The 144,179-nt window shown below is 46.9% G+C and overlaps 1 pseudogene; it reads right to left on the bottom strand.

The window, feature by feature from the left end:
* Window positions 1-32,993: 32,993 nt before the first annotated feature.
* On the bottom strand, window positions 32,994-130,453 carry LOC146835094 (apolipoprotein L3-like; annotated as a pseudogene).
* Between the last annotated feature and the right edge of the window lie 13,726 nt (window positions 130,454-144,179).

Genomic DNA, 144,179 nt, shown 5'->3' with positions numbered 1-144,179 from the left:
AGCACGGCATCGCGAGTCCCCCTTGACCCGTAGGAAGGTATAACTTGGATAGTGCCACTCTGTGGTGCGCAGTACCCCACACAAAGTCCCGAAGTGAACGCTCCAGGGTGGCAAAGAAGGATGCCGGGATGTAGACAGGCAGGTTAGCAAAATAGTAGAGGAGTCTGGGCAGAGCCACCATTTTGAAAAAGGCAATGCGCTCTGTGATCGCGAGAGGGAGGGCACCCCAAAAACGCATCTGGGCTCTGACCGCCGTTACCGCCCTGCCCAAATTGCCCTCCACCAGGTCAGCTGGTTGCCTATACACTTGGATGCCCAGATAACGGAAGGTGTCCGGCTGCCACTTGACAGGCACACCCCCCAGGTGATACTGGGGATCCAGAGCATCAGCGCGGAACGGATAAAGGCACGATTTGGCCGCGTTCACCCGCAAACCGGAGAGCGCAGCAAATTCCGTTAGGACTCGCTCCAGGTCCCCGGAGATGTGCGCCACATCTTTAATGAAGACCAGGAGGTCATCCGCATATAAGGAGACCTGGTGCGTTGCGTCGCCCATGGGGATGCCGTCTGTCAAAACCTTCCGTAGGGTGGCCGCTAAAGGCTCTATGGCAAGCGCAAAAAGCAGAGGCGAGAGAGGGCACCCTTACCTGGTACCATGGCCAACTGGAATGGCATCAGAAATGTATGGGCCGGTTCTCACCCGAACCACAGGGTGCTTATAAAGAAGCGCCGCCATTTGGAGGAACCCGAGGCCTAATCCATAGTGCGACAACGCTGCCACCAGATACCCCCATTCAAGGCAGTCGAAGGCCTTTTCGAGGTCCAATACTAAACAATGCTGTGCGCCATGTGTGGCAACGCGGAAGAACCGACGGAGGTTAAGTGAGGTGCTGCGCTTCGGCACAAACCCATTTTGGTCCTTGTGCACCAGCACAGGTACAGTGGGGGCCAGCCGCTCCGCCAGGACTTTGGCCAGAATTTTATAATCGGTGTTGAGGATGGCGAGGGGCGGTAGGACCCCTGGTTGGTAGGGTCACGTCCTGGCTTGGGTAAAGAAATCAGGTAGGCCTCCTTAATGGAGGCAGGCAGGGTAGCCTCCTCAAGGGCTGTGAGATATAACGCGTGCAGTCTAGGCACCAGGGACACTCGATATGCCTTATAATACTCAGCCGGGAGACCATCCGGTCCAGGCGCCTTGCCAGAAGCCAGTGAGGCCACCGCTTCCCCTATCTCCTCCATAGTGAGGGGACCTTCTAATGTTTCCTGGTGGGCACCCGGAATCGTGGGCAGGCAGGCGGCCTCTAGAAACTGATCCAGATCCTGTGCCGGTCTGCGCCCCGTTGAAGTGTATAGGGCCGTGTAATGCGCTGTCAGTATCTGATGGATCTCCTGTTGCGTATGCACCAACGTCCCATCCGATCCACGAATAGAGGCTATTGGTGCGTAGCCCGACTCCTGTCTAATCAACCAGGCCAGCAACCGCCCCGCTCTATCAGACGTAGCATGGACCCGAGCCGAATGTGCGGCATAGTTGTGGCACCGCAGTCTCTCCAGCAGCTCAGCGTGTCGCGCCCGGAGCAGCGCCAGCCGGGCCGAGTCCCAACCCCCTCCCTTACCATGGCGTTCACACGACAATAGCCGCGATTCCAAAGCAGTAAGCAGCAACGTAAGTTGCTTACGAATATTCCCTGTCGCCCCTAGGCAATGTCCCCGCATGGTGGATTTGTGTGCGTCCCATTCCGTCAGCACGCTCCCGGCCGTACCATCGTTTAGATCAAAGAACTGCTCGACCGCTGTGCCGAGCGAGGCACGAAACTCCGCGTCCTCAAGAGCGGCCGGCTGCAGTCGCCACGTGGGAATGGGGGGGCCTCCCCAAGTCCCAACAGAGGCGCAGCCGGAGAGGGTTGTGGTCCGAGTGGGTCCGGCCCAGGTATTCCGACTGAGCTATCAGCGGGGCCAGCGAAGAAGAGCCCACCACCCTGTCAAGGCGGACGTGAAGGTCATGTACCGCCGAATAATATGAATAAAGTCGATCAGTGGGGTGTAAGGTATGCCATAAATCATGCAAGGCCCATCGTGACAACCAGTCAGTAAGGCTCCTCGCGTTCGAGACTGCCTGCGTGCTACGGAGCGGCGGGTAGGACCTGTCAAGGCGCGTGTCTACTAATGCGTTAAAGTCCCCACCCAGTAACCAGGGAAGACCCACATATGGGGTTAAGGCCACCGAAAGTTGATCTAGGAACGACGGCTGGTCGACGTTCGGGGCATAGATGGATCCCAGAAGCATAGAGCGCCCGTTGAGCCTCCCCCGAACCAGTGTGTATCGCCCAGCAGGATCGATCACTACTTCGGAGCATGTAAAGGGTGTACCCGCCCGTACCCAAATCAACGTACCCCGGGCATGTGCAGAATATGTGGTCCCAAAAAGTTGCCCCCTCCACCGAGCGCGCAATTTATCCAATTATGGCCGTGTCATATGTGTCTCCTGGAGAAGGGCTACTGCCACCCCATGCTGTTGTAAGTAGGCAAAAACGGAGTATCGGCGGGCCGGCGTGTGCATGCCTCTAATGTTCCATGTGACTATCGCAGTGTCAGCCATCAGTGTTGAGTGAGGACAACGCGGGGCCCACGGCCAGGAGCGGGCCAGCCAGGGGGAGAAAGGGGACCAAAATCACAATTGCCCAGACCGCCTGCTGCAAGAACATGGTGAACAAAAGAGCTACAGAACACTGCTGAGTGCAGGTAAGCAAAGTTAAGAGTAAAATTAACAAAAGGAATTCCATAACTGCAAGGGCAAACCCCAGAACGGGCATTCGTCCAAACGTGTAAACTCAATCGCCTGTGAACTACCAGGCCAGATATGTGCTAGTGGGTGCCAAAGGGCAATACTGTTGGTCCCGGTTTTCAAGAGCCCAGTGTTACCCCCGTCTAGGCCTCGTGTGCCTGCAGAGTTGCCAGCCGTGTCAATCACTCCCCAGAGGAGCGTGTGTGGGCATCGCCGCCACCCCGAACCCCCGCGACTGAAGCATATGTGGGCCTCCCGCCCCACCCCGTGTATAAGGGATCCCACACTGTCCCTCCAGCCCCCGGGTCAACAGTGGCACCCCAACCAGCCCGTTCGTGTTAGCATAAAGAGCCACATTGCCGCAAACAAGGAGGCAACAAGGTCAGTGACCCCCCCCTTAAGAGCAGTCCGCAGCACGCAATCCACCACCTCATGGCACCTGCACTGAGCACTGTGCAATCAGACAAGAGTTCACCCCATAAGGTCGCCCGTCTGAGGCATCACCACTGGTAACACTTGGTCCTCCGAAAGCATGATGGACGGAGAGGATGACCGGTCAGTCTCAGTGTCACTATGTGTGCGGACCACCACTTCCCCTTGACTGCTCACAGATCCCAGGGTGGCCACCGCCTCAAGAGCCTCCAGACGTTCCATTCGCATCCTCTCCGGGCTTGGGGCTGCGGGAGGACTCGGCCCCGCTCCACCGCGTCGGTCCCTCTGCCTCCGTCGTCTCAGTCGTTTCTCCCGTCGCCCCACGAGGCCCGGGTCCGAGGGCCTGGGGCTACTATGCTGACCTGTTTCCTCCAGCCAGTCCCAGACATCAGACGGGGCGTCGAAAAATCGTTTCCCGTCCTTCGTGACCACCCTGAGGCGCGAGGGGAACAACAGCGAATATGGGATCTGCAATTCACGGAGCCGGCGCTTCACCTCCAGATAGTTACTCCTCCGCCTCTGAACTGTCGCAGTATAGTCCGGAAACAGCATCACTGCGCCACCCCCTACCATCAGGGCACCTATTTTCCAGAGGATCACGTGCCTGTCACGGTAGTTGAGGAGTCGAAACAGGAAGGGACGCGGCCGTGCCCCAGGGACAGGTCTCCGCATCGGCACTCTATGCGCCCGCTCCACCACAAACTGCGGGGAGAGCACCCCCGGGGGGAGTATGTCCCGCAACCATCCTTCAACGAACTGCTCCGGTTGTCGTCCCTCCTCGCCTTCCAATAGACCCACTATGCGTATGTTCTGGCGCCGAGAGCGGCCCTCTGCATCCTCTGCACGGTCTTCCAGAGTATTAACGCGGTCCAGCAGGTCCTGTAAAGTTGCAGAGTGGCTGCGCACTATCGGCTGGACATCCTGTAGTGCCTGACATTGATTGGCAACAGTGTCCACCAGTTTATGATGGTCAGCGTGGAGTAAAGTGAAATCAACCGTGACTTTGTCTATCCGGGATTCTAATGAGGCTCTGGTTTGTTCTAGGGTGTTGCCCAGTCGGTTCACTGCCGCCAGCATGGCATCCATCTTGGCTTCCAAAGTTGACGCCGGCGGCGCCGCAGGCCCAGCAGAGCGTTCCGGCGCCGAATCAGGGCCCTCCGCCCTCAGCCGGCTCTCATTTTGCTTGTTCCGAAGCTGCCCGATGGCCAGTTGTTGTGCTGACGGCATTCAGATGGTCCAATGGCGTGTCGTGATCAGTTGGGACCCCGGGCACCACTAGACGCTGGCAGCAAGGAGCCTAGTCCCGTCACCACAAGTGGGGGGCTCCCCCCGCAGTCGGGCAAACGCCGAGGAGTGGGGCGCAAGGCAGCCCCACCGGCGCGGGGAGTTCGTCGCGGCCCGTGGTTCAACTGGCAGCCGGTTCTGAGATCACGCCCAAACCCCAATCCTCAGACAGCCAAGTCCCTGATGGCCGGGCCACAACAACGCGCCCAGCAGCGGGCAAGCGACCAGCTACCTCAGCTCCTCATGTTGGGACGGTCCATCCGGCTATTCCCACGGCGCCGCACTCAGGGCCACATCACGCTCCCCGGGGTCACCCCCACCGTCGCAGCAGTCCCCCTCACTCCCGAGGGCAGCAGTCAGGTGCTCACCGGGTCCTTGCTCACAAAAGCACAGCCATAATGGGGCCTCTCGCCAGCTCACTCACCGGGCCACCGGACGCCGCAGGGTCTCACGTCTGTCACCATCGTCCCCGCCTGCAATGGCCGCCGCCATCATCCACCGCAGTAAGCGCCCCCAGCCGCAGCGCTCCCAGACAGGCAGGGCCACTGTGCAGCCGGTCACCAGCCCCTCCGGGTCCCGCCGTCGTGTGGGAGCGTGGGAGCTCCTCCGCGAGCCGTCAGCCAGCCAGCCACTGATCACCAACGCGTTGCGCGGCCCAGCCCCCTCGTGACAGGCCACGGTGTAGGGTGATTGTAACGGCCGGGCGCCGCCTCCAGCGTGTCCCGCACCTCCTGCCGGGCAAGTCATCAGGGCGGCGGCGTGCAGCCGGGGGCCGACTCCGCCCTCAAATTGCGCCCCACAGGGCCGCCGGGGCCTCACAGGTAGAAGCAGGCAGCATCGGCAGTCCCGGGGCACATCCCGGTCAGGAGAAACAACGGAGAACGGCTCCGTAACGCGGGAGCCTCACATGAACGCAGCCATCTTGGCCGCACGCCCTCTAGCGCCCCCATGATCCAGAGGCTTCATGATGATAATTCTGCTAGAATTAGATGGGGAGGCCAGGGCATGACGACAGAGGACTTTCCGGTGCAAAGGGGGGTTAGACAAGGTTGTGCAATGGCCCCAACCTTATTTTCATTATACATCAATGATATAGCTGAACGCCTCCTAAAAGCGAACACCGATGCCCCTACTCTCGGCGACGCAAAAATCACAATTTTAATGTTCGCGGATGATACGCTTTTAATTGCCAAGACACCTTGCGGTCTCCAGCGTTCATTGGATATTTTTGAGAATTACTGTGTGGAACGTGGCCTCGAAGGTAATATAAAAAAAACTAAGCCTATGACATTTAGGCCACACAGATTGTTTAAAAATAAATTTGTATTGTTTAACAAACCCTTAGAGCAAGTACAGGCTTTTAACTATTTAGGGGTCAATATTCAAAACAATTTTAGGTGGAAACAGCAGAAAGAATTGTCTACTTTAAAACATAGGCAGCTTGTAGGAGCAATATCTGGTGAGTTTAAAAAATCGTTAACGAAACCGATTAGACCCGTGCTCCAGGTCTACAGTGCTAAAGCAGTAAGTGCAGCTCTCTATGGTGCTGAACTGTGGGGATACGAGAATTTGTCTTCCTTAACCATCTCGGAAAACAAGTTTCTGCGTAGTATTACTTCTCTCCCACAGAGCACGCCTATAGTTCCCTTAAGACATGACCTGGGTATGAAACCCATTGCCGATGTAGCTAGACTACGACCCATTCTCTATTGGCGTAGATTGTGGACAACCCCGGCTTTAGCCCAGTATGCTGAGGGCTTCCTCGACGTAATGTCTTTGGTTGGTTCCTGTAATATTGGCTGGTTTAAAGAACTTAGAAGATCTCTTGTGGCTTTGGGAATGAGTGATTTATGGGAGAACCCCTCGGATGTCTCTTTTCCATCTAAAGCACTGTTGAAGGAGAAATATTGGGAGCTAGTTAACGTTAAGGTACTCTCTGGCAGTAAATCCTTCTCTCTTTCTGATGACTTTCTGATGACTTTTTGAGTGTAAAACCCGCTCCAAGGTTAGAACCTCTCTGGGATCTTGTCACGAAAGTGCTAGACAGGAAACTATATTTCCAGATGCGGGTGGGATCGCTGCCTTTAAAATCATTTACCGCTCGGTGGGACACTAATACTAATAATTTATGCTTTTTGTGTAAATCCCACGAAGAAACAATTGCCCACAAGTTTTTTGACCCCGAGGCGTGTTTGGTTGAGACCCATCTGCAAATTATTGGGTACTAAACTGAGTGGTGAAGCAGGGAGAATTCTTCGTACTAGTACCGACCCGGCCATTGTTGTGGCTGTTGCTAAATTTCTGGGGTGGGCATGGATCATAAGAAACCAGAGTATCTGCCAGTAAAGTGCTAGCTGCCCTAGATGCTTCACCCCACGACCTACTGTGAAATTGTATAGATTGTATGTATTTTAATCTTGTATATATTTTATAAGGTATTCGATTTTAAAGTGTTTTGTTTTTTTGTTTTATTTTTGACCCTTTATGTACTGTGTACCTGTACTTGTTTTGTATTGCTTTTATGACTTTTGTCGAATAAAGCTGTTTTGGAATTGGAAAACCCACATGTGGGTTCCTCCCCATCCAGGCAGCCAACACACCCAAGCCGAGGTCCACCCCTCAGGATTTACCCTAGGGCAACTCTGGTGGCAATGAAAATCTCGCTCAGGTTTGGCTAATGAGTGTGAAAGGCCAATCTGAGCATGAGACATGTTTGACAGGCTATTCCGGTGGGTGGCACAATGAGTGCGGCGTCCTACTACTAGCCAGTGCAGTACCCGCGCTGGGCATGTGGTGTACCTTTTTACAGGGCACTCGCAGGTATGACACCTAAAGCAATAAGGTACACACCCTATCCTGGCATGTTTAGGAAAGGCACAAGCACTTTCCCGCTGCTGTACAGTGGGAAAGTGCCCAGAGTCCTGAGGTCATGAAAAGAAGGTTCAAAATAAGAGACAAGGAAACCTTAAAAGTCAGACGGGACCAAGGGTAGACAGGATTGTAGGAGAGTAGGATCTGCTTCACATGGGTACCCCCACTTTTTGCTGGTGTTTCACTGTTTTTCGACCTTAGTCTGGCTGTGGCCCTGCTAATCAGGACCACAGCCTAGCTGCTTCCTCTCTAAAATGGTTTCCATGTACATTAGGTACATATCCAATTGGATTCTGGAGTGCCTTATAAGCCCCTAGTATATGGTATACTATGTACCTAGGGCATAGGTACCTCAGAGGCCTACCAGGGGCTGCAGCATGTATTATGCCACCCCTGGCAAGCACTCCAAAATGACACCGCAGGTCTGCTACTGCAGCCTGGGTAAGGGTGTGCTTACACCCCTTACTGTGGTATAGACTACCTTATACAGACACATATAAACCTATAAGCCACTCCTATGGCAGGCCTTGACAATCCTGAAGGCAGAGTGCTTGGTTTTATGTGAGAGGGTGCCCAAGCATGAGTTAAGCCCCTCTGCAGCTTTCGGAAATACTTCCTTATGGCTGTTCTGTGAGACAAATTTAAGGATCTGGTGGACTGACACCAGTATACGGGATGCACAGCATAATATAATGTATTACCGTTTCACCACATTAATCAAAAAGACCAAAAGCATCAATAACAATTTAGATTAGCAATATTTATCTGGAATTGGTTATTGTAACATCAAAAAGTTGTTGTAATCATTAATTAAAATTAAACTTGAACGTACATATACAATAGTCAAATCTATGAAATTTTCATGTTTGTGTACTTCAAAAAACATAAACAAACAATACAGCTGACAACAAATATTATGGAAAACATATGAATCATGCCCAATGCATTTCGGGATTGCAATAAATCCCTTCTTCAGGGGCCACTGTAAGGAAAACAGAATTTTTTTTTTTAAAACTATTCACTTATTAAGCTGGAATATAGAAGAATGATAACAGTGCTAGAGATGCATCGTCAGTAACCAAGGTGTGGATATAGTTCCTGTTCGCATTCAACCCGGAGCAATTATCAACACAAGATGAAGAAATACATGGAAAGGAAAAAATTGCAGGGAATCCACAAATAAAACCGCCATTTGCGACTATAAAGTACCTGAAAATTATGATCAGCCTCATTAACGCGCCGTATCTCAAATGACTCGAAGTTTACTCCAACGACAAGAAATGTTCAAATGGCTGGATGCAACTCAAGCACTTGACCTTTTCATAACACCCTGAACTCCTATAGGTGAAAGTAGGATAATGCGCGGTTAATATAACCGTGCTCCTTCACTCTTAAATACTAAAAATAACTGAAAGAACTAGGTCCGGCTTACCAGATGTTGTGCTGATTAACCGTTCACGCGTGAACCAAGCCATCAGTCACTAGAATTCCGGAAGAGTGAAAGTAGCGTGAGATATGGTCACCCATAAATGGTGCAGTGGTCACGTCCCGCGAGATATAACATAAACTAACTAAACATAAATGAGAAACTCGACGTTAACGGATGTGGACGCCATCTAGTAATGGGAATTTTTTTTTATTGTATTGTAATGACCAAAGCGACGCGTGTAAAGTGAGAAACACGCAAAACTAAATGAAGCCCTGCAGGGTATACCAGGTTTAACAAAGCAAAATAAGTGTATGAGTGAAAATGAAAAATGATAGAAGATGATAAAAACTGGACATCAGTCACAAACGCTCAGGGAATGACAAATCAACAAAATGTGTCCGGTTGTGCAAGAAGGTGAAAAAAAGCTGACAGAAGGAAAAAACAGTGAAAATGAAAAAGGGAGAAATCAATAAATGAAAAAAATGAAAAAAAGTGATGAACTGGAATTACTAATACTGACTGATGAAAAGTAAACAATACTACCACCTTGATAGAAATAGAAATGAGAATGAAAAATAATATGAAGTGAAAGTGAATGGTGTCAAATTGATAATTGCGTGGTAGGAAGCCTACTCACAGTCTAAATATTTAGAGAAAACATTGCATTTCTAATTTGTCATTAAGCCCACCTGGCAGTAAAGTTTGCAGATACTTAGTCCACCACACCTCTCTTTGGGCTATAACCTGGCAATGTCCATTTCAGGTTTCAATATGATTTTTTTGAGAATGGTAAATCTCAACTGGGCATTGGTATGTTGGTGTTCTAACCAATGTGCCACAAGATGTGACTTCAAACTTTTAGTGCGTATAGAGCTTTTATGTTCGGAAATTCTAACTTTAATTTTACGGGATGTTTTCCCAACATAAAGAAGACCACATGGACATTTAATAGTGTAGATGACATTACAACTATTGCAATCGCCATTATATCTCAGTGAGATTGGTTTCCCTGAGTGGGGATGATTAATAATGTTACCTGTTAGTACATTGTGGCAATTTACACAATTATAGCATTTTGCGCATCCCAGTGAATTGTTCTTTGTTTGCTGCGTTTGTTTGTGTCAACATATCCTTAATGTTTTTGCTGCGCGTGTATGCAAATAAGGGTTCGTGAACAAACAAACCGTTAAAGTCAGGTTCATGTTTTAATAATTCCCATCTAGATTTGATGATTTTACTAATTTTGACTGAATTAGTTGAGAATTTGGAAACAAAAACATAGCAATTTTGACTGGTTTTTGGTTGTGTGGATAGTAACTCAGTGCGGTCCTTTACACGCGTTTTCATAATGGCTTGATCTAACACGTTATCAGGATATCCTCGTTACTTGAATTTTTCACATTGCTCAGACAAAGCTCTTTCTAGCTGCTTATTATCTGATATGATTCTTTTAATCCTGAGCAGCTGTGAATAGGGAAGGTTGCGTAACAATGATGGAGAATGAAAAATGGAAAACAACAATAGATTATTCCTATCTGCGGGTTTAGAATACACTGAAGTTACAAAGGTGTTGTTTTTTTTTAGTTATTGATACGTCCAGAAATGATAGGTTCTCTTCGCTGATGTTGTATGTGAACTTTATCCGTGCATTTTTAAGATTCAACTCATTGATTTGTCTTTCAAGTAATACCTTGGAACTCTTCCAGATGAGAAAGATGTCATCTATGAATCTGACATAGAATGCCAGATTGGAACTCCACAGATTGTCAGAAAAGATGTAATCAAACTCGAACTTAGACATAAATGTATTAGCATAAGATGGAGCCCCAGAAAAACCCATCTAAGTTCCACTCGTTTGTAAATAAAAGTCATCTTTCCATTGAAGATAACTGTGTTGCAAACAAAATGTGAGAAGTTCTAAGATAAAAACTTTATTGACACCGATCTCTGGTAATTACAGTAAGGCCCATTCACATGCCTCTATACCCTCTTTCAACGGTATAGATGTGTACAGTGATGTCACATCGATGGTATAAAGTATCCATGATGCTGAGCATTGTTCATTGACATTGTTGAGGAGATTTAAAAAATGAGTGGTGTCCTTAACGGAACTTCTCCAAGTTTGTACAAATTTCTGTAGGAAATGATCTACAAATTGACCTGCTGGCATAAAAATGGAATCACAGCCTGAAACTATTGGACGGAATGGATAATCTTGTAGATTTCTGTGGACCTTCAGCAACATGTATAATTTGGGTCATCTAGGATGGGACACAGACAAGAAGCTGCGAATTTTGGAGGTGATCCATGACATGTCTTCCGCATGTTCCAAAATTTGCTGTAGAGTCTCTTTAATCAGAGAGTTTGGATCTTGATCTAGCTTAATGTATGTTGTGGTGTCTTGTAGATGTAAAGACACTTTATGTTCATGGAAAGCTCTATCCATGATAACCAGAGCTCCTCTCTTGTCTGCCAGTTGAAATGTAAGTCTGTCGTCCCTCGCTTATTGTTTGATGATGGCAACTTCATGTTTTTTCAAATTGGTTTGGGCTGATGTGTGCAAATTCAATTTGGCCAAATCATTGCGTATCATTGTTTCAAAAGAATCTAATATTTTGTGTGAGACTGGTGGCATAAGCACACTTTTAGGTTTAAATACACGCATTTCAGACTGAGAATCATTGTTAATGGAATCAACGGATTCTTGAGTGGGAATCACATTGGAAAAATAGTGTTTCAACCTCAAGTTTCTCATGAACTTGAACACCGCAATTTCTAGCTCAAAGGAATTAGTATGATACACTGGTACAAAAGAAGTACCTTTATTTAGCACTTGTTGTTGAGCTGGTGACAATTCCACTGAGGAAATGTTTATTACGAGACCTTGCCCTTGGTCCTCAGACTGCGTGCTTCCAGTTCTTTTTCTTTTGCTCCTCCTGAACAAAGAACAATTCACTGGGATGCGCAAATGCTATAATTGTGTAAATTGCTACAATGTAATAACAGGTAACATTATTAGTCATTCCCACTCAGGGAAACCAATCTCACTGAGATATAATGGCGATTGCAATAGTAGTAATGTCATCTACACTATTTAATGTCCATGTGGTCTTCTTTATGTTGAGAAAACGTCCAGTAAAATTAAATTTAGAATTTCCGAACATAAAAGCTCTATACGCACTAAAAGTTTGAAGTCACGTCTTGTGGCACATTGGTTAGAACACCAACATACCAATGCCCAGTTGAGAGTCACCATTTTCGGAAAAAAAAATCGTAGTGAAACCTGAAATGGACATTGCCAGGTTATTAGCCCAAAGAGAAGTGTGGTGGACTAAGTATCTGCAAACTTTACTGCCAGGTGGGCTTAATGACAAATTAGAAATGCAATGTTTTCTCTAAATATTTAGACTGTGAGTAGGCTTCCTCCCTCGCAATTATCATTTTGACACCATTCACTTTCACTTCATATTATTTTTCATTCTCATTTCTATTTCTATCAAGGTGGTAGTATTGTTTACTTTTCATCAGTATTGGTAATTCCAGTTCATCACTTTTTTCATTTTTTTAATTTATTGATTTCTCCCTTTTTCATTTTCACTGTTTTTTCCTTCTGTCAGCTTTTTTTCACCTCCTTGCACAACCGGACACATTTTGTTGATTCGTCATTCCCTGAGTGTTTGTGACTGATGTCTAGTTTGTATCATCTTCTATCATTTTTCATTTTCACTCATACATTTATTTTGCTTTGTTAAACCTGGTATACCCTGCAGGGCTTCATTTAGTTTTGCGTGTTTCTCACCTTACACGCTTCGCTTAGGTCATTACAATACGATAAAAAAAATTCCCATTACAAGATGGCGTCCATATCCGTTAACGTCGAGTCTCTCATTTGTGTTTAGTTAGTTTACGTTATATCTCGCGGGACGTGACCATGGCACCATTTATGGGTGACATCATCATATCGAGGCTTCTTTTAACCCCAAGACCAGCGGCGACAGCCTTTACTGCGGTTGCAGATACTTTTAATCCGTCATCATCTTTGATTAATTTATTCTCCTTTTATACCATATTTTTCTACTTCTGTTAAATTTAGACATACATCATTCCATGCGAGGAAATGCAATTTCCAACTTTTCTCATATCCCAGTGGGCCATCCGAACCTCTTCAAAGAATACGTAATAAAGCAACGTTCGTTGAAAGCAGTTTATTGTAACCGAATGCATTTCGGGCCCCTCAGGGCCCTTCGTCAGGGGTGACTGTAAATGAATGATAGAACATATATTTAAAATCTCAAAAGCACACAGCTACGTATATGCCTTAACAATCCTTATTGTCAATCCAATTAAATTAACACAATTCTTTTCCCCATGTTACTACAAATGTTTAATAACTTTCAATTTATGTCCCCTATTCTTTCTATGGCCTCTTATTTTCTACTCAATTCCCTCAATTGATAGTTCCCGTCAAAAACCTTCATCCTTGGAACGTTCCTCCCTCCTGCTTACACTTCAATCACTGCATGAACACTTCCCCCTAATGATTCCATAGCTATATCTCCATTACCATCATTCACGTTTCACTATTCTTTCCTCCCCATCTTCCTTCATGCCAAAACATACCCAGAAATCTTTCCCCTTCCATTGTTCTCAACCGTTCCCTTTACGCTCGCTTTCCCTTTCACGTACCTGCTAAAACATGAACCGTCCTCGACTCCCATTTGCTAAACGGATTACCATCTCTGATTTCCTCCCTCTGTTTTAAACGTTCCGCACTGCGTCTAAAACCCTCCTCCTTCTATCATGTAATTATTTACACCTGAATCGGCCAAACCTCCCTGGGACACTACACCTCCCACAATGCATGCAATTTGTTGGGTTGTGCATTTAAACAAATGTGATACATGTGCGATCAATTGATATAACTCCTTTTGACAATGCTTTAAAAATGCCAGTATGTCCTATATCTTAATTTGTCATTTCAGTTTTCATCTGACTCTTATTCAAAAATAAAGTTGCTAGACGAACGAGAATTTTCCGCCTTGCATGGAAAAATAATGTCATTTAGATGAAAGTCCATTATTGAAAGTCTATTTTCTTCGCGTGGGTGCCAACCCGTTAGGGCAAAAACATAAACATCATCAAACTTGAGAGGGTTGCACTCCGATTCTTCTGAATGTTTATCACCTTGTTTAACCACACTATTCTTCTTGTGGCGTGCTCACTGGTGACGTGCCAAGCTCAAAGAGCACCTGTAGAACTAAACATCATCATATCGAGGCTTCTTTTAACCCCAAGACCAGCGGCGACAGCCTTTACTGCGGTTGCAGATACTTTTAATCCGTCATCATCTTTGATTAATTTATTCTCCTTTTATACCATATTTTTCTACTTCTGTTAAATTTAGACATACATCATTCCATGCGAGGAAATGCAATTTCCAACTTTTCTCATATCCCAGTGGGCCATCCGAACCTCTTCAAAGAATACGTAATAAAGCAACGTTCGTTGAAAGCAGTTTATTGTAACCCAATGCATTTCGGGCCCTTCAGGGCCCTTCGTCAGGGGTGACTGTAAATGAATGATAGAACATATATTTAAAATCTCAAAAGCACACAGCTACGTATATGCCTTAACAATCCTTATTGTCAATCCAATTAAATTAACACAATTCTTTTCCCCATGTTACTACAAATGTTTAATAACTTTCAATTTATGTCCCCCATTCTTTCTATGGCCTCTTATTTTCTACTCAATTCCCTCAATTGATAGTTCCCGTCAAAAACATTCATCCTTGGAACATTCCTCCCTCCTGCTTACACTTCAATCACTGCATGAACACTTCCCCCTAATGATTCCATAGCTATATCTCCATTACCATCATTCACGTTTCACTATTCTTTCCTCCCCATCTTCCTTCATGCCAAAACATACCCAGAAATCTTTCCCCTTCCATTGTTCTCAACCGTTCCCTTTACGCTCGCTTTCCCTTTCACGTACCTGCTAAAACATGAACCGTCCTCGACTCCCATTTGCTAAACGGATTACCATCTCTGATTTCCTCCCTCTGTTTTAAACGTTCCGCACTGCGTCTAAAACCCTCCTCCTTCTATCATGTAATTATTTACACCTGAATCGGCCAAACCTCCCTGGGACACTACACCTCCCACAATGCATGCAATTCGTTGGGTTGTGCATTTAAACAAATGTGATACATGTGCGATCAATTGATATAACTCCTTTTGACAATGCTTTAAAAATGCCAGTATGTCCTATATCTTAATTTGTCATTTCATGATAGAAGGAGGAGGGTTTTAGACGCAGTGCGGAACGTTTAAAACAGAGGGAGGAAATCAGAGATGGTAATCCGTTTAGCAAATGGGAGTCGAGGACGGTTCATGTTTTAGCAGGTACGTGAAAGGGAAAGCGAGCGTAAAGGGAACGGTTGAGAACAATGGAAGGGGAAAGATTTATGGGTATGTTTTGGCATGAAGGAAGATGGGGAGGAAAGAATAGTGAAACGTGAATGATGGTAATGGAGATATAGCTATGGAATCATTAGGGGGAAGTGTTCATGCAGTGATTGAAGTGTAAGCAGGAGGGAGGAACGTTCCAAGGATGAAGGTTTTTGACGGAAACTATCAATTGAGGGAATTGAGTAGAAAATAAGAGGCCATAGAAAGAATGGGGGACATAAATTGAAAGTTATTAAACATTTGTAGTAACATGGGGAAAAGAATTGTGTTAATTTAATTGGATTGACAATAAGGATTGTTAAGGCATATACGTAGCTGTGTGCTTTTGAGATTTTAAATATATGTTCTATCATTCATTTACAGTCACCCCTGACGAAGGGCCCTGAGGGGCCCGAAATGCATTGGGTTACAATAAACTGCTTTCAACGAACGTTGCTTTATTACGTATTCTTTGAAGAGGTTCGGATGGCCCACTGGGATATGAGAAAAGTTGGAAATTGCATTTCCTCGCATGGAATGATGTATGTCTAAATTTAACAGAAGTAGAAAAATATGGTATAGAAGGAGAATAAATTAATCAAAGATGATGACGGATTAAAAGTATCTGCAACCGCAGTAAAGGCTGTCGCCGCTGGTCTTGGGGTTAAAAGAAGCCTCGATATGATGATGTTTAGTTCTACAGGTGCTCTTTGAGCTTGGCACGTCACCAGTGAGCACGCCACAAGAAGAATAGTGTGGTTAAACAAGGTGATAAACATTCAGAAGAATCGGAGTGCAACCCTCTCAAGTTTGATGATGTTTATGTTTTTGCCCTAACGGGTTGGCACCCACGCGAAGAAAATAGACTTTCAATAATGGACTTTCTTCTAAATGACATTATTTTTCCATGCAAGGCGGAAAATTCTCGTTCGTCTAGCAACTTTATTTTTGAATAAGAGTCAGATGAAAACTGAAATGACAAATTAAGATATAGGACATACTGGCATTTTTAAAGCATTGTCAAAAGGAGTTATATCAATTGATCGCACATGTATCACATTTGTTTAAATGCACAACCCAACGAATTGCATGCATTGTGGGAGGTGTAGTGTCCCAGGGAGGTTTGGCCGATTCAGGTGTAAATAATTACATGATAGAAGGAGGAGGGTTTTAGACGCAGTGCGGAACGTTTAAAACAGAGGGAGGAAATCAGAGATGGTAATCCGTTTAGCAAATGGGAGTTGAGGACGGTTCATGTTTTAGCAGGTACGTGAAAGGGAAAGCGAGCGTAAAGGGAACGGTTGAGAACAATGGAAGGGGAAAGATTTCTGGGTATGTTTTGGCATGAAGGAAGATGGGGAGGAAAGAATAGTGAAACGTGAATGATGGTAATGGAGATATAGCTATGGAATCATTAAGGGGAAGTGTTCATGCAGTGATTGAAGTGTAAGCAGGAGGGAGGAACGTTCCAAGGATGAAGGTTTTTGACGGGAACTATCAATTGAGGGAATTGAGTAGAAAATAAGAGGCCATAGAAAGAATGGGGGACATAAATTGAAAGTTATTAAACATTTGTAGTAACATGGGGAAAAGAATTGTGTTAATTTAATTGGATTGACAATAAGGATTGTTAAGGCATATACGTAGCTGTGTGCTTTTGAGATTTTAAATATATGTTCTATCATTCATTTACAGTCACCCCTGACGAAGGGCCCTGAGGGGCCCGAAATGCATTGGGTTACAATAAACTGCTTTCAACGAACGTTGCTTTATTACGTATTCTTTGAAGAGGTTCGGATGGCCCACTGGGATATGAGAAAAGTTGGAAATTGCATTTCCTCGCATGGAATGATGTATGTCTAAATTTAACAGAAGTAGAAAAATATGGTATAAAAGGAGAATAAATTAATCAAAGATGATGACGGATTAAAAGTATCTGCAACCGCAGTAAAGGCTGTCGCCGCTGGTCTTGGGGTTAAAAGAAGCCTCGATATGATGATGTTTAGTTCTGCAGGTGCTCTTTGGGCTTGGCGCGTCACCAGTGAGCACGCCACAAGAAGAATAGTGTGGTTAAACAAGGTGATAAACATTCAGAAGAATCGGAGTGCAACCCTCTCAAGTTTGACCATTTATGGGTGACCATGTCTCACGCTACTTTCACTCTTCCGGAATTCTACTGACTGACGGCTTGGTTCACGTGTGAACGGTTAATCAGCACAACACTATCTGGTAAGCCGGACCTAGTTCTTTCAGTTATTTGTAGCATTTAAGAGTGAAGGAGCACGGTTATATTAACCGCGCATTATCATACTTTAATCTACAGGAGTCCGGGGTGTTACGAAAAGGGCAAGTGCTTGAGTTGCATCCAGCCATTTGAACATTTCTTGTCGTTGGAGTAAACTTCGAGTCGTTTGAGATATGCCGCGTTAATGAGGCTGATCATAATTTTCAGGTACTTTATAGTCGCAAATGGCGGTTTTATTTGTGGATTCCCTGCAATTTAGACATCACTGACTCTCTTGTTTTCTCAATCAGCAGCTCCATAATAGCCGTTTCACACATTGATGTCCATGAGTTCTCTACTGTGGTCGCTTACTAGCTGTAAGTTTATTTCGCACAGGTTGCTTTCCTCCTTTAAGGTCTCCTTTCTGGGAGTATTTTTACTTAGTTTACGAACTTCCTTTCCTACTTTAGAGTCCCAAACAGTAGACACGTTCATCTTCTATCTAGAGAGTCTACAGCTAGCAGCAATTTTGAAGCTTCTCCTAACAAGTAGGCACTGAAGAGCAGCAGATCTTCATAAAAGTTTGCTCCACATTAGGATTGGTCACTTGTCACGCGTTCACTTTGCTTCACTTATTTAGCATGTTCACTTTTAGTTTTTTATGATTCACACTTTTAATCCGTGCACAAGTTTTCCTTTCCATGTATTTCTTCATCTTGTGTTGATAATTGCTCCGGGTTGAATGCGAACAGGAACTATATCCACACCTTGGTTACTGACGATGCATCTCTAGCACTGTTATCATTCTTCTATATTCCAGCTTAATATGTGAATAGTTTCAAAAATGTTTTTTCTGTTTTCCGTACAGTGGCCACTGAAGAAGGGATTTGTTGCAATCCCGAAACACATTGGGAATGATTCATATATTTTCCATAATATTTGTTGTCAGCTGTATTGTTTGTTTATGTTTTTTGATGTACACAAACATGAAAATGTCATAGATTTAACTATTGTATATGTACGTTCAACTTTAATTTTAATTGATGATTACAACAACTTTTTGATGTTACAATAACCAATTCCAGATAAATATTGCTAATCTAAATTGTTTTTGATGCTTTTGGTCTTTTTGATTAATGTGTTGAAACGGTAATACATTATGGTGCCGATTCCGATGCTGTAAAACCCGGTTACGAACCGTCGTACAGAGCGTTTTCTCCGTCCGACTCGTACCCGGGAAAACCACCTTACAAACCCGCAAGTACGATTCGTACAGAAATACCATTTCCGTACGATTCGTGCAAAACACCCACCGGCTAAAATATACCCACAATTCCGATCCGGGACACCGCGTACGTGACGTCCGGACGGAGTCAGGCAGCGTTTTACGAACCAGCAAGTACGATTCGTGCCTACGTCACTCCACACGTAGCATTTTTTACGGGAGCCAAAAACTGCCGGGAAATTGAGGACGACGCGAGGAAGGAGCACCTGTACGCGACGGACAGTCATGGACCCCATCCTACGTGTCATCCCGGCCCTCATAGCCTACGACCTGGTGCACAGGAACCGACGCAGACGCCGCAGAAGGTCAGAACAACACCCAGGGGCAAAGGTGGGGGGCAGGGGCAGGAAACATAACCCCCACCCAAGGCAAAATGTATACATGCCCTGTACATACCGTACCTCCAGGGACTGGTCACTCCGGGGGGGGGGCGTGTCCACCAAGGCCTGCGTCCCGCCACAACGGAAGTGGACGTGGACGCGTCCCGTCACCACAACAATTGTGGTACGCACCGTACCCACGCCTTAAGAGCGTGGGTACGGGTAGTACCATGCCTACCCCTACGTCACCCCAACATTGGGGGTACGACCCGTACCCAGGCCTTCAGAGCGTGGGTACGGGTCGTACCACGTCTACCCATACGTCACCCCTACAATGGTGGTACGGCCCGTACCCACACTCTTCAGGCCTGGGTACAGGCCGTACCACCATTGTTGGGGTGACATAGGGGTACGCGTGGTGCGACCTGTACCCACGCTCTTCAGGCCTGGGTACGGGCCGTACCCCTACGTCACCCCAACAATGGTGGTACGGCCCGTACCCAGGCCTGAAGAGCGTGGGTACGGGTCTCACCACGCGTACCCCTACGTCACCCCAACAATGGTGGTACGGCCCGTACCCAGGCCTGACGAGCGTGGGTACGGGTCGCACCACGCGTACCCCTATGTCACCCCAACAATGGTGGTACGGCCTGTACCCAGGCCTGAAGAGCGTGGGTACGGGCCGTACCACCATTGTTGGGGTGCCGTAGGGGTACGGCCCGTACCCAGGCCTACAGATCGTGGGTACGGGCCGTACCACCATTGTTGGGGTGACGTAGGGGTAGGCGTGGTATGAACCGTACCCATGTTCTGTAGGCCTGGGTACAGGCCGTACCCCTACGGCACCCCAACAATGGTGGTACGGCCCGTACCCACACTCTTCAGGCCTGGGTATGGGCCGTACCGCCATTGTTGGGGTGACGTAGGGGTATGGGCCGTACCCCTACGTCACCCCAACAATGGTGGTACGGACCGTACCCAGGCCTGAAGAGCGTGGGTACGGGTCGCACCACGAGTACCCCTATGTCACCACAACAATGGTGGTACGGCCCGTACCCAGGCCTGAAGAGCGTGGGTACGGGTCGCACCACGCGTACCCCTACATCAACCCAACAATGGTGGTACAGCCCGTACCCAGGCCTGAAGAGCATGTGGGCGGGTGGGTGGGTGTCGTGCTACGATCCACATCAGTGGACAGAGACATAGGGGTGGGTGCCTATCACTCCCAGCAGTGCCCAGACATATAAGGGGTGGGTGCCTATCACTCCCAGCAGTGCCCAGACATATGAGGGGTGGGTGCAGAGGACCCCCAGCAGTGCCCAGACATATGAGGGGTGGGTGCAGAGGACCCCCAGCAGTGCCCAGACATATGAGGGGTGGGTGCAGAGGACTCCCAGCAGTGCCCAGACATATGAGGGGTGGGTGCCTATCACTCCCAGCAGTGCCTAGACATATGAGGGGTGTGTGCCTATCACTCCCAGCAGTGCCCAGACATATGAGGGGTGGGTGCAGAGGACCCCCAGCAGTGCCCAGACATATGAGGGGTGGGTGCAGAGGACTCCCAGCAGTGCCCAGACATATGAGGGGTGTATGCCTATCACTCCCAGCAGTGCCCAGACATATGAGGGGTGGGTGCAGAGGACCCCCAGCAGTGCCCAGACATATGAGGGGTGTGTGCCTATCACTCCCAGCAGTGCCCAGACATATGAGGGGTGGGTGCCTATCACTCCCAGCAGTGCCCAGACCTATGAGGGGTGGGTGCCTATCACTCCCAGCAGTGCCCAGACATATGAGGGGTGGGTGCCTATCACTCCCAGCAGTGCCCAGACATATGCGGGGTGGGTGCAGAGGACTCCCAGCAGTGCCCAGACATATGAGGGGTGTGTGCCTATCACTCTCAGCAGTGCCCAGACATATGAGGGGTGGGTGCAGAGGACTCCCAGCAGTGCCCAGACATATGAGGGGTGTGTGCCTATCACTCCCAGCAGTGCCCAGACATATGAGGGGTGGGTGCAGAGGACCCCCAGCAGTGCCCAGACATATGAGGGGTGGGTGCAGAGGACCCCCAGCAGTGCCCAGACATATGAGGGGTGGGTGCAGAGGCCTCCCAGCAGTGGACAGAGACATGGGGGTGTGTACATCATCCTCCCATTAGCAAAACTCCATGGGTGCATGAAGGCATCCACAATGTGCGACTATGTTGATAGTGCCATGACAACACATCACTGACAGCAGTGTCCCACTCCCATGAGGATGGATGTCCTTCCCCCACTGCATGACACACCACATGTGGGTGTGATGACAAATTACACATGCATACCCACCCCTGGCGGTGACAGCACAATACACACACTGAGATCATGCAACAAGACTGTATCCTGATGTGAAACCCCACTCAACTAAGAGAGCCTAAGGGAACACACACTGTCACCCACATTACAGGACTGATAGGAATGTACAGGTGCTGGGGCAGCCAACAAGTTGTTGCCTCCCATGGAAGGAAAAGGGTGGAGTACCCACAGATACAATGCCCACAATTGTCAGTCAGGTGCCCAAATACCATGCAGAACAAGTAACACGTGTGCTAGGCTGGGAGTACACACATGCATAGTGCAGAAAAGGGACCATGTCCACATGAAGCCATGGCAACATACTCCATACACAAGTACAGTGACTACCAAGGATGGCACAGATGATGCAGGCGTAGACATTGCTGAGCAGGCATGGGCAAAGTTGAAGGGATCCCTCACACAGCAAGGAACTGTAGACACAGGTCAGCACAACAATTGGGAAACACCCTGCAGGGAAGAAGTCAGGTGCCACAGAGGAAGGAACACTCCTTGGGACAATGTCACCATACAGTAAGAGCTTACATGACCAAAGATTATTTGCAGAGACCTTTTGATGGCACGCAGATACCAGGGTCCTCCCCATGAGCAGCACACTACAACATTTCCCTGACACCTAACACATTATCACCACCCCAACTCAGGGAGCAGCAGCACCAACAGCAATACCAGAAAAGCATTCATGTGCAAATAAAAAACAAAATGCTTTATTCAGCATAAAAAAAGATTGGATTTGAAATGTACACTATATACAAGGCCCATAGGCCAGTCCATATGCGAATTCCGGGGTGGGGGGGACACATTGGGACGCGTCTCCCCTAGCTTGCCAGCACAGTTCACAGTTCCTTTCCATCTACAGGGGGGGGGCATCATGTGGGGTGGAAGGACCAGGCACCGCAGGGACAGGAGGGGCAAGGGTAGGTGTTGTGGGTGCAGGGACGGACGACTCCACCACAGGGGGTGGGGCAGCGCCAAATGTGGTGGTTAGGATGGCGCTGCACACGGTTGCAAGTTCTGCCAGCGTCTCCCCTGCACCCGAAGGAACCACAGGCCCCAAGGTGGGGGGGGGGGTCGGAGGGATGGGTTGCAGCGCTACTGGGGGAGGGTGTGGACAGGGGGGGTACTCAACTCCCCTGCCTGGGGACTTCCTCGACCGCTTGCGGGGTGGTGTCACACTGGGGCTGAGGGACAGACTGGCCATGAAGGACTCTTTGTCCGACTGTTGTCCCCAACATCTGAGGATTGTCCCCTTACAGCTGGCTCAACTGCTTGTGTCCCACCCACAGAAGCCCCGCACAGGCCCACAGTGTCCACGCACACAAGATGTTGTGCATCATGGATTGCTTGCTCTAATTTGCCATGGTAATCACCAGCATCTGTACCTCACACTGCAACACCCTCAGCATTATCCACATGATCCCCAGATAGATCCACTCCAAGGTAAGACGGACTATCCCCCAGGTCCACGACAACATCCGTGTCAAATACTGCCCTGCCCTCTACGAAGCAGCCACATCCATAATCCAGGGACACTTGTCCACATCCAGGCTGCATCTGCACACCTCAGCGTCAACATCCCGTGCACCAGCCACATCACCGTCCAGCAGAGATAGCTGCAATGGATCACTGTGTGCTGCAGAATGACCTTCAGACTCCTCACCCACACTCAGGAGGCAGGCCACAACCCTGACCCAAAACCAACTTTGCACCACTGTCATCCGAGACCCTGTAGTGCCATCTCCGTGCATCCAACCTTGACCTGGCCACCATTCTTCTGATCCACCGTACTCCTGCATGCAGGGCATAGTTCTCCCACCTGGGAACACATACCTGGGACTCCCTCCTCGGGAACCTCCACATGAGGCATGACCTCTACGCCTTAATGTTACTCTTCCAAATAGGTGTGTCCTCACAGTTTCCCTAGCACCCCCTCAGCAGCTTGAGGCCATCACAGATGAGTATTGTGCTCCATGTCTGCATTGAATGATACATTGTGACCCATGTGTGTCCTGTACCAGACTCCGATCCCAGGGTATGGATGTGTGGAGTTAGTTCAACACTCAGGCATAGTTTGACATTTACACACACATATGTTGGTGAATAATGCCAAATGACAGCAACATCTCATGACAAAATTAAGTATTTATTTTTGGTGGGGTAAGTCTTTTGGTGGAGGAAGTAAGGTGCCCTACCGGGTGCATTGAATCCAAAGTTCACAGGGGGAGATGGCATCCTTGGGAGCTAAGGGGAGTGGTTTTGGAGGAAGTGGGTCGTGAGGACTGCAGACTCCCACTGTGGCTGCGTGGCTGTCGTTTGCCCCCCGACCCAGTGGGTGTGCCTACTTCCCCCTGTGTGTGCGTGACTGGAGGTGTGCGCTTGGCCTTCCCTGTTGGTGTGCTGCCTGTGTCTGGTGGGGTGCGTGCATGGGGATGTCTGGGAGTGCTTGGGACAGGCATGGGAGTGGGAAGTGTGGATGGTGCAGGGGTAGGGGGGGGGACGGAGTGCTGCAGGAGACCCACTGCTGCCGTCAGTGACGAGTCCATGGACCACAGCAACATCCGTTGGTCAGACATCGCTGATGACATGCCCTCCATGTACGACACCATCTGTGTCAGCAGTGTGGTGTGGCCATGGAGGACATTAAGCAGCGATGTCTGACCAACCTGCAACTGCTGCAAGATGTCCACAGACTCAGCATTGACGGCAGCAGGGGAGACAGGGGCAGGGGGTGCGGTGCCTGGCACGAAGGAGACATGTGGTCGCCTAGCACGGACAGAAGGGACCCGAGCAAGTGGGAGGGCGGTGATGGGAATGGAGGGGGCGGCGAGAGATGTACGGCTGCTTTCAGCTGTGGGAGCAGCCTCCGCCCCCTCTGGGAGCTCAGCCTCGGACCCGTCAGCGTCATAGTCGGTGTTGGGACTGGACAGGTCCTCCGCCTGACTCCCCTGGTGGCACCGGTGCTGGATCCCTCCTCCACGTCCGTGCCGGTGTCTCCCTCGGTGTCCCCCGACGATGCTGTGGGCAAGGCAAAGAGACAGGAAATAATCAGACACCTGTATACATACGTAAACACTACCATGGGGATAGGACCAGTGTGTACAGGTACGTGTGTACGGTCCTTGCATACACGCATACTCCTACCCAAACCCCATATTGTGATACGACCATACACACGCCCTCAGAGCGTGTGTACGGTGCGTTTCACAGCTTACACTGGTGATAGGAGGCGCACAGGAAAGGAATGGAGGTGTATCGCACAAGGATAAACATCAAGTCATTGTCAGTGCAGTGCATCATGTGTAGGGCCTAGGTGTGTCAGGCAGTGAGCTGGCACATGTCTCCTCATGTTTTAACCCAATAGTTGTGTGATGACCTGTGTACACATGTCATGTGTGATGGGGCACCATGTGGCGCACTTCCCCTTCACACCTTTTACATGTGTGCATGTATTTCAAACTTGTCAAGCACTGCATCACTGGCATGGCACAGTCCCCAACACCCGCAACTGTCCCCTGATGCCAGGTACACGGATGATGACACCTGACATCTCACTACCAGCGTGCCACGATGTGACTATGTCATGTGTGTGTCATGTGTTCCCATGGTCTTGCTGTTGGTGTTCCATCAACGGCATCTGCTGTAGCTGCATCCAACATGTGTCTGTGTGTAGATGCCCATGTCACACTATTACGCACACCAGGACACATGTGGAATAACACGTGACGTGTGTCTGTATGCATCTAACAGGGACTTGCGAGCTTAGGACATATCTGCGTAGTCTCAATGTCTGTGTGATCATATTTGACATGTACCCCTTCATGGCAAGGTGTGTGGTCTGTCCTTTTTCCATGACATGTGACCTGTGCGTCTAGCTTGCCGGCAGCTGTCTGTATGAGATGACATCCTTCAAATGCACATATGTGGATGTATGTCACTCCTGTAATGTGTCTGGCTGTTCACTCACACTGGCCCACAGCTACTTTCATGGCATGTCATGTAGAACTTGACAATCCATGTTTGTAGCTGGCTCTTGGTAGGAGTATCACCTGGCTGGCATATGTGTGCAGGATGTATTGCACAGACCAGACTCTGTATGTGGCATATGTGTATTAGCTGATGAACATGTGCTCATTTCATTGACATTGGTGTAGTAATGTACTCAATCTTCGTCATTCCTTCCAATTTTCTGCAGGGCACCGCCTCTCCCACGACCAATGCCAGACTTGGCTGCCATGAGGGAACGTGACAGCATACGCCGCTACCGATTCCCCCAACGGTTAATTGTGGACTTGACAAACAGGCTGGCACCACACCTCCAACCGCGACACAGTTATCCGACTGCGCTGACCCCCAAGATGAAGGTGATGTCAGCCCTAGATTTCTTTGCCACTGGTACGTTTCAATAGACCACAGCTGATGTGGGTGGCATGTCTCAGACCATGTTCAGCCGTGTCCTGCATAATGTTTTAGAAGCCATGTTGGAGCACCTGGATGAATTCATCCATTTTCCAACTCGTGAGCAGTTGACAGGTATCACGGGTGAGTTCTATGCCCTGGGAGGGATGCCCCATGTAATTGGGACCATTGATGGGACACATGTGGCTTTGGTACCACCACAGGCACAGGAGGTAGCCTTCCGTAACCGTAAACATTACCACTCCATTAATGCCCTTGTGGTGTGTCTTGCTAACATGGTGATTTCCCATGTCTACATCATGAGACGTAGCAGGGTGCCAGAAATGATGCTGCAGCTGCACAATGAACGAGCATGTCTTGTTGGTGAGTAGACTGTTTGTCCAGTATTCTGCGGTATCTTAGTATGTGACGGCATCTCCTGACCCACTTCTTTACATGATGTTTCCATGTAGGGGACTCTGGCTATCCCAACATGCCATGGCTGGTGACGCCTCTCCGCAACCTGAGAACAGCTGCAGATCACCGTTACAACAACGCCCATGGGCAGACCAGGCGAGTGATTGAGAGGACGTTTGGCCTCCTGAAGAGCCGATTCCGGTGCCTCCACAAGACCGGCGGGTCCTTCCCATATGCACCGGTGAAGGTCTGCAAAATCTTCCTCGTGTGCTGCATGCTGCACAACATGGCAGTGGAGAAAGCTGTGCCACTCATCCTGGATCCCGATGAGCAGGAACATCCACCCGTGGAGGATGACGGACTTGGTCGTGAGGCAAGTGAGGAGGAGGAGGAGGACATCCGGAGTCAGCTCATACGCAACTTCTTCTCATAATGGTGAGTCCCTGGGTCTGAGTGTGCACGCTTTGAGCCTTGTGTGGCATGTGTTGCAATGTGTGTGTCCAGCTGACTGTATGCTAAGTGACTTTGAGGTGTGTGCTGATGTGTCACTCGAGTGCTGATGTCATTCCACACATTTTAGCTGACACACTCAATTGACAACTGGCATGGTGTCAACCTTATTCATGTAGAGTACATGACCATGCATGCGGATGACTATGTTTTTCCTGACTTCTTGTCTCATCCCCCGGTAGTTGCGCATGCTGTCTGCTTGTGGCATCGTTGTGCTCCTGCTATTCTTCATGAGTAATGCAACGTGTGCTGAATCAGCGTTACATGCACGGACATGGTGAAAATTCTCCTTTGGGTAAGGATTGCAGCAAGGCTTTTTGGGTGTGGTAGTTGTTTGTAATGTGTGGGCACTGCTCCTGTGCAGGTTATGTTACTATGCATACATGTCGACTCACCATGGGGCACATGACATGTGGCATGACTCACATGAATTGATAGTCATACTTCGTGACAGTCATCTGTTATGGGATTGTGGTTTGTGATGAAGGCATCAATGTGTGTACAACTTCCCTCTGAAACATACGGGAGGCTACAGGTGGACATATTGCGGGACATCCCCATATGATGCTCAATGGGGAATTGCAGCCTCTCTGTGTGCAGCAGGGGATGTTTGGCTCAACCCCTTCACTTGTGTGCCAGTACAATGGATTTACAGCATCTTTGTTAAAAAGAGGGTGTCCGGTGTAGGTCCCACATGTTAATCCAATAGACCTGTGAGTCTGTTAATGTTGATGCTTTTGCATAGGTGTGAGCCTGAGTAATAAAGGTGTTCCTCAGCCTCCAAGGTGCCTCATCTCTGTCAATGCAGGTCTCTTGCCACTGTGCATGCAGCATCTCTAGCATGGTTGTCAAGGATTGTGCATATGAGTCTATGTGTAGATTAGCAACCTGCATGCTGTTCTTCATGTATTTGATTCTCTATTGTGCATGATGTCCATGGCTGTGTATGGGTTTTGGCATGTTAGTCCCCCCCATGGGCTGTCAACACCTTCTGGGGTGTGTTTCCTGTGCGCAGCTCGGCCTTCAGTTTCATGATCCGGTGTCAGACATCTTTGGTGATTGTACATCCTTTGTCTCTGGGTGTGCCATTGCAAACCGATAACTCCTTCCTTGACATACACCTGTTGCAGTAGTCCTTTCTGACATCCTAGTCTTTGTGTGGATATTGTGGCATAATTCCCAGGACATGCCGCCTGCTGTTGCAGCCACTGCAGCAAGGGCACACGTAGTTTCCGGATTTGGCAACACACACACATCAAAGGTGCTCCTCCCTTCCTCCCTCAACACATTCATTTGGCTGTCTTCGGCTTGTCTGTGCCACAGTTGCGGCCACGCGGTACCAAAGGCTGGACCGTCTGTACATGCAACGTGCACATTGCACGACCCTCAGGTCCTTGCATGACCCACATCACACTACAGTGTGATGTTGCTGCCACCCTCCAAGCAAGGTCCATCCACACATCTCCCACCTGCTCTCAGGCATGCACTGAGCGCACACACAACACCTTTGCATGATGAGTGTGCAACTCCGACTGCCTACACAGCGCTGCCACGCCTTCCAGGACCTGTCACACCCACCAGGTCATGTCCCTCCTACTCCCCACCGGATCTGTACCCCTGCAAGGCCATGGGAGTGGGACTCAAGGCTTCTGCATGTAGTATGCTTTATTCGTGAGGCACATGGCACAGGTATCATCTTTCAGCGTGTTAATCTACAATGTGTCCAGGACCCCCCTATCCACCATCACATGCGCACACGACCTCATCATCAACTCGTATGTCATTGACAGCCAGGCGCTCCTCACCCTCACCAAGGACGCAGACATTTCCAGTTCCGATATTCAAGATTGCATGGGATCCATAGATAAATGGCAGTACAGCAGCCACCTGAGGCTGGACTTGTACAGGACTGAGGTCAACATCTGAGGATTGTCCCCTTACAGCTGGCTCAACTGCTTGTGTCCCACCCACAGAAGCCCCGCACAGGCCCACAGTGTCCACGCACACAAGATGTTGTGCATCATGGATTGCTTGCTCTAATTTGCCATGGTAATCACCAGCATCTGTACCTCACACTGCAACACCCTCAGCATTATCCACATGATCCCCAGATAGATCCACTCCAAGGTAAGACGGACTATCCCCCAGGTCCACGACAACATCCGTGTCAAATACTGCCCTGCCCTCTACGAAGCAGCCACATCCATAATCCAGGGACACTTGTCCATCCAGGCTGCATCTGCACACCTCAGCGTCAACATCCCGTGCACCAGCCACATCACCGTCCAGCAGAGATAGCTGCAATGGATCACTGTGTGCTGCAGAATGACCTTCAGACTCCTCACCCACACTCAGGAGGCAGGCCACAACCCTGACCCAAAACCAACTTTGCACCACTGTCATCCGAGACCCTGTAGTGCCATCTCCGTGCATCCAACCTTGACCTGGCCACCATTCTTCTGATCCACCGTACTCCTGCATGCAGGGCATAGTTCTCCCACCTGGGAACACATACCTGGGACTCCCTCCTCGGGAACCTCCACATGAGGCATGACCTCTACGCCTTAATGTTACTCTTCCAAATAGGTGTGTCCTCACAGTTTCCCTAGCACCCCCTCAGCAGCTTGAGGCCATCACAGATGAGTATTGTGCTCCATGTCTGCATTGAATGATACATTGTGACCCATGTGTGTCCTGTACCAGACTCCGATCCCAGGGTATGGATGTGTGGAGTTAGTTCAACACTCAGGCATAGTTTGACATTTACACACACATATGTTGGTGAATAATGCCAAATGACAGCAACATCTCATGACAAAATTAAGTATTTATTTTTGGTGGGGTAAGTCTTTTGGTGGAGGAAGTAAGGTGCTCTACCGGGTGCATTGAATCCAAAGTTCACAGGGGGAGATGGCATCCTTGTCAGCTGGAGTCATCAGAGTCCAGACCACAGTGTTAGTCATCATTGGTCAGACTGTGACCAGCAAGTCCATGTGGCAGAGAATGTCATTGGGTGAGGTGGCGCTGTTGCGCCAGAGGGCCAGGTGCCAGGCCAGGTGACCTGGGAGATGTGGATGGTCCGCTGACTCTCACGGTCTTTTCCGTGGACGACCTACTTTCCTCCTGGGACCCTCAGATGCAGGTCTTGACGATGTCTGTGATGCTCCGTCGGACGAATCCTCCTCCTCCTCCTCCCTCCCTGTGGCTGGTGCTGGTCTTCGCTTGGTGTCACAGGGAGGGTTGCCCATGTTGTCGGCAATCCGACGGAGTGAACGGTTCATGTCCGTTTGCACCGCCAGGAGCTCAGCCAGTCTTGCCTCCATCCGTCCTTGGTGTTGTTGTTGACTGGCATGTTGCTCGGCCTGCAGGGTCTTCATCTCGTCGAGGGTCCCCTTGATGTCTGTGAGGCTCGACACAACCTGGCTGATGCCCCTGGTGTCATGCCGGTATGTGTCCAGGATGTGGCGCATGTGTGCCATACCGGTTCCCTCAGCTGGCTGGTCAGGTTCTCGCCTCCGCCTGCCTCCACTCCCACCACTCCTGCCCACACGAGCCGGGCCTGCCGTTGTGGGCACATCGGGTCTACAGGACCCCTGAGGGATGGCATTAGCGTGGTCGTCTGCCTCCTCCTGGGTGCCCGGAGAACCTTGTCCCTCCTGGTCAGACTGGCTGTGTTGTTCGGTGTGAGCAGGGCTCCTGGGTGTCTCCTGGGATGTGGCAGGAATGGTGGTGGGGGTTGGCACAGATGTACCTGACGCAGGTGCTGCAGGGGCTTGGGCACCAGAGGGGCCAGGTTGGTCGGGGTCATCCACGGAGTGGTGAGGGTCATCGCTGCCGGTGGGATCATCTTCACGCTGAGCCTGGGACTGTGATTGTTCCCCCCCATTGTTGGGGGGAGGTCGATGACGTTGCCCTGTGTGTGAGAGAGAGACAATGTTAATGCTGATCCATGCCACATCCATGTTTCATACATATTCAAGTAGTCACAGTTCCTCCAGGTGGTTGGATGTGCCTAGCATTCCTCTCAATGTACACTTGGGGATGGGTATGTTGCGGGGGACAGATTGGTATGTGCTCCTGAGTGTTTGCCAGGCGATTTGTGGCAGAGATGCTTATTTGGCTATGGATTGGTCTTGTTGTGTCACATGTCCATTGTGAGAGTGGGTAAATCCGTTGCCTGCCCCGGGGGTGTGTGCTTGTGTGAGGGGGGGGGGTGTGACCAGGCCTGCTGTTGTGTGTAGTGTGATTTGTCATTGGGTCTCCCAGGTGATGTGTCTGTCCCCTCATGGTGCATGCTGGCATGACAGTGTGTGTGAGTTCCTGTGCTGGGTATGTGAGCTAGTGGAGTTGTTGTTTGAGTGTACAGTGGTCAAAGGAGGGCCTTGTGCTGCCTACAGCAGGGCCAAGTGTCAGCTACCTTGTCATTACTTTGCCAGTCCCTGTGCATTGGGCATGGTGCATGGGTATGTACCTAGACCATATGGGCTGTGGGCATTGGTATCTGGTTCTGAGTTGCACAATGTGTTGTGTGAGGCCCACCCTCCCAGCATCCCGGACATCCAGTCTTGGGTTTGTGGTTGGTGTGACCTGGGACATGGCATTGCCTTTATTTGTGAATGGGCCATGGAGACGTTAGTGGCATGAGCGTGGTTTTTAGGGTGTGGTTGTGTGCGGTGAGGGCTTGGGGGTAGGTGAGTGCATTTATTGTAGTTGGGGTGTGGATGCCATTCACCCCATGTTACGTGAGTTGTTTGTGTACTCACCAGGCTCTGCGACTCCTTCGACTCCGTGTACTCCCACCGGCGGAAGCGTGGCCATCACCTTCTCCTCCCAGGGATGGTAATGTACGGGTCTGCGGGGCAGCCCGCCTCCAGTGATGTTACTCTGGGCGTATTCTTAGTTCATTTTCCTCTTGATTGCCCTGCGCCGATCATACCACCTGGCTTGGCATTCATGCCTGGTCCTTCGGATGGGCGCAACAGCATTCACCTTATCGACGATCCTCTGCCACAGGCTGGTTTTTTGGGCTATGCTGGTCTGTCTGACCAATGTTCCAAACAGCTGTGGCTCGACTCTGATGACTTCGTTGACAAGGAGCTCCAGCTCCGCTGTTGTGAACTTTGGATTCTTGTCAGTGGGCATGGTGTGGGGTGTGGGTGTGGATGGTTGTGGGTGTGTGGGTGTGAATGTGACGGTGTGTATGTGAAGGTGAAGAGGGGGTGTTTGTGAAGGAGGTTGTGTGAAGGTGTGTAAGTGAAGGTGTAGTTAAGGTGTGAGTAAGGTGCAGTTGTTTGTCTGTGGTGTCTGTGAGCAGAGGGTCTGTTGCAATGGCTCATGGGTTGTGTGTGTGTGCCCTTTTTATTGGTCCATTTGTGGGTGTGGCTGTGTTTGAATTTGTGGTGGGTGTGTTATAAGAGGTGGTTGTGATTTGGTCCTCTGTTTGCCTGTTTGGATGTGGCAGGTCAGTCTTAGACAGGGGTACTCATAGTACGGCCCGCGGGCCGCCAGCGGCCCGGCAAGCCTTCCTTGGCGGCCCGCGGACCTTGCCGACATCATATGACTTTGTGTTTTGTATATCGCCGGTTGCGAGCTATGGGGCCGGGCGATTCTTTTAAATAACATTCACTTGTTAATGAGGCTTTGTTGTACTTCACCTCTTCTTAGCGCCCCTGCATCTCCACTCTGATTGAGTGGAGATGCAGCGGCACTAAGAAGAGGTGAAATACAACAAAGCCTCATTACCAAGTGAATGGTCATTAAAAGACCCGTGAAGTACTTGGGTGCGGCGGCTGTGTGCGCTCTGTCCACTCTGTGCCCCGCCCCGCCTCCCCTCTCATCGCGCCTGGCTCTGCCTGGGAATGAATGTCATTTGAAGTGAAGTAAAGACTACAACACCCAGAAGGCATCAGCTTGTCAAATGAAGACTCGAGATCCAACCCGCAAGCGCACAGGTCTCAGAGTCAAGTGAAAGAGCCCCCCCGAGTGCCCCTTTACATACTGTTACATGTCTGTGTGACAGGGCCTGAAAACATCAAACATGTGAATATTCACACACGGCAGAAACAGGAAGGACTGAGCTGTCGGTGCTCTTGCACTGACAGCGGTGCATGCTCAACAACTTGTCGGGGTGGGCAAGAGTCGCCCTGTAGTACCTCTTCTCTCACTCGTAAGTACTTGTGTGATTCGCCCCTTATCTGTTCTGAAACGGGGTGCCGGGGAGGGAGTGTGGTGGCAGAGGGCCCTAGTTGTTTGTTGGTTGAGGGTTTCTCAGCTCTCGCATAGTGCGTTCAAGGGCAGGTACCTCCAACTCTGTGAGCAGAGCCCTTAGCTCACCCTCTGCCTTGCTGATGGCTGTTGCGAGGTCACTTGGGGCCCCCCTGCTGAGCTCCCTGTCGCTGTGTATGAGTCTGAGCAGATCAAACACCACGAAGAAAGCACTGAACACTACGGTTGTGCTCCCGGCTATTCTGGCTAGAAGGCGGCCACTGTTCAATACCTGGACGGTTTTAACTAATTTGGAGAGATGGAGGCCGGCCTGGCCGACTCCGAAGCACATGTTCCCATAATCCGGGTTTACAGTCTCGGCCAAATCTCTGATTTCCTCCGCCAGCTGGTTGGCAGCCGTCATGTGTTCTTTGATTCTCTCCAGCCCCCTTTCACACTCCTTCAAGAGCCCCTCCACTTTGTCTTTGTCTATTTTGCTGTTGATCGCATACACCACACTTGCCCCTGCAGAGGTGACTCTCCCTGCGGTGGAGAGGCCGAGTCCTACAGCAGCTGCCCCGAGGGATGCCCCCCCTGTGAAAGGTGCAAGGACCAGCCCCCCCCAATGCCAGCAGTCCCCCAGAAACACCCACGAAGCTCCCGATGGAGACAGAGGGAGAGAGAGCTAGAGAGAGGGAAGAAGACGGAGACGGAGAGAGAGAGAGGGAGAGTGATAGAGAGAAGGAGAGAGCGAGAGAGAGGGAGGGAGACAGAGGGAGGGAGGGAGACAGAGAGAGGGAGGGAGACAGAGTGATAGATAGATAGATAGATATGTGTGAATGCCTGGTCTGGTGGCTCAGTGGACAAAGGCGTCCGCTGCAGGGGCCTGTGTTCAACCTCATGGTCATAGTTTTTTGGGGGGTCTAGCTCCGCCCCCTCCCCCACTGGCCCCGCCCCCACCGGTGCGGCCCTCAGCCAGAAACCACACTGTAAATTTGGCCCCCGAGAGAAAGTTTGTGAGTACCCCTGGTCTTAGAGATGTATTTTGTCATGTTGACGTGTTTTGTGGTGTTGTGCGAGTCGAATTGACCCTCCTTGTGCTGTTTTACAGTGTCCTGGTTCTGTACAAGTCTTTTTCGCGTAGTTACGGTCCGTACATATGCGATGCTGGGTGAGGGTGCTGTGCTACGGTGTTGGGGTACGGTGCGTACAGGTGCGGGGCTGTGCTACGGTGTTGGGGTGCGGCGCATACAGGTGCGAGCTGTGCTACGGTGTTGGGGTGCGGAGCGTACAGGTGCGGGCTGTGCTACGGTGTTGGGGTACGGTGCGTACAGGTGTGGGGCTGGGCTACGGTGTTGGGGTACGGCGCGTACAGGTGCGGGCTGTGCTACGGTGTTGAGGTACGGCACGTACAGGTTCGGGGCTGTGCTACGGTGTTGGGGTGCGGCACGTACAGGTGCGGGCTGTGCTACGGTGTTGGTGTGCAGCACGTACAGGTGCGGGGCTGTGCTACGGTGTTGGGGTACGGCACGTACAGGTGCGGGGCTGTGTTACGGTGTTGGGGTGCGGCGCGTACAGGTGCGGGCTGTGCTACGGTGTTGGGGTACGGTGCGTACAGGTACGGGGCTGGGCTACGGTGTTGGGGTACAGCACGTACTGGTGCAGGCTGTGCTACAGTGTTGGGGTACGGCGCGTACAGGTGCGGGGCTGTGCTACGGTGTAGGGGGACGGTGCGGAGGGGGGGTATGGTGCTGACATACGGGGGTATGGTGCTGACATGTGTGGGGTGAGGGGGGCTGTACGGCTCGTATTCGGGCACAAGTTTACCCGTGTACATGTAGGCTACAGCGTTCGCTCCGTACGGGGCCTTTTACATGCGGTTGTGTATTCGGACGGCCGGTACGGATCGTACTTGCGCGCTCGGACTTCTGTTTTACGATTTGCACGTAAAATGTCCGGCTCCCTATCGGACACTTTTCCCGACGCTAATCGGACGTAAAAATTTACGGCTCCCTCTCGGACCATTTTCCCGACGCAATTCATATGTATTTTTCACGTACGAATCGTACTTCGCAGTTCGTACGGTACTTGTTCGATTCGTACGTAAAAAATTACGGATACGAGTCGGACGGTAAATTTGTTTAACGGATCGGAATCGGCACCTATATTGTGCTGTGCATTCAGTAAACTGGTGGCAGTCCACCAGATCCTTATATTTTTAGCACAGGCTGGCTACCTTTTTTCTGGGTCGCACGCAATCTTTTGTATCAGTAAATGACGAATGATCACTCTTGTTAAGTAACAGGTGTGCGCTAACTACTTTAGATCTCTGTTCTGTGATACAGCCATACCCTATACTCTTAAGTGCATTATAGCCTCACGTTAAATGCTAACTTTGGGATGGCTGCATCAAAACATGTCGTGTTTGGTGTCAAACGCTTTGGAATACTACCCCCCCCCCCGGCGGCGGGGGTAGCATTCCACCCTTCTAGAGGGAGAGACATGTTCACACTGGCTAAACCCGGTAGGACTTTCCTGAGCCCTGTCATCACAAAATGGATGCCTCTGCCACAGATACAGGTCTGGCCTCCTGCTGCTGACCGAAACTCTGGCAGGGGAGGCCTGGACAATAGGTTTCCTGTCGAGGGGAGGTGTCCCCACCTCCCCAGGCAGGCTGATGTGTATTGGGGCTGGGTGGGAGCACTCTCTGGTGCTTTGAAGTCCACCACTGGGGGCACACTTGGTGTCCCTGTGCATGCTCCAGTTCAAACCGCTTGCAGGGGCTACCTGCCCCAGCTCTGGTGCGAAACTGGACAAAGGAAATGGGTGTAACCACCCCTCTTTCCTGGCCCACCCATAGGTGGGGCCTTAGAGTAAGTCCATCCTCTAAACTTAGTATAAGTATAGGAATCCAGTCCCTAGGACTTTAGATTACCCTGGACAAAACTCTGCAACATACATCCTGGACCTTCGACGTTCCATCTTGACTAGAAGACTGAAGAAATCTCCCTTGGGGTCAAGGAGTGACTCCCCTGCTTGGCAGGCACCAAAGAAGCAACTGACCGGTCTGCAATTCTGAAGCTCCCGCTGGACGCTGAAGTCTCTGCATCCACAGAGGTGGATTTCCAGACGTCCCCGAGGCTACCCTGAGTCTACAGCAAAGCTGAGGCCCGTGGCTATCGTGGGTGACATGGAATCGTGACCCCTGGACACCATGGACTTTTGCAGCAACACTATCTTCCTGGTCCTTCTCGAAGTTGTGCTTTGGTCTCCGAGTAGCCCCAGCCTTGAGCACCTCCTGCACCAAAGATTGCTGGCCTCCACTCCACGAGTGACCCGTGGGTCAGCTTCAAGTGCGATCGCTCAAGGCTCCTTCGCGATCACTAGCCCGTTGGCTAGCAGGTCCCCATGAAGGCAACTCCTTTTCAGATTGGGCTTACCTGGTTGCTCCAGACGTGCCCTGACTTACCCTCGCTGGGTGAGTCCCTCAGACCTTGCTGGTCTGCACCGCAGTCCTTTCTCTGATTTCCAGTGACTTGCCGTTGCCAAGGCTTGTCGGGTCCATTCTGGTCGCCAACACCGCAGCACTCGACAGACTTTGTGGGACAGCTCGAATCCGGCTCATGGACTTCATCGACGCCTTCTGGACCTGGTGGCTAAAGAGTTAAGACACCCATCAACTCACCTGAAGCACCCAACATCTGTGGGCATTGGTCCATCCTGCCCAAGGTCACTGGCAAGTGACCCAGACTCTGTCCCCTCTGCTTTCAGGTTCTTTACATCCCGGATCCAGGCTTGGATCTCTTCGGACACTTCTCCTCTTCCCGGCAGCAGCAGTTCTTTGCAGGCTTCCATTGAAATCGACGACGCGACCCGACACCAAAAGACACCTATGCACCCGGCTTCCCTGGATGAGGTAACTCGAGTACTCCGGTGCTCTCGTGGGTGCTAGCCTTAGAACTTCTTAAGTCCAAAAGGGTTTGGTCCAGACTCGATTAGAAGTGTCCCTAATCTTTAAATTTCCAACCGCGACATTGCCCATAGAAGATAATAGGAACCCGCGGTTGTGTTTTCACACTGCATACGGCTCCCGTGGGTCCACTGTGTCACTACCTTGGGTGGTTCCTTGGGGTCCCAGCGATTCTAGAGGCAATAGGCCCAGTGCCTATTCCAGTCGTGGTTCTTATACCACTTTTTTAGTATATGGTTTGGTACGCCCCTAGGGCCCAAACGTGGATTAGGAGTTTGAAGGTTATCCTCTTGTTGACAGGGAGCCAGTGTAGGTCTTTCAGGTGGGGTGTGACGTGGATGCGGCGAGGGATGTTGAGGATCAGGCGTGCGGAGGCGTTCTGGATGCGTTGAAGCCGTTTCAGGAGTTTGGCCGGGGCTCCTGCGTAGAGTGCATTTCCGTAGTCTAGTCTACTGCTGACGAGGGCCTGGGTGACTGTCCTTCTAGTTTCAGTGGGGAGCCACTTGAAGATCCTGCGAAGCATGCGGAGGGTGTTGAAGCAGGAGGAGGAGACGGCGTTGACCTGCTTTGTCATGGAGAGGGTAGAGTCGAGGATGATCCCTAGGTTGCGTGCGTGGTCCGTGGGAGTTGGGTGTGTTCCTAGTGCGGTCGGCCACCAGGAGTCGTCATAGGCCGAGGGGGTGGAACCGAGGATGAGGACCTCTGTCTTATCCGAGTTCAGCTTCAGTTGGCTGATTCGCATCCAGTCGGCGACAGCCTTTATTCCTTCGTGGAGGTTGGTTTTGGCGGTGTGGGGGTCCTTGGTGAGGGATAGGATCAGCTGGGTGTCTTCGACGTAGGAGATGATGTTGAGGTCGTGCCGTCGTGGTATGTGGGCGAGTGGTGCCATGTAGACGTTGAACAACGTTGGGCTGAGGGATGAGCCTTGGGGTACGCCGCAGATAATCTCGGTGGCTTCGGAGCTAAAGGGGGGGAGGCGGACGCTCTGTGTTCTGCCGGCGAGGAAGGAGGAGGTCCAGTCCAGGACTTTCTCTTGGATTCCGGCGTCATAGAGGCGTGATCGTAGTGTGCAGTGGCAGACCGTGTCGAAGGCGGCTGACAGGTCCAGGAGGATGAGGGCCGCGGTTTCTCTGTTGTCTAGCAGGGACCTGATGTCATCGGTGGCAGTTTCGGTGCTGTGGTTGCTGCGGAACCTGGACTGGGTTGGGTCCAGGATGCTGTTCTCCTCGAGGAAGCTGGTCAGTTGTTTGTTGACGGCCTTTTCGATGATTTTCGCTGGGAACGGGAGCAGGGAGATGGGTCGGAAGTTTTTGAGGTCCTTGGGGTCTGCCTTGGGTTTTTTGAGTAAGGCGTTGATCTCTGCATGCTTCCAGCTCTCCGGGAAGGTCGCTGTCTCGAAGGAGATGTTGATGGTTTTCTGGAGATGGGGTGCGATGGTGCAGCTGGCTTTGTTGAAGATGTGGTGTGGGCAGGGGTCGTCCGGGGATCCAGAGTGGACGGTGTTCATGATCTTGATGGTGTCATCGTCGTTGATGTTGGTCCAGGAGATCAGGAGGTTGGTGCGGGTGGTGGTCGTGGGAGCAGGGGTCTCAGTGGTTGCCGGGGTGGTGGCGGTGTTGAAGTTGTCGTGAATGTCTGCGATCTTGCGATTGAAGAAGGTGGCCAGCGAGTCACATAGGTCTTGTGAAGGTGGGATGTCGGTGTATCACCCGTTTTCAATGTAATATACTAATATGCATTCTGAAATCAAAATTGCATTCTCAGTTTAGAATTGGACATGTTCACTGATCCCCCTAGAACACCTACCGCGGCTGTCTGAGGATTAAACAGCACTATTGGCCGGGATGGGTTTTTAGATATTTATAGACACAGAAATCCAACCCTTAAATATTACTCTTTAGTACAAGATATGCACACTTGCATTGACTATATCCTGATGTCCAGGGGTGCTGTTTAATCTTAGCCTGGGCACTATTGAGAGCTTTGAAATGGATGGAGAGATGTGGCGGAGGGAGAGGTGTGGCGCAGCGGCCAGGGCGGATGACTCTGGAGTGTGGGGCTCACGGTTCGATCCTCAGCACCAGAGGTAGATCAGCTCAGCATCCTGTGACTCTGGGCAATAGCTCACTTAATATCCCCGACGGCCCCCAGCACCTTGAAACCCTTAGGGGTGATTAGTTTGTGCTTTACAAATACCGGGTTATTATTTAGGAGGCCTTTAATGCATATATTAGGGGTGTCAGTTTAGCCAAACATTGTTGAGTATTGTGGTGTCTACGCCCTAGCCTGACAAAATTAGAACAGGAAATAGTTTCCCTTGAAAAAACACATGCAAAAACAAATGTTCCTCACATACTGCATACAAGACAAGCACAGCATTGTGACTTCCTGTGATTTGCAGATCATGAAGTCCAACACATGGGCAAAGATGCAGTTGCAGCAATTTATGGAGAAGGAGCATGACCGGGAAGAACACTAGCGCAAATATTGAAGCCTAACTAGTCCAACAACCTAATTACCTGTAAACAATCTTTCTCAGGCACACCACTTTATGACTCATTCTTTATAACTGAACAATTTAAATAATATTATATTGAACTTTATAACTCACTAGTTAAACAAGAGCTATTTAAGGTTACTGAATAATTTCATGAACTCTGAGAGGAACCGAAGCTGCTATAAGAAGCATGGTGAATGGACATGCCCTGGGTTCTGATAGCCTGATGACTACTTTTTATAAAGAGTTTGCAGAGGAACTGGCCCCTCATATCATTACTTTCTTCAAGACAGTGATAGAGAATGGACACCTTTCTCCTAATATACGTGACTGATCGCGGCAAGAATCGAGAGAGATAGAGTCAAAGAAAGGGATCCATGCATGCATATAGCTGAAACAATGGCACCAATACTGATAAAAATGAGGAATTACAGTTCCCACTGTGTAACACACACCACAAACTTAAGCTTGAGAATCTGAGGAGGAGAATGTATGATTTAAAGCCTCAGCCTAGGCCTACTCAATTCGAAGCCCTGAATCTTTGGAAACAGATGGTGAATGAGAAACATAGAAAGAGGTTTGCACTAAACACCCACAAGAAGTTTTGTTCTTGGCTGAACATTCAGGATGATAAGAGGCAGAGAAGGTGGCGGGAAGATGTGACTGAGACAGTAGGCACCTCTTGGACTTGGCCCTTTGTGGCTAAAATTCCTTAAACGTTTTGCCTTCCTCCTAGACCTTTTTCTGACAATATGTTACCAACTTAGATGCTTTGGCCACTTTGCCACTGCTGATCAGTATCAAAGTGCAAGTGTTCCCTGTATAAAGTGTTATGTTAATTGGTTGTCCAGAATTGGTAAGTTTGCCTTACTAGTAAAGTCCCTAATAAAAGTGCACTATGTGTGCCAGGGCTGGTAATGCAAATGTTACTAGTGGGCCTACAGCACTTATTGTGCCACCCACACAAGTAGCCCTAAAGAGAGATCTCAGGCCTGCCACTGCAGTGCCTGCGCGCAGTTTAACTGCCTTGTTGTCCTGGCAAGTGCACCCACTTACCAGGCCTTAACCTCCCTTTTTATGCACATCAGACACTCCTATAGTAGGCCCAAGGTACCCCCCTGGGCAGGGTGCAGTGTATGTGAAAGGTAGGACATGTACTGAGGTGTGTGCCATGTCCTGACAGTGAAAGGTTGCCATATTCATGTTTCACTGTTGCAAGGCCAACTTGCCCATAGGACAGAACGAGGAATGCTGTGTCCCATGGTTCCAGCATATCTTCGCATAGGCATAAGATGGAGAGATGGAGTTTAGTGTGCCTGAACTCAGAATTTAATACATCTTTTTGTGAAGATGGTTTTTAAATTGTGAGCTTAGAAACCAAGGGCCATATTCTCAAGGAGCTATCGCCGAGTTAACGGCACTGTATTGCGATAAATTTACCGCCCCATTCACAAGCTGGTGATAACAGCCAATTTCAGCAGTTTTCCTGCGATAGCGGCCGCAAAAAACATCGTCACAGATGACCCTGGCAACTATCGCTAATGAGATGCAGAGTAGGCTTTCCCGTGCAAAAAGCCGCAACAACACCACTCCACAACATTCTCAACGACCAGCCTGATCTGCGATAAGATCACAAAACAGGCGATAAGGCGCGTTAGCATCAGGAAACTAACACCTGCTCCGACATGGTGCAAAGTCGGACTACAACCTGCACCACAAAAGAGAGCCCAGAGCCACACCTCAAGAACAACAGATGCCATGGAGCCAATGAACATGTGTGCCGGACACCCAAGAGGGCCACAACACCCACCGGCTCCACCCCGGCACCCCCGCCCCCCAGCCAAAGACATGCCACATCAACTACACTGAATCATGTACCCAATAACCCACATGATGTTGCACAATCACATCTGGTGACATGCATGTGTCATCACAAAAATGAGCATCACACATTCACCTTTGAAGCAGCAAATGATAACTTATTAAAATAAACACAGAACAGAAATGAAGACACATGGCGACTCCCCTCGGGAAATTCCGTAGGTCACTGCCGGCAAGACAAAAATCATGATGAGAAGGTGTGTCCTGCGCACATCAAGGGACAGAGAGAGAGAGGGAGAGAGAGATAGACAGACAGAGAAGGGGAGAGAGAGATGGACAGACAGAGAGGGGGAGAGAGAGATAGACGGACAGAGAGGGGGAGAGAGAGATAGAGTAAATTAGAGAGGGACAGGGAGAGACAGCAGACACTGCGCACCCAGGCCACACTGCTCACTTGCTGCCACCGGTGGGTCTCCAACCACGTGCCGGTATGTAGTGCAGTTCACCAGGTCCCACATCTGAGACAGACCCGTCATCTGAAACAGAGTCCAGATACCTGAATGGCAAAGTACATACAATTGCACGCAAAATCATCGCCTGTCTGCACCTGCGCACCCAGGCAGCTGCACACCAGCCCCTCCCGCTGCCCAGCGGTGCATGCCCGCCCCTGCGCACCCAGGCCTCAGTGCTCACCTTCCACCCTTGGCGTGTAGCAATGAGGGCCCACCACACACCGCTGCAAGCCACAAGCCCGGGGCCCGCGGACATGGCACCCTCCACATCATGCAGCCCCGCTGCGCAGGCCACCAGGTCTCACATTTGGTGCTGGGTCTTGATTGCTCCATGGCAGAGGACATAAAAGTGCACTCGGCATCATCGCAGGCTGCACACCCGCTCAGCCTCATAGGTGCCACTAACTCTGTGATTCAGGAGGCAACGCCACGTGGCGGTAAGCCCGCGCTGCCCGCTGGCTCAGGCCTACACTGAGGTCCAGCAAGGCACACAAAACCTGAGCCATCCGGACTCCCGGGACGGGGCATCATCGCAGGCTGCACACCCGCTCAGCACTTAAGGTGCCCCTGCCTCAGTGCACCGAAAGTCACTGTCCCGTGGCGGTGTGCATGTGCCAGCCACAGTGTATCCGGTGCCACCAAGTCTGTACCCCACAAGTCATGGACCCTCTATGACTGGGTATCGTGCTGCGGAGGCCATCATGTCGCCTGCGGAATGTGATGTCACAGGCCCCTGGGCCCCCATGCCTACATGCACACCACACGATACACCCGAGAGAGGTTGGAAATGGCGTTGTGCACGTGCACCCGGCCCTATTTATTGGCAGGGTCACATGTGCTGTGACGCGTGTGCTGGATGGGTGTGGTGTGGGTGTAAACCAGCCGTGAGGGCGTGGCCGTGGCATGATGACAACTAGACCTGTGAGCAGCAGATCACTACAGGGGAGTTCTGGCACATGTGGCGTTGTTGTCCCCCCCTGGAGCGTAAGCGTAGTGGGCTGGCCTGGCGTATGCCAGTCCAGCGTTAGGGTTTGTACAATGACCCCGGGGCTCTGGGCGTGATTCCATAAGGGGCTGGACAAGGAAGTAACAAATGCGTGTGTCGGCGCCACCCGGACGACAATCGGCAATGTGTCACCATTTTTATGCACATCAGTCACCCCTATAGAAGGCCCAAGGTACCCCCCTGGGCAGGGTGCAGTGTATGTGAAAGGTAGGACATATACTGAGGTGTGTTCCATGTCCTGACAGTGAAAGGCTGCCAAATTCGTTTTTCACTGTTGCAAGGTCATCTTGCCCATAGGACAGAAGGGGGAATGCTGTGTTCCATGGTTCCAGCATATCTTCCCATAGGCATAAGATGGAGGGATGGAGTTTAGTGTGCCTGAACTCGGAATTTAATAACACATCTTTTTGTGAAGTTGGTTTTTAAATTGTGTGCTTAGAAATCACATTTTTGAAGGGAATGTACCATGACATGGGAGAGAGCGGGAGAATGTGAATGGAACAAACATTGGTGGTTGAAAGAAGGTTATCCCATGTTATACTTGCAACAAGGCTGGTACTTGGAAGAGGGAGTATCAATGTAATTCTGACTGTATGCAGATAGATGCCCAAGTAACCTACCCCACACTCCAGGAGAGAGTCCCTCCAATGCCTAATCCCCCAATTAATCCCAGATTCCTCAGCAACACATAATCAGGGTTTAGCTCTTCCAGTGATGATAGGGTCTAGATGAGATCAGCAACAATTTGTCATTTGTGACTTGAGCCCCATAAACCTTTTGTGGAGAGATTTCTTGTTCAAGCTCAACTGTGTCATATATTGCACACCCAATAGAGTTGAGCCAGAGACTCATGCAAAAGTTGCCAAATATAAATTAAAGTCGCTGTAATATTGTGCTTATTTCAATGCATATATTTTCCTTCTTGCAATTCCCTGCTTCTCTCATGCTTGACTCTGTTTTCTTTTGAGTAGCACCATGGTAATAGAATCTTTTGTGAGTTTCAAGAGTCAGTTGCACCTGGCTCAAGCTGCTTGATGGATGGGACCTTTTACGCTCTGGAATAAACCTACTTCAAACCTCTCCTGAGTCCTCCAGTGCCTCATTTAATTGATTTTACAGTCACAACACTCAAGTCCAATTATTCCCTTTACTTACCACAGAAAATTTGTCCATCGAGTTAAGGAGAACAGTCAGGGAAGAAGCATGGGACTTCACAGGGATGAAACTGGCCTAATCAAAGATGATACCCATTAACAATTTGTCTTAGGTCCAAAGCAGTTTTCCCCCAAACATGCCCTTATAAACACCACAACCTGACACCAGAAGCCTCAGCCGGCATAACGCCAATCATTGAGAGGATGCTAGAACAAGGAATTTTAAGTAGGTCCATGGGAGTCCAAACAACTCTCCAATCATGCCCTTTCAAAAATCAAGTAAAATGTGGAGGATCAAGCAGGACCGTAGAAAAATAAACCAAATAGTCTTTTCCTGCTATCCTGTAGTATATAACCCAGCAGAGATTCTGTTCCAGATTCCAGATTGTGAGTGGTTCACAGTCATCGACCTATTTCAGGGCATTCTTTTCCATTCCCCTTCACAAAGACAGCTAGTAGCCCTTCACGATCCGATTTCAAGAGAAAACCCTTGTGTGGAATCATGCTCCTCAATGGTATACAAAGTGCCCCTCATACCTAAACCAGGTTCTGAAGAATAATCTAGAGAAGCTGCAACTACCATGCAGTTCTACCCTAGTGCAGTACATCAATGACTTGCTTGTGGCATCAATAACAAAAGAAGCTTTCAGACTAGACATGGTAGCCCTGCTCAACCATCTTGCTGAGAGCAGGCATAAGGTTTCCCCCGAGAAACTGAACTACTGTCAAAAAAGGTCAAATATTTGGGACACAAGATTGAGGAGAGACCCAGGAGGGTGTTCTCAGAGTGGATTGTCGCTATTCTCAAGATTAAATCCCCAAGCACACAAAGAGAAGTGTGTATGTTTTTGGGCATAGTTGGTTACTGCCGACAATGGATTCAAATGTTTTCCCTCGTGGCGAAGACCCTACAGCGGCTGACGCACACTGATGCATGGAAGCCTTCCAGGAGCTAAAAAATGACACTATATTGCACCTGCTCTTGGAATACCAGACTATACCAAAAATGTTGTGCTGTTCTGTCATGTAAGGGATGGGTGTGCACTGTCTTTGTTGACGCTGACCCATGTTGATTTAAAGACCTCCTGCCTACTTTTTGGAAACCCTTTATCCTGTAGCCACAGCTTTACCTGGTTGTCTCAAAGTGGTTTCTGCGGTTAGCTTGAGTATACAGCAAACTGAGAGCATTGGATGGGTCACCAGTTAATTATCATGGTACCCATTCCATTCTGATCTTCTTGACCTTTACACCCACCCAGCATCTGACATATAGCTGCCTAAAGTGCTATGAGGGAATCATTCTGGCTGCACAAAAGGTGTCCTTACTACATTGCAATGTTCTCAAGACGAATGAGAACACATATAAAATTGTGTAGATTATTATTAATTACAATTGTAAATCGCAGCTTTCACTTAAAAGGTATCCTGGTGCTGATCACAAAAACACGATCCTCTGTTTTACTGGAAGCCACTATAGTTCCTTTGAGAGCACCAGAGGAGGAGGCATGTCTAGGTTTGTCTAGTGCAAGTTTGGCTGCTGCTGCCTGCACTTTATACAGCCTTTGTATTAGATAGCCTGGGGCTCCTAGAAGCAGCTTATTGCAGTAGTCTATTCTGCTTAAAACTGTACTCTGCACCATCTGCTTTCATGCGGGTTGTAGTAGTAGTGGTACAGTTTTCCGTAGATTCCAGAGGAGCCCAAAGCAAGTAGCTGCTATCTGTTAAAATGTGCCTCCATTGAAAGTTTATCGTCAAAAAGTACTCCTAGGTTACGAACTGACCTTGAAGTCTCTCAACTCTCTATAGATGAACAGGGCCAGAAGTTACTTGGGAGTGTGGCCTGATTTCTTTTAAAGGTAAACAGCATAGGAATTCTGATTTCACACTGTTGAATATTAAATGCAACCAAATTGTGCCCAAAGCTTGGACCCAATATTGTATGTTGATGGCTCATGTTTAACAGGCAGACGTGATATGTTAAGAGCAGCCTGTTTTGTCTGTATCTCTAGCAGCGTTGTGGAAGTTTCTCGCTTGTGTCAAGTAACTTCATCTCAAGTAGCAAACTGATTGCACTTGTAGGAGCATGTTGTACCTCTGAAGTATTGAGAGTCACCATCTACACCAACAGCCAATATGGTTTTGTGTGTGCGCATGACTTTGCCCAATTGTGGTATTAAGTTCATCAGGCTCACCAATTAGGAACAGTTTGTACGTCCTGAATCTGTTAAAAGGGCTGAAAATGCCACAACAGGTCGCATTGGTGAAATGTGCTGAGCATAAGTAGGGTGAGGATTTTGTCACCAAAGGGAACCGATACGCGAATGAAATTGTGTTCATGAGAAAAGTACATTCCACTTCATCTATGAATGTAGTGAGAAAGAGTTGCAAATATGCTTTTAAACACAATGCAAACCTTTAATGAACTGAGTTACAACATGTGCTGAGGTGCTGAGGTGACACCTGGTTGTCCAAGAGACAGGGTGCAGGCACCAACACCGGTCGTGCTTTGCTGAGCAGGATGGCGATAGTTTAAAATTTAGTACGCCCCTGCAACTGGTTGGTGGCTGGTACGTGGGCCCATAGCCAAAACCAGTCATTTTAAAGGTGTGTGTCCTGAGAAGGTGATTTTTTGACCCCTTCTTGCCCTGATGAATTTGCCACAAACTCTATTGGCAATGAAACATGTTGGCCGTCATTGTTAAGGTATGCAACATGCTGTGGTTTTTAACAGAGTGATAGACTCCTAACCAGAATAAAACAATCATCTGTGAGTCTATACACTTTCACTATTTTTAGATTTGTCGTTGTCTGCACAATTTATTTGTTTGTTGTGTTTTTCACATTACACTGTCTTGTGTTTTGTGTTTTCTATTGGACACCGCACACCCCTTTTTTTCGAGAGAGAGTGACCTATGATAAAATAAACGTGGGCAAGCTGATGAGAACCAACCAGTAGCTCCTCTGGTGGTGCGCACGTGAGGTACTCTCTCTCTCTCTCTACATATTTTCTCACCTCGTCACCATTTGAGGGTTTCCGTAGAGTGTATTTGTTTGTGGACTGACTACACACTCTCCTTTTTTCACTCTTCTATCTATTTTAATTGTTAAGTTTGTAGCATTCTGGATGGGCTGTCTCCAGATTTAATACACGAGCACTGGAGGTCTGTGATAACGTACACTTCCTCCCACCTAGTCCAGAGTAACAAGAAAGTTCTTTGCTACATTGTGCCAGTACTTTTTTGTTGAAATTGAAGCCAAAGAGCTACGACCAAATTCACCACACGCTATCTAGAGAGGAAACACAAAGTGGATGACATCCACTGGAGAGATCTGGACAACCTACCATCCCGAGTACAGCACGAGACATCAAAAAGATTTTGCTACTGAGGGAACGGAGGTGGATTTATAGGATCCGGAGCCACAAATTGGTCTAAATGATGAAATTCCGTGGAACTCACTGAATAGGTTGTGAACACACATTAGCCCACCTACATATCAACCACAAACCACTGAAAGAACTCCCAAGAGGTTATTTAGAACTTAGGCACCCAGAATGCACCGGGTTGCTGGATAGGGATATGTGGTATTGAGTCCACTGCTCTTCAAGTAGAGGAAATGTATTTATGGATTACAATTCAATCAAGATAAATTGGGATGAAAAATGCATCCCATTGTACCCGTTCATACACTCATATTAATGATTATTCCAGAGATTTGGGTTAATTTCATTCTTTTCTCAAAAGATTTATTTCCTAATTAATATTTCACCATTTTAAAGTTCCATGATAATGTGACAGGGAGGAATATCATACCGATACAGATTAATATGGCCTGATCAAATGTGGCAATAATCGGAATGCATATCGACTGATGTGAAGTAAAAGTTTGTTCTTTTGAAAATTCATACCAAGTTGACATCAAGACCGCTGTAGTATCCTCAGGTCATGTTAATATGTTCCCTTCATTCTGTACCTAGCTGCTCAGCCAGTGTCAGTGTTCCGCATAGAATGTTAGTGTTGGCGGAATGCTTGGATGCCTGTGTGGGACTGAGACAGTTGGGAAGATGGGCTGAGCAGCTAGGATGCTGCTCCTGGTGGGGTCTATTCTGGGGCCTATGCTGGGGCCTATTGTGGAGCCTGATCTGGGGCCTGTTCTGGGTTTTCTTCTTCTACACCTACACAGAATTCTTTTGAGAAATTCTTCCAGGTAGCTCATGGAGTAGCTCGAAAGGGGGTCCGAACAAGAGACCGCAACTTGCGATCGCGAGACGGGACGCAGATGCTCGGGTGGAAGGCATAGTACCCCAAAAGAGTTGTAGCAACCTGTGAAGGTTTTTGGTAACATCAGTCAAGCACAAGAGCTTTTCAGGGCTTTACTAAAGGATGGGACCCTGAGTGGAATTAAGAGAATATCAGACAGTAGGGGTGAGGGGCCACTAATCAGCCCTATCACCACCATCCTATATTCTCTTTTAGCCCTGACTGGGAAGTCCGGGAATAAAGTATTAATGTGGACATTCCTGAGGCAGTTTTAAACTCTATACTCTGCACTTATCTTTCTTCTTTGATCCCTACAATTATATGTTTGTATTGTTTCCCCCTCCCTAGTGCTCCTCCCCAGGCGTAGTTCTGCGCAGGGGTGTTGTAGCAAGCCCTATGATGAAGCATGCCACAAAATTGTGGGTGCGGTCGTTTTTTTCAAACAAATAATGTTTGCCACTTAAGCCTATAGTGTAATTTTCCATACTCCTACTTCTTTGTTGTGTTTTGTGAACAGTAGTGGAGGTCGAAGTAGGAGCCTTCCCTCTTACCCCTTAATTGAGTTTAGGGTGACCAGATTGTCTGATGGAAAACCTGGACAGGCACAGACAAAGAAATATGACTAAATGCCCTTTTACGTCTCAGGGCATCATATATATATATTCACTAAAAAAAACATAGCTTTTACAGACGTTATAGTTAGGAATTAGCATTTAAAAAACCTTTGAAATTCACTAAAAAACCATAGGTTTTCTGGGACGTTATAGTTAGTTGGACATTTGACTCATATAAAACCATAGAAATTCCCCTGTTATAGTTAGTTGAGCTACGTTGGACACACCGTGGTGGCAGGTGAGCAGTGAAGTCTCGGTGCGCAGGAGCTGCAATTGAGCACAGTGCGGGGGAAGGGGCTGGGGTGCAGCAGCCTGGGTGCACAGGTGCAGGCAAGCGATGTTGCCGTAGATAATAATGTAATCTCTGGTCTCATTCATATCTCTGTTTCATTTTAAGGACTTGCTGGACCGCACTGTTTCTCGCGGACCCCAGCGTCCCAGACCCATGGGTGACAGGAGTGAACAGTGAGGGCTGGGTGCAGCATGCCGACGCTCTGTCTCCTCCTCCCTCTGTTCTTTTGACTCTCCCTCCCCTTCTCCCTTCCACCCACTCACTCTCTGTCCCATTCTCACTTTCTTCCTTTCATTCTGGCTACCTTTATTTTTCTCTTGGACATGGCACACATACTTATGTTTCTCTTTTGCCTTGCAGGTTTTGTACGCTGCTTCCGGAGGAGTCCCACCCACTTATTTCATGTTATACTGTTGTTTCTTCGAATAAAGTTGTGTTTCCATTTATTTGTGTAGTTTTAATAAAGGTTATTTTTTTTTACCAATAAATAAGTAAGTGTATGGGTCTTCTTTTTCTGACAACACTTGTCAGTAGTTTATTGTGAAAATCGGCAGTTGATAGGAGGTTATGAGGGAAAACATTTGTAATTTTGCGGTGCACCTACCAAATATAAACCAACAGACTATTACATAAATGAAGCCTGGCTAATTCTACAACTGCAAGGGTTCTATGAGTGTATCACTTTATAATACCATGAGTACTGCCCGTGTGATTACAGAACCAATAAGGCACTGCCTAGGGCCACCGAGACTTCAGGGACTGGCGAGGCCCACCCTGCACATTTAAGTTGGCCTCGAAGCCTCCCGAACAATTAGTAAACAATACCCGGGGAGGTGGCTATCCCCTAGGCTGCGAAACGTCTCTGTGCCCTCCCGCGCCTAATTTACATGTGAGATTAGGGTCCCCAGTGCTGCAGAGACCCCGCAATATAATAAAAGGATTGGCCCCGAGACATTACCCACCAGAGGGCTCATTTAAATCAACGGGTGAGACCCCGCGTAATTCTTTTCTCTCCATTTTTACCATCCTGATCCGCTTTATTGAAGCGATACGAGGTTTTCCTCCTCTCGCTTCAACGAGGCAAACATGGATTTTCTATCACAGGGTGCAAGCCATGCTCCCGCCCTGTAATAGCAAACATAAATGTCCCGCGGATGCACACCCCGGGACATTGTATGAGCTGCGCCTGGGAGGTGGCGCTCCATAGGGCCATGATGCATTGGTTACTACATAACTACAGAATTAGTATAAACGCATACTAACACTACCTGCACACGTGTAGTACAGCGACCAGAGTGTAGTGAAGAGGCAGAGGAAGCCCAAAATCAAAAAATATAAATCCTACCAGAGGTCGGATCACATAGTTCGATGAGCCGACAACCCTGGGATGAGTAGAAACAGCTTCACGAAGAAAACGGATCTTTAGCAGAACGCAAGGAAGCTCGAAATATTGGTGAGTGCTGTCTTCTTTTTACCTTCTTCCGCTCCTCGCCAAATTTATGTAGGGAAAGAGGCAGACAGCAGTTGATCCGATAAGTAGATTTATTACAGGAATAGAAGACAGCTTAAACAGCCACCAACAGGAGCAGACAGCAAGGCAACCGTCTTCTCCAGCACCGTGTACAAACTCCCCAAGATTCCCCTCATGACAGCCCTACATTCTAACATTACATACTTACATTCTAGTAGCATTACATACTAACATTCTACTATGACTTACATTGGAATACTACACAGAGCACATGACTTTACAGCAATGAGTTCATGGTATCATCCACGAGTCTTGAGACCGGTAGGGGTGATTAGTTTGCTTCCCACTCCCTGTATTGTATAAACGCAAACTAATACTACTTCCACAGGTATGCTACAGCGCCCAGAGCACATCACTTTACAGCAATAAGCTCACGGTTTAGGCTCACGGTTTAATACCCGAGTCTTCAGACCAGTAGGGGTGAGTAGCTTCCCACTCCCTGTATAGTATAAACACATACTAACATACTTACACAGTTATACTACAGCGGCCAGTATGCTACAGCGCCCAGAACCCATCACTTTACAGCAATCAGCTTGGTTTGATCCCCGAGTCTTCACACCGGTAGGTGTGAGTACTTCGCTTCCCACTTCCGGTATAGTATAAACGCACGGTAGAGGTCAGTAGTTTGCTTCCCACTCCCTGTATGGTATAAACGCCTACTAACACTACTTCCACAGGTATGCCACAAAGACCAGAGCACATCACTTTACAGCAATGAGCTCACGGTTTAGGCTTTCGGTTTCATACCCGAGTGTAGCAGCATCTCATCTCAGCACCATGTCACTCTGAGCAACACCGCACTTTCAGACCTGTAGAAGTGAGTACTTTGCTTTGCACTCCCCCACAGAGGTTACAGTGCTCCTATCCTCCTGTTTCCTACTCTTTTCACCCTTTTTTTCCCCTTACTCATTTCAACTGAATCACAAAATGGCTGCCAAAACTTTCTATTTGCAACAGCTCGCAGCCAATAAGCAGCAAGCTCGTGCTCGTAACGCGTCAGCCAATCAGATGGCAGAATTCCCAAATATCAATATCTGTAAATTTCAATATTTCTCCAAAACTACTGAACGGATTTACAAAAGCGTGCTTTCTAGACCAAGATCCTTCTCCCTGCCAAATTTGGGGTAACTCCGTTCACCCATTCGACCTGTAGCCTTGTCTAAAGTTTCCTGTGGCAATTGCATGGAGAAAACATGTTTTAGGACCCCCCTTTTTTATCGGCCCCCCCTTGACGAATCACCCCCAACCTTTCAACATAGGAGCTGATATGAACAAAGAATTAGTTTGGAAAATTTCATGAAGATTCATTAAACAACGCCAAAGTTATAAGCAAAACAAAAAATGCTCTTCCTATGGAAACTTGGTCCTAACTATAACTACCTACTGGAGACCACCAGTAGGTAATATATATATATATATATAGAGAGAGAGAGAGAGATAGATAGATAGATAGATAGACACAGAGAAAAAGATATTTATAGATATACAATTTTTTGTCACATTCCCTCCCCTGCCTGTGAAGAGCTCCAGGGTCCAGGTTGGGCCGGGCTCTGCAGCCCTGAGTCACACCTCATTAACACCTCATTAACTCTAGCTGTGCTGTTTGAATGAGACCAGGCAGCCCAGCAAGAAAGTCTAAACAAATGAACTTCTGTCCCTGGTTTTCTAAGAGGGCCGTTGAAATGTGAACCTGTGATTAATGTGCAGGTTCACCTGACCCTCCCTTAAACGAGGACTTTTTTGTGTTTTAGGAGAAAGTGTCGGGACGTAGGGACAGTCCTTCACAAATTGGGACTGTCCTGGCAAATGTGGGACATCTGGTCACCCTAGTTATGTAGTATAGGGTGGGCATGTGAGTTACACCCAAATGTTGTTAATGTCCTTCTTAAGGGGCTAAGGATTCAGGGTCATCTGTGTTACGCCCTAATGGTGTGTGTCCTTCCTAAGGGATTAAGGATGTAGGGGCATGTGTGTAATACCCAAATGTAGTGTGTGTCCTTCTTAAGTGGGGTTAAGGATTTAAGGGCATAAGTGTTAAACCCAAATGTAGCAACTGTCCTTCCTACGGGGTTAAGGATGTAGGGGCATGAGTGTTACACCCTAATATTGTGTGTCCTTCCTAAGTTGTAGGGGCATGTGTGTTGTCCCAAATTAAGTGAGTGTCCTTTCCAAGGGGTTAAGGATGTACTGTGTGTTGTAGGGGTAAATTGATTTACCTGTCGTAGATTTATGAGTCGAATATTCATAGTACTGATTGATCATTTTCTTCCATCTCTTGTCCTTTTGATTTGATGTTTAATGAGTTCGAATAGATATGGGCCTGGTTGATTGGTTATTTATATTTTCAATTGTTTCTCTAAAGGGAGATGTGTTGTGGCTTGTGGTTGTTGCAATGCATCCTTTCCATACTTCCCAGTTCCTTGCTGTCAGCCAGTGTGTGTGATGTATTGGAATGTTGATGAGTTTCTTGTTGGAAGAATGTCAGCTGGAGAGAGTGGGCTGAGCAGCAAGGATGCTGCTCCTGGTGGGGCATTAACCAACTTACTTATAACCTGTAACTGAGACTTATCTAATTCAATAGGCCTATTTATATTATAACCTTCATGACTGGCTACCTACTTACAAGAGAGTATCTTAATAACAACACAATCTAATTTCCGAAATTTGTCAGAGAGCCCATGCCAACGGTGCATTGTGTGCCAGAAACAAAATGTTGGCAAAAAAGGTTGTGGTGGCCATGAGTCACATAGGTAAATCTGATGGTCCTTTCAATCGTCTCCAACATGACTTTGTGGAGATGCCCTGATGCAACCAGTTAAGCTATATATTGGTTATCATTTGCTTGTTCTCTTGTTGGGCTGAGGTGTATGCGACTAATAGATGTATCAGTCTAACAGTTGCTACTACTGAGGGAGTTGAGCCCTCAATTCGGCATGCCAGTTCACCTCAAATCAAATCAGGGGAGCAACGTCAAGAATTAAGTCATGCTATGTACCTCCCTAGGGATTTACTAGAGATTCCATTACAGTCAGACCGGAAGGGTCAGGAGTGGTAGAGGCGTTAAAGAGGATGATGAAAGTAAAGCTATCAAGGCATGCCCTTCTACATCTCTAAAATGGCCCGATGCCCTTCCCCTGGCATTCATGAACATCCAAAGCACTCTGTGCAGGAGGGCAGGACTCTCCCCCATGATATTCTGATGGTGAGAGCTATTAGAATCCCTTCAGTTCGAATGGCTGCCCTTATGTACGTTACAGATGACTTGGTGCTTGAGTATTGCAAAGGCCTGGCTGATGTGGTGCATTCTGTCTCTCATCAGGTCAATGTTGCCACCACATCCATGAGTGCTGCTCCATGCCATGATTTGGACCCTGGAGACTGGTTTCTTTTGAGATGGCATGTCTGCAAGCCGTGCTCAGGACAACGCTGGAGAGGCCCTTACAAAGTCATCCTAATGACCAAAATGGCTATGAAGTGTGCTGGTCTGCCGAACTGGTAGATGCTTCCCATCTTAAGAGGGTAAGACGAGCTGCGGAAGGGGAAGAGAGAACTTCCCCTAACTTCCCGGGTCCAACTCGATTTGAAATTTCTGCCACTGCCGAGGAGGAAGACGAAGGACTACCCGAAGCTCTGCTGCCAGGAGTACAGCAGCAGCAGCCTCAAAGGCAGAATGCGAGCTCAGAGTCTGCAGTCTCTGACGTTCGAGGCTCCAGACTTAGACCGCGTATCTGCAGAAAAGACTGAAACACTTGGAAAACAGACTGAGAAGCCCGAAACAAGTGTTTCACTGTCCAGAGAGCAGAGTTAGAGAGACAATAACAAGACTGCTTCTTTAGATGACTTCTGAGGAGAGGATGTAGTACGAAGACAGCTGGCCAAAGACAGGACTCAGACGAAAGAGACAGCTATCTAACAGCAAGGGTTATATATATGAGGTTTATGATGCAGAGCAGTGCAGCAAGTCACCTTTGTGCGCTGCCCTGTGTAACAGGGAAAAGGAGGAATGTGCTGTATTAATACAATACGGCGCATTCCTGTCCTTTTCTCTTGTGCTGGTGCCGTTTTAGCAGCCCAGTGCCAACTAAGACACCCTTGAACCATTGTGCAAGGGTGCCTGTGTTGTCGGCAACATTGTGTTTGTGCAGGCAGGGACAGCTCCCTGCACAAAAACAATCCTGAGAGGCTTTTTCATCTTTCTATGTGTGCTTCAGAATGCAGCATACATAGAAAGAGGAAGTAACAAGGAGAAATAAAGACATTTTTCCTCGTTACGCCTAATCTGGGGAGGCATATCTTTTTGGTGCATTCCCCACATTTACAAGGTCTTGTAAATCTGGGAATGAGTCAAAAACCATGGGAGTTCTGCGGGAACACCCATGCAATGCCCATAGAATGCCTACAAAGGGCAGAGAAATGCAACACAGTGATTTGCTCTGCTTTGCATTACTTCAGATTTTTGTCGCCACGCAAAGTGGCTTGTCGTGAATTCAAAAATCTGACATAGGGTTTACGTAGCCCTTGCATCACGTTGCAAGAGCGACGCAAACCGGGTTATAAACATGGCCCTAAGAGACCAGAGCCTACCACTGAGGTTTATGAGAAAGAAGAGCAAGAGAACCTGGAACAGCTAAAATCTAGTGAGAACGACTTGTAGATGACTGAACCTAAGGAAACAAAAAGAGAAAGAAAAGTACATCGGAAAGATTGCACTTACATCGTGCAAGTTGACACAGATGACTGCTTAACTGACCTTGATGAGCCTCCATGACCTAAGAAGTGTTGTCGGGAGATGACTTAAAGAGACATTTTGACAACCCGAAGAACAAATTAGTAAAGTAAGTAAGTCAGGACAATCAGGGCCGGACTGGGAACCAAAACCGGCCCTGGCAAACTGCTCGGCCGCCCCCCTCTCCCCCTCGCGGGGGGGGTTGGGGTGCCACCGAGCTCTTTGCCAGGGCCGGTTTTCAGCCGATTTTGTTACAGGGCCGATTTTGCAGCTATGCTTCAAAAACGGCCCTGTAACAAAAACGCCCCCCAGGGGCCCAAAACCGGCCCCCACCCTTGCGGCGCACCGGGGGATTGCCTGGTGCCCGCCACGGCCAGTCCGGCCCTGAGGACAATGGTTAGAGGACTACAGGTCCCTAGGCATCCAGTCGACGCAGCGACGGTCACTGTAGCTTTCAAGAATAGGGTAGAGACTACAGGGTAGGAGTAGGAAGAGTAACAAACTTAGGTGCAAGTACTAATCCTCACTTTATCTGGTGTGGGATGAAAATCCCGCAGGAACCCTGCAGAATTGTCTTGCAAATTTTGGTAGTTGCTATAACTGTGTCTATAGCTGGGTGGATGTTAGACCTCTATCTGTTGGAGGGAGATGCTTTTTCAAAGCAAGTTAACACTGCCAGTATTACTGCTGCTGATAAAGACTCAGCCCATGAGAGTAGATTCTCCAATGTTCCCCACGCCCATAGTGTTTTTAATTATAATGTGTATTTTCTAATGTTGTCCCTGTGCACTAAAATGATGAACGTTCAAAACTGTTCTGTATGCTCCTATCTTATAGCTTCTGCAGCAGAGGGTGTGGCCTACTTCCACCTGCCGCTTTCCTATGCATTTTCCTGGGGCCTATTGTTGAATGTCTTCTACAACCAGAGTTCAATTACATTGTTGTTTTGAAATGATAAATATCCATTAGAAAATGTACCATTTACTAGAGATTCTAACCTGGCGACAAGGCATACTTTTTTTTCTAGAGCCTTCAGCAGATGGACAAGCTTGAGTATATGATGAAATTCTACACCCCATTAACAAAAGCTAACCTTGCTAACACCGTATAGATTAACTTTCAAAATTAGCCAAGATGAGAGAACTTTTGTAGATCAGATAAACGACAGGCTCAAGAAGGATGACGAACAAGTAAGTAAGGTAAGGGAAAGTGGAGGAAGAGAGAAAGATTTGCATCCAAAGGTGAGCCTAGACATGGACAAGAGAGGGTTATGATGAATGGTGCGCAGACAAGAAGGACACAAGAATGGAGTGACTGTGACCATAGCTACTAAGCCACAGGTAGACTTTTTGCGGAATTGAAACTGAGCATTAAGGGTGTGTACTATGTGTGTGGTTTGTCAGCTTACTTTCAGCTGGGTGGGATTATTTATGCTGCTTTGGTTTTCCCGACGATTTATCATACACATTATTCAAATGTAAGACCCGACACATATTTGTGGCGAAGCAGTTTTGGACAGTTAATGAGTGACATTTGTGGAGTATTAATGCCGTCAGTAGGCATAGCACTCAACGGTGTTCAGATGAGGTCATTATAAACCTTAGTGGATAGATTGACAACTAACGCAGCTGGCACGCTGGCACGCTGGCACACTGGCTGTAATTAACAAAGAACTTTTAATGAGAGCTATGATAATTTAGAACCGTCTTCCACATACTTCTAGCAAAGAAAGGCGGAGTTTGCATGCAAGGGAATGCTCTGCGTACATTAAAAAAATAAGCAACCAATTTGTAATCTACATCACTGATGTAATTTACAAACTGAAGGAACTGAAAAGACCAGTGCCTGGGATAGAGTAGGTTTCGGATTTGGTTCTATTGGTAAAGGGATTTGCTAAAATAAGCAGATGGCTAGGCACTATAAGAGGCGGAATACTAAAATCGGCGCTAGCCCATCTATTGATGACATTAATAGGTGCTGCATGCATGCTTCTCTTCTCTAAACTTCACAGCAGAATTTCATCAAATGCTGGGTTAAATTGTGGGGGAAAGAATCTGAAAGCAATGAACAGGAGAAAGAGGAAAATAACCGATGTTGAGTTTTAGGTGGCATTAAGTGACTTCTATGATGACATGAAGGAGTTAGGAGGATCTAGATACAAGACCCTACACACTGTCCCTGGCGTCATGCTCACCACTTGCTTCACTCACCGAACATGATCTATCTTATGGTGCCGTTATGGCAGAACAGGGATATAATAATTGGAGGGGGATATTGATTAGTCACAGTGGAGGACCCAGAGGGAGAAGCTCTGTGGACGATATGGTACAGGGCGGTAAGTTGGTCCCCTCTGCTACTCTCATGTGTGATTATGGGCTGCCATATTTGCAACACTGGTAGTATCGACAGCTCAAACATAACTTGCAACACACGTTGAGTGCTCCCCCTTACGATCTTGAGACTGACCCACTGTTGCATTATATCCTGATGTGGAAGGGACACAGGGGCACTATGCCAGGATTGGATGTTAGCCTGATGGGCAGTCTTTTTTCGCAACTCACTGCCCACAATTTACGCTATGTTGTTGGGAGCAGAGACTAGAACTCGCAGTCTCTGAGCAGGACTGGCATGAGCTTTTGGAAGACTATGATGTGTTCTTCCGGAAGGCCTGGTTGAAATTAATTTAATTCAAGTTTCTACACTACTGGCACTGGACGCTGGAACTGCTCTATAAGGCACATATGGCTCCAAGTACTGGAGGTGTTGAACTAGACTTTGATGTCCTGTGGGACTGTATGGTATTTTCGTGTTACTGGTTCTCCATTTGGTTTACCGTGAAGACCAACCTAGGTGGCACCTTAATGGACGGCCTGTCTGGCCTTGCTTCATGACATGTCCATATTCCCAGACTTAAAGCGCCATCTTAAGCATTGGGTGGATATGGCCCTCGCAGTGGCAAAGGTGGAAATTGTGCACCATTGGAAAGCCACGATGCTGCCATCTCATAGTACAGGGCTCTCAGATATGCACGACATGGCCACTTACGAAAAACTTATTTAGAAGCTCAACGACCAACTGTAGAAGTTTGGGTCCCCTTCCTATGTGGGTACTTGTAGATGCTGACATCAATCAGTCTGGTTCCGTCCTTAGTACCCGGCACTTGGCTACTTCTGGGGTGGGATTTGGCTTCTTGGGGGGCGACCACTGAGCCTGGCACCCCGACTTCTTTGTACTGTTCCTTTGTCCCTTTCCCTCTTATCCCCCCTCACCTCCTTCCCTGCTCATCTGGGTACCTTCTGGGCCTCATCACCTCTATCTGGAGGGGTTATATAATGTATTGTTTTTGCTGTTATTAATGTCTTCTCAGAAGTTCTTGTTTACAAGGTATCATGGACTCTGCTGAATTGACTTTCATACTTGTTATATGCGGATTGTATAAGAAAAATCAATAAAGAGATTAAAAAAATAAAATAAAATAGATACAAAAGCCTGAAACTGATCACGACTGTCCTGTGATGACAATGATGAACAGAGACAGATGATTTCAAGAATCATCAGAGAGGAGGCTGTGAACGTAGGTTGCTTGAATTTAAAAACATCCATTGCTGAGTGAATAAGAATTAATTTTCCTTTAGCTAGAGATAACTTAGACTTCATCTTTTCTTGAAGTTGCTTTCTAACAGGTGACCTGAACTGCTGTTTATTCTGTGTCATAATAAAGACTTGCAGATTTCACTAGCTGAGGATATGATTCCATGTGGACCCTTGAGCAAAGTGTACTTTCCAAGGACATAGTTAATGTTAATGTTAAATTAATTTATAGAGTGCAACGGTTACCCTGGGGTGTCCTGGCGCTGTTACCAATCCTAAGTAGCTAAGTTACCAAGGACTGTTCCACACTAAATAACATACTGGGGCATATTCTCAAGGATCTATCGCCCAGTTATCGGCACTTCATCACAGCCAAAGTCGCGATAAAATTATCGCCCCATTCACAAGCTGGTGCTAACAGCTGATACTGCTGCAGATCGGAGCATATAAATTCTCCCTACTTCCACGGACAGAGTAAATCCACAGTCATGCGCACATACACTCATCATACGCTAGGGCCCATCACACTAACATTCATTCTATTACTCTATCCACACTGAATATATGAGAGAAGTACTAAACAATCTGCATCTAAAGCGAGGTCAATGCAACCTAAAGAAACTGTCTTGAGTCATGATTTTTAAGCATTAGAAATACATTTGAAACTCAATAAATGACAAGGAAAATAACCACCCGACACTGAAATTCAAACAAAGTTTATCTTTTATCTAAATTAGTTCAAAGAAAGTCAATCATCAGCAAAATCATTATTCTCATAGTTACCTATTCTAGCTAAGTGTCATTTGGGTCAGGACAGGTCTCTCAGTAAAGTCTCCCGAGTCGCCGTCCTCCCAATCAGCGTCGATCCTCACGAGCATAGGTTCGGGAAGAAGTGGCCTTAGACCCTCTCTAGTCTAACAATATTTATAGGGAAACTAACAAATTGAAAGTAACAAACAAACTCTAAATGTCCGTTGAGCCGCTGAGCAGAGCGAGCAGGAAAGGATGTTGACTCGCAACATTTAGAAAAACCTCCGCTCACAAAAATCACAAAAATAAAAACACGGAAGAAGGAAGCCCAAACTAAAAAATGATACATCCATGAATGCTCTTCCTCGGAATCATAGTGAAGCCACCGCAAGTTTATCAGAGTTCATTGTGGCTTTATTCTTCTCCAAGGGCAACTGGCAGCATGCCTGGAGCTGCTGTCCTCACGGAAACTTTTTAATACAGTCAGAAGCCGAAGTCTGGTGGCTTTCAACCAAATTCAGCAAGGCCTCTCCTCGTATTCCAGCAACTCAAATGCAGGCTGTAAAAATCGGCCATCTTGGATTAGGCCAAAACGAACCATCTTAATTTAAAGAAACACAAAACAACGTTAATACATCGTAATGATTATACAGTGTTAATACCCACTAATACCCTTATGTGTATGTAATTATCTAGCCATCTGCGACATAAAGAAGCATTAAAGCACGTTATTTTAAAGCGCAAACACGAAACAAAAAGCACTTTAGCAACACTTATTTAGCTAATTTATTCACCAACTTAGTTTACGTATTAATAAAGCAACATAAACGCATTCCCGCGTGTAATTCTTTCATTAGTAATATTGGTTAATCAGAAACTTTAACAAAATTAATAATTATCAATTAATTATCAGTAATTTTAATTATGACATATAACATAAACTGGAGTTTAAATCTCAATAAATTTTCAATAGAAAACCCTGCTCCAGCAATCCCCCCTTTGGTGATATATATCACCACAAAAACCAACCCAAAAAAAAAATGTAGTCCCTATTTTTAGGAGAAATTGAAATGTCTTTTTTACGACACTACACACCAGACTCTCTTTCATCATCCCTCTTCGACTCCAAGTAAACATTCTCCCTTAATTCTTCTAATTCTATTTCTTGTGGGTCTCTCTTTGACTTTGACCTCTTTTGTTTCTTTTCAGTATTTCCTCTAATTATTCTCTTTTTCCCTCCCCTGTTTTTACAACACAAACACCCTAATCTTAGTATCAATAAAGCAACAATCACACATGTCAAAGGAAGTAATATTTTACCAATAATGGTACTACCTATCTTAGCAATAAAACTCTTAACAGCAAGTAGCTTATTAGCCATTTTAGTCCAGATACTTTCAGCTTCCAGTGGTACTAATTCTTCATGCAAATCAGTAATATTTTTAATATAGACCTTTAGATCTTTGCTTTCGTCAGGAATGTAAGTGCAACAATGTTGAACTTTCAGCATTCCACAGACTCCACCCTCTTTGGCCAATAGAATATCAAGGGCAAGTCGATTTTGCATAGACATGGCGCGTACGGCAACCATTTCCGTATTTACCAAAAGAAATCCTCCAGCGGTACTTGTCGACAAGCGATCCACCACTATTGACAGCTTCTGAATTCCATATGCATTTAATGAAATTCCCACTGCTGGAATTAAAGCTCCAAAAATATCACCTACAATTTCTGACCAAGTTTCTCTCTTAAAACGTGTTAGTAGATTAATGTGTTCTACATCCTCTATCTTATCTATATGAAAAATCTTTGCAAAGACCAGGCCAACATAACACGTGCCATACCAATGGTCAGGCAACCTGTAATAAGCCTTATTCCCACAAATATAATACACTCCCGGTAAAACTGGATCTTCTCCACCTTTCAAATCCCCATCCTGTTGCAATAAAGTATGTATCATGACACTCACTAGTCCCAACAAAATACCTATCATATTGGGATTTCCTTCTGGTAATGCATAGTTTACCCTTCTGTGGTGCATCTAAAGCCAAAGTTGGACTGGCCCCATTCTTTAACTCCTTTCCCATCTCAATATCCCATATTGTCTCACTCATTTTATATTTCCCTGCCTTTTCATGCATGCTCACTCTCCTTTCCTCTACCATGTCTAGGAAAGCCTTTTCTTCTTTTTTCAAACTACAAGTTAAATTGTTTCTAAAAATGTAATCTAATGTTAATTCTTCTGTCTCAATAAAAATCTCACCAAAAATGTTAGCTTCTTTAGCTTGATTCAGCTTTTTATTCATAGGCAATTGCCCAAAAATGTTATCTTTGTTAGACATCTCATAATCTATTTTCCCTAACAAATAAAAAACACTACTTAGCACACTACATGAAATCCCATACGTAGCTGGTAAATGATGATAAGTAACACCCTCTGAAACGGATGCAGGTAATTGCATACAGACGTAGCACTCCCTTACTTCCATTGTCTTTACGTATTCGTACAATAATTTTGAAAAAACATTGCTAGAAAAATCATTAATTGACCTATCCTTATGTATGTGTATGTTACTAATTCTAGTTGGAACTACTTTCTGTGAACTCTTCCCTATATTAGTTATATTCTCAGTATGTATTCCAAAAGTATCTATTGTAACCCTAAAGGTAACTAATAAAGCAAGTACACCCCATAGTAGCATTAATAGTCCTGTACAGCAGCAGCACATTCTACACCATCTTCTCAAGAAGGCACATCTACTTTGATTATTTTCTGTGTTAGCCATTTTACTACTTTGGCAGTGTCTTTTGACTTAGCCTCTTCTACTCCACTACTGGAAACACTAGAACACTAGATTATTTCAAACAGCTAATTTAGATGTTCTTCTTTTCACTCTTCTCCAAGTGACTCCTTCAGTTCACTCAATTTGGATTTTCATCATTTTTCACTTCTTCTTCAGCAACATCAAATTGTATCAGATCTTCAACATCCTGAGCATCCGACTCTTCTCCAATGTCAGTCAAGATAACTTTCAGGACTCCGACAGTTTTCTCCTCCTCAACCACTTCTCGTACGGTCCCCTCTGGATTTCCTTGACTCTCTGCCTCTTCACCTTCAGACAGTGCCACGTACGTCCATTCCGGCGACCTATACTTCTGGTTAGGTTTTCTGATTCTCTTGATCTCCTCTGGTTCTTTTGATTCTTCTTGTTTCTCACCCTTTGCTTGATTCTGACTCGACACCTCGTTCACCTGTTCAGCTTTCGATGAACTAGAACTTGCACTTGCTCGTGTCAGTCTGTATCTTAGCCTCTTGATCTTGTTAGGCCAAAGATCTCCCCTTACAACCCTTTTCGGTCTCACTTCTTTATTATTTCTTTCTCCGATCCAAGTTCTCTTTCTCAGAACTCGACCCTCTGATTTTCCATTCTCACTCTCATCCGATTCTGTCTCATTTGCCTCTTGTTCATCAACAATTTTCTTTTGCTCCACAGCTTTTCCCTCCACTGATTGAGATTTCCCTATTTCCGTCCCTCCTCGGGTCTCCGACACGCAATCTTCTTGCTGTCTACTTGTCCCTTCACCTATCTTATCAGGAATGTTCCCTACACCTCCTCTGGGGTCTTCCGCAATCTGTCCCTCTCTATCTTCTTCTGACCCTACATCTTCAGAAACAATCTCAGGTGGATCTTCAACCTCTTCATCTGATTCAGGTGTAGTCTCTGTGGAATTACTCTTTTCTTTCCTTTTCCCTCCTTTATTTTCTCCACTGCTTGTTGGAACAACTTCAGGCACTCTTACAGAATCTGAACTCTCCCCTGAAGCTCTCAATGTTTCTCTTGAAGCTTCTCTTGGTAAGAAAAAAGAATCACCTGACTCTCTTTCTCCTTCCCCCCTTTCAGGATTCTTTTTTCTTCTCACTGGTTCAGTCTCCGCATCATCACTGGAATCTGACTCTTCAAAATACTCTTTACGAGTCCCATCCTTTGGATTCGGAACTCTTAGAGTATGACTTGCATGAACCCAGTTTTTCACACCAGCACACTTTACTGCAGTTGTCGTAGTCAGAATAACTTGTCTTGGCCTTCCCCACCTTGGAACCAAGCAATTTCTTCTTCTGTGCACCTTTATCCTCACCCAGTCCCCTGGACTCAGATCATGGGCTTGCTTCTTTTCAAGTGTGGTGGCGTCTTCTCCAACCTGGTGAAACACAGAATGAACTGCGTCAGCCAGGCCTTTGCAGTAATCCAAAATCATGTCATCAGTTATTGTCATCAACTTGTTGACAGGTACGAAAGCATGTCTCATCGCACGTCCCATCAATATTTAATTTGGACTCAACCCTGTGGTTCTATCTGGAGTAGACCTAATAGTCATTAGCACTAGAGGCAAGACATCAGGCCATTTCATTCCAGTGGCTAAACACATCTTACCAATTCTGTTTTTGATTGTGCCATTCATCTGTTCAACAACACCAGAAGCCTCTGGTCTGTATGCACAATGTAGCTTCTGCTGTATGCTCAATGCTTCACAAATTAAACCCATGAGCTCATTGTAGAAGTGTCCTCCTCTGTCTGACTCAATTGTCACTGGGAACCCGTACCTAGGAATCAACTCTCTTAACAGTAACTTTGCCACTGTTATTCCATCATTCCTCCTAGTCGGATAGGCCTCCACCCATCTTGAGAACAAACAGACTACCACTAGAACATACCTCAACCTGTTCACTTGGGGCATTTCAATGAAATCAATTTGCATTCTGGTAAAAGGACCTCCCTCTCTGCCTATTGTTCCTAGGCTTACCACTGTCTTCTTTCCTGTATTGAACTGCTGACAAATCAAACATCTTTGACAGATGCTCTCTGCAATCAGTCTGAACTTTGCATTGTACCAGGTTTGCTTAAAGGACCTAATCATTGCGTCCCTCCCCAGATGTCCCTGGCCATGATACATCCTTGCCATTGTTGATAACATCGAGTTAGGCATGACTGGTCTTCCATCTCTATAGATCCAAACATGATCTGTCTCTCTTGGGGCACAACCTGCCTTAATCCAATCTCTCATTTCCTCATCTCCTGCTTCATCCTGCAACTGTTTCACTTCATCCCACGTTTCTAGGACATTAGTAAACATCACAGAACAAAAAGACATCTCCCTTTCTCGTCCCCGATTAATTGAGTGATTGTTCTTTGCACAATACTGTGCTATGTCATTAGCAAAACGATTACCAAGAGTAACAAAATCATCTCCTTGTCCATGAGCAGCACATTTCACAACTGCTAGTTCTTTAGGCAGCTGTATCGCCTCAAGCAACTTCCCAATCACTTCAGCATTCTTTATTGGAGTCCCACTCGACGTCAAGAAACCACTCTGTAGCCAAAGTTGGCCAAAATCATGAACCACTCCAAATCCATACTGACTATCAGTCATCACAGTCACTCTCAGATTCTTCCCAATCTTACAAGCTTTTGTCAATGCCACCAATTCAGCCACTTGAGCAGACCTCACTCCTTTCAAAGACGAAGCTTCCATAACTTCTGAAACCTTGCACACCGCATATGCTGCACCCAGCACACCATCATCAGTTCTCAGACATGATCCATCCACAAACAACACATGATCACTCTCAGGTAATGGCAAATCTCTTATGTCTGGTCTGGGTTTTGTGCAGTAGTCAAGCACATCCAAACAATCATGATCAACATGATCTCCCACACTCACATTTTCAGCATCGGGCAAGAGTGTTGCTGGATTCACATTCACACATCTCTCAAGAGTCACATTTGATGCTCCCAGAATGATTTTCTCATATTTAGTCAGTCGACTGTGTGACATATATTGAGTTCTGCTTCTTGTCAAAAGAATTGCCACATCATGAGGTACGAATACCCGTACAGGATATCCCATTATTATGCCCTCACTCTGTTCCAAGCTTCTGCATGTAGCAGCTACTGCTTTCAGGCAACCTGGCAAACCCACAGCTACAGGGTCAAGTGTCGATGAGAAATACGCAATTGGCCTTCTCAGTTGTCCATGTTTCTGAATTAACACTGAAAGTGCACATCCATTTCTCTCACTGCAATACAACTCAAACTCCTTCTCATAGTCTGGCATTCCCAAAGCAGGAGCTTCACACATTCTACCAGTTTACCTGCGATAGCACATGCAAACAACATCACCACAGATGACCCCGGCAACTATCGCTAATGAGATGCAGAGTAGGTGTTCCCGAGCAAAAAGCCGCGACAACACCACACCGCAACATTCTCAACGACCAGCCAGATCGGCGATAATACCACAAAACAGGCGAAAAGGCGCATTAGCAACAGAAAATTAACACATGCTCTTACCTGGTGTAAAGTCAGACGACAACCTGCACCAGAAAAGGGAGCCCAGCCCACAACCACACCTGAAGAACAACAGATGTCATGGAGCTACTCATCATACAGCTCAGAGCCCCAACAGGGCCACAACACCCACCGCCACCACCCCCAGGACAGCCACTCCCACCCCCCCGGACTCCCCCAGCCCTCCCCCCCACGGACCACCACAGAGGCAGTGCCGACAAAGACAGCGGACCTTCAGGAAACACACCAGCCTCACAGACTTAACACCAGAGAATGTCATTGCCCACTACAGACTCAAAAGGACAACCATCCTCCGCATCCTGAACATGATTGACCACAGGCTGACGGTACCAACAAAGTGGACAACCAAAATCCCACCTCAAACAAAGCTGCTGGCTGTGCTGCACCTGTTGGCCTCTGGGACATTCCAACCAACAACCGCCAGAGTCGGAGAAGTCTCACAGACAGACCTATCCAAGTTCCTCCCACCTGGCCTGGATGTCATCATCACCTTGGTACTCCAGTACCTATACTTCCCCCACACTGCGCAGGAACAGCTGTAGACCAAGTGAGGCTTCTACGCCACAGCTGGATTCCCGCACAGGTTGGGGGCAATTGACTGCACACATGTCCTACTTGTGCCCACTGCCGCCACTGCACACAATTACTGCAACAGAAAGCACACGTATTCCATCAATGTGCAGGCAATAGTGGACCACCGGGGACTCTTCACCAATGCCGTCGCCAACTACCCAGGCAGTGTGCATGATTCATACATCTTCCGACAGTCCATCATCAACTGGCGTTTCCAGGATGGCACCTTTGGAAATGCACTGCTCGTTGGTAAGTACCAAATGAACACACCACAACTCCACAATCATGCAACTCACAACTCTGGGAATGCACATGTTGCACACTCACATACAACATACCAAACAACATGCCCACCCACCATGCACGACAGCACAACTTACTGCGGTAACCTGGGCTAGCCATGTACATGAGCCATCAACAGCATGGCACCTCAGCCACACAATAGCAGAATTTGAGGAGAGGTGGGAATCAGGCATGTGCGAAGGAGGCAAGTGACCCATGAATGAGACTGCACACAATGCCAAGTGTGGTGTGGAAGTGCTGGACAGACTGCAGTATGCAGACCACAGACATATCCATGTCGACATATACTGCTGGTGGTGGTAGTGTTGTGGACGGTGGACGCAACCATGTCACCCCAGCCAGTGGGGAAGATCTCGAAAGTGTAGCTTGTTATGTCCCCCCTGTAAGCGTGTGCGGAGTGGGCAGGCCTGGCGTACGCCAGACTAGCGTAGGATTGTGTATAATTAGCACATAGCCCTGGGCGTGGTTCCCTTCCGGAATGGCCAGCGTGTCTGCCAGGGCAGCGCCTCTCACATCGCCACGAGGCCGACGCCGTGTGCGGCGGTGCCTGCGATCCTGTGCGCCTGCCGCAGCCCAGGCCGCTGGTCCCCGAACCAGTCTTGTCCCCCCCTGTGCATCCTGCTGACACTGGCGTGTCTCCAAGACGGCCCACCACGTGCCGGTGCAAGCTCCAAGCCCAAGGGCCGCGACCTTGGCAGCCTCCTCAGACCATTACAGACTCCGCGAGCAAGGCCCACAGTACTCCTTTATCATTGACGTACTCCACCGTCATACACAGCGCACAAGTAGGTCACACATTTGGAACTGAGTCTTGATTACACAATGGCAGAGTACATATTTAAGGCATAGTTTAAATCCCTATACTCCCTTCGATGTGGTGCCACCAACTCTGTGCATAGCATTCCGACCACACATGTCTGTGGGCCCTTGCTGACTTCTGTCTTCGGCCTGCACAGCTGTCTAGCAGGCCTCACACCAATCCAATAGTCTGTACCAGTCAGGACACGGCATCGTCGCAGGGTGCACACCCGCTCAGCTCTGGTGCCTCCACCTCCGTCAACCAGGAATCTTCTCCACATGCCATTTCAACACCATGTAATAGAGATCCAGGAGAAGCTGGCTGCACAGCGGTTGCCCTGCACTGACCGCTGCCTCCAGCACACACTGCGGTCAAGTAGGACACACAATTGGATCTGAATCTTGATTTCTTCATGGCAGAGTTCATATCATTGTACAGGCCTCATCGCAGACTGCATCCCCTTCCAGCTCTGGTGCCGCTGTCTCTGTGCCACAGGAGTCATGGAAACTCGCTGGTTGAACTTTGGTGGCATCTGAGTTTATAGCCTGGGGGTTGTCTTCATCATCATGTAGCTGATACTGACATGGTGGGTAAAAGGAGACTGTAGCATTCAACTCCTCCATATTGTCTGTTTCTGCTTGCTTCTATCCTCTGCATCATGCCCTGGATGGACACCTCCCACTGTCCCCCGTAATATTCTGCGACATTCTCCTTGGACATCAAAGAGGACCCGCTCAGCTCTCATGGCCCTACCATAGTGCTTCGCAAATCACCGTCCCGTGGTAGTGTGCCTGTGCCGGATAAAGTGCATCCGGGGCCACTAACTCTGTGCAGCTCAAGTCATGGACCCTTGCTGTTTGTACTTTGAACTTAGAATAGTCTGATCACTGTTGTAGTTGTTGCCAGCACCAACCAACCCCTGAGGGGTGGCTTACACTACCCAAAACCCATCCAGCACAGGCGTCACTCGACATGTGACCCTGGCAATAAAAGGTGCCGGGCGCACGTGCCCGTGACCAGTCCACTAATTATCTCAGTGTGTCTGTGTGGTCATTATGTATGCATGAGGGCCCCAGACCATACCACATTACATTGTGCTGTGTACAGCGGGTGCAACCTTGTCACCTCAGGCAGTGGAGTAGACCTGGGACATGTAGCTGTGTCAGACACCCCTGTGAGCGTAAGGGAGTGGACCGGCGTACAGCAGTACAGCGTAGGGGTGTGATCATTCGCCACGTGGTTCTGGGCGTGGTGAAGTTTAGGCATTGCCAAGGAAGTAACTAATGTGTGTGTCTCTGGTGTAGTGTCGGCGCCACCCATCCCGCAAAATACAATGTTGCTATGTAGCATGCCCCCAGAGTGCGGGCTTGGCCAAGAGGTAAATGAGGGTGCACAAGCCCGCTCGGGGTCAGGGATCAGACATGCTAACTGTTGTGTGTATCGCTATTTCCGCAGCATAAGCCAAAGGTCTAACCTCGACCGCATGGCGAGTTCAGCCAGGCATGAACTCTACATCTGTGTCCGCCCTGTCCTTACCATAGGCCTACACACACGAGGCCACCCACCTTCAGCGCACAATATCACTGTGTCGTTGTCAGGCTTGTGGGCATGCGCAGGCATGACAATGGTGTGCCGAAGGGGTCCATGTGATGCAACCGCTCTGCGCACACTAGTGAATAGGCTCGGGCGAGGGAGGAGCAGCAATGAGGCTATGTAATACACATTGATGCTGCTCATTTGCATAAAGCAGTACATGTCATACTTGAATCACAGAGTCACACATATCACCCACCAATGAACCAGTGAGCCTGCCAACACACCATGCAGAACCAACTATTGACTCATGTCTCTCTGCACTCTGCGCTTGGATGATGACAGCCCTCCGAGCACCGAACACACAGGCCCAGAGGCAGTACAATGCGGTCTACAAATGCACCAGGGGCATCGTGGAACGCACATTTGGCATATTGAAGTCACGTTTCAGGTGCCTGGACATCACAGGTGAAAGGCTCCTGTACAGCCCAGACATCATGTGCAAGATGATCATTTGCATATTGTGTGTTGCATAACATATGTGTACGCAGCAATGCCCCATGGATACAAGTGTCAGATGCACTGGACGATGATGGTGAAGATGAGGCAGGTGGACCACACCCCACTGCAGCCGCAGCAGGAATAACCTGTAGGAACACCATCATTGCAAATTTCTTCACATGAGCACGTCACATTGTGACAGTCCTTGGTAATCATGGGACAGTACAAAATAACCACAGGCACAGCATATGCAAATAAATGCATTCCAAAAACACATTCCCTGAGTGCATGTCCCTCATCTATCTAGGCACATCACTCAGAGAAGTGTGAGTGTGACATGTATTGCTAACAATTTTATGATTTGTTCATGGATGGTGGGTGTGTCACCTCTGAGCAGAGAGGCTGTTTAGGGTGTCACGTATTTGAACTATCAGTTCTGTGTGTCACATTTAGTAGGGTATCCCACTATTCGGTGTTTCACATGTGTCCAAGATCATTTCATTTTGGCTGCCATTTGTGACCTACAGGTGACAACGGGGCTCCTTTTGGGGTCAGGTATGTACCACCATGATGCAGGGATGCCCCTGTGACTCAAGTCCCACAACATGGGCAACGTGTACGTAAGCGGGAGTCACTGCCCCTACATTCGTCCACGCTTTCATAATTGATTGATCATGGTCATGACACGTCTGTGTGCAGGAGGGGTTGCTTGTCCTTCTGCAATGTGAAGGGGAGATGCAGTTTCACAGTGTGTTCCATGCATGTTTCAGCATTGGCATAGTTTACATGCAGACTGCATGTCAATGTACATTGTGACTGTGAGGAGATGCCTATTTGATGCGGGACAATGGTCATTTGTTCTACGTCACGGCTGTGGGGTTGTGCTCGTACATTCTCATCTCACCATTTTTTACCCTGATTTTATGGTGCATTTTCCCGTATGACGCGTGGGAATTGCAGGCCTTTCGCTGGTTATCGCTGATTTTTGTATCGCGATTGGCTTCATTGCTACTATTTTCGCGTTCGTGTTTCACGTTTTTGGGGCGTCGCGTTGATTTTAACACGTTCATTTGCCTCGTTACCGAGAGACTATCGCATGGTACTGCCGTGTTGGGAATACCACATTAACACAGCGTTATTTTCCCGCGGTCGACTGCGATATGCAGAGTTGCGTTAAGCTAATTTTGTGGTAGTTATCACACGTTCTTGAGAATATGCCCCACTATGTAACATTTTGTGTACTGAGAACAGATGCTGTGAAAACTAGACCGCCATTTATTAGAATAGTGAGAACATTTTTTAATGTATTTTGTTGCAACTATTGCTTTTGCTTAATTTATATTGATTATGAGCATGTAAACTATGTACTAATGTTGTAAATGTGTGAAATGTTTGCCTTAAGCCATAAACAAGGGTGTCATTTCGGCATGTTGGGAGGTGACCCCTTCTCCATTCTGAGAAGGATAATCTATGCTGGATTTACATTAGAACTTTACTGAGTTCTTTGCTGTATTCTTAATTGACTTGTATTGCTTATTGATTTCCGTATTGATGGCCCGCCTATGCATTTCTGTACTTTAATTAATTGACTAAACCTTAATACTGAGATCTTTGTCTGTCGTTCTTTACCAGAAATGCTTCATTCTTGCATTTGTACATTTGATATCTAGCTTAACTAGAAAGAAAGGTCCGGGTTAGAGCGCCAAAGTCTGACAAGGACTTCATCGCTCCTGATCCAGTGCCAGTGCCCCGAGGAGGAAAGTTAATGTGTGGGTTTACATGCTGACAGTTGCGAGAGCAGTTGTTTGTGGCCTTGAAAGGAAAAGGGAGGGAGGTGCATAGAAGAGAGAGAGAGAGAGAGAGAGAGAGAACAGACAGAGAGAGAGAACAGACAGAGGAAGCAGGAATGGCCATGCCCTACCTTTGAGTGCAAACCATCAAAGTCATCAAATCTGGAAGAGGAAACTGAAACACACAAACAAGCTATCCAGTCATGAGTAGGGGCAGACCAAATCCCACCCCAAATGTATGTTTAAAGTATTGGTTACAATACTGTCTGTGGTAGACAGCTACTGATGCCTCTAGTGAGACTACAAACATGGGTGCACATCTCGGGGCATATGTACAAGGAAGTGGCTGAGCGTGTCGTTAGCCTCCTTGGTTTACCGACACGATTCGCCACTTCTCAAACGCAGGGCTGCACCATATTTACAAGAATATGGTGAAGCCCTGCGTTTCCCCCTGCACTGGCTCTAAGTTTAGCAGCTTAGCGTCAACGCAGGCACCCTTGCACCATAGTGCATGGGTGTCTGAGTGCAGTGGAAGATCGTTTATGTACAGGAAGGTCCCCCTTCCTGCACATAAATAATCTTGAAATACCGTTTTGTAACTTCTATGTGTGCTGCATAATGCAGCACACGCAGATGATGCAAAACAGCATTTTTAAGAAATGATTGTTTATGTGAAGGAAGGGGGAGTTTCCTGTACATAAACAATCATTGGCCTTTTGCTGTTTTCATGTTTGCTGCACAACACAGCACAAATGAAAACAGCAAAAACAAGGAGAAATGTTTTCCCGTAGTCTTAATTCTAGAGCTGCCTCCCATTAAGCCTCCCTTGAAAATAGGAGGTAACATCAGACTTGAATGGTGTTGCGGTGGAACGCCCACCGCAACACCCATTGCCCTGCCCTTTCACGCTAAGCATAGCAAGGGGGTCTTATTTATAAGGCAGGGTTAAGCCACGTTAGGCGAATACCCTAGGGCCACAGGAATGTCGAAAAAAGTTCCCGTGGCGATATGGGCTTGTACATTTTGCACTTCCGCTTTGGACTACATTACCCCATTAACTAAGAAACATTCTCAAAAACTGGTTGTTCCTCATTTCAGCTTACTTAAAAGTCTTAACCTAACATCATGTCATCATATCATAACTCCACCAAACCTAACCTAACCTATCCTAACCTAACCTAATCTAGAGTAACCGAACCTAACCTAAACTATCCTATATAACTGAAAGCAATGTAATGCACGATGGGAGAACACATACCTTTAGGATAGTTGTGGAGTAAAGAGTGAGCCACTGGTGTGAAATATTGCTAGTCACTTCCTCCTTCTCACTGCGAGTCAACACTCTTCCAAACAAGCAATCCTTGTGGTGTAGCCTGTTTCACTTCTACTAATGTGCTTTGGTGCATCGTCACAGTGTTATCTTAAGGATCTTTGGATCACCAGGCAACATATATTTTGGAAAAACCTCTTCACAAACATTTTGAGCTCATTGAAGCCCTCTTGTTGATCAACAGAATTGAATTATATGGTAGATCACCAGAAATAGCAGCTCAAAAAACATACATAAGCACAATCACTTTGGTTCTGTCTGCTAAATAGTACCAAAAGAAAACTTGAATATACATTGGATATATCTCGCTTTCATGGATCTTTCATCTGCGTTTGATCTGGTAAACAGATCAAAACTGTGGTCCATGCTTCTCAATTATGGACTGGACGAGCCCTTAGTGCACTTCCTGGCGTATCTCCATACTGACCTCAGGGCGCAAGTCAGGATTGGGTTGGGAGGTGAAGTTTCCGGAGCTATAAAAATTGGCAGGGGGGTTAGACAGGGGTGCGTTTTAGCACCCCTGTTGTTTATCATTTACATCAATGGCATAGCAAAGGTTTTAAAACAAGTAACTAGAGATGTCCCAATTGTCCAGGGGCATCCTTTGCCAGTTCTACTATACGCAGATGATGAGGTCCTTATGGGCCGCACCCCTAACGCCCTCCGTTTGCTTGTGGAAAATTTTGTACATCATATGGAGGGCCTAGACCTGCGTGTGAATTTAAAAAAATCTTTTGTTATGTCATGCGGACCTGGTAAACGGAAACTTAATACCATCCATATCGGGTCTGATAAACTTGATATTGTAAATTCTTTTATATATCTTGGGGTGGCTTTCGCTGCGAACAACTCATGGAGTGGGCATTTCGCCCACGCCACGAGTAAGTTCTCGAAGGCCATCAACTCAATATTGAGTCTTCCACGCCCTAAGAAATTAGGTGCAACCAGTGCTATTTTAAAATTTTTTAGATTGCAGTGTATTCCTGTTGCCACTTACGGGGCTGAAGTTTGGGCCCCTGCTAAAAACCCCGGTATCCAACGAGAAGAGACACGTTTCTGTAGGAAAGTATTGGGTGCCCCAATTTCGTCCTCTGAATTTATCTGTCACAAAGAGCTAAACCTCCCTTACATCTGTGATTTTATTAGAAGTAGACCAGCCTTATTCTGGTTGAGAATCTGGAGGAACAACGCAGCCTCCTTAACACAAGATATAATTAAAGATTGTCTTAAATGTGATCACGATCTCTCAATCCCATGGCTTGCTGGAGTTTTAAAATTACTAAGTGTCGTGAACAAAGGAGATCTCTTCTCAGATCCCTCCAGAATCGGATGTCAAGATAAGGTAGAGGTTAAACAAGTACTATATGCACTCTTTGAAACAGAAAGGATGGAAAGGGAAATATCCAAATCCACCGTTGTCAGATACATGGAGAATGACCTGCCCAGGCAACCTCTCCCACTTTATCTTACTCTTCCTATGTCCAGCTGGGAGAGGTCTCTGTTATTTCGATTAAGGGCAGGCTCCATAAAATTCCTGTTGGGTTTCCCCATGGGCTATAATTACACCACAGAATGTAACCCCTGCCCCTGTGATGGCACCAGCAAACAGAATGATCTGCATTTTTTATTTTTCTGCAAATTTTATTTAAAATACATTAACTGGTTTTTAACACCTTATTTTAGAAAACAAAGACCCCTCTCCCTGGAGGAGTCCCGTTTGATGTTACTCTCCCTGGATTCAGAGGAACTGACCTTTCGTACTAGTACCTTTTTAAGACTAATAATTCGTGTACGTAATATGATGGAAAACCTCTGAAAGATTGCTGTTTTAGTTCCCTTTTTAATTTTTAAAGTTACTGTATTTTGTATATTGTAATAATGAATTGTTTTTATGTCTGTACTTTTATGAATTCAAGCAATTGGAATAAAGGTCTTTTGATTGATTGATTGATTGACATTGGATAAAGTCATTCATTTTTGTACTTGAATCTGGTTTTTTGTCTTGCAACAATAATATTTTACCTAGACTTCACTGTCTAACCAGCCAATGCCTTCCACGATTTAGGGAATGACACATTAGAACATTGGAATGTTGTGCGCTCTATTAAAAACAACGGGGTGCTCCGGGCTTTTAATGACTGGTAGAAGCCTGGAGAATCAACATTCCAATGTTTGTTTACTGCTGTTGCTGTGAGCAAAGGCCTCAAGAAGCCGGAGGGAATTTCAATCCCCTCGGGCTCCATGAGTTGGTTTACAAATTAGAACATTCTGCCCTCTAGGGACAGAATGTTCTAATAGCCTTTGAGCCCTCCATAGCAGGCTTTACAGTCCATTAAAGGCCCACTCCCTTGTTAAAGGCACTCACCATCGGCTCGGGCTTTTAACGCTGGAGCGGGCCTTTAATGGCTGCTAGACCCCACCATGTCGAGCTCTAAGGCTATAGCAAGTGACACTTGGTGAATGTTTGGTGAAAAGAAGACATAATATTAAAATAAGCCATATGTACATTGTGAGTGCAATTCTAGATTTAATTGTTCGATATTCATAATCAATAATAATTTCCCATTGAAAATAGTCCTTCTAGATGCATCACTGAAAATCAAACCTCTCCTCTAAGGATGTTTACTATTCCACAAGGCAAAGTCTGATGCTTAATTCTCTTCCACTGCTTTGTTTATCCTTTTTCTATGTGTAAATTTCTCTAGCAACGCAGAGAGTTTGGCAGGGGAGAAGAGAAGAACAGAGAGGTAAAAAGAAATGTGTAGCGAGAGAGATATGAAGCTGAATGGGGAAGGATGTAGAGATAGGGATGAAGTAGCCAGATAGATGAGGTAGCGAGAGAAAGACAAACAGAAAAGAGGCATAGAAAGGCAGGTCAGGTAAAGAGTAGAAAGGCAAAGACAAAGTGAAGTGTAGAAAGTCAGATGATGTACATAGACACAATTATTGGAGCTGAGAGGCAGGGAGTTAGAGCTAGAGAGAGATGGTGCGGTACAGAGCTAGTTGTGAGGTATACTTAGAGGTGCAGACAAAGAAGTGAAGTCAGGTAGATGTATAAAAAGAGTGATTGAGGGCGAGGGAGAGAGGTGAGGTAGAGAGGTTGAGTTGAAAGACAGAAAGAGATGCAAAGAGAAGTGAGTGAGTGAAAAGTCAAAGAGGTGGAGGCAGAGATAGAGTAGCAGTGAGAAAGGAGTAAGATACTGAGGGAGGTGAGGCAGAGGGACAGAGGTAGGAAAAGTAAGAGTTAGATCGAGAGAGAAAGAGAGATAGAGAGAGAGAGATGAGGACGCGATCAAATGTTGAGGTCAATTAAGAGGTTAAATAGTGAGACAGCGAGAGCTGGGTGGAAAGAGAAAAGACAGCAAAGAGATGTGATGTAGCGAGTGAAATAAGATAGAGAGAAAGGTGAGGTCCAGAGTGGTGAGGTAGAGATAGGGTAAACAGAGAGAGAAATGCACTAAAACAGAGTGGGCGAGCTGAGATAATGAGAATGACACTGAAATAGATGTGGGGTGGTAAATTGTGTACAGAGAAAGGTGAGGAAGACATGGATGAGGGAGAGAGGGTTTAGATACAGAGAGGGGGCAGGTACATAGAGATGAAGAAGTAGAGGTAGAGAGAGAGAGAGAGGGGTCAGCTAGAAGAGATGAGATGAAATATAGAGAGAAAAGCAGAAAGATCATTTTGTAATTTAATTCAATTAAAATATAAGAGTGTAAGTGTTAAGGAAGGACAGGCCGATATAAACAACTGTCAAATTAAACAAGCACTATCATAGTCAATAGTTCTGGCATTGGTTCCTACCTTTTGGCTTTATAAATGCTTATTTTGGTTTATGCTGGTATTTGTGAAACTTTATTATTGAGGAGCTGCTCAGTCCTCACCATGAGAAAAAAGCCCCATGTGTTTGTGTTACCCTGCCTTGGGTAGGCGTTGCACTCTTATATTTTGATGCAAACTTACATTTAGTCAATAAACACAGGTTTGCACCAAAATGGTGCGCCTACGTGAGAGGCATAACAAGGAGAAATATCTTTATTTCTTTTAATTACTTCCTCTTTCCATAGGTGCTGCATTCTATAGCACACATGGAAAGATGAATATGCCTCTAAGGATTGTTTATGTGCAGAAAGATATGCCTTCCTGCACGTAACCAATGCTGCCGATAACACAGGCACTCTTGCACCATGGAGCAAGGGTGCCTGCGTTGGTGCTAGGCTGCCTGAAGCGCGCCAGCGCTGTGAGAGAGCAGAAATTCACCATATCTCTAGTAGATATGGCTCATTTCTGCTCTCCACCTTTCACATAACACAGCGCAGAAAATTGGCTTGCTGCGTTGAGTTGCCTGAAATGCTAATAAATCTGACCCTAAATGTAAGCACCCTTAGAAGACCCATAGAAATGGTTCTGTGTGCAGGGTTCTCTGATTTTGTAGTAGTTCTAAACCCATCATGCAGCTTGTCAGATTTGTTTGGGTTTTTCTTTATCACAAATTAGAGTAACTGCAAACAAAGAGCAATGTACAGATGGCAGGCATGCAACAGGTGCCAGTAAACTAGTCTGTTAGTGAGTGCATGTCAGAGTAGAGTAGAAAAATTGCCCTACAGAAATATTGTGACCAGAATATCCACTACCAAACTATTGGAAGGTAAATATGTATAGGCAAGTTTAAGATTTACTATTCTTAATATTCTTAACTCTGCACCCACATACTCTCTCGCTATCCCTCTCTATCGCTCTCTCTCCATATTAGGGTTACCAGAGATAGGAATTTCTCAGATTTTTGTCCCTTAATAACTTTGCACCTGCTTGACAAATCTCCGCAACACTTTCCAGACCTGTTGCAGCCATTACATTGTTAGAGGACTGAAAGTGTTGCGGCGATAGGTCAAGGGCAGTCTCAAAACACACTTGCAATCCAATTCATTTTACATAGACGTTTGCATTTCATGTAGAGCAGAAAAACTGATAGGATTTACATGAAATTTGGCATGATTAAACATTATGGTGTGCAGATGATTTTTTTGGTACTACAGGTATGTAGGGTACATATTTATTAAGCTTTAATTCATTTTAACTTAGTGATATCTGTTATCACGGTATTTTCACAAAATTGTGCGGTATTTCGCTTGCCACACTACATTAACTGAAACTCACCATTCTACCATGCACTGTGTTCTGACAACTCATGTGATTTCAGATGTCATAAGTGTTGTTATCAATGCTATGATTTCACAGGCTATAAGTTATTTAATTTGCAAGTGCATAATTAGTGCATGTAGAAGGAGCAAGTTATAGTTAATGTAGTGTGGCGTGTGAGGTGGCAAGACTGTGTATGGAGGTGCGTGACTTAGTAATTTGAAGGTGGTGCGCAAATTCTAAATGTAAGTTTTAACTATGACAGTAATTTGTAAGTGGTGCATAAATTATAAACCATAGGTTTCAGGGATGTTATAGTTAGAAATTAACATTTAAAAAACCTTAGAAATTCACTGAAAAAACCCACAGGTTTCAGAGACGTTATAGTTAGTTGGACATTTCACTCGTACAAAACCAGAGAAACTCGGCCGTTATAGTTTGTTGAGCTAACTATAACTTGCGCCCCCGCAATGCACTGCTGATGACATCACATATTACATCATTCATGACATGGTCAGTGACATCACTGATGACATCACTGATGACATCTCAAATGACATCACTGATGACATCATCCAGTGACTGTGTGCTTCTGTAAAGTTTAAATATGTTTTATATATATATATATGCCAAGTTGTATTGAAGAATGAGTGGGTGTATAAGTGTCTGAATGGATGATTTAGTAGGTGCGTGACTGACTGTAAAGTGAGTGATTAAATGTGTCTTACTGAATCCATGGGTTAGTGACTAAACTGTGTGAATGTCTGTATAAGTCGTTAAGTTGGTGTGTAAGCAGCTGCACAGGTTGGTGATTAGCTACATGAGTGTCTATATCGGTTATTGATTGGTTGTCTGAGTATCTGTATGGGTGCCTGAGTGTCGGTGTGGGTGGGTGGGGAGGGTGACTCTGTGCATAGATGTGTGAGTGGGTGATTCACTCGGTGTATGGGTTCAAGAGTGCATCTGTGAAGGGGTGTATGGGTGGGTGAGTGTGTGTATGGGTGTGTTGGTGATTGAATGGATGCCTCAATGGTACATGTGTGAATGACTACATATGTAAAAGGCAGCATATGTGAGTATTGGAGTATATAAATGACTATATGTGAGAGTGGCTGTATGGATGAGTGTGTGCTTGTATCAGTGATTGTATAAGAGACTAAGTGTATTAGTATCTGTATGAATAAGTGAGGTGGTGTGTGTACAACTGTATAGGTGAGTAAATGGGAGTGTGATTGACTCTTTGCATGACTGTCTAGGTGTGTGAGTAACTCTATGGATGAGTGGCGGAGTGTGAGTGTCTGTACAGGTGTATGAGTGCATATGATAGTGCTGTATCGATGAGTGACTGCATGTATGAGTGACTGTATGGGTGAATGAGTGGATGTGTGTGTAGACCTAGGAATCAGTGAGTGGGTATGTAGTAACTGGTGTTGGTGTGCCCAGGGTTTCGAAAATGGTAGTCTGTATTTTAGAGTGTGTGTATCAAAGGTTATATTAAGGTATGAGGAGGTTCATCTGATTATCACGTGGATGATGTCATTAGTGAAGTCAACAGTGATGTCATTTGAGATGTCATCAGTGATGTCACTGACCGTTTCATGCTCCGAAAGATCTTCCGGTGGATCCCCACCGAAACAAGAAAGACGGTCACCCAGGCCCTCGTTACCAGCCGTCTGGACTACGGGAACGCCCTATACGCAGGAACCACAGACAAACTTCAGAAACGTCTTCAGCGCATACAGAACACCTTCGCACGACTCATCCTCGACATCCCTCCCCACAGCCACATATCCGCCCACCTGAAAAACCTGCACTGGCTCCCCGTCAACAAGAGGATCACGTTCAGATTGCTCACCCACGCACACAAAGCACTCCACAACATGGGCCCGAATACCTCAACAACCGCCTCTCGTTCTATACCCCCAGCCGCCAGCTCCGCTCCGCCAGCCCCGCCCTCGCCAGGGTCCCACGGATTCGCCGAACCACCGCCGGGGGAGGATCGTTCTCCTACCTGGCGGCCAAGACATGGAACTCCCTCCCCGCACACCTACGACTGACCCAGGACCATCTCACCTTCAGGAAATACCTCAAGACCTGGCTATTCGAGCAGTAGCAGCACCCCCCCCCCCTCCCTTCAGCGCATTGAGACCCTCACGGGTGAGTAGCGCGCTCTATAAATGTTATTGATTGATTGATTGATTGTCATGAATGATGTAATATGTGACGTCATCAGCAGTGTATTGCGGGGGCGCGAGTTATCGTTAGCTCAACTAACTATAACGGCCGAATTTCTCTGGTTTTGTACGAGTGAAATGTCTAACTGACTATAATGTCCCTGAAACCTGTGGTTTTTTCAGTGAATTTCTAAGGTTTTTTTAAATGCTAATTTCTACCTATAACGTCCTTGAAACCTATATTTTCTTCAGTGAATTTCAAAGGTTTTTTAAATGCTAATTTCTAACTATAACGTCCCTGAAACTCGAGGGATGAAGTCCACTTGTGTCCTGAGGTCCCCAGGACACAAGAGGACCTCATTGTCCCACCAGCAGTGCGCCAGCAGACTGGTGTAAAAAGGGGCGTGGCCTTGGACCACCTCTCAGCAATCCCACTCTGTGGGGCTTACTGGAGATACCTGGTGTGCTAGTTGGCCCCCAGGGACCCTCAGGAATGAAGGGGACTTAATCCCCCAACTTAGAACGCGCCAGGGGGCTTGTTTGCAGAGTGGTGCAGGGAGGGGGCAGGGCCTCCGGAGAGATGCTGGCTTTTCTTTATTTAAAAATATTTTTAGAAGGGGGCTCTGTGGCCCGCTTTCTTTTAATATTTTTTGGGCCCTATGGACCCCATCCACAGGGCGTTAGGATTTTTGTTTTTTTTAAACAGGAAGAAGCGCTTGGCCTCCCTACCCTGGGCCACTATTTGTCCAAGGGACCCCATCCCCTGGGTCCTGGCCTCATTTTTTTTTCCGGGTTGGGTGTCGCGTGGCCCCCCTCCCCTGGGCCACTTATGGCCCGGGGACCCCATCCCCCGGGACCTGGCCTCATTTTTTTTTTTTTCAGAAGGGGGCCAGCGTGGCCCCCCTCCCATGGGCCACTTCTGTCCCGGGGACCCCATCCCCCGAGGCCTGGCCAGCCTGCTTTTTTTGAGGAGGGGTGCTGCATGGCCCCCTCCTGAGGCCAATAATGGCCCCGGGGACCACATCCCGCGCCAGCCTTCCTTTAAAAAAAAAAAAGAAAAAGTGATTTTCCTGAGAGGGGGACCACATGGCCCCCTCCCCTTGGCCATGTCTGGCCCTGGGGACCCCATCCCCCGGGGCCAGCCCTCAAGTTGGGGACCATGGGGAGCCCCGATGCCCCCATGGTCCCTGCCGGCTCCCCACCTCCTGCGGGAGCCGGCATTGCTTTTGGCCAAGGGGAGCAACTAACATACAGCTCCGCTTGCCCAAAAGCATTTCTGCTTTGCTTTGTTGAAGTGAGAGCAGATTTCCTGCTCTTGCTTCAACAAAGCAAAGCAGTGTTTGCTATGGCAGGGCGGGAGCCGGGCTCCCGCCCTGCTATAGCAAACGGCAATGTCCCGCGGGTGGGCATCCCGGTACTTTGCAGGAGCCAGCCCTGGGGGGGTGGCGGTCCCCAGGGCTATCGTGGGCTCCAGGAGGGGGGTCGCACGGTCCCCTCCCAACTAATTTAAGCCCCGGTGAGGTGGTGGTCTCTAGGGCCCTAGGGTCCGCAACAGACCCCCGCATTTTAATAAAGAGTGCCCGGGGAGGTGGTGGTCCCCGGGCACACTTTATTATTAAAAGTAGCTCCAGGAGGTGGCGGTCCCAAGGGCTGCGGGGGTCCCTGAAACCTGTGGTTTTTTCAGTGAATTTCTAAGGTTTTTTTAAATGCTAATTTCTACCTATAACGTCCTTGAAACCTATATTTTCTTCAGTGAATTTCAAAGGTTTTTTAAATGCTAATTTCTAACTATAACGTCCCTGAAACTCGAGGGATGAAGTCCACTTGTGTCCTGAGGTCCCCAGGACACAAGAGGACCTCATTGTCCCACCAGCAGTGCGCCAGCAGACTGGTGTAAAAAGGGGCGTGGCCTTGGACCACCTCTCAGCCATCCCACTCTGTGGGGCTTACTGGAGATACCTGGTGTGCTAGTTGGCCCCCAGGGACCCTCAGGAATGAAGGGGACTTAATCCCCCAACTTAGAACGCGCCAGGGGGCTTGTTTGCAGAGTGGTGCAGGGAGGGGGCAGGGCCTCCGGCGAGATGCTGGCTTTTCTTTATTTAAAAATATTTTTAGAAGGGGGCTCTGTGGCCCCCTTTCTTTTAATATTTTTTGGGCCCTATGGACCCCATCCACAGGGCGTTAGGATTTTTGTTTTTTTTAAACGGGAAGAAGCGCTTGGCCTCCCTACCCTGGGCCACTATTTGTCCAAGGGACCCCATCCCCCGGGTCCTGGCCTCATTTTTTTTTCCCGGGTTGGGTGTCACGTGGCCCCCCTCCCCCGGGCCACTTATGGCCCGGGGACCCCATCCCCCGGGACCTGGCCTCATTTTTTTTTTTCCAGAAGGGGGCCAGCGTGGCGCCCCTCCCATGGGCCACTTCTGTCCCGGGGACCCCATCCCCCGAGGCCTGGCCAGCCTGCTTTTTTTGAGGAGGGGTGCTGCATGGCCCCCTCCTAAGGCCAATTATGGCCCCGGGGACCACATCCCGCGCCAGCCTTCCTTTAAAAAAAAAAAGAAAAAGTGATTTTCCTGAGAGGGGGGCCACATGGCCCCCTCCCCTTGGCCATGTCTGGCCCTGGGGACCCCATCCCCCGGGGCCAGCCCTCAAGTTGGGGACCATGGGGAGCCCCGATGCCCCCATGGTCCCTGCCGGCTCCCCACCTCCTGCGGGAGCCGGCATTGCTTTTGGCCAAGGGGAGCAGCTAACATACAGCTCCTCTTGCCCAAAAGCATTTCTGCTTTGCTTTGTTGAAGTGAGAGCAGATTTCCTGCTCTTGCTTCAACAAAGCAAAGCAGTGTTTGCTATGGCAGGGCGGGAGCTGGGCTCCCGCCCTGCTATAGCAAACGGCAATGTCCCGCGGGTGGGCATCCCGGGACTTTGCAGGAGCCAGCCCTGGGGGGGTGGCGGTCCCCAGGGCTATCGAGGGCTCCAGGAGGGGGGTCGCACGGCCACCTCCCAACTAATTTAAGCCCCGGTGAGGTGGTGGTCTCTAGGGCCCTAGGGTCCGCAACAGACCCCCGCATTTTAATAAAGAGTGCCCCGGGGAGGTGGTGGTCCCCGGGCACACTTTATTATTAAAAGTAGCTCTAGGAGGTGGCGGTCCCAAGGGCTGCGGGGGGCCACGTGCCTGCAGCGTTAAAATATTAAAGCCCCGGGGAGGTGGCATCCCCCGGGGCTGTGTGGGGGGAGGCATAAGCCCCCCATGCCTTTTTATTTTAATAAAGCCCCTGGGAGGTGGCAGTCACAGGAAAACTCAATTTTCCTGTGTTGGCTACTGCACTAAGTTGTCCTGCCCCTCTACCTGGCCACCACAGCTTATCCCTTTTTTCTCAGAAGATCAGTGATATTAGCAAGCAATGACCCCTTTTATTTAGGCCTCAGTGAAAGTCCAATTACAGCAGCGTAATTTCAGGAATATTATGGCACACTTGTTAAGGGAAATTTCCAAAATTACACCACTATGCCTTGTTGCATAATTACACTGTTTTTGTGGCAAACTGATAGCGTGTGAGTAGGTAAACAACGCAAATGGCCAGAACGCAAGTTGCTATTGCAGGAAGCTGGCTCTCTATACAGTGCACTAAAAAGAAGTACACTGTGTAGAGAGTCCAGTGGTTCCCCAATTGGCTTACAGAGGCTAAAGTAGATAATACTAATGTTCTCTTTTGTGGTAGTGTGGGCAAGCAGTTAGGCGTATCAGAGGGTATTGCTAATAATTTGTTGTACTCACAGAGGCAATAAATGAGACGCACACTCAAAGGATAAATCTGAGACCAAATTTGAAAAAATAACACTTTATATGTTTCAAAGCCAAGAACTTCATTCAAAGATAAGTACTGTTTTCAATAGCAATTTTTACATGTAAGTAAAGCTTTTAAAGTCGTGCACCTTTACGCACAATGCAATTCTATGAAAGGAAAAGTCAGAGATGCATAAAGGTAGGTACAGTCCTTTTCAGGGGTACATCTTCAGGGTTCAAAGTTGAGGTGAGCCAAGGTCCAAAGTACTACCAGCGGTATTTCGGGAGCTGTCTTAATTTCACCAGGTGTTAGTGAGGTTGTAGCTGGTGCGCTGCAGTGAAGGAGGCCATCTGGAAATAGGCTGCACAGGGGGACTTTGAGACAAGTCCAATAGCTCCCAAAAGGGGGCTTGGGTCGCAAGGGATCTTGGAGCAAGGGGGCACAGTGGTTTTTCGGGACTCGGGCCAGGTGGATTGGGTGCAGAGTGGTTAGGTCAGCTCAGCTGGGTGCACAAAGACTCCTTACAGTCAGGGACAAACAGCTGGCAGGGGTAAGATCAAGGCAGCTGGGTCACTCACAGAATTCGTCTCAGTGATGCTGATGTCCCTCGACAGCTGCTAGGTCCTGGTGCTGTGGGAATCCGGTCCCAACTATCACTGTTAGTGTTTGGTGCAGGGTGTCTGTTACCCTGGACGTTAGTGCTACAAGGCTCCGGTTGGTCCTTGTGTGTTCACACTTTGCAGGGAGACAAATCTGACCTTCCAGAGCGTGAGTACCTTCTCATCCTCTGCGGCGTCAGTCGGGCTGGGGAGCTGCAAGGAAGTGGACCAGACTCTGCTTGTCCGTGCCTGCAGACTGCAGGGGAGTAGCTCCTCTAATCCAAGGGCTATTGTAGGCGATTTTCAAAGTGCTGGCAGGCTACCCAAGGGATTTGGTAGTTCTCCAGCTCGCAGGACGAGGCACTCTGTCGCTGCTGTTGAGCGAGGGCTGAGAATGGGCAAGGTTTCATGCCAAAAGTCCACAGTTTTGCTGCAGTTCTCACCAGGCAGTGACTCCTCTTAATCCTTCTTTACTTGATCCAGCGAATTTGAGTTCTTTGGTTCAGGGGTGCCACCTAAATACTCAATTTATGGGCATTAAGGGGGGTGACAAGTAGTAGCCAATGGGCTGCCTACCTTTAGGGCAGTGGTTCCCAAAGTGTGCGCCGCGGCACCCCTGTGCGCCGTGATGAGAAGCCAGGGGCGCCGCGCCGCCGCTCAGGATGTGGGTCGTGGAAATTGCAGCCGCAATGCCTCCCCCTCCTTTGTGCTGCTGCCAGGTCATGATCCCAGCCCTCGCCCTCTGCATCTCAATGGCTCCATTAACGTTTCGCTCATCAGCCCCAGCGCCTTACCTGCTCCTGCTGCCCCAGTGGCGAGCTGCTTATTACTGGACTCCCATTGTCCTTGCAAATAAGGCCGGCCAGGGCGAGGCCTCCTGTGCAGGGGGGCTCTGTGATTACAGCTAATGGGCCCAGATGAGTGGTCACTCCCCAGATCAAGGGCGCCTCTTTAATCGGACCCCCAGGGGGGGGCTTGGCTAGATAGAAACATCTCTGGCTTCAGAGCAGCGTAGAGTTAAACGAGGCATCCTTCGGAAATGCAGAGGTGAGCATTTTATTGTCTGACTGCAACAGCACCGAGAAATCAGTAAACTCCTCTCTCACGCCAATAACTTCAAGAAAGCCGTATGTTATTCTGTGATTGAAAGAACTTTGTTTTCTGATAAGAATAATCACCGAGCAACCAGACTTTTATTCTCTGACAGAAATACATTTACTGAGAGACACGTCCTTCATTGGTGGTGAAACGGGAATCAGCAAGTGACATTTTTCCTTGAAGACAAATAACTCTTTCAGAGATGGGCGTATCGTTTATTTTTCCACGACGATTTACTTAAAATCTTTTAAACTATTATTATTATTTTTCATTAGAAACTTTATGATGTCCCCGGAGCGTCTGCTTAAAGGTGCGCCATGGTGCAAACAGTAAAAGTGCACCCTTTCTGTAGTAAGGCCCATGGTCTCTCTTTTATTCAGGTAGGGACTTTTTCATCCTTTCTTTCCTATGCCACAGTTTTCCGATTTTTTCCTGCTTGTTTCTCCCTTTCCTTTCTCTCTCTCTGTTACTCATAGAAAAAATCTGGCGATGAAAATTAGAGCCAGGTTTTCAAAAACGAGTTCCTGCAAGCGCCATGTCAATCCACCTGCACAATCTATGCACTGCCAGGTGCTGTAGCTACTCCAGGGGTAAATATCGTGCGTCATTGGTGAGGATTCAATGTGTAAAAAACTGGAAAAGAGAAGAACGGAAGACATTGCAAAAATTGGAATGAGTGCAACATGGTATAATAAAAAACACAACAACCAAGAAAACAAACAGTCTTCCACCCGAGAATAACTCAGCTGGGAAACTGAATCAAGCAGATCTAAATTATGAGGACAGATGTGGTATCAAGATAGCTGAAAGAATATTAAGGCCAAGCGCAAGGGTGATTGTAAAATGAGAAAGATGCGCTGTGCAGTTTTACTTCTTTGCAGACACTGAGAGCCGTAGGTGGACGAGGGTTTTGTTTTGCGCAAATTAAAAATGAAATATAATTTTCCTACAGTATATATGAGCAGTGAGGAAAGCAACAAGTTATTGATTTATAATATATGATGCTCATGATGGGTCATTAGCAAATTAGCTTTAGCGCGATTAGCAAGGAATTTACTGAACACTCAGCTCCTACAAGTAAACACATTCAGAAGACAGGACAAGCATTTCTAACAGACACCAATGCGCTGGCCAAGTTCTTCTACTGAAAGGGAGACTGACCCCCCTGCTTCAGAACGTGGTCTACAATTCCATTCATACTCCACGTTTAAAATAGTAGAAACATTTTTAAATGCTCGTCATAGTTTTCCCACGGCGGTCTTGGTGTTCACTCGCTGCTCGGGGGCTGTCAGTCCCTTTTTCAGTGGAATAATTTGACCAGCGTATTGGTGCCAATGCTTCAAGCCACATACAAGTGGATCGCAGTTCTGTGTCCTGAGGAGAACCCCAGCATAAAGGATGATGTAGTGGGTTCGAAACGCAGTACCCAATGTTACAATTATTATTTGAAAAAAGAGAAAAGAAAAAAAAAGAAACTTTATGATTAGTCTCTTTGGAGTTACCTCAAAGGCAGTGAAGTGACTGCTACAGAGTTAAGATTTTTTTTTCATCCTGGGGCTGAAGGCAAAAATGGAGAGCCCGATAGGGACCCATCTTGACGCCTGCTTTTTAGAACTGCACCGGCAGGACCCAGCCCACTTAAAACACTGGGTAGATGGGCTCTGGTGAGCCACTTTGGGTTCATCAGAGCCCACCCAACGTAAACTTCTTGTAACGCCACAGAGCTCCTTGAGCCTCTCTAGCAATTGAGATGTACTTTATAAGATCTTTGTGATTGCAAATAAAGTTTTATGATGGTGATGGCTACTTTCTGAATCCTTCATCATGTCTAGGCTTGATTCTTCATGTAGACCAGTGGTTCATAAAGTGTGCGCCGCGGCACCCCGGTGCGCCAGTTAAAAAATGGTGGGGAGCCACGGCCAACTGCCAATTAGGTCAAGGGAGCCACAGGTCAAAAAAGTTTGGGAACCACTGCTTTAGGGTGTCTACACCCTCTATGTGACCACTTCCTGTGGAAAGTGGGAATAACCTTGACCCTAGAATGCTAATTTCTTCCAAAACAAGATGGAGGAATCTGAAAAGTGGGGTCCACATCAGCTGGCCCACGCTTGGGGTGGTGCTGGTTAAATGTGGGAACACCTACTAATCTTACTAATTTTCCCGCCTGTCTTGCCACCAAAAGTGAGAGTAGGACGGGGAATGGGCATCTCCACTATCTGGAGAGACCTGGGCCGCATAACAAAGGGGACGGGGCCTTTGAACCTCTGCGCCCTGAAATGCAAATCCTGTATGGAGGAGTTGTGAACACCTCCACCCAGAGCAGGCTTTATTCCTGGCCTCTGAGATTGAAGGCGCTTATCTTAGAGGTCAGAAACCTGTCTAAGGTGGCTGGATGCTCGAGACCAGTCAGTCAACACCCTAGTAGTCAGTAGGTTTTCGGTGCCCTCTGGGTGCATTGTTTATTAAATCCGCCACTGGCATAAGTGTGGGTTTCTCAACACGAGTTGTTTGGTACCAAACACCTTGGGGTACAGTGAAGCCATGATGTAGCTGGGGAACTTGTAATCACGAGTGTCCAGCCCATGTACCCGTCATGGCTTCCATGTGTACTTGTGGTGTCCCAGGGGGTTCTTAGATATCACAGGGACACATCCACTCATGCAAATATGCCCACAGATAGGCATAGTGCACACTGCCTTAGGGCAGTTAGGCATGCTGTAGGGGTGACTTACGTATACCACAAGCAATGCTGAGTAAACGTTGCATACAGGGATGTGTGCCATGTTGACTCTTCATTTGTTTCTGCACCAAGACACGCAGGCTATAATGGCAGTTTGCATGAGCTTGGTGAGGGGTCCCTTAGGGCAGCACAATTCGTGCTGCAGCCATTAGGAACCATTTTTAGTTCCAATGCCCTAGGTACCAATGGTACCACTTACTACGAACTTACATAAAGCCTAAAGTGGTGAAAATTGTGGAAAGATTGTACAGTTTTAGGGAAAGAACACTGCTGCTAGGGACCTGGTTAGCAGGAATCCAGCACACTTTCAGTCAAAGTTGCATCAGATACCTGGCAAAAACTGGGGGAGTACTGCAACAAAGACCCAGTTTCCTACAACTGTCATTCATGGTACTTGTTTTTTGGCGCTCTGTTCTAGCACAAAATGTTTTCCCGCTTCCAAAATGGATGTGTGGTAAGTGCCAGATTCGCATTTGACGTAACTACACTTAATTTTGTGTTAATTTTCCCAGAGTTTTAAATATGTATGCGAAAGGCACTTCCACGAATTTTGTATCTACTTTTATCATTACATTTTTAAATAGTTGCTTTAAATTGGTTTCATGAATGACCCATATGTATGAATTGATGTTGCTTAAACTGTGCTGGCTAGCTGTATGGGCCTAAGAGTAGCCTTATCCCCGACGTCCCGCACCGTGACCACATCACCCCCCACCTGAGGAACCTGCACTGGCTCCCCGTCGACAGAAGAATCTCCTTCAAGCTCCTGGTCCACACACACAAGGCACTCCACAAAACCGGCCCAGCCTATCTCAACAGTCGACTCTCCTTCTACGTACCCAACAGTAAACTCTGCTCCGCTGACCACGCCCTGGCAACTGTCCCGCGCATCCGCAGAACCACATCCGGAGGCAGGTCCTTCTCCCACCGCGCCGCCAAGACCTGGAACACCCTCCCACTCACCCTATGACAAACCAAAGACCTGCTGACCTTCAGAAGACGATTCAAGACCTGGCTCTTCGACCAGTAGCAGCAGCACCCCACCCACCCCCCCTTCATGCCTTGAAACACTCACGGGTAAGTAGTGCGCTTTACAAATGATTTGATTGATTGATTGATTGATTGATAAGAAGCAACACATTGAAAGTGTAGTAGATACTGCTTTTGAATTGAAACGAAAATTATTTATATTACTATTGAAGAGAATGAAATCATTGAATAAAACAATGCAGTTTATGAAGGAGAAAAGAAAAAGAAAAAGACTGGTTAATAGAAGTAACTTTTGTAAAACGTTTACTGGTGAATGGAAGCACACTTCTAGTACTAAACCTTTCTTTAATGAAGAAAGCTATTTTCAACAGAACACATTAGTTCATGCCGTTGATGCCAGTGGGTGATGCTAGGAGATGAAAGATGGATGTCCCTGTGGAGAGGTGTGGCTCACTGGTTAGAGGTGGCAGATCCGTAAGCAGAGAATCGGCCAGGGACCAGGGTTCAATTCCCGACACGGCAGGGTCGTGGACCAGGGTCAAAAACGGACTCAATAATTCTCGCCTTGGTACCTACTCTAACCAGGAACACACTCGGCAACTCTGGGCATTAAGCTTGCCTCATCTCCACAACAGCCCCCCACATTCGGCGGGGATGCCTGGTTTCACCTTGGAGATACCCAGGAGGGACCATCTCACAGGGATAGCCAGGACGGGTTCCCCAGTGGTCGACAGTGCCACGACGCCTCGGCAGCAGTGCGCTTTACAAAAAACACATACATACATTTAAGAGTAGCCTTTACTCAACGCCGAAACAACTGAGCTCAAACATACTAAACTCTGGGAATTGTAAATTAGCTCCTCTAAAACACCACATTGGTATAGTGAATGCTATTGCCACACACTTGTTTTCCCTGGTGCCTTCCCAAGGTTGCCAGAATGTCTCAGCTACCATGGGTACTCTGTTTAACTTCCTTTAATGTGAATCATATATTTATTTTTATATTATCTCTCCTCTGAGCCGGCCATGTACTTTGTAGTTGACACAAGGTGACATTGGGAATTGGACTACCTCCAAGGTGTCTGTAAACTCACCGTCACTTTTTGCAGATTTTTAGCTGGTTGCTGAAACAACACCAAGGCTTTCCTTTGTTGATCCAAGGACATGTCCTAACAGGCTCAACAAATGTATCTGTTTTTTTCAGGCTTCCAGCCAATACTGCTAGCACCTTATTTATCCGTACTTCAAGAGTGTCAGTATTACTGCATCACATTGGATTGAGCAGCGGCACCATGGGTCGCAAGTGATAGCGACCTGGACACAGTTTACTAACGGCAAAGGGTTGATTGATTATCAACGCAGGATAAAGCTCACAGGGGCAGATATTGAGCCCTTGACTGTAGAATCCACACAAAATGTTAAACTAATACATTGTAAATTCTAAACTTCCCCATCCCTAAACAAATCAACCCTCCTCATTTTGTTCCTCACTGTAGAAATTAAACATAATTAAGGGTGGGCACAGTGCTCCACTCCGCCCGCGGAGTGTGCGTAGTACTGCCCACTTCGCGCTTCGCAAAGTAGGCGTAGCAGGGGCAGACTACGCCCGCCACCCGCCTCCCTCCCGCCCTCATTTTACAATTACTTAGAACATTACATATAAAGAAAATTACTTACCTGAGCTGCCACGTCCCGCCGCGTCCCGGGGCTCCATCTTGCTACTTCCTGGCTAGCTTCTTCCTCATGGATGCGCATGCGCGGACGCCCGTGCATGCCCATTTCTCCCGAGAAATGCGCATGCACGGGCGCCCGCGCATGCGCATTCGTGAGCGAGAAGCTAGCCAGGAAGCAGCAAGATGGAGCCCCGGGACGCTGCAGCTCAGGTAAGTAAGTTTCCTTTATATGTAATGTTCTAAGTAATTGTAAAATGAGGGCGGGCGGCACGTAGTGGGGCTACGCGAAGTGTGCGGGTGGGCGTAGAATTGCCCCCACTCCGCAATGCTTCGCGTAGCCTCACTACGCCCACTACGCCCACCCTTAAACATAATACAGTGCACCCCAAGGCTATGACATTTTCAACAGATTGTATTGCTGCAATATATGTATGATGAACATGCACCAACAACCATCAAAAGGCAAAGTTTGTCACATGTCACCAGTTGTGCGTACCTGCCACAGCACCTCACCAGTTCAACGGCACAGAGCATGTTAGGATATGTCACTGATTGGTGAGCTTGATTGATAAAGTAGTTCACTCATGCTCCCTCTGGTTGCATCGCGCGCCGGGGGGTTATTAATAAAATATTAATTAAAATATGGAATTACCTGAAGCAGACAGCCGCCTTACCTCCCGCGTCACACTCCCTCTTTGCTTTCCGGCAGCCTCTGTGACAGACCCCCATCCAATCATTGCGCTGCCCTCCTAGGAGAGCAGCGCGGGATTGGCCTGAGCGGGCTGAAAAGACGCTCCCCTCAGGTCAGGGAGTCCGTGGGGTTTCTCCAGCCCGGATGATCAATGCAGCCGGATGGAGAAACCTAAGTTCTCATCCCCCTCCCATGCCTCCGCCCCGCCCTTCCCTACAGCACTGGCTCACAGCCGGCAATGAAAAATAAAACGATGCTACAACATTGTTTTATTTTTCATTTGCTGGCTCTGAGCCAAGCAGTGGGGCGACGCTCCTCTGCCATTGTGGAGGAGCTGCCGCTGGTTCTCTACCCTCGTCTACTTCTTTCCTCAATTGGCCTTTCACTGCTCCTGTTCTTCATGGTTTCCTTAATTTTTCTTCCAATCTTCCTACTTTGGTCTCTGATAAAATGAAAACGAGAACCTTGTCGGATACCATCATCAGGTGGCGTGTACGGAAAAGAATGTAAAAACATGAATTCTAAGAGATAGCTAGCAAAATAGAGTAGGTGAAGTGCAAGGGCCCCTGACCATCATGTCCCTCTAGAGAAAAGTGGAGAAAGAAAATTTGATAAGATTGCAGACATCCCTAATGCTGGTGTAGAATAGTGCATCCCAATCAAAAGCGTTTTTAAGGAAATCCACAAGATTACATAATTATCCTAAGCCATACTTTGAATTCAGTGCTGATAAAGAGAGGTATTGGCATTTTGTAGGGTTTGTAGGCAAATTACTATCTAATATATCACAAAGCTATTAAATGAAAATAGAAAAGTTCAAAGGTTTGGCTGGTAATTTACTATTTTTAGCAATTACTGTAATGCAAACCTAGAGTTATTACAAATGAGCCTTTCTGTTTTTTTATTTTGACATTCTTATGTAATATGGTACATAACTTGATGTGCATTGTTTGATGTGTACAGGAAAAGTTTTAAGAATGAAGGGGGCATTTGTGAAAGGCAATGAAAATGTTTTATGAATGAAAGGATGGTTAGCTATAATTAGTAGTAAGTAATAGGAATGCATTTTTGCTAGGCTCCCACTATACAAATAACACATAAGTGCAAGCTTAAAGGCAAATAACAATGCATATATTTATTGAAGTGAAAGATTAGGCTTTTCAATTTGAAAGTGGCATTTATTTTGTGTGTATGAAGTAGAACCGAGTGGGTGCTGTAAAAGGATGGTAACATTTTGTTAGATCACTGGTGGTGCAAAAATTGGAGGTAGAGAATGGTTGTTTAGTAAGCTTAAAAAAATTGAGCTAATGGAAAATGCATTGCGGATGTGCAAAGAAAAATGTGTAATACAGGTTTGCTGTTAGTAATTCGTAATTTGTATTTGCAAGAGAATTGAAAGAGTTATTAAATAACAACATGACAATAGCAGTGGAACATAGGCACAAGTCCAGTATTTTGAGGCATCGTTAGCAAATCCTCTTTATCTTTACTTTGTGCACAAAAAAATGTAACTCTTACAACTAGTTTTCATAACCGCTAAGTAAAAAAAGGGAGTGTGAAAGGGCAAATAGCAGATATCATGTTGTCCTTATGACAGGCTAAGGCGTCCACAAAGTATCTGCTTCTTAAGCAATCGGCCTCAAATCTGAAATTAAAATATTACTGTGCTGGCAAAGTAAATAACAAGCTACATGTCATATGGCATCTGCAATTTAACAAAATGACTACTTAATGACCCAACACCAAAACCTAATGGGAGTATAATGGGTCATGGTAACTATCTACAAAATGCCATGGACCTGACAGACAACACATCTAAGCAAAGGGAAACCATAAAAACTGCAAGATAACCAATGCCCAATAGGAGTTGATCTAAAGCCCGGTCTCTCTCTGTACTTCTTAAAGTATTTTTTTTAAGAAGTTGTGACATCAGGTCATGTACACAAATTATCAATCTGTGATCAGACTTAGAATTGTAGCAAATTGCTTGACCTACCCCAAACTACTTAATTAGGGCACCATTGCATATCTGTTTGTGACAAGTCTTAAATCCTGAACAAACAAAGTAAAAAGGAATCTTCAGGCCTTCACTGCAGCAGTCAAAAAGACTTTTTTAATGGTGGAAAATAGCTTCAACTTGCTCTCCTGGAAAAATATGTGCCCCTTGACAATTTGAACAGCAGACTATAAACATTGGAATTGTATAATCTAACACTATAGTGTGATGATCATCTGGTAATTTTAGTTGATTTTCTCTGTTAAATTAGTTTGTTCTTTACCATGCTCACTTCAACACCCTAGGCGTAGAGTGGTCTCCAGGACTTCTGGATGAATAGATAATAAAGTGATAGATGCCTGAGGTAATTTAATCTGCCCATGTTAAAGCATGTTCCATCATCACTAATCTTCTTAGACCCTGATTATGAGTGTGGTGATGGATTCCAATATGTTATTCCATAGACCAGAATTCCGAGAAGTGAGGTATTTACCGCGCCTTCCACAATTGTCCCTTGACTAATTTCGAGAGGAAAAGACTGCTACAATTTACCAGGTAACAAGCCACAGTAAATACTCACACATGCAGGATCCTATGCGGTAAGCTCTGAATTCCCTGTTAGAAGAATGTTGCCAGATCTTTGCTATGAGCTAGCCGGCCTCTGTTAATAAGTGCAAACACAATCATCGTAAACATGTGCGATTCCTCGTCCTAAACCATTTTCAAAGTAGATGCAAAAGTATGGAACACTTTTCCATGAGCGCTTACCACTGCCAGATATCTTAGTATCTCCAGAGGGCAACAAAAAAGTGATGAGTGAGAATTCTTAAATGAATTTGAACCATTGGTTACTACTGTGGTACATTCCACTCCATCAGATTGATACAAGCTTGCTCACCCACCACCACATCCAAGGGGCTTGTGTATGAGCCCCTTGCGCTGCCGGGGCATCACTGTTGGTGATGCCACACTGGGCCATATTGACAAAGTGACACATCTAAGCAGATGCGTCACTTTGTAAACCCCTGCGCTACATTATACCTGCATCAGGTATAATGTATGCAGGGTGGGCGTTCCCCCCACAAAAAAGGGTCGTAGAAGGGGAGCAGTGAAATCTATCAGATTTCACTACGCCACTTCTAGGACGCCACTGTGTCAAATCCTTACGGCTGCCTCACAGCAGGCATAAGACTGACGCAGGCCCTTTCACATGGGGCTTTCCCCAGGTGAAAAAACACACTGCTGGAGTTGTGTCTGTTTTCAGATACATTCCAGCAATGTGTAAATTTTGCATCTACAGATACATCAGGAATACACGTATCTGGAAATCATTGCGACATGGACCGCTGTACAGTGTATACGGCGTTTCCACGGTGTTGCAAGGATGGTGCTATAAAAAGTGTTGCATCACTGGTTTCCCCCAGCGATGAAACACTTTTCATAAACGAGGCCCTAAGTGTTCACCCTAACACTAAAGGATAGACTAAGACATGGGTCCCACCCTTGCTGTGCCACAAGAACTCAAGCTGCACTTCTGTGGTGAAAGCCAATCAGATCACTACATGCTTGGGATTGCTCGTGCTCCCTTTCAGAGGGGTAGTGGCCTACCAGTTGAACTATCGCTTTTAGGGTGGGGTCAACCCTGATATGCATATGGTTGGTCCCTATCTGTAATGACACAGATGTCCTAAAAATAATGCAGTGAACTGCGCACCTGGCCCTTTCTAATGGTTCGTGCTGAGTCATGCTTCTCTGTCCGAGGCATTTTTAGTGGCTTTGTTATTGGCGTGGACAGAGTAGGGTGACCAACCGTCCGTAAATTTCACGGACCGTCCGTAATTTGGACCTCACGTCCGTTGTCCGTGAGGATCCCTTTTACGGACGCCTTTTGTCCGTAATTTTGGCCATCACAGGGAGCAGCACTGCTCCCCTGCGAGAGGCCTCACCCCCACCCCAATGGGGCCACCTCGCACTCCTCGTGGCGCGCAAGAGCAGCCCCACCTGCCCATTGTCATTCTGTATGCCGGGTAATTGCCACATACTGAATGTCAATGGGGCAGTCTGGGCTGTTAAAGCATGTGGCGGCCTCCTCCGGCCTCAGTGTACAGCAGGGCGTTCTGTTAGATAAACCGTAAAACGCCAATGCTGCAACGTTAGAAAGAGTTTAAGTAAAGAAGCCTGTGAAACAAGTTAAAAAGAACGGGATATCGTTCTTTCACTGTCATCATTTTAGAACTGAAGTATTTTCAATATTATATTCAACAAAGCCATGGTTGCTGCATTTTTATTTTAAGCAACTAACAACCATTGACAAAGCCAATAGTCCTGGCTTTTTGGTGTAATGATACTTGCTGTATTATATATCCGGATGCATTGACAGAAACAACATAATACCAGTCAGGCGGAACACTATGTTAAGCGCAGATTTTTAGCCTAGGTGTTTTAAACCACGCCCTTAATTACAATGAACACCCCCTTTCAAGAGACCCCCCCCCCAGTTTTTTACACCAATTAAAGCCCTGGAACCAACACCATGTCAGTCGCCTCACATCCTGGCTCTGTGCATCATGCATGACTAATGACTTCTACGTTTTCAGACTGCCTATGTGCAGGGGCATAGTGAACTCTCCCCCACCCCATCCCACCCCTTGCTTTAGGAACTACAGCAAGGTGAAGTTCTTGATGGGCCTCTTCTGTCTGCAACTCTGCAGACAAAGGCTCAGGTCATAATGTGAAAAGGTGGGTGACTAAATAAGATTAGGAATGTGTGAATGTCTGGATGGATTGCTGAAAGGATAGGTGAATGGATGAATGAAAGGGTTAATGGATAGATAATGAAAGAAAGGATGGATGGATGAGTGAATGAGTGGAAGTATGGATGAGAGAAAAGGTAAATAGATGTATGTATGGGTGGAAGGGTAAATGGATGGGAAAAGGGTGGATGGGTGTGTGAAAGGATGGATGGATGAGTGAAAGGGTAGATGATGGGCGAGTGAATTGGTGGATGGATGAGTGAAAGGATGGATGGATTGATGAATTGATAAGTGAAAGGGTGAATGTGAATGGATGGATGAGTGAAAGGGTGGATGTAAGGATTGATGAGTGAGTGAAAGGGGGATAGATGGACAAAAGGATGGCTAGATGAGTGAAGAAGTGAAAGGGTGGATGGATGAGAGAACGGATGGATGAGTGGAAGGATGGATGAGTAATAGGCTCAATGGATGGATTCATGAATGGATGAGTGGGTGGGTGGATGGATGGATAAGTGAAAGGGGGATGGAGAGAGAAAGGGAGGATGAATGACTGAAAGGGTGAATGGGTGGAAGGATAAGTGATTGGGTGGATGGATGAGTAAGTGAAAGGATGGCTGGATGGGTGAAAGGTAAATGGCTGGATGGATGAGTGAATAGATGGACGGGTGGAAGAGTGGATGGATGGATGAATGTACGGATGGATGGCGTGAATGGGTGGGTAGATGAATAATGGATGGAGGAGGGAAAGGGTGGATGGAGGGATGGATGAGTGAAATGATGGATGGAAGGATACATGGTGAATAGGTTTGTAATTGGTTGATTATGTTTGGATATAGATGGGCACATAGATGGAAGGACAGAATGAATTGTGAAAGACTGAATGATAGATAAAAGAATGATTACACCTTTTAGCACCTATTATCTTAAGTAACATTTCCCATACATTGACTTTCACGTTAATATGAGTCATTGTCTCTATATAATGTGTGTGTGATGTAGCGCACTCCGACACCCTGCCCTACATACTTGGGATGAGTAACACTGTAAAAGAAATTAAATACACATGAGATGCGGTCTATGCGAAGATGAGGGGCACCATTGGAGGGTGGTAGCAAGGCCGGACGGGCCAGACTGGGCATCAGAGACTGGAAAGGGGGGGGGGGGGGCGGTTTTGTTACTGGGGGCTGGCACTGCAAAGTTCCTTGCATATCCAGTAGTTTTCAATCAACAATAAAAGCGGCCTCACTTATATTCAGGTGTGGTTCACCATTGTCTGGTGACTAATGTACCTGCTAGAGCGACATGCAAATTTTGAATAGTCTAAGGTAGCAAGCTGCGGGCATACTGAAAAACCGTGAAGTGCACGATTGTCTCAACCTAATTAATATAAACTTATTTGGACTTATACTTAGGTGGTTGTATATTTCCTTACTTATATACTATTGCACAATCTCCTCTGACGTAACTGTAAAACTTACATTATGTCCTGAATTTTGACCTTTTGTCCTGAATTTTTGTCCTGAATTTTGTCCCTTTGTCCTGAATTTTTACACTCACTGTCCTGAATTTGCACCTATGCCAGTTGGTCACCCTAGGACAGAGAAGATGCGTAATTAAGAGGACTCTTTAAACTTGTCTCCTTTTTCTGATGCCACCAGAAGTAGCAGTGCGCGCGCGCGATCTGATTTGATAGATACAGAACTGAAGCAGACGAGAACAGGGCATAAAACTCAAAGTCGAGCTAAACTGCGCGCGCACTGCACGATGTCTGCTCACAGTTCTCGTCTCACACTCGTGGGAACAGATTCAAAGGCTAAAAGGCCACACGCAGTAGCTGCCTCTTGCTTGCAAACTTCCCTTACTAATAGCCGTATCATATATAATCATTTACTATCGTTATCTTCGTAATTGTATGCCACAACAATTAACCTTTTCTTGTGGCCTAATCTATGTTCACACCTTCCGTAAATCGATACAGCAATAAGCAGGTATATGACGCAGCCGGGCAGCGACAGAGATAAGAGAGCTGAGGTCAGGGTTAAAGCAACCCGAGTGTTTTATTTAAACAGCTAATGTTGGCTTTTATGACGTCGCACCTTCGAAACCATGCAGGTCTACCAACAAGCCTTGGCTAAAAGCATTTCTGGGATATATTATACAAAAGTTACTTCATTGACCAAAAAGTAAACCTAATCAGCCGAGTAAACAATAATTGAAGGAGCAAAACTATGAGCGGCCACTCCTAAACCCGCTCTCTTTTAACAAGGGCAAAATAAACTAACTTCTACGTCATAAACTGTGCAAAAGAAAAATATGAAAAACTGCATTGCGGTCTGATTGGAAAATTGGAAAATGGATTATACAAGTGGAAGGTGTGAGAAAACCAGTGAACGAAGAAAGATTGCATAAAGTCTGGTCGGGAGGTGAGATTGAAAAAACATTGTCTACCACCATTAGCTAGCTTTCCAAGTCGTTTAGAGTCTGTAGTAAAAAATTATCCAAACAGAACCTTTAAAAAAATCTAATTGATGACGCTCAATCGGCCTTTGCGTTAAAAAGGTATTTAAACCCCTTTTCGTAACCGATGACACAGCCTTCTCCGGTTTATCTCATACATCTGGATAAACTAGCCAAGACTACCTTCCTTTATATGTATTTAGCCAGGAGATTTTAAAGCAATACCAGCACTATTTTCATACTCAGTTCACACTAAAGTCCCACTTGTGCAGGTAAGTTGCTGAAGGGATAGATTCTTGATAAAAGATCTCTGAAGTAAAGAAACATTTAAACTTGCAATAGGTGTCACCTTATCCAACCCTTTCTCCAAAATCCAGGTATTGGCAATGAGGTACCCCTCCTAGAGGTTAGAGGGCTGTCTGAGCATGCGCACTAGCGTACATGATAAATGGATTATTACACTGCTTCCTCTCTTCAAAATAATTTGATTTTGTGTCTAGCAACCATCAACCAATGGCTGCCCACAGTATGCCAGGAATTACTACCAGTAAACCATGACCAACATTATGCTAGAGTGGGTACCATCCTGTTATGCTAGCTCATAAAATGCCTGGGGCAGCTTTATAGCAGATGTGGGCACCATGGACGGCTACTATATGTTAAGAACTACCACCAGTCAGTCATTCCTGCAGTATAGCAAGGTTTACCACCATACTGCCAGAACCACCACAGTGCAATGGATGCCAACAGTGTCCCAAGAATTAGCAGAATTCCGCCAGGGTGAAAATGATGCTAGGGTTGGGCTCCATAATGCAACAGGTCCCTACAATAAGAAAATGATAACCACTATTCTACCAGGACTGCCTATAAACTATAGGTCAGAACCATTGTGCACTTATAAACATAATGTGCCCAGAATGACTACCATTATGTCATGACCAGCATTATGCAGAGATAGGCACCGCCATACTATGAATGTCAACAATATACCAGAAATTACCACTATTATCCAAGGGACAACATTTTATAATGGGTGGGCAACGTGCCACAGAAGCCCACACGTTTTCACACAATACTTCCATAGTATGAGAGTCAGGATTTGGGCAACAGGCATCATCCTATGTGCAAGGGCCATCTTTTTACCAGGGGCTGGCAATGGGTATCACATTATGGATGCTCACAACCTGGCAAGAATTAAAATCACAGTGTTAGGGCCAGCATTTTACTAGTGTGAGAACTGGGCATCATCTCTTGGATGCCTGTTGTTGACCAGGAGATTTCTGAAGTTGAGAAAAATTCCCTCCATTACGCGAAGATCAGTATTTTACTTTGAATGGGAGTCATCTGATAGACGCCCACAAGTTTTTAAGAATTGTCACCATTGTACCAGGGCAAGCATTTCATCACCAGAGAGGGAAGTGTGCACAACACATTCCTCAAGAACGTACGCTCAGACTCACTCAGAGAAACACATGCATATGTGCATGCACACACACACAAACACACACAGACACACACACCATCGCCATGAAATGAGTGGTGGACAGGTTGCATCTTTGGCAGCGTGCAGTAGGAGGTTTGTGCTAGTAACTCAGAGTGAGGAGGAGGAGAGGCTAAGACAGAGCGATTACAGGATATAGAAAGACAGCCAAATGGGAGTACCTTTGGAGAGTGGGAGGCCTGAGTATCTTGGGGAAGAGAGCAAGCAAAAGTGCCTCATGTGGCACAGGCAAAGATGTGCTTGAGTGTGGCACAAGAGATGGGGTGGATGGAGTCCTCATGCAGTCATGGGCTCTCTTCCTCAGCTGAGTTTCCTCTGATGTGAGAAGCTCTGGGTTTGCAGCACCTTGCCCATCTAACAGAGGTATTCAATTTGAGGTCTTGCCTATGACAGCTCATATGCTGTCTGTTGTGAGATATATTACTAGCTTACACTGGGCATAGATTCCACAATTTGCTTGCCGTTGGTTGGCCTTACTGTCACTCTCATTGGCTTGCTTCTTATTCATTAGGTTGTTTGGGCTTTCCCTCCTCTTGTGTTTGTCCCTCCACCGGAACAGTGACACATTACTTGTGCCCTCAATTTTCAATTGCTACTTTTTTTGTTTTTGTTTAAGCTTTCCATGAGAGTGCATGTATTTTACAGCTGTCTCCCTTGTGGACTTCATTCCCCCTGCTGTACTCCGGCATTCCTCTCTCTAGGTGTGCAGTCCCCTCGCTCCACTGTGTTACTTTCTTGTTTGTGTGTTTCTCTCCGCCAGCTCACATTGTTCTCTTTTGCGCCTTTGCTCCCACACAGCGATTCACTTTGCACTTTCTTGGTCGTTGTTTTCCCCTGCCCACTACCTCCGTGTAGCTTGCCTCACCCATGTACTCTGTGTTGCTTTCACCCCACCCCAGACCCCGTGTTGCTTCCTCCCCATCCCCTGTGTTGCTTCTGCCCCATTTGCCTCCGCCTAACCCAGGTCGTTTCCTCCACCCACTTTAAAAGAATGCTCTCATGCATGTTTTTCCTTTCAGTTACTGATCCAATTTGGATGGGCAACAAAACATAGGGGCTGTGTCATTTTGTAAATGAGTGCAACAAAAAGATTCAACCACTTTTTAAGATGAGCCTAGACTGTGCATGTGCTGTCTCTTCAAGGCATGCTGTATTCACTCTGATGGCTTACAGCCCACCCATTGCCTTTTTATTTGTACATTCGATTGTAGTTAAAACATGCTTGCTTGGTTAAACCTTCCTCTTTGTCCCTTCTTTTGTGTTTGTTTTCCTCCCACAGAGCATCGCCCAATTACTGTTAACATTATGCTTTTGTGTTTATGTGTACAATTGGGGGACTATTGTTTTCTTTGATTCCTGCTCATGTCACTGTTTGCCTGTCTTCAGGGGTTCAGCTTTGGCATCCGCCACTTAATCTCCCCGACCCGTTCAAATACCAAGAAGAAATGTCAGACGCTTCAGATGCTGTTTTCGAGGGTGCCTCTTTCATTTTATCTGACTTTAAAGTGCAAGGATTTCTCCCAAACCCCTCCTGCTTCACTGCTTGTTGCTCTAGATCACCTGACCGCCAGCAGCCCAACCTTGCAGTGCAGTTAAGGGCAAGGCTTGGGCAACTCCTGTCCTATTTTCTTGGACTCATGTTTATATAATGTAAACTCGAGCGGCCTGAAGGTGTTGGAATGCTTGACATGAGAACTAGTTACTTTACACAATGTCAGATTTATTTTTTGTGGCATTTTTATAGAGCGCAAACTCGACTGCCCTAAAGGTATTGAAGCGCTTCACAAAAGCGCCAGTTAGATTACACAAGGTCATGTTTCTAGGTGCACGAAGATTAAGTGATGCAACACCGTCCCTGTCAATTCATTATTTCCCCTCTACCTGATAAATGGGAGCCACATTCGTCTCTCCCACCTCCTCCCATGTCGCTGCCTGTCCGCCCGCCTCGCTGCCTCTTCCTGTCGTTGTCCTCCTCCTCTTAGAGCTCTAATTTCAAAGCACATTCACAGCAGCTCCCCAAGGACTGTGAGGCATTTTTTATTATATAATGTGTGAAGTTGAGCAACCTGAAGGTGTTGGAGCACTTTACGGAGGTGTTAGTTGCATTACACAAGGTCAGGTTAATTTTTTGGGGCATTTTTATAGAGCTCCAACTCGACTTACACAAAGGCATCGAAGCGCTTTACAAAAGAGCCAGTTACATTACACAAGGTCAGGTTAATTTTTTTGGGCCCGATTCACAGAACAAACTTAAGACAAAATCCTAAACTTAGTACCATTTTGGTATTCACAGAATGCACTTACTACTACTGGTATTCACAGAATGAACTTACTACTTTTGTGATTCACAGAATAAACGTACTACTTTTGCTATTCACAGAATGGATTTACGACTACTAACTTTATGTCCGCACTCGGGCCGGAAATTCCGGCCCGGAGGCGAAGCTTCCGGCCCGGAGGTGGGGCTTCCGAGCCGGAGGCGGAGCTTCTGGCCCAGAGGTGGAGATTTTGGCCATGGTTAAATCTCCGCCACTGGCCGGAATCCCCACCTCTGGGCCGGAAGCTCCGCCTCCGGGCTGGAAGCCCCGCCTCCGGGCCGGAAGCCCCGCCTCCGGGCCGGAATTTCCGGCCCGAGTGCGGACGTAAAGTTAGTAGTCGTAAATCCATTCTGTGAATAGCAAAAGTAGTAAGTTTATTCTGTGAATCGCAAAAGTAGTAAGTTCATTCTGTGAATACCAGAAGTAGTAAGTGCATTCTGTGAATACCAAAATGGTACTAAGTTTAGGATTTTGTCTTAAGTTAATTCTGTGAATCGGGCCCCTTGTGTTTAGTTGTACAGAGCTTAAGTGATGCTGACACCGTCCCTGTTTCTTCATTATTTGCTCTCTACCTGACAAATGCGAGCAGCATTCATCCCTCCCACCTCATCTCATGTCGCTGAATGCCCACCCTGCTGCCTCTTCCTGTCGCCCACCTCATCTCAGAGCTCTACTTTCAAAGCACATTCACAGAAACTCCCCAGGAACTGTGAGACATTTTTTATTATATAATGGGAACTCAAGTTACCCGAAGGTGTTGGAGCACTTTACATGAGCGCTAGTTACATTAATCAATCAATCAATCAATCAAAACATTTGTAAAGCGCACTACTTACCCGTGAGGGTCTCAAGGCACTGGGGGGGGGAGGAGTGCTGCTACTGCTTGAATAGCCAGGTCTTGAGGAATCTTCTGAAGGTTAGCAGGTTTGGAGGATAGGGAGGGTGTTCCAGGTCTTGGCGGCGAGGTGGGAGAACGATCTGCCGTCGGAGATCTCTCTTCGGATACGGGGCACTGTGGCGAGGGCGAGGTCGGCGGAGCGGAGCTGGCGATTGGGGGTGTAGAAGCTGAGTCGTCTGTTGAGGTATGCTGGTCCGGTGTTGTGGAGGGCCTTGTGTGCGTGGATGAGGAGCTTGAAGGTGATCCTCTTGTTGACGGGGAGCCAGTGCAGGTCTCAGGTGGGGTGTGATGTGGCTGCGGCGAGGGATGTCGAGGATCAGGCGTCGTCCCAGGCCGAGGGGGTGGATCCGAGGATGAGGACTTCCGTCTTGTCCGAGTTTAGCTTCAGTCGGCTGGTCTTCATCCACTTGGCGATGGCTTTCATTCCTTCGTGGAGGTTGGTTTTGGCGGTGTGGGGGTCCTTGGTGAGGGAGAGGATCAGCTGGGTGTCGTCGGCATAGGAGATGATGTTGAGGTCGTGCAGTCGGGCGACGTGGGCGAGTGGTGCCATGTAGATTATGAACAGTGTTGGGCTGAGGAATGAGCTCTGGGGTACGCCGCAGATGATCTCGGTGGCTTTGGAGCGGAAAGGGGGGAGGCGGACTCTCTGGGTTCTGCCGGAGAGGAAGGAGGTGGTCCAGTCCAGGGCTCTCTCTTGGATTCCAGCATAGTGGAGTCGTGTGCATAGGATGCGGTGGCAGACTGTGTCGAAGGCGGCTGACAGGTCCAGGAGGATGAGGGCCGCGGTTTTCCCGTTGTCTAGCAGGGCTCTGATGTCATCGGTGGCGGCGATGAGGGCAGTTTCGATGCTGTGGAACCCGGACGGGGACGGGTCCAGGATGCTGTTTTCCTCGAGGTAGTGGGTCAGTTGTCTGTTGACGGTCTTCTCAATGACCTTCGCCCGGAACAGGAGCAGGGAGAAGGGTTGGAAATTTTTGAGGTCCTTGGGGTCAGCCTTGGGTTTTTTGAGTAAGGCGTTGATCTCGGCGTGTTTCCAGCTCTCCGGGAAGGTCGCTGTCTCGAAGGAGATGTTGATGGGTTTTCAGAGATGGGGAGCGATGGTGGTGCTGGCTTTGTTGAAGATGTGATGTGGGCAAGGGTCTGATGGAGATCCGGAGTGGATGGTGTTCATGATTTTGATGGTGTCGTCGTTGTTAATGTTGGTCCAGGAGAGCAGGGGTTCGTTGCGGATGGTGGCCGTGGGGGCGGAGGTCTCAGTGGTTGTCGGGGCAGTCGTGGTGTTGAAGCTGTCGTGGATGTCTGTGATCTTGCGATGGAAGAATGTGGCAAGGGAGTCGCACAGGTCTTGCAAGGGTGGGATGTCGTTGGTGTTGGAGCTGGGTTTGGAGAGTTCCTTCACGATGTTGAAGAGCTCTTTGCTGTTGTGTGCATTGATGTCTAGGCGGTCTATGAAGGAGGCCCTTTTGGCGGATCTGATGAGGTGATGGTGTCTGCCGGTGGCGTTCTTGTGGTCTGCGTAGCTGTCCGGTGTCCATTCACAGTGCCATTTCTTCTCAAGCTTTCGGCAGGTTTGCTTGGAGGCCTGGAGGTCTTCAGTGAACCAGCTGGCTTTCTTGCTGGTGTGACTGTTGGAGGGTTTCCTGAACGTGACGATGGTGTTGGCGCAGTCATCGATCCACAGTCTGAGGTTGCGGGCGGTGGTGTCGGGGTCGGTGGGGTCGGCGGGTGGGCTCCGGGCGAGTGTGGTGGTTAGCTGGTCTTCGGTGACTTTGCTCCAGCAGCGGCAGGGGATCTGTTGGGTGTGGTGGTGTGTGGTGGGTTTCCGGAAGGTGAAGTGGATGCAGCGATGGTCGGTCCAGTGGAGTTCGGTGATGTGGTTAAAGGAGACGTGGGAGCTTGCGGAGAAGATGGTGTCAAGCGTGTGGCCAGCAGAGTGGGTCGGTGTTGTGACGAGTTGTCTGAGTCCGAGGTTGGCGAGATTGTCGATCAGGGTGGTGGAGTTGGTGTCATTGTTGTTCTCCAGGTGGAAGTTCAGGTCCCCGAGGAGGATGTAGTCTGTGGAGGCGAGAGCGTGTGTGCTGACGAAGTCAGCGATGGAGTCACTGAACTGTGGTCAGTGTCCGGGGGGTCTGTAGACGAGGGTTCCTCTGAGGGTGGTGTTGGGATCGGTGTGGATCTGGAAGTGCAGGTGTTCAGCGGTGCTGAGGGTGTCGTCGGAGATGGTTGAGACACTGAGTGTGTTCCTGTGGACGATGGCGAATCCTCCTCCTACTCCATTGGTGCGGTCCCTGCTGGAGATCTTGTAGCCGTCCAGGATGGCTATGGCGATGTCGGGTGCCGAGGAGGGGTTCAGCCAGGTCTCCGCCAGGAAGGCGACGTCTGGGGAGTTAGAGTCGAGTAATTCCCAGAGTTCAACGACGTGTTTGCGGGCGGAGCGGGTGTTGAGAAGAATGCATCTGAGGTAATTGGATTATTTCCTGGTCGGTGTGTTGGCGGGTCGGATGCTGGTGAAGCTGCAGTTCTGGCAGGAGAAGGGTCCTTGGGTGCGCTTCGGGGCGGCCCGGAAGCAGGTGTGTGATCGTCTGGTGTTGAGTGCGTGTAGGGTGCTGGCATCGTAGCGTTGTCGGGTGTAGTGGCGGTCGCGGGGGCCAGGGGTTCTGGCGCTGGGTGCGGTCCAGGCGCGGACGGGCACAGGCGAGCTTGTCTTAGGCGCGCCTTCGGCGCGGCCGCCATAAGAAGGGGAGGTGGGAGGGAGGAGCAGCTGGGAGGAGGGAGTGGACAAATGGGCGAGCGGGGCCACAGGGGACGCAGCGGCGGGAAAAACGGGGCAGGAACGGCAAGGGAACAGATGGCAAAGGAGGGTACAGGGCACAGAATGCAAGGGGAAGGAGGGAAAACGAACAGGGAACAGAAGGCAAAGGAGGGCACAGGGCACAGAATGCAAGGGGAAGGAGGGAAAACTAACAAATTAAACAATAAGGACAGAAGCAATACAGTACAAAGCAGGGGGACGGGGCCGCTGGGGACGCAGCGGCGGGAGAGACAGGGGAAGGAGCGGCGAGGGGACAGAGGGCAAAGAAGGCACAGGGCACAGAATTAAACAATAAGAACAGAAGGAGTGAAAAAAACGAGACAATTAAGCAATACAACAGAAGCAATACAGTGCAAGCAGACCTACGGCCAGCCACTGGCCACCAGGGATGAGGCGCAGGTGGTAGCCTGCGGGTGGAGGAGGGCTTCGAACTCGTGGCAGTGGCAGCAGCAGCGAGCAGGTAACACAGGCACAACAGGTGGTGCTGTTGCGGGATGGGGAGCGACCTGCCTGGAACATTACACAATGTCAGAATAATATTTTTGGTTTTAGGTGCGCTGTGATTAAGTGATACACACGACGTCCCTGTTTATTCATTATTTCCCCTCTACCTGATTAATGGGAGCATTTTGTTGTTGTTGTTGCTATGTCAAGTGCTCCTATCCCCAGGGGGCTGGTTTCATAGGCTGTTCAATACTCTAGTAATGCAGTCGCACACAGAATGTTAACATGCTGTTGACTTGCATGGAGGCACTTGTCATTCTGTCTGTGCGTTAAAAAGCTTTTGAATGTGTCCAAAATGTTTCATGAGACAAGCATGTATTCCTGAATCAGACTGCATGACCCAGTGTGTAGTAATTGTTTAGCTCTTCAATGCCTGGTGGCACAGCCCCCAGGATAATGTGCTGCATGGCTAAACACTTATAGGTCCCAAAGGCGAGACCTATTGGCAATGCCAATGCTTGTTTTCTTTTTCAGCCATGTCAAAAGTTTTTTTCCAATTCTTTAGCCATGCTACATAGCATTGGGGTATGCTGTGCAGCATGGCTAAAAACTATTGGCAAAACCAATAATTCCCAAGAGCGAGACCTATTGCCTTTGCCAAAGCTTGTTTTTCCTTGCTAGAAAGGCTGTCAATTGTTTTCCAACTGCATAGCAACCAGGTACTTGTTTTTCCCTTGACTGCATGTAAGACATCCTTATGGAAAAACCTCACAATAGATCTGCCTCACTGTGCCATCCAACAATGTAATTGAAGCAAAAACTAAAACGTGGAGTATTTCTATTGGCTAGTCAGTTGTAACCATTATCTCTCAATATGCATACCCTTTAGGTACCGTACATTGGTCTTCCCAATGGCCTTACACACATCCGAGACCTCCGCCACAACCCAATCAATCATCTTCTACTTTGACCTCCACATCCTGCAATGGTAACCTGGACATGCAGTCCGCATTTAAATTTTTCACCCCTGGAACATATTCCAAAGTGCACTGAAACTCTTGAAGGAGATAAAGCCATTTTGCTATGCGGGGAGTGGTCCTGCCAAGACCATCTGTGGAGAACCACTCTATCAAAAGTCTATGATCTGTGCAGAGTTCAAAGTTTCTTCCCCGCACAAGTATCCTGAAATGCTGCACTCCCCACCAACACGCCAGTGCCTCCTTTTCCACGAAAGAGTAAGTGCTCTCCGCACCCTTCAATGTACGTGACGTGAACGCCACCACTCTTTCTACCCTCATACTTCTGTATTAATGCTGCACCCAAACCATAGCTGCTGGCATTAGCCACAACTATTGTCCTATCTTCTGGATCAAACTGCTTTAAAGTAACTGCATTAGCAATTTTCCCCTTTACCATTTCAAATGCTTTCTGATACTCTCCTGACCAGAGAAACTTCACACCCTTTTTCATCAACCCTCTTAGCACTTGTACTTTCTCAGCAAAATGGTTCACAAATTTGGCATAGTACGCTGCAAGACAAAGAAAAGATCTCAACTGCTCCTTGTCTTGCGGAGAAGGAGACCTTTCAATGGCCTCCAACAAGCTAAACTTAGGTTTAGTGCCTGCGTGATTTAACATGTGGCCTAGATCTTCCACATCCCTCTCACCAATTTTACATTTGCCGAGACTAATAGTTAGTCCCGCATACTGCATTCTCCTCAACACTTCACTCAACCCCATTTCATGCACCTGCTGGTTCTCCCCCCAGACCAGCACATCGTCCTGGACACACCTTGCTGGTAATTTACAAACTCTTGAAAAATGATCTAATTTTTGGCAACTAAAACATTTGATTTTGAAGGCTGGACAGTTGCTTGCATCTGCAGTGTGTTCTAAACTCCCACACTGAAACAAGATCTCTTCCTCTACAAAACAGGAAGCTTAGCTATACGCTTATCACCTTCTCTGGTTTTGCACCAACCTACTTTCACTCTATGTGAAACCCCATCAGCTCCCATACTTAGAGCCTTACACTGGCTCCCCATTCGTAAGCGGGCATTATTTAAACTACTCTGCCTGACTTACAAATCATTGTCAGGCTCTGGCCCAAAAGTACCTCAAGGACAAACTTATTCCCTACGCTCCAAACAGGAAACTGCAATCACGTAACTAATCTTTGTTATGTCCCCGGCGCATTTGCGCCCCTAAACACGGGGACTGAGCCTTTTGTTATCTTGGCCCACTCCACTGGAACAAACTCCCTCTGTTCATCCGTGCGTACTCAAATCTATCTATATTCAGAAAACACCTTAAAACCTGGCTGTTTTAACACTGCCTCTATGTGATTTACCTTCTTATTTACCACCAGAACCAGTCGACCGCTATATCAAGAATTAAATAACATAACATAACATATGATATGTGCCCCACTACATGATTCCATCCCCTTATAACTCTTGTTTGAAACACCCCCAACTCCTTAACATAGCATGAGGTGTCCACCATTCGTTTTGCCACTTCTATTTTTTTATCCAAAGTAGGATCCTTCATGCCCAATAACGTTTCCTGCATTTCGACATTCAATATTCTGTTGATCATCTGGTCCGTGATAATCTCACCTCTAAGATCTTTAAATTTACAAGTTACAGCTAATAGTCTTAGTGCTGCAACATACTGATCTACATTTTAACCCATCTTTTGGGCTCAGGAAAAAAACGAATGTCTCTCAACTACAATTCTTATATTTTTCCCAAATTTTAGCAAAAAAAACTGAAGGTGGCGGTATCCATTGGGAAGTCATGATGCACAGATTTACAGTATAGATTCATAAGTATGATTAAAAACAGAATGCAATAGAGTACCAACACTTACCCAAGGACTTTCTCTTAATTGTCACTGTGTGCATCAGTGATATGTCAACACAATGTGCGCAAATACAACACTGTGCGCATTAGCGATACCTGCATGAGCTGGACCAATTCAAATAATTGTCTAGAAACTGTGTGCAAAAGAAACCATTGATGGACGGAATGCTGGACAATGCAAACATTCACCCCCAGTGACAAGGATCTGGGTTAAATCCATCATTCTTTTGCTCACCACACCACCCCAGTTTGGACCCAGCCATTTGCAAATCAGTATTGACCCTGTTCCTTGTGGGAACAGTCCAGCTCGAACTGCCAAGCCAGGTCCTCCCTGGACCAGAAACAAGCATCCTGGGACCGGTTTCAGGGCATCACCCCTCATCAGCCAGGCTAGCTTGAATCCAGTGGTGTAGTGAGCACAGGACCCATGTCTGGGCATACCCTTCCCACTTAGGGTGACATATGCAAAAGTAACAATTGATGGACGGAATGCTGGACAATGCAAACATTCACCCCCAGTCACAAGGATCTGGGTTAAATCCATCCTTCTTTTGATCACCACACCACCCCAGTTTGGACCCAGCCATTTGCAAATCAGTCTTGACCCTGTTCCTTGTGGGAACAGTCCAGCCCGAACTGGCTGCACAATCGTTACACCAGCAGACAAGGAAATCTTCCCTTAGAACAATATCCTGGCCAGGGGTCATATAGCCGGTTATTTCACCAAGAAGTAAAAGACCAAGAGATATATTATGCAGAATTAAACAAGGAAAACTGTCCACCATCCTCTCTCTGCACTTGAAGGGATCCCGTAATCATTGACACTTTTACAAAGACACGAGCCAGAGATTTAATTAAGTTAGTATTTTAATGAGTATACAGGAGCGACCCCTGGCCAGCTGGTGCTCCTCCAACAACGGCTACAAACCTCAGCCTCTAAGACAACACATGCTGGATTCTAGAAGTGGAAGCCCAGTTGCTAGGAACCCCAACTGGCATAATGCTCAATACATAAAAAATAACAGTGACCCTGCCCGAAATAGAGTGCAATTACCACACTAGCCACTAGTGCACCGGAATGAAGATTGGACGATTGCATGTACATAGCTTGTTTGTACCCTGTATACCTGACGTTTTTAGAGAGGCGTGATTATGTACTTTATTATTCCTCCCTGCAAAGGTAGTAGACACTGTAAATAAAGAACTCTGAGTAGAGCACACTGGTATCTTATGATGCCAACTCCATGCCTGATCACACATGTGCAACTGCCTCCCAACGTGGTTTGCAGTGCATGTTAATGGAAAAACAGGTTTTACACATATTATAAGGTCATCAAAGCATAGACACGTCTTTTGCGGGAAAACATACATGCATTTACAATTTAAAATCTGGACGGAAATTGCAAAACAGATGTCCTCCAAAAAATGGACCATCTTGGCCATCGTCAGGTTCCTCAAAACCTGCAATGCCTCTAGGAAAACAATGAGTGCACAGGAGCGGGGGCAAAGGAGACCCCGGCCTTCTGTCTCCTGGCTCAGAGCTGGCTCCTTCTTGGGGCTGCAGAAGAGAAGGTGGCAGTCTTGGAGCACATTTTAACCCCCTCAGATACCATCACAGGGGGCAGGCCAAGGTGAGATGAGTCCCCCTCTGACTTAAAAGTGTCTGGTCCTGAGCTTACATTCATGCCTGCCTCGTCATCCGCCTGTGCCACTGGCTCCCTCCATGCCCTGGCCCCTCACTCTGATTTTGGTGGCACCTACTGTGTCCCCCTAGGTGACTGGCAGGTATCACCCATTGCATGACCAGTGGTACCTGAAATTCAAATATCAGTCTACAATTATTCTGATAATCATGTATGAAGCACCTATTGATAATTGTTTACGGCTCAAAGTAGGCTTGCACGTTACAGGCAGCTCTTTGATATGGGTACACTGCTCATACTATTATATTACCAGCATGTAACAAAAAGATCTCTGCAAAGAAGCATAACCCACTAGGTTACCTTACATAAAATACAAATCTGTGACCGGAATGTTATATGCTATGCTGTGGCATGAAACAGGTAAATTAATGCTTTATGCTGTTTCATGAGGAGTCAAGCCTGTGATTAGACTGGACACTGATCTCCCCAGCCTGTCTATTAATCACCAGAGTTTTTGTATCACTGCTATACCCTGACATTGCCAGACACACAAAGAACTCTGCTGCAGATGCCTTAACTCTGTAGGTTCTTTTATCATGCAGTCTGCGACCAACTAAGTGACCTTTGACAGCTTTACTATCACGGTTGCCCTTGTTGCTTTTGGGATCTTTGGCTTTCATGGCACTGATGTTCAAGACTCTGCCCATAATGAATCTTCAGTCTTTTGTAGCCACCCCATGACACTCAATGTATGGTTTCCCCAAGTACATTTGTTCTAAGTATTTAAGACGTATTGCATTGTACATCCTTCATTCAGGAGCAGTTTTTCATTTACCTCTCTTGGTGAAGTACAATACAGAAATGGCCATAGGAGTTACAAAAAAAAATAACACAGAGTGCAATGTTTTGTTTATTATTATTACAAGAAAAACTGAAATCATGTTCTTGCAGAGGAGTGAGATATTTTGTTTACAGCTCTGAAACCTGCATTCATGCTGCACCACAGGAGTATGTGGTCACATTAAACTTAATTATAGAGCAGGATAGCAGCATCAGAGATGGAGTCTTCACTGTATCTTAATGTTAAAAATAGTGTCCTTCTTATACCACAAGCCAGGCCGATTGAAAAGTAGGACCCTTAATTTAAGGAGTTCGATAGATGGGTCACTCTGCCACAAACGTGACACATATCCCTTCTGCCTTATTTCAAGTGCCATAGGATATAATATAACTTAAAACAAGGGAGACCCAAAAATCTTTTGAGAACCTGGGGTAATAAACCGTATTGTAAAAAACAGTCATTCGTCATGAATAATAAATCATGTAAACAAGAGAAAGCCTGGTCTATATAAATTTTAAATTGGTTAATCAACCAGGGCAATTAGAGAAATAGACACAAGAACAGTGTTTAAACTACAAGAAATACATACATTGCGTTTTTTTTGTTACAGAACATTTGAAGCATATCATTCATATAGTACAGACCAAGATCCAGTGCTCACATTTGAGTGAAAGAGCGTGCAGTGACAAGTCAGTGATAAAAAAGCATGCATCAAGTAACAAAAACAGAATGTATGGCTCCTTAAGTTATTTTTATACAGTAAAAGAGGGGTTGGTATGTTTATATTCGATGGCGTTTCGACCTCTATAGATGTGAGGTCATCATCAGGACAAGGTGTGTGAACACCTAGTATCTCGTGGGTAAGTAGGGTATTACTCCTACAACTGGGGTCGTTCCAGTAGGGATGACACCTTGAAAAGGGCCATCAGTTAGCCCTGCAGATTGAAAACTGGGTGCTGCAGGGGAAGTAGGAAAAGTATTCAACCTACAGGAACGATATTATGTCCCACGGATACGTCTCGAAGGGGATACATACAATTAAAACCAGAATTAAACTGGCGGTCAAGGTCGTAATGTTGCTGCCTGCATGGGATTACTTGAATAAGTTATACGTGTAGGCAAGCGTGTCAACCCTGGAGCACTGTCTACAAGGCTAGCAATAATGAAGATTGTTCCCCAACGACACCCACACTGCCAACCTCCTCGAAAGCATGAACAACATTGGCCTCACCCAACTAGTCACCAGCCCCACACACAACGCAGGACACATGCTTGACCCCATCTTCACAACAAGCAACAGAGTCAAGTACAGTCATGTCACCAAGCTCACCTAGACAGACCACGCCATCCTCCACTTCATAATCACCAGATCCCCCCGGCACCACGCACGAGACACCCAGTATCCCCCACCACAGCTGAAGCAAGGTTTCAGAGAGCCAGTGGACCAACGTCCTCAACACTTCGCAATCTGACACCGCACCCAAACTGGAACAGGTTGTCAAGAACTTAACCACCTGGATCACTGACTGCACTGACAAAGTTGCCCTCATCAAGCCCAGCAATCGCAAAAGATCCAACAAACAGGCCAGATGTTACCAGAGCTGAGAACTGCATAACGCAACTGCAAGCAACCACAAAAAAAACGGAAAGCAAAAGGCGCACCAGCAAGGAATCCATACAGAGAGACACCTTCAAGACAGCCCTCACCCGCTATCACCATCGCCTGAAGGAGATGAAAAATAATGTCATGGCGGGCAACTTCTAAGGCGGCTCTAACCACAGCAAAGAACTCTTCAACATTGTCAGAGAGTTCTCCAACCTCGCCACCAAAAACATCATCACCTCTTCTCAGGAACTTTGCCACACCCTGGCGGACTTCTTTCACAACTAGTTCTCCACCATCTACAAGAACTTTAAACCCCAGGCCACTCCCTCCGACCTCTTTGGCCACCTCTATCCCACAAAATCAAGCTCCGGCCACTGACTCACCACCAAGGACCAGCTTACAATGATCAATCATGAATCCATCCACTCAGGAGCCTCCATGGAACCCTGTCCTCACCACATTTTCAAACACAGGAGCAAGGAGATCAGCAGCAAGCTCACTCCCCTTTTCAATGCCTCTATCACCATGGAAATATGCAGAAGTCAAACCCATTTTCAAAAAACCATCTGTTGACCCCAGCAAACTCACCAGCTTCCGTCCAATGTCTCAGCTCCCCTTCCCCGCCAAAGTCCTCGAAAAAGCCATCAACCACCACCTCACAGAACACCTGGAGAACAACCATCTTCTGGGCATCTCCCAATCCAGAATTCGCACCAACCAGAGCACCGAAACTGCCCATATCACTGCCACCGATGACATCAGAACCCACCTTGAGTAAGGAGATCTCTTGGCAGCGTTCAACACCAAATCACACCACACCCTGATCAAAAGACTACATCTCATTGGAATCGAAGGAGACGCCCTCAAGTGGATCGCCTACCACCTCACCGAAAGAACCCTAACACTGTTCACCTTGGAATCCAAGAACATCATCTGTGGCATTCTTCAACGCTTTTCCCTCAGTCCCACTCTGTTCAACACCTACATGACCCCCCTGTCCAACATCGTCAGAGCCCATCCAAACATCACATCCTACAATGGCAACACCCAGTTCATCCTCTCGCTCTCAAAAAACCCCACCACCACGAAAGCCAACATTCGCAGGTGTTTGACAAGCATCGCAGACCAGATGAAAAACAACTGCCTGAAACTCAACACAGACAAAACAGAAGTGCTGATCTTCAGCAACAACACTTCCCCGTGTATCGATGCCTGGTAGCCCTCGGAACTTGAACCCTCATTTACACTGACAGACTATGCTCGTAACCTTGGTATTATCGTGGACAGCAAACTCATCATGAAAACCCAGATCAATGAAGTCTCATCTGCCTGCTTCCTCACTCTTCGCATGTTCTGTAAATTTTCAAATGGCTCCCCATGAATACCAGAGGCACCGTCACTCAAGCCCTAGTCACTAGCCACCTGGACTACGGCAACACACTCTACCCAGGAATCACCACCCACCTCCTGAAGAGACTGCAAACCATACAGAACAAAACAGCCAGACTCATCCTCGACCTGCTCAAACACACCCACATCACCCCTCACCTCAGGAAACTCCACTGGCTCCCATACAGAAGAGATGTCAATTCAAGATGCTGATCCACACCTACAAAGCCCTGCACAACCAAGGACCAGCCTACATCAACAACCGCCTGAACTTCCACCAACCCTCCAGACACCTGCACTTCTCCTTCCTCTCCCTCACACACCCCGCACCGGCTGAAGCAACAGTGGAGGGCGCTCCTTCTCCGGCTTTGCGGCTAAATCCTGGAACAATCTCTCCCTGCACCTCCGGACCTCCAACTCTCTCCTAGATTTCTGGACAGCACTCAAGACCTGGCTGTTCAACTGAACCCATCTAAAGCAGCAAGACCCTTAGCACCTGCATACCCTCATGGGTGATTTGCTGCGCTTTAGAAATGTTGCTTGATTGATTGAAACCTATTTGATGATTGTCTCTCAGATTTTCACCCCTGAATGAGTGCTAAACATTGAAAAACTCAGCTGAAGCAAGACAGAAATTCATTGTTCCTTCGACTCCCCAGAATTTTTGAAGCTTCAATTCTGGCTGAGCATCGTTGGTCCAATAGCCTCCCCTTTGAATGTGGTGAAAAATCTTGGTGGTAAATCTACTGCTTGTTAACATTGGTCAATCAAGTCGCTGCTGTGACAAAATCCAACTTGTTCCAACTGCACACACTGAGACGTGTTCTCTACCTTTTTTCACCAATGCAGAAAGGCTAATTCTGAATGCTTTTAAAGCTACATCCCTGGATTGGTCAACACACTTTACTTGGAAAAACCAAATGTTCTGATTGGAAACCATCAACGTATGCAAAATTATGCGGCAGACTAGCATGTAGTCTGCACTGAGGAAACCATATTACCCCTGTCTTAGCCTCCCTACGCTAGTTGTCATTAAAGAAACACATTATTTTCAAATCTTTATTTTTGATGCACATGGCAGTATATACTCCAGAACGGTCTCTTCTTTACTCTAGGTTTAAATGTACTCACCTGCCCGTTTATTGAGATCCACAAATCAGTTACAACTTGAGGTTCCCTTAAGCGGTAGCTCTTTTTCCGTGGTAAACGACATCTAGGTGGAATCATTTGTAAATGAAAGCATTGCAATTTTCATGTATTTCTTTTCTCTGCAGGTGTTTATCAAGAAGCACTCATCAGCTAAAAATTCTTATTGTTGGGAGCTATTGGATTAGACAGTTTATTGAGAACTTGGCTAAGGATGAGCTGAACGTGGGGATATGAAAGACCCTCCTGTACCAAGCAGACCAAACTGTTGCTAACTTCAAGGCTGTGCAACTGTGTATTCTTTTGTCTAATACTCGGAACCAGGGGAGTGTACCTGTTCCCAGAGCGCATCATCTCTTGATTCGACCATCCAGAGGGAGTTGGTGGGATGAAGCTTCCAGAACCTTCTATTGCGTATTAATTGTGTGTTCCTTAGAAATGTGAGCATTCCTGTCCTGGCTTCACTGAGAGAAGACTACTCTGAAACTCTACTGATTTCCCCTGCCTATGGTGCTGAGTTTTATGCTTGAGTACCTGTGTCTTTCCCGTGAACCTTAACTAGGTCCATTTGATGCTAAAAACTTCCTCTTAGAACTTTACCTTGCCAATTGCGATGCTTTATTTAGAATAGGGAACTTTTTTTATGGAACCAATAAAAAAAAAATTCTGTGCACTCTACTGTGTCATATTATGGATCTTTTTTTTCATAATATACACATTTGGACTGCATAATCATATTCATATATATGCTTTTTGGGCAAATTTGTTTCCTAAATGATTAACTTGTACTTTACTAAATTCTGTTAATAAACCTCCATGGCTTGGACACCATTGTCTCTGTGTCACAGTGTGCATGGGACTGTTAAGGCTAAAGCTACGTCGTTGCAAAATAATGTCTCCAAAGTGGCTTGGACTGGTTATACATCTAAATTATATAAAGACAGAATTGAGGATTATGTTATTAGAGAGGATATGTTTTATAGTATATAGACTATTATATACTTTACTATACAAAAGTATATAGAATAGTATGGAGGTATATGAGATAATTAAAGTACAAGAAACCTATAATCTAATTCTGATTACTAAGATCTTGAGAGCCAGTGGCCATAATAGCATTCTTATTAAACTCATCTGCTCTAGTCCCTCATGGTGGGCTATGATTCTATGTCCTATGTATAAATGGATACAAAATCAGGCATTAACGGATAGCTGGAAAAGAAAATTTATCAAGCCGGTCTATAAGAATGGTAGTTAGAAGGATCCAGCTAATTACCAACTAATATCGCTACCAGACGCAATTGCAAAAAATCTATGCCAAAATTCAAATTAAAGTTTAAAAACTGGTGCAGAAAAGAATAATCTAGTCCTTTATGAGCAGGAAGACTTTAGAGAAAATCAAGAAAGCACGGTTGCCAAGCTGCTCCATTCTGCAATGTTTCATTCAGTCTTTATTTGGTTCATCATAAACATCTATGGGCCATAGCATAAAGCGATAAGACACTTGTAGGCCTTCTGGCCATATTCAAGAAACTGCATTGGGGAAGCTGGGCTCAGTAGGATTGTGATTTAAATACCCGTTAATCTTCCTATATCCCTATGGAAAACATGTTAACAGGAATGAATGTTGGCCCCTTGATCTTTGTTTTGTATCTGGTCTTAGCCGAAACTACTTCCGTTTCTCCAAAAATGGGGTAAAGACCTATAAAATTCTTAGTTTATGTGGGTGATTAATGCTATTATGGACTCCCGTACAATGGGATTACAGAGAAAATTCACTATAGTTATTATTTGGATCCAAACTATATAGCCAGGAAACAGGTCTGTTTTAAACAGTGTGGGTCATAAAGAGTTTTTCCATATTCAAAGAAATTAACTGATAGAGATATACATATACATGTACTCTGTTTAAGATTAGGGTTTGGCAGGTCTATCAGACAAGTCTTATTACTGCTAAGCATGCAAGAAATGGGCATTACACCAGGGTTGGATTGGGATTAAAAATCGGCCCGGGCACGCAAAAAAAAAACAATGGCCAAGGGAGGTCTGCCTCCAGAAAGGCCACTCAGTCATCCACTGGGCCACTGGTGGTATCCGAACGCAGAAATCACCCAAATCGGCCCCCAGACTGCTGAAAAAAGCTGCCCACATCTGGAACTGGACATCGGCCCCTCGGGCATTGCCCGAGTGCCCGCGTTACCAATCCGACCCTGCATTCCACTCGTAAGTTTAATGTGAAATCGGGACACAAAATACAGCAGTATTATTACTTGGTATGGTAAAGGGAGTTTACCACAGACATTATGGAGAAATACTGAGCTGGCTTGTAATATACCCAACTGTAAAGTCATGGCCAGTCAGTCATCTATTTGACCCTGCTGAGAAGCAAATCACTTACTTTATTGTACCTGATACAAAAACATATTAAATTCAGGAATTTCCTTTGGAATTTCCACAGACCTGTAATGGCCATCTTCTGTGTTTTGACTTTTTCAGCCCTGTAATCCCACACATGAGCTGGCTTTGGGTCTCCTTCCTGCGTTGGGCTGGAAGACAAGCGCAGTACTCTAAATTCACTGGTGCTTGGTTCATTTATGGGAAGTAAAGGCCTGCAGTGCCCCCAAAATATCAGCACCACTTTGCAAAGAGCTTTGCGTCTCTGGAGAAAGCAGTGCAGATCAACGCCTGAACGTAAACTGCCTTTAACATGAGGCCACTGAAGTCCCGCATTGTTTGGAAATGGCGGCAACTATTTTGAAGCTTTGAGTACAGGTTTCCTCATGGTTTAGATTGTTCTTGTTCGGCACTTGAGATACTTTGTTGCTGCAGCGAGAATTTGAGAAAACAATGGAGCTTGTTTGTTTTCTTATTTGAAAGTAAGTTTGAAAACTGAAGCTGAATATAGAGAAGAATTCTAAGGACCTCGTTTATAAGGTTTTGCCGTCTTCCTGCTGCGCTGCCCTACGGCAAAAGAAATGGGCAGGAATGCGCCATATCTATCAGACACGGCGCATTCCTCTCCTTTTACCCTGTGCCGGCTCACAATGGGCTGCCTTGAGCCAACACAGGCCCCTTTTCACAATGGTGCAAGGGTGCAGGGATGATTGTTTTTGTGCAGGAAGGGAAACCTTCCTGCACAAAAAGATTCACAAGAGGCCTTTTCCTCTTTCCATGTGTGCTGCAGAATGCAGCACAAATAGAAAAGGAAAAACGAGGCAAAATAAAGATATTTCTCCTAGGTGTGCCTCCCTTACGCCTCCCCTTGGGGGTGTACGTTTTTGGGGCTGCCTCAGAGTTACGATTTCTCGTAAATCTTGGGCACTGTTAAAAAGCCATGGATGTTGCAGGTAATGCCCCCAGCAACACCCATTGCATTCCACTTGAACGCAGAAAACTGCGTTAAAAGGAACAATATGTACGAGCAGCATTAAGGCAAAACATTTGGCTTACTGCTGCTTGGTAAATATGGAGCAGGCTTCTGCTCCACGGAACGTCACAAAAAGTGACGTTCCGACGGCGCAAGGGGCCTCATAAATGAGGTTGTAAGGATTTAAGTGGTGTTTCAGAACCAGCGGCGTCTCTATAGGGGTGCGGGGGTGCGGACCGCACCGGGTGACACCCTCACATGGGGTGACACCAACAGGGTCGGTGTGTGCAGAGCAACCTAACCTTTCAGGAGGAGGAGGTGCTGTGCGCACTGTCTCCTCTCCTTTCTTTTATTTGCTTCCCTGTGAAATGGATCCAAAAAAGAAAATCACTTTTGCTGGAAATCAATGTCGTATTTTTCTGACATTTAATTCCAAAGTGCAGCATCGGGAATAAAAGTTTAAAAACGTGAAAAATAAATAACTAAATAAAGTAAGACAGAGTGGTAGCAAACTGGCCAGATTGATTTTATTCACACCCAAACACATTAGCGCCACTTTTACAGAGTTTGCCAGTGAAGCGCTATTTTTGTTGTCTTGGCTTTGTTTTTCCTGGGCTTGGAACTAGTGCACCAATCCTGGAGGTACTGCAATGTAAGGATTGAAAAACAAAATTTGTACTGCTGCTCTGTATCTAGGGATGTTGTCTTTTTTTTACCAAACTGCTTACGTTTTGTAAGGCTATAGGCAATGGCCATTGAAATGAGTCCATTCAGGGCCCTGTTGTCATGTCCTTAACTTTTCAGGCAAAAGCACTCACTGATTTCTGAACAGTGAGTGTAAAAGCGTTAAGGTAACCATGTTGTTGCTGCTTACATTTCACATGGTTTGCAAAATTTTGCATTCCCTATGATTGTTTGCTTTTTCCGGGATGCTGTCACTTTTTTTTGTAGGCCACATATTGCTCTTGCCCAGTGCGTAATTTAAATTGAGCCGCATCCAGGTGTTTATAGCTGGCAACAATTGGGTTGTAGTTGAAGGTAGTCTGAGTTTTTCTCAGTGGGGCAGTATGGTGTTCAGTGGGGGAGAGGATGTGGCACTATGGCCAGAGCTGCTGAATTTGGAACTGGGGAACCAGGTTCAGCCTTAATAACCAGTCCGCCAGACCACTCTCCTGAGAGAGCACTATCTCATGCTAGATCTTAGAAGGCTTCGCAAGACATTAGAAGCCCCTGTGTCGCAGCACCAGCAGGTGGACCCTAGCATGACAAGTGTAGGTTAACCTTTAAGGCTTGTCCGCCACTATTCATACTGAAGTTCACCTCCAGTCTTCCGGGCAGGCCTATGAAGCAGTACACCCTAGAACAACAGTGACCCTGTCACTGAGATCACAGGACCCTTGAGAAGGGCCAGCTCTAGGGCGGTGCAACCGGTGTGACCGCACTAGGTGCTGACTTTAGGTGGAGGCATCATTTTTGCAAGTATATTATGGTGTTTAAAAGCGCTTGCTGCCTCCTTCCTGGCCTCCAGTAATTTTCAGTAACAATAAAAATGTCATGATGACTCTGGTGATTAATGTTCTTCCTAGAGAGAGATCGGAATTTGTCTAATGGAAGATTTGACTCATGGAAAGGTAGCTCAGAGGGTTAATGCACCTGCTGCAAATAAAATGTACCATGCAGATCTCAAAGTGCACATAATGTAAATAGGCCAGTGGGCTACTACTTTTGTCAGAGAGATCCTTTTGTTACTTGCAGTTTATAAGTTAAAATCCTAACATAGAACAGTGAGCTATTAACTGTCATCTACTCCGCAGCAACACGTCACATTTTTTATTAACTTTTGATACGTTTGGGCTACAAACAATTTATTAGTTTAAATGGTCAGATCATGCTGCAGATCTTGCATTATGAGGCAAATATGGCAGAGCCATTATTATTAAGAAAACATTTGCAAACTAGGATTTTTAGCGATTCATGTTTGAACTGCTGTTTTGGAAAAAGGAGAAGTGCTGATGACAGAAACTCCATGGCTCGGAGACAAATGGCTTGTGCTTCCACATTTTATCGTATTTGGGGATATTCTGTGATTAGAAGCATATCCCACTTTGTGAATACATTTTACTGTCAATAACTCGTTATAACCTTAAATAATAATGTGTATCCATTGGTTGATAAAACTGGGCAGTGAAACCAAACAAATACAAAAAATTGGGATGTTTGCGCATTCTGGCCACGCCTCTGGCTCTGCCCACTGATCCAATCCTTGGGTTATTCCCGCCCTCTGATTCTCCGCCCACAGTTCCCCTACTTTTTTTCCCCCACTTCGACCACTGATATATCGTGTTGCTGGATAGTGGGAACACCACACCAGTAAAAAGTACCATACCTATGATATTATAAATTCCAATAAACTGTTGACTAGCAGGTAGCCCACTGTACAACCTGATTAATGAGTCATTATCACACTGTTGTTAACAGGCACATTTTGTAATTTTAGGACCTACATTTACAAACGTTACTAAGGATTCTGTATGGTCCCGTTATTTGGAAACTGTGTCCACTGGGAGACTCGGAGCGGAGGAGGTCCATGCGGTAAGTCGTGAGGGGGTGATACCATGAGTTACCCGCACCGGGTGACACCAACCCTAGTGATGCCACTGTTCAGAAACAAATAAAAAGCTGAAGTACTGATTCTGAATTTACCTTGAAGAAGCATAGAACTCTATTTTGTGTCACATTTTTGGATTCTATATTTGGATGCCGAAACAGAAAGGATAAGATTTCCTTTTAATAACTATTGAAATATTCATGATACATATAGGTGAAGTTTAGGATATTGGAAGTGTTAAGGGGAGTGATTCTTTGGCATCAGTGAGAACCATATAAAACCAATGAATGTTTGTTATATTATAGGTTTAAGAAAAGAACACCTTCAATATCTATCTGAACCAGAGGACATGTAGTCACAAAACAGTAGGTAGCTATCTTACCTACTGGAGAGAATGAGATTATGCCAAAAGCTCAAATAAGATTGCTTACTTATATTTTGATTATGTTACAGTTTCAGGAATGTCAGGGTTCTGCAAAAACACAGAGAGTATGAGGCATAGGTATAATCTGAAGATATATAATTTCTATAGCGAGCGATGACTCACTATAGCGGTAAGATATTATAGATATTATTCTTGTTGTTAGATATCCATTCTGACTAGTAGATGTGGGAGCCAAGCCAAGTTGTGCATAGGAAGGGTGATATCCAGTCTCTCTGTTCTTCCATTCCCCTATCTACTGTTAGCCAACACATTGCTATTGTATGCGGAAATGTTTATTGTTCTTGTTGGTTCTGGTAATCAAGGTTAGTGCATTCTAACAAAACTTTGATCTTCTAATCAGCTCATCCAAGTGAATGGAATTTTTCATACATATCCCAGCTACTGCAGAACCATATCTAGTATGGAAAATATGAACTATCCACTGAATGACCCTGAACATCACTCTGATATCCTATCTCGCATCACTCCAACTAGCCACAATCTCTTTTTCGCGCCAAGCCACTCTGTGCCACATCCCTGTTCCATCCCACTGGTGTAGCAATGATGCCGCGAGCCCTAAGGCAAGCAAGTAAAATAGGCCCACTGTTTGTGCAGCAAAACATAGCCATAATTGAGATAATATATGCCTCTCAAATCCTTGGGCCCTGGTTATCATTGGACCTCCTGCAACAAAGACAGCTATGCACCTGTTGCGTCCTTCTAGGCGCTCTACTCTGCAACCGACAGCTGTGCTTCATTCGTGAAAGTCCATCTATCCAGGAGCTAAAACAAAACACTACAATGCCATCTCATGATGGGAGAAGGACAAAAGTGACAGATGCCACCATTGGGCTTCAAATCATGTAAATGTGTACAGCTGTGACTCTATGTCTTATTATGTGTAGATCTCCCGATGTTTTACTTTAAATCTCCCACGTCACTGTCCTAAAATGTTGCCATATATGGCCGATGCATGTTAGATGTTCTCTTGTCCTCGTAATTCATATCCACAAAATGATGCAAATGATCCTCACCACAGTAACAGACCAGACCCTGGTGTGCTGTGCACTTGTTTTGTTTTCGCTCAAGGTTTCGAGCGGTATGTCATGGCTGCTAAATAATGAAACAAACAAGTGAAAGTTCTGCATTTTCTGGTCCCGGGTGCCAGAGCTATGGAAAAGCATGAATGGGGACAAGTCCAATATCAAAGTCATTGTGAGGCGGGGATCTTTTTGGGCCTGCATCATTTAGTGTGAATCTAAACTACTTCTTCAGGTTTTTGCAGACAAAACATCAGCTGCAAAAGACGTTCCCAGAGGCACATCTAATTGTGTGCAGTCCTGAATGCGTGTGTCGGAGGTGTGATGTAATTCACACGCGGGAAATTGTTTATAATGCAGGAAGAAAGCACCTCTTAGTGGGTGTTTGCTTTTTAAACATACAGGTGGATTTAGGGCGCAGTGCATACCTGCATATTATGCGTGCACTAATTTCTTCCGGCTTCTATCAATCAGCCATTATGTTAATGACACCTTTGTGATTTATATTAAGAACCGGTATTTTTCCACAGAAACACGAAGCTTTGTTCAGTAGGTGCATGCAGCGGGCAGTTTCTTACCAGGCGTGTCTTTTACCTGAGGCGCCTTCCTTATCGGCTGTTGTAAACAGATATAAACAGGAGCCTCAGCCCGGCTCGTTCTATGCAAATCCTTCTGCCTGCGCGGCCTACTTCCGGGTCAGAGGAAGGAAAGGTTTCAGCCGGCGCAGCAGCCTGCCCTGATCTGCCAGGACCGGAATTCTTCCACGAGACAGTTAACAACGGATAAATCCATCAGTGTACCTGAAAGCCATCACCAAAAGAATGTTTAACCACAGAAAACTTGGAATTGATGTTAGATAAAGATTAGCAGTCCTACCGGTCTGTTCACCGTGGCTTCAGGCGAGTGTTCCGGTTGACTGGCTGTTTTAATCATTACTGCAGCAGCTGGAAGTGTTTTTTTTCCATACATGTTTAGTTGAAGTTTGAATTCGAAAGTTAAGATGACCCTTACCTTAATGTTCCACCCTCCACCACCTTTTCATAACTGTGGTCCAGTGCTTAATTTGTAAAATAATAAGTCCCAGGGCCCTCATCAGGAGGCCACTGCAGCTTGCACCACCCATTGATCCTGCTATGCTGCAACTGATAGTGAAGTGGGGTTGACTTCAAAGAAGGGCCATTGAGGTGCAAAAAGGTCCTTTCATCTCAGTAGGGGTAATCAGCCCTTTGTGTGAGAAACAGGACACTGCCTATTCAGGTGTACGTGTCAGCTCCTTGTCTCTTCCTGCCCGAAAAAGCTATCAGAATGCAGATGAGTTCTCTGTCACACCTAACCTTCCTGTGTTTGTAAATCTCTAGAGCGAATGCACAAAGTATAGCTGTCACCCACTCCAGATGTGTATTGGGGACAGGCTGTAGGCACACAGAGCAGTAGTAGCAGAGAAATACCCACTTTCTAAAAGTGACATTTCTAAAATAGTAATGTTGAATCCATTAAAGTGGATTTATCATTACCATTCCAAATATATATAACACGATACAGCTACTCATTCTGATCAGGAATTGCAGCTTAAAAGTGATTTAAGGAATTCCCAATGTTAGCCTATGAGAGGGGTAGTCCTCACAGTAGTGAAAAACAAATTTAGCAGTTTGTCACTACCAGCTCAAGCAAAACCTAAAAGTACATGTCCTACCTTTTGCTTACACAGCATCCTGCCCTAAAAGTACATGTCCTGCCTTTTGCGTACACAGCATCCTGCCCCATGCGCTACCTTGGGCCTACCTTAGGGGTGACTTATGTGTAATAAAAATGGAGTTTAAGGCTTGTCCAAGGGTGTTTAATGCCACACCTAAGTGGCAGTAAACTGCACAAACAGGTCCTGCAATGGCAGGCTTAAGACAGGTTTAAAAAGGCTACTTGTGTGGGCGGCACACTCAATGCTGCAGGCCCACTAGTAGTATTTAATTTATAGGCCCTGGGTATATGGTGTCCCAGTTTACTAGGAACTTACAAGTAAACTAAATATGCTAATTGTGTACACAACAATGTTACCATGTTTAGGAGAGAAGCACATGCACCTTAGCAGTGGTCAGAAGTGGTAAAGTGCTCAGAGTCCTAAGGCCAACAAAAATAATCAGCAAAAAGAGGAGGTGAGCAGGCAAATAGTTTGGGAGAAGGCCACTCTAAGGATAACAGGTCTCACACATGTCCCAGCCCTGCTGAAAGTGGGGCGATAGACCCAACCTCTAGGGAGTTCTCATCACTAAGGCGGAACTACCTGGATAGACCATCATCCTTGGCGTGTTCTACCCCTGATCTGTGTTCCATCTTGAAGTCCATACCCTATAGGGGAATGGACCACCTCAACAATTTTGGATTCTCACCCTGCATTTGCATGAGTCACCTAAGGGGACTGTATTCCATTGGAATCAGGAAGTTAGTACCAAACAGGTATGGGCTCAACTTCTTCAGTGTCCAAACCACAGCAAAAACCTCTCTTTCAATAGCACTCCACCTTTGTTCCCTGGGGCGTAACCTCCTGGAGCTGTAGGCTACAGGTTGGTCTAGGCCCTCTTCATTTAGCTGTGATAAAACTGCCCCTATGCCATATTCCGAGGCATCTGTCTGAACAATAAGACCCTTGGAGAAGTCAGAGGCCTTGAGCACAGGGGTTGGGCACATGGCCTGCTTAAGGGAGTCGAATGCTTTTTGGCATGCCTCTGTCCAAATCACATTTCTGCGCTGCTTCTTAGAAGTCAGCTCTGTCAAGGGGGCAACAGTGGTGCCATATCCCTTGACAAACCTCTTGTAGTGGGCCCAGTGAGGCCCAAGAAGGCTCTGACCTCAGTCTGGGTTTTGGGTGGTTCCCAGGCCATGATAGTCTCTGTCTTGGCCTGGAGGGGCTGTACCTTACCCCTGCCCACCTGTTATCCCAAGTCCACCACAGATCCCTGCCCTATCTGGCACTTACAGGCCTTAATAGTCAGTCCTGCTTGTTGAAGAGACTAAAGCACTTCCTGGAGGTGAAAAAGATGGTCCCTCCAGCTTTTACTCTAGATGGCTATGTCATCCAGGTAGGCATCTGAGAAGGCCTCCATACCATCAAGGTTCGCCAACCTCTGGAAGGTGGCAGGGGCATTTCTGATTCCAAAGGGCATCACTCAAAATTGGCATTGGCCCTCTCGAGTGGGAGAAGGCTTACCTTTCCTTGCCACCTTCTGTTAGGTGATCTGTCAGTACACTTAGGTCAGATCAAAGGTACTTAAGTATTGGGCAGCCCCTAACCGGTCAATCAGCTCATCATCCCTGGGGATGGGGTGATCATCTGTCTTAGTGACTGAGCTTAGCCCTCTATCATCCACACTGAACCTGAATTGAGGTGTGGTGCCCTGTGGGGCAGCTTTTGGTACCATAACCACAGGACTGGACCAGGGGCTACTGGAGGCTTTTATGACTCCCAATTCCAGCATTTTAGATACTTCACTTTTAATGCTGGCCCTCACCTTCTCTGGTACATTTAAGAAGTATTCTTGACAAGGAGGTTGTAACCTGTGTCCACATAATGGGTACACAGGTGGGCAGTCACAGGGATGGGGGAAAATAGAGAGGAGTACTGTTCCAACATTTAATGGCAGTCCCTCTGCTGTTCAGCTGTCAGACTGGGGAGGCGGGCTTAGTCCCTCCACAGATCCATCTTTCTCCTTGGAGTCTAAGAGGTCAGGGAGAAATTCACTCTCCTCTTCTTCTCTATCTATCACCAACAGCATGGTGAGCTCAGACCTCTCAAGAGGGGGTTTGAGGCGATTGATATGGAGCACCCTGTGGGTTGCCTGGTGGTCTTGAGGTCCACTAGGTAGGTGGCATCACCCTTCCTCTCAATCACCTTATAGGGTCCAGCCCAACGGTTCTGGAGGACCCGGGTTCAACCGGTTCCATCACCCACACTTTGTGCCCAGAAGTCAATTTCACAGTGGTAGAATTTTAGTCATACCACTGCTTCATGACATCCTGACTGGCTTTGAAGTCGGGAGAGGCTTGCTTGGCTATTTGGCTTCTGAAGGCCAGAATGTAGGTCACTACATCCTGGGGAATCTTCCTGGAAGCGTGCTCCCACCCCTCTTTTACCAAATGCAGGGGTCCTGTGACAGGGTACCCATACAGAAGCTCAAATGGGTTGAAGTCCACTTCCTTCTCTGGTATCTCCCTGTAGGCAAACAACAGGCATAGCAAGAGGATGTCCAACTTATTCAAGGTCCTTCAAGGTCCTTTTGAATCTCTCAATAAGCCCATTTGTTAGTGGATGGTAAGTAGTGGAGAACTTGTAGGTTACCCCACACTCCTTCCAAATTCACTGCATATAAGCAGATGTGAAGTTGGTGCCCTTGTCATACACCTCTTTTTTGGACAAACCCATTCGGCTAAAAATCCCCATCTGGGCCTTTGCCACTGCAGATATAGTCAGGGTCCTCAGAGGGATTGCTTCTGGGTACCTAGTGGCATGATCCACCAGAACCAGGCTGAACCTGTTGCCTGAAGCAGTCTCGGGATCCGTAGGCCCAATAATGTTGATGCCCACCCGCTCAAAGGGTGTGCCAATAACAGGCAAGTGATTAAGGGGGGGTGGTTTAAGCCTCTGCCCTGTCTTATCACTGGCCTGGCAGGTTACACAAGTTCTACAGAACGCATATGAGGAAGTCTTGATCCTGGGCCAATAAAAGTGGGGGCAAGCTATACAATGGTCTTGTCTTGCCCAGGTGACCTGCCAGGGGAATTTTGTGAGCCATCTCCGTTAGGAAGGCCCTGTAGCATGGAGGGACCACCAGGGCCCTTGTTGTCCAGTGCACAAGAGCCTTAGGCTCACTGTAATGGAGATTGTCCTCCCAGTAAATTTGACGACTCCCAGAGGCATCACCTGCTGCTAGGGCTTCGGCATGTTGCGTTAGTCCCACAAGGGATGGCCACTTCCTCTGTGCCCTACAGAACTTCTCCATAGTGGGTGCTCCTTCCATAAGCCATCCAGCAAGCTCAGGCAGGTCATTAACAGGAGCAATACCCTCCTCAGTGGGATCCGGGGCAGCCCCCTCGTGGTGCCCCACCCACCTCACTGGGAAGACATTCAGGGGCCGGTTTCCCACGCCCTCTGCCTTTCTTCTTTTAGCAGCTGGCTGGGCCATTATTCCAGCCTCTAACCCTTTTTGACTCCCATTACAGGCTGCTATGGGCCTTGTCATTACCTAAATTCAGTCAGGTACCCAATCACCCACATGAGCCTCGAGCTTCACTTCCTTCCAGGTAGTGTGCGCAAGGTTATTACCAAGCAAACTGTTCACAGGCATGGCAAGACTCACAGCACACTTCAGAAGACCCGAAACCCCCTCCTCCACTCAAATAGAACATGGGCCACTTAGTAGTGACCCTCTCTGTTGTCACCCACCACAACTTGATGGAATGCATTGGAAATCACCTGCTCTGAGGACACAAGCTGGCTCCTTACGATAGTCATTCTGGCACCTGTATCCCTCAGAGCCTTAACACCATGCCCATTGACGGTGACCCATTGCCTATACTTTGTAATATTTGAGGGCAATGGTTCTTAGGAACCATCTCACTGTCACCCAGGAACACTTGGGTAACCCCACTAACATACCCCCCCATTAACTGGGACAAACTCCTCTCCCAGCACCACACTAGTAACCCCTGGAATCTTTCTTCCAGTGGGAGGTGGTACTCTTTTTGGAGACTTTGAATCCCCATTAAAATGTCCATACTCATAGCACTTAATGACTTTTGTCAGGGTAGTTTGTCTTCTAGTGGCCAGATTAGGAATGAGAACCAGACCCTCTCCTCTGTGAGTTGTTTTTGGGGGCCTTTAGAGAAATCTGTCTTTTTTTTATCTCCCCTCCTGCTTCCGGTGGGAGCCCTGACCATGGTTTTGGGAGTCCCCCCCCAGATACCTTCTTGGACTGTCTTGTGCTGACCCAGATGGTCTCATCCTCAGCAAGTTTCCTGGGGTCAGAAAGCTTACTGTTCACCAGGTGTTGGCACGGCTCTGGAAAACAAATACCAAGAATGTGCTCCTTTAAAAATAAGTTGTACAAACCTGGATAATCCTTAGCCTTGCTGCCCTTCACCCCGCCCTTCAGTGCCTTCCTATAATAACCCAAAAAATCCACCCATGTCTGTGTGGAGAATGTGTGGCTGGCCCTGAACCATTGCCTATAATTTTCAGGGGTAAACCCAAAATTGCTGACTAAGACTGCCAGTGTAGCATGTTTGGTCTTCTACCTCTAATGTAAGGAGTGTGTCTCTTCCCACTGTGGGCATTTACCTCCATAAAATACCACGCCAGAACACCTCTGGGACCTTGTGCACTCTCAGAGCCACTTCGTATGCTGCAATCACTTATCTATGTCATCACCCACCACATAACTGGGCACCAAATCCTGAGGTTTCCTAACTCTGGACTCACCAGTGGACACTGCAGGTATGCTGCCACCATTACTGTTGCTGAACCCCACTTGTAGGGCTCTAATGTCCAGCTCTTTGAGGTTGAGCTCATGGGTAAATTTCCTCTCCTCCATGGCTAGCCTCCTCTCTGGCCTGCTCCAATTTAAAAAGCCCCAATTTGAGCTTTCTTTTATCGCCCCGCCTCCTGTCTGCCAGTTCCTCTGGGGACAGGTTCTTTGGGCATCCCCTAGTGACTCATCATCCAAAAGGCCAATCGCCCCTGGAATGGCCTTGCTTCAAGTCCCTCATCCTCGACATTGAAAAGGCCTGTAACACCATACACTTGTTCTACCTTTTTGAGGTCTTATGCTGCTTTGGTTTTGAAGCCCTTATCTTACGTCTCATAAGAGTATTATACACGCGCCCTTCAGTGTGAGTGCCCATAGGCAAAATCATCTGCCTCCTTCAAGGTCAGCAGAGGGACTAGAAAGGGTTGCTGCTTGTCCCCCCTGCTTTTTGCCTTGGCCATGGAACCACTCTTGGTGAGGCTGATAGATGAGGCTGCAGCCTGGGGGAATCCCACTGGTAGACAGGACACATTCCATTTCCTTATATGCGGTTGACCTCCTCATTTACCTCAAAGACCTCCAGGGATATACTTCTCGGATTACTCAGAATTTTGATGACTTTGCTGCTGCCTGAGGTTTCTATGTTAATTGGTTGAAATTGTCATCTTCCCCTTTGTACTAAATATTCCTGAAATGCCGAAGGACCTTGTAGGGGAAACTCCCCAATATATCATACCAACTAGGATTTACTCAATGACAATCTGACAAGGGCAGTAACTGCGCCTTACTTCCCAGGTGGCATTCTGGAACACTTGTTCACTAGCCTCAATGGGGCACAGTGCCCTCTTGAAGATTGTGGTCTTACCTTGACTGTTATATTACTTTACCAATTTAGCCATCATCCCGAAGAAAATTCTTCTGCAGCTTGAACAAGCATCTAGGCAGCTATTCGGAGCACTTGATGGTGCAGAGTGGCCATTGCTAAGCTGCACCTCCCGAATGAGGCGGGTGGCTGGCGGCTTCTGGTTATGACCTATACCTCCTCTGTGTCCAACTACAATGGTTAATTAGGTGTATTCTGGGAATTCTTTTTGCAGTTTTATAAAGTGCAAACTCGACCTGAAGGTATTGGAGCGCTTTACATGAGCACGAGTTAGATTACACAAGGATACATTAATTTGTGTAGGCACGGGGAGACTACTCAATTTGTCCAGAATCCCAGGATGTTGAACCAACGCTGAGACTGGAACCTGGTTCTCCAGTCCCCAAGTCGCCTGCTCTGGCCATTATGCCACATCTTCTACTAAATATCTCTTTCCCTCGAAGAGACATGCCCGCTCTGACTTGATCAGTTAAATGGGCTCCTGGTTGCAGGCACTCACCGGTTTCCGCCTATCATTGCCTCCTCCAGGTTGCACTGCTACTCCTGAACTTTATGCTTCACTAAATGGGTGACTCCATATGCCCCAGCCATTTCTCTTCAGGGCCTTCCTGGATCACATGGTACCCGCATGCATAGGGATCTAAAATATTGGCATAATTCAAAACTCACAACAATGGGGGATCTGTTTGAAGAGGGATAATTTAGGGCCTGATTCACAAAGGGCCTCCACACCCGCAGTTGTCACAGAGGGCTAGCAGTCATGGTGGTGGGCCCGCACCCATGGCGGAGGCCCTGCACTCATGGAGGAGGCCACACAGTCCTGGCGGGGGCCCGTACTCCTGGCAGGACATCTGCAATTAGAAACTACCATGAGTGTGGAGGCCCTTTGTAAATCGAGCCCTGAGTTAGAGACACATGGTCTCATCCAAGCCCGCTACACCATGGGATTAGGTCGCAGGCACATCATCAGGTTTTATAGAGCCCTCCTTTCTCACACTTCACTTTTGCTCTCACTACTGCAGGAGGAATGGGAGGCTGAGACAGGGAGGGCATGCCACAAAAAAGAGCAGCCGAAAGCCCTGGCTGTCCTGCACTCTGTATCCCACAACACTACATTTAAGCTTATTCAATACTACATACTGGTCATAACTGTACTTTCACAACTGCCTTCTTAACATTCTTGCTTTCTCAAATTTGCTTGAAAATTATCCATTTTCCCACTCTTTGTTCAAATGTTTTGCAGGGGGAGAACCCCCTGAATCCCCTTATAACGGTTAAGCTCATATGCTACACTTGCTTGCCACAGGTCACGCGGCTCAAACATTTATGCCTCACCACTTTTAAATGTCACCAGCCATCACTGATATTGCATAGAGCTTACTTCTCCACAGCAGCTATAAAAACATACTTTCCACAGGTGACTGCTGCCTGCGTCTGCTGCTTCTCAGAAAAGGCGGACATTTTACACATGCACTGGGCATGAACCATGCTCAGGAATATTTGGAACAGAATATTAAAGCCAATTTCCTCCGTTAATGCAAAACCTATCCCCCAAGATTGAGTATATATGGCCATTGGCATCTGCAAATGCTCCAAAAAAGGCAAAGTGCTCTCTTGTTTCACTACCTTTGCTCACCTCAAAGCTAAGCATACCATCCCTAAGATTGGAAGGCCAGGACTCTACCTTCTCCGATAACTTGGCGCAACGCCCTCTTTAAATGGGCAGGAGCTGAAAACAAAGCCCTCCATGGAAAGGAATCCATAGGCCTCCGCGGATGTCCCATAGCTGTGGCCAGGAATGCCCTCCTGGAGAATCTGAAAGCAGACCTAGAAGATGCGGTGCCAGCACTGTAACCGCTTATCTCACCATGACACATCGGCTTGACGTTGCTACCCCTGCAGGTTAGCCCAGGAACAGGTGGGTTGTTGTCTTGCCATCAATTAAACTGGTGCCCAAACTGCTGCATAACCTCCTGCCATGCTGCAGTTTCCTCCCATCTATAACGCTTCTAGGCAAAACCAAGACCCCTTTCCTTCTCCTTCCCTCCCTTTGTCCCCCCTCTCCTGTTCAGTGGAGAGAAATTGCTCCTAGCTATCGACAGATTGTCCTAGGATTGATTAACGACCGAGGTTATCGGACAAAGTAAGTTGCACACTGTGTGCACTTTAACATCTTCCTCATTCACAGAAACGTTTTGATACAGTTCCGCGGAATCAGCATTCCAGTGAATGCTGATTCTATGAGTGACTGTGGGGACTCCGGAATGCTCCATGCATTAGTTAAAAACCACTCAGCAGAGGAAGGCTTACAGTATTTGGAAGAAAAGACTTACAGTACTTTGTAAATTACAAATTGCTGCTAAAATCATGAAATACCAATGTGAATAAATTTGTGTTGGTTGAAGAAAAAAGAAGTGACCAAGCCATTGTTGATCCTTCAAAATTCCAAGGTGGACGGCGGGATTCTGATCAAGAATTGTTCAACGACACTCAAACAAAACCACAAGGCAGGAGTTCACATTGGCTATGATGTGATGAGAATTGTGTTATTCACTGCATAGTTTATATGATCTGAAACAAGACGCACAATTGAGTAAAAGGTAACTGACGTTCATTTGCTTACTACAATAGCACTATAAACATACAGACAGAGTTTATGCTTCTGCCTCACCTATATTTTTCTGTGTGAGGATCTGGCCCGACTACAGAGCAGAGTGGCTGGAAAAGGGGAATATTTACTCCTAAATGGGAGTGGATCAGGGAGGAGCAAGGAGGAGCCTCAGTGTGACATACGCCCATGCACAAAAGAGTAAGCCCAGTGCTATTTACAACCTGCACTTTTAAAGTTACTTAAGCCAAAAAAACGGTAGTAAATTACTCCGCCCTCTGAGATGAAGTGAGTCCAACACCACACATGGCCAACCACTGATACTGCCACATCCTCCCATAAAAAAAGAATGGAGCTAGGGCCTTAAAATAAAACCCCAAAGAAATAATGTTTACTAAATATGGCCTGCTGCTGCTCTCTTTTTAAGTGCTGGCATCACTCATACACCTTTACATCACTGTTCAAAGGTGTGTGCATGCTGTCTAGTATAGGTTTAAAATCCTTACACCACGTTTTAACATTTACACACTTCCAAGTCTGAAAAGTTTTGTAGATCTGGCTTTGCATCAAAATCTGTGGGTGGCTGCATCGGAACACCCACGTACCACTCAAGCAACATTCCCTTGACACTACATTGCGCAGAACAGTGCAAACGGCAATTTGCATTCGTTTTGTGACAAACTTCTAATACAAAAATAAGTATTGACTTGAAAGTAATACTTCATGAAGACTTTGATGCTCTTTGCATCAATTTCCGTCGCTTTGCGGCAGCTTGAAGTCTTAATAAACCTGGTGCTCAAAATATACTAGTGGAAAGATTTGTTTTCCTATAAATATCTAAAATGTTCGGAAACGTTTGTAGAGTCGCACACACTATAAACAAGAGCTCAAATATGTTAGTTGAAATGTTATGTTTTTGCTAAAATGTTCTTAAAGGTTTATAGAGATGTGCACACTTGTGAGCTAAACTTTTCAATCAATGTACTTTTTCTGGGTTTGTTCCTGAACATTTTCCATTTCGGATCCTCCTTCGCAACTTGTGACTGGCCCAAAGGATCATGGATGTAGTTTTGATGCCAGCACATCCTGTTCACAGTGTACCTGTGTGCCCTTTGTTTGGTACCAGCAACAAACAAAATACAGAGCTTGGCAGCCTCCAGGATAGTTTGCATTGAACTTGTCTCCAGGCCTTCTAGTCCTTTTGTGTTCAGCTTAGATTTTATTTTTACCGCACACACCTTTTTTAGGTCTCGCCTACGCAGCGTGCATCCGCTGCATACGAAAGAGACCTTTAGCCGTCGGTTCCCTTTTTCGCCCAAAAACGTGCACGCGTTCCATTGCCTTTTTCGCCCATTGCCACGTGCACATTTGGCAATTCCCTTGCGGGAGCGAGTGCCTTGCTGCTCGCTTCCGCAAGGGAATCGCGCAGGCACCCTCCTCTCTCCCCTCCCCCTGAAGCCATGCGAGGCGCGCGTGCGCGCTTGAGCTTGTTTGGTAATGTTTCGGCGCTGCCATGAAAGAGGAAGAAGCCGTACTTTGCTGGGTGAAATGCGGATCTATGACATGCTATGATGACATGCTATGATGACAGGTCTCTTCCGTGAGTGCATTGCTTTGATGATCTGTGATCTGTGTTCATAGAAATGGAACCTGTGGCCTGCAACACTCTCCTTCATTTGCACCGTATTTCTAAACTACGCACACAAAAGTGTTTCACATGCTTTTGACGATAGCCCTATTGGCTTGACCAGCGCACACTTGCTTCTGTAATACAAGAAATCCATTCTGCTGCTTTACTTGTGCATACTAATAGAGCCTGTAATTGCTTGTATCATTGTTCCCAGCTCCTACCACAGGTATTTTGCATTGCTGTTATTTTATTATTGTTAATATTGATGCATTTAACTTTTCAGACATCGATTTTGCTGCTGACTGCTTTACTGGGAAGCTCATCATTGCCTATCACTGTAGGAGGGAGCGAGAGAAAATGTAATGCATTCTAAGCCCTAATCATTATCCGAGCTCCAGCCGAGAAATGTCAGAATTCAAAGAAACAAATGATCCGTCCTTCTTGCCTCTCTTGTGTTGTAAACTTCTGTGCGCGCATGTGCTTGTTTGGTAATGTTTCGGCGCTGCCATGAAAGAGGAAGAAGCTGTACTTTAAATTATGCTAATCCGAATGCTTTAAGTAGACTTTGGCAAGATCGTGAAGGTGTTTTAGGTCTCGCCTGAGCCAGCACATGCGCTGCTCAGTGAGATATTTAGGTGGGTTTTCAAAGTGCTACCCCACGCTTTGGCTGGCCTAGCATTTGCATTCGCGTGCACGCGCGCAGCCGCCATGTGGCTTTCATGGCTCATTAAGCCTTGCTCTTCCAAGTGACTCGCTCTGCTCCTACCCCACCACAGAGCGCGTCCCTGCCATCACTTTCGCTTTCTCTGTGTGAAAGTTTTTAAAGATAAACAATGAAGAGAATTGTTGCTGTTTTTAAAAAGGGGCTCCTATTACCAGATAAAGTTTCACATTTTAATTAACGCAAACAAACCCGGGCGGCCTCAAGATCTGGGAGGTAAACAATGCTAATAAATCCACAAACCAAGGAGCAGTTTTTACAGTAAGCAAACTAAGGATGGGGTCTGTGTAAACAGGCATTGTTTAGGGGGACAGATTAACATTTTTGTAGTAACTGAGTCCAGACGTGTAGAGGGTCATTACATGTTTATTTGTAGTTGATTACAAGTCATCCAGTTCAATCCAATACAAGACCAGTACAAGACAATCATAGACCCCACCAGGAGCAGCCAGTGTGGTGCTCAGCCCTTCTCAACTGACATCTCTGGCTCCCAACATTCTGTAATACATCATTGGATGAACATTCCACTGGCAGAGCAAGAGATTGCATGCATAACAACAAAGCCAGGATATAACATATCCCCTTTCCTTCCATATAAAAACAATAAAGAAAGAGAAGAGACTGAAAACCAAGATAGAGGAAGGACAAAGAGTAAATCAGAAAAATCGCAAACCATGAGAGAAAAGAGCAATAAAAAGAAGATGCAAAAATATAAGTGAAGAAAACAGAGAAGAAAGACAAAAGGCGAGAATACCATCCTCTTTTCCTCACAACAACAATAACAAAAAGAGAAAATACCAAGCGACTACCTCAAGATATATCTGCTGGCCAGGCAAGTATAAAAAGAGACAAGTCAAAGCACAAAACAATGACCAACAGACCAAAAGCAGACACTAACAAGAGTAGGAGAAACAAAAACTCTAATACATAAACGACACCACGTTAAAAGAAAGACCGAGAAGAACAAGGAAAAAATAGAAACCAGAATCCACAGATGACACCAGTAAAAGATATCAAAAGGAAATCGAGCTGTAAAGGGAAATGATGAGACAATTTAAGATATATCACACAAAATTCCAATTACATTAAAATCTCATTAAAATGTCAAATATAACAATATAACGATATAACAATTTTGCATACAGTGTTAACTCCCGGAAAACACATTAAGGGATTAAAACCTCTGATTTATGAAATTGAAGGGTGATAGGAGGAACAAGAGACAGACAGCTTTGTGTAAACGGCAGCGATTCACCTCACAAATGGCCTGTTAAACTGCTAGAAATGTAGAATTACACGGAACAATGGACTCTCAGACACTCTCTGACAGACTCAGACACTCTCTCACAGACACTCTCTCACAGACTCTCACAGACTCTCAGAGACACTCTCTCACAGATATTCTCTCACAGACACTCTCTCACAGATGCTCTCTCACAGACACTCTCTCACAGACACTCTCTCACAGACTCTCACACTCTCTCAGACTCACAGACACTCTCTCACAGACTCTCACAGACACTCTCTCACAGACTCTCATAGACACTCTCTCACAGACTCTCACATACACGCTCTCACAGACACTCTTAGACACTCTCTCACAGACACTCTCACAGACTCTCACACTCTCTCACAGACACTCTCTCACAGACACTCACTCACAGACACTCACTCACAAACACTCTCTCACAGACTTTCACAGACACTCTTTCACAGACTCTCACAGACACTCTCACAGACTCTCACAGACACTCTCTCACAGCCTCTCAGAAACCCTCTCAGAGACACTCTCTCACAGACACTCACAGACACTCTCACAGACTCTTTCACAGACACTCTCTCACAGAGACTCGCTCACAGACACTCTCAGACACTCACACTCTCTCACAGACACTCTCTCACAGACACTCTCTCACAGACACTCTCTCACAGACTCTGACACTCTCTCACAGACTCTCTCACAGACTCTCACAGACACTTTCTCACAGACACTCTCACAGACTCTCACAGACACTCTCTCACAGCCTCTCAGACACTCTCTCATAGACACTCTCTCACAAACACTCACAGACACTCACAGACTCTCTCACAGACACTCTCTCACAGAGACTCGCTAACAGACACTCTGACACTCTCTCACAGACACAGAAACTCTCTCACAGATGCTCTCTCACACACACTTTCTCATAGACACTCTCTCACAGACTCTCACACTCTCTCAGACTCACAGACACTCTCTCACAGACTCTCACAGACACTCTCTCACAGACTCTCACAGACTCTCACATACACTCTCTCAGACACTCTCACAGACTCTCACAGCCACTCTCACAGACTCTTTCACAGACACTCTCTCACAGAGACTCTCAGACACTCACACTCTCTCACAGACATAGACACTCTCTCACAGACGGTCTCTCACAGACTCTGACACTCTCTCACAGACTCTCTCACAGACTCTCACAGACACTTTCTCACAGACACTCTCACAGACTCTCACAGACACTCTCTCACAGCCTCTCAGGCACTCTCTCATAGACACTCTCTCACAAACACTCACAGACACTCACAGACTCTCTCACAGACACTCTCTCACAAAGACTCGCGAACAGACAATCTCAGACACTCTCACACTCTCTCACAGACACTTTCTCATAGACACTCTTTCACAGACTCTCACACTCTCTCAGACTCACAGACACTCTCTCACAGACTTTCACAGACACTCTCTCACAGACTCTCACAAACACTCTCTCACAGACTCTCACAGACACTCTCTCACAGACTCTCACAGACACTCTCTCACAGACACTCTCACAGACTCTCACAGCCTCTCAGACACTCTCTCACAGACACTCACAGACACTCTCTCACATACTCTCTCACAGACACTCTCTCACAGAGACTCACTCACAGACACTCTCAGACACTCTCACACTCTCTCACAGACACTCTCTCACTGACACTCTCACAGACGCTCTCTCACAGACTCTCACAGACTCTGACACTCTCTCACAGACTCTCTCACAGACACTCGCTCTCACAGACACTCTCACAGACTCTCACAGACACTCTCTCACAGACACTCTCACAGACACTCTCTCACAGACACTCTCACAGACACTGTCACAGACACTCTCTCACAGACACTCACTCACAGACACTCTCTCACAGACTCTCAAACAGCCACTCTCACAGACTCTTACAGACATTCTCACAGACCCTCTCTCACAGACACTCTCTCACAGAAGCTCACTCACAGACACTCTCTCACAGACACTCTCTCACAGACTCTCCCATAGACACTCTCTCACAGACTCTCACAAACACTCACAGAAACTCTCTCACAGACACTCTCTCACAGATGCTCACTCACAGACACTCTCTCACAGACTCTCACAGACACTCTCTCACAGACTCTCACAGACTCTCACAGACTCTCTCACAGACTCTCTCACAGACACTCACAGATTCTCTCACAGGCACTCTCACAGACACTCTCACAGACACTCTCTCACAGACTCTCACAGACACTCTCTCACAGACTCACAGACACTCTCTCACAGACTCTCACAAACACTCTCTCACAGATACTCTCTCACAGACACTCTCACAGACACACTCTCACAGACACTCTCTCACAGACACTCTCTCACAGATACTCTCTCACAGACACTCCCACAGACACTCTCTCACAGACTCTCACAGATACTCTCACAGACTCTCACACTCTCTCACAGACACTCTCTCACAGACACTCTCTCACAGACTCTCACAGACACATTCTCACAGAAACTCTCACATACTCTCACACTCTCTCACAGACACTCTCTCATAGACTCTCACAGACACTCTCACAGACACTCTCTCACAGATACTCTCTCACAGACACTCCCACAGACACTCTCTCACAGACTCTCACAGATACTCTCACAGACTCTCACACTCTCTCACAGACACTCTCTCACAGACACTCTCTCACAGACTCTCACAGACACATTCTCACAGAAACTCTCACATACTCTCACACTCTCTCACAGACACTCTCTCATAGACTCTCACAGACACTCTCACAGACACACTCTCACAGACACTCTCTCACAGACTCTCACAGACACTCTCTCACAGACACTCTCACAGACACTCTCTCACAGACTCTCAAGACTCTCACAGACACTCTCACAGATGCTCTCTCACAGACACTCTCTCACAGACACTCTCTCGCAGACACTCTCTCACTGACTTTCACAGACTCACAGACACTCTCTCACAGACTCTCACATACACGCTCTCACAGACTCTCACAGACTCTCTCAGACACTCTCTCACAGACACTCTCTCACAGACACTCTCTCACAGACTCTCACACTCTCTCACAGACACTCTCACAGACACTCACTCACAAACACTCTCTCACTGACTTTCACAGACTCACAGACACTCTCTCACAGACTCTCACATACACGCTCTCACAGACTCTCACAGACTCTCTCAGACACTCTCTCACAGACACTCTCTCACAGACACTCTCTCACAGACTCTCACACTCTCTCACAGACACTCTCACAGACACTCACTCACAAACACTCTCTCACAGACTTTCACACTCTCTCACAGACACTCTCACAGACACTCTCTCACAGACACTCTCTCACAGACACTCTCTCACAGACTCTCACACTCTCCGACTCACAGACACTCTCTCACAGACTCTCACATACACACTCTCACAGACTTTCTCAGACACTCTCTCACGGACACTCTCTCACAGACACTCTCACAGACATTCTCTCACAGACACTCTCACAGACACTGTCACAGACACTCTCTCACAGACACTCACTCACAGACACTCTCTCACAGACTCTCACACAGCCACTCTCACACACTCTCACAGACACTCTCTCACAGACACTCTCTCATAGACACTCTCTCACAGGCTGTCACAGACACTCTCTCATGCTCTCACAGACACTCTCTCAGAGACTCTCACAGACACTCTCTCAGACTCACAGACACTCTCTCACAGACTCTCACAGACACACTCTCACAGACTCTCTCACAGACACTCACAGACACTCTCTCAGACTCTCTCTCACAGACTCTCACAGACACTGTCACAGATTCTCACAGACACTCACAGACTCTCTCTCACACACTCTCACAGACACTGTCTCAGACTCAGAGATACTCTCTCACAGACTCTCACAGACATTCTCACAGTCTCTCACAGACACTCTCTCACAGACACTCTCTCACAGATGGTCACTCACAGACACTATCTCACAGACACTCTCTCAGACTCTCTCTCACAGACTCTCACAGACACTCTCTCACAGAATCTCACTCCCATACACTCTCTCACAGACACTCTCTCACAGACTCTCACAGACACTCTCCCATAGACACTCTCTCAGACTCTCACAAACACTCACAGAAACTCTCTCACAGACACTCTCTCACAGACACTCTCTCACAGATGCTCACTCACAGACACTCTCTCACAGACTCTCACAGACACTCTCTCACAGACTCTCACAGACTCTCTCACAGACTCTCTCACAGATTCTCTCACAGGCACTCTCACAGACACTCTCACAGTCACTCTCTCACAGACTCTCACAGACACTCTCTCACAGACTCACAGACACTCTCTCACAGACTCTCACAAACACTCTCTCACAGACTCTCTCGCACACTCTCACAGACTCTCACAGACACTGTCTCAGACTCAGAGATGCTCTCTCACAGACTCTTACAGACATTCTCACAGTCTCTCACAGACACTCTCTCACAGACACTCTCTCACAGAAGCTCACTCACAGACACTCTCTCACAGACACTCTCTCACAGACTCTCACAAACACTCTCCCATAGACACTCTCTCACAGACTCTCACAAACACTCACAGAAACTCTCTCACAGACACTCTCTCACAGACACTCTCTCACAGATGCTCACTCACAGACACTCTCTCACAGACTCTCACAGACACTCTCTCACAGACTCTCACAGACTCTCACAGACTCTCTCACAGACTCTCTCACAGACACTCTCACAGATTCTCTCACAGGCACTCTCACAGACACTCTCACAGACACTCTCTCACAGACTCTCACAGACACTCTCTCACAGACTCACAGACACTCTCTCACAGGCTCTCACAAACACTCTCTCACAGATACTCTCTCACAGACACTCCCACAGACACTCTCTCACAGACTCTCACAGATACTCTCACACTCTCTCACAGACACTCTCTCACAGACACTCTCTCACAGACACTCTCTCACAGACTCTCACAGACACATTCTCACAGAAACTCTCACATACTCTCACACTCTCTCACAGACACTCTCTCACAGACTCTCACAGACACTCTCACAGACACACTCTCACAGACAGACTCTCACAGACACTCTCTCACAGACACTCTCACAGACACTCTCTCACAGACTCTCAAGACTCACAGACACTCTCACAGATGCTCTCTCACAGACACTCTCTCACAGACACTCTCTCGCAGACACTCTCTCACTGACATTCACAGACTCACAGACACTCTCTCACAGACTCTCACATACACGCTCTCACAGACTCTCACAGACTCTCTCAGACACTCTCTCACAGACACTCTCTCACAGACACTCTCTCACAGACTCTCACACTCTCTCACAGACACTCTCACAGACACTCACTCACAAACACTCTCTCACAGACTCTCACACTCTCTCACAGACACTCTCACAGACACTCTCTCACAGACACTCTCTCACAGACACTCTCTCACAGACTCTCACACTCTCAGTCTCACAGACACTCTCTCACAGACTCTCACATACACGCTCTCACAGACTCTCTCAGACACTCTCTCACAGACACTCTCTCACAGACACTCTCTCACAGACTCTCACACTCTCTCACAGACACTCTCACAGACACTCACTCACAAACACTCTCTCACAGACTCTCACACTCTCTCACAGACACTCTCACTGACACTCTCTCACAAAGTCTCACAAACTCACAGACACTCTCTCACAGACTCTGACAGACACTCTTTTGCAGACTCTAACAGACACTCTCTCACAGACTCTCTCACAGACACTCTCACAGACACTCTCACATACACTCTCTCACAGACTCTCACAGACACTCTCTCACAGACTCACAGACACTCTCTCACAGACTCTCACAAACACTCTCTCACAGACACTCTCTCACAGACACTCTCACAGAAACACTCTCACAGACACTCTCTCACAGACACTCTCACAGACACTCTCTCACAGACTCTCAAGACTCACAGACACTCTCACAGATGCTCTCTCACAGACACTCTCTCACAGACACTCTCTCGCAGACACTCTCTCACTGACATTCACAGACTCACAGACACTCTCTCACAGACTCTCACATACACGCTCTCACAGACTCTCACAGACTCTCTCAGACACTCTCTCACAGACACTCTCTCACAGACACTCTCTCACAGACTCTCACACTCTCTCACAGACACTCTCACAGACACTCACTCACAAACACTCTCTCACAGACTCTCACACTCTCTCACAGACACTCTCACAGACACTCTCTCACAGACACTCTCTCACAGACACTCTCTCACAGACTCTCACACTCTCAGTCTCACAGACACTCTCTCACAGACTCTCACATACACGCTCTCACAGACTCTCTCAGACACTCTCTCACAGACACTCTCTCACAGACACTCTCTCACAGACTCTCACACTCTCTCACAGACACTCTCACAGACACTCACTCACAAACACTCTCTCACAGACTCTCACACTCTCTCACAGACACTCTCACTGACACTCTCTCACAAAGTCTCACAAACTCACAGACACTCTCTCACAGACTCTGACAGACACTCTTTTGCAGACTCTAACAGACACTCTCTCACAGACTCTCTCACAGACACTCTCA

Source organism: Triturus cristatus, chromosome 4_2 (genome assembly GCF_964204655.1).
Source record: "Triturus cristatus chromosome 4_2, aTriCri1.1, whole genome shotgun sequence".
Lineage (NCBI taxonomy): Eukaryota > Metazoa > Chordata > Amphibia > Caudata > Salamandridae > Triturus > Triturus cristatus.
Note: the sequence above shows the minus strand (reverse complement) of the source record. Positions and strands in the feature narration are given on the sequence as shown.